The following is a 144,179-nucleotide window of genomic DNA, read 5'->3' as shown; positions in this document are numbered from 1 at the left end:
TAATGCCTTACTTGTGGCCATAAATTGCTGTTTGGGCACACTGTAGGGCTAAGAAGGGAAAGACCGCCATTTTGAGCATGGATTTTGCTTGGTAGTAGTTCTGTTTGGGGTTTTGCTGGTATTTCAGTTTATAATGTGGGGGCATATGTAATCTGTGCGGAGTACATCAGGGCATAATAAGAGGGTATAATAATGGGGTAAATAATACAATTATCCATAGATGTGTGTTACGCTCTGAAGCGATCCGTTATGCGCAGGCCGGTGTCACACTGATAAACGGTTTTCTTTCTTATCCCCGTTCTGTAACGCTCTGCACCTTTTGGGGACTTTTTCTCCTTCGTAGTTTGGGAAATATTGCTGGGAAAGTTTTGCGCTGGTATAATACGGGCGCCCTCGCTTCCAGCGGATGTGCTATGTCCCTTCCCTTCCTAGTTCCTAAATACTAGGGCCCTGAAACTGAAGGAATGTTCGCCTCCGGCCTGCGCATTTAGATGTTTTTTCATCACCGCGTTACTAGTGCCGTAACTTTTTTATTTTTCAGTTGATTGAGCGGTGTGCGGGCTTGTTTTTTGCGAGACGGGCTGTAGATTTCATTGGTACCATTTTAGAACACATACGACTTTTTGATCACTTTTTATTTCATTTTTTGGTAAAGGAAATTACCAAAAACAAGCAATTCTGGAATAGTTTTTTATTGGTTTTTTTATCGGCATACACAGTGTGCCCTAAATTACATGTTAGCTTTATTCTGCGGGTCGATACGATTATGGCGATACCAGATTTATATCGGTTTTTTTATGTATTGCAGCTTTTGCACAATAAAATCACTTTTTTTAATAAAATCATTTGTTTTCTGTGTCGACATTCTAAGACACATAACGTTATTATTTTTGCGTGCACAAAGCGGTGTCAGGGATTATTTTTTGCGGCACGGATTGTCATTTTTTATTAGTACTATTTTGGAGTAAATGTGACTTTTTGATCACTTTTTATAGCATTTTTTGGAAGGAGATGTGACCTAAAAACAAAGATTCTGGCGTTGTTTTTCATGTTTTTTTTTACGGCGTTCACCGTGCGGGATAAATTACATAATTGTTTTGTAGTTTGGGTCGTTACGTACGCGGCGATACCAATTATGTATAGTTTTTTTATGTATTGCGGCTTTTGCACAATAAAATCACTTTTTTTATAAAATCATTTGTTTTCTGTGTCGCCATATTCTAAGACCCATAACTTTTTTATTTTTGCGTGCATGAAACGGTGTCAGGGATTATTTTTTGCGGGACGGATTGTCGTTTTTATTAGTACTATTTTGGAGTAAATGTGACTTTTTGATCACTTTTTATAGCATTTTTTGGAATGAGATGTGACCTAAAAACAAAGATTCTGGCGCTGTTTTTCATGTTTTTTTTTTACCGCGTTCACCGTGCGGGATAAATTACATAATAGTTTTGTAGTTTGGGTCGTTACGGACGCTGCGATACCAATTATGTATAGTTTTTTTTATTTTTACGTTTTTTCCCATAATAAAAGACTTACTGTGGGAAAAAAGTCAGTTTAGCTTTATTTTTATTTGAAACTTGTGTGTTTTTATTGTTTTACCACATTTTTATTAACTTTTTTTTTTTTACTTTTTTGACTTGTCCCACTAGGGGACATGAGGGCCTGATGCCCCGATCGCTACTCTAATACACTGCACTACATACGTAGTGCAGTGTATTAGCGCTGTCAGTTATTCACTGACAGCAAGCCTATGAGGACACGCCGCAGGCGGGTCCTCATCGGCTCCCGTACAAGGCAGACTCGGACGCCATTTTCTGGCGTCCGATTGCCACAGCAACCCAGTGATTGCATCACTGGGTTGCCGATCGGGTGAAAACCTATCAGATGCTGCGCTCTATTGAGCGCAGCATCTGAGGGGTTAATCTGCCGGATCGGAGAATAGCTCCGGTCCTGGCAGTTACAGGAGGGTGCCAGCTGTATAATACAGCTGTCACCCCGCGGTGATGGTGCCGGCTCTGCTTCAGAGCCCGCACCATCACTGCGCCGTACATATACGGCGCTTTGCGGGAAGCACCTCCCGACAGCGCCGTATATATACGGCGGATGTCGGGAAGGGGTTAAATCTCCCTGCTCTCAGCTACCAGAGGTAGCTGTGAGCTGGGGGCAGGGGCGTAGCTAAAGGCTCATGGGCCCCGATGCAAAAGTTCTTATTGGGCCCCCCCCCCCCCCCCCCCGCAAACTTCTCATGGCCGACGGTCTGCAGCTTTCAGCTGCATCGCTTGGTCACCTAAGTGACCCAACAATGCAGCACTAGCAGCCGGGGGCGTCACTAAGGGCTTAAAATGTCAGGGGAAATAGCCCCAATACATAAGTGTCCGCCCAAAAAAAAGTGTGTATAGGAGACAGCATAGCATATCTATAGCACTACGACCCTATAAACTATGGATAGGATTAGATACATTGGCTCAGCAGACAGTATCACACATGATAGGATTAGATACATTGGCTCAGCAGACAGTATCACACATGATAGGATTAGGCTGGGTTCACACGTGGCGGAATTTCACTTAAATTCCGCTGCGGACACTCCGCAGCGTTAATCCGCAGCGGAGCCGTTTCTGCATTGACTTCCACTTCTATTTAGAAGTGTTCATTTAGACGATGCGTAACATTCCGCTGCGGAGCATAGGCTGCGGAGCGGAATTTGGTGTCCGCAGCATGCTCTGTCTGTTGCGGAGCAGTGGCGGACTCATGGCAGAATTTCTCCATTGACTTCAATGGAGATTCTAAGTTCCGCAATGAAGTCCGCAGCTGTCATGCACATGTTATGTGTGCTGCGGATGCGTCTTGCTTTTTTGCCATGACATTTCTTCATTCTGGCTGGACCTATGTATTTCTAGGTCTACAGCCAGACTGAGGAAGTCAATGGGGCTCCCGTAATTACGGGAGCGTTGCTAGGCGACGTCAGTAAATAGTCACTGTCCAGGGTGCTGAAAGAGTTAAGCGATCGGCAGTAACTGTTTCTGCACCCTGGACAGTGACTACCGATCACAATATACAGCAACCTGTAAAAAAATATAAGTTCATACTTACCGAGAACTCCCTGCTTCTGTCTCCAGTCCGGCCTCCCAGGATGACGTTTCAGTCTAAGTGACGGCTGCAGCCAATCACAGGCCAAGCACAGGCTGCAGCGGTCACATGGACTGGCGCGTCATCCAGGGAGGTCGAGCTGGATGCCGAAAGAGGGACGCGTCACCAAGACAACGGCCGGTAAGTATGAAATTAGTTTACTTTCACTAGGGAAAGTGCTGTCCCTTCTCTCTATCCTGCACTGATAGGGAGAAGGGAAGCACTTTTCCCGCAGTCCGCAGCAGCTAGTCCGCATCAATTTACTGCACATTTTGTGCAGATCCGCAGCAGAATCTGCAACGCAGATTCTGTGCGGCATTGATGCGGACAGTTGCGGAGGAAATCCGCCACGTGTGGTCATGCCCTTAGATACAGTGGCCCAGCAGACAGTATCACACATGATAGGATTAGATATAAGGCCCAGCAGACAGTATCACACATGATGGGATTAGATACAGTGGCTCAGGAGACAGTATCACACATGATAGGATTAGATACAGTAGCTCAGCAGACAGTATCACACATGATAGGATTAGATACAGTAGCTCAGCAAACAGTATCACACATGATTGGATTAGATATAAGGCCCAGCAGACAGTATCACACATGATAGGATTAGAGTTATAGTTCCCCATGCAGGGGAAGGGCATAACAGACAGTAGTTTCTTTGCTAAGTACTGGGGACACACTTTTTTCTTATAAGCTGCTGCAGTGCTGCCTGGCTCTTACCTTTGAGTCTGACTATGTCTCTGCTCAGCTCTGTGAGCCATGATGTAGCCGGCACTCTGTCCCCCGAGGATGAATGTGGGCGGGTGGCTGGACATACCTACTTATGCAGAGCAGGTACAAGATGTAATATGATGGGGCCGGGGGAGGGGGAGGGGAAGTGAAAAAGGTCAGTCGACGACTCATGAGGCACCTCCTGCTGCTAGGACCACGACAATTCCCCCCTATGCAGTGCACAGTCTACATGCTGGCTGCTGTAGTACACAGCCTAGTGCAGCCCAGCCAATCAGTATGACCCACACTAATTGGTTGGACTGCAGCAGGCTGCGTAGTATAGCGTCCAGCAAGTGGGCTGTGCGCTGCTCAGGGAGGGGAAATGTGTCAGACTACAGGGCAGGGCCCGCCGCTGGGGATAAAGAGGTGGGCGGGCAGCAGCAGCCCACTAAATACACCGGCATCTGGCATTTGCCAGATAGGCTGCCCGGCCCTGCAGTCAGCGTTAGTGTGGCGAGGGGGGCCTACGGGCCCCCCTGGCTTACGGGCCCGGTCGCAACTGCGACCGCTGCGACCCCTATAGCTACGCCACTGGCTGGGGGCATCCCTGCTTGAATGGGTGAGATTGAAATAAATATCGATCTCACCCGTTTAACTCCTCATTAGCTCAATAGCAAGCGCCGCATCTGAATTGTTTTGGAGAGAGGGAGCTCCCTCTCATCCCACTGACACCCGACGATAAGATCGCCGAGTGTCTGTGTCTCCGATGGCAGCCGGGGGCCTAATAAAAGCCCCCAGGTCTGCTTGTAGTGAATGCCTGCTAGGTCATGCCAGAGGCATGTCCTTGCAGACACTGAAGCGCCTAGGGAGAGTGTCAGGTACTGCAAGGGGTTAAGAAAGGATGGAACGGTTTAAAATAATGCCCAGGACCAGGATTGGTTAACAAGGAGTAAGAGGGGCGTGGTTAAGAAGATATAAGGCAGGGGTTTGGAGCAGAAACCCCTCTTACCTTCAAGCTGCAGTGGAAGAAACACCTTTGCTGCTGCTGTGGAGATTCAGAGCGTGTTCTTTCAAGAAGATGGCAGAAGAACTGTTGCGGAAGGTGGCACAGCGGGTAGCGTCGGAGGGACCTGCCTGGCTGGAATCCCTGTTGGAGGAAGGAGAGAAGCGAGGTTCAGAGCGCGGCACGGAGCATTCGGGAGCGGCTACTCGAGGTAGGCCGCAGCGCGTTACACGCCCTCCGGTTCGACTGAGCCCTAGCCCCGTTGCTATGAGGGGTGCTGTGACTGCTGCACAGTCATGCGGTGGTCCCAGCAGGTCCCCTAGGCCTATGTCGACGGGTGCTTCGTCGGTCGACATAGTGCCCCCCTCCCCCCCGCCCACTCGTCGCGCTGGCGTCCTTCTCCATGGCGGTAAGAGGGCGGCTGTTAAACCGGCACGGGCTCGGTACAACCCGCCTCGAGCTGCTGATGCGGGCGCGGTGGCAGCGGTCGATTTTCGTGACAGTGGGGTGAATATGGCGGACACAGGTGATTGGTCCGACATGGTTGCTTACCATGCGGCATGTTCACAGGAGCTGGGACTTGCTTCTGGTGCCTGTGTGCAGCCGGGGTCGGCGCCATCTTTCCCCGTGCTGTTCTCTGCGCAGCCAGAATTGGCGGCGGGGAGAACAGGGGCGGGACGTCCTGGCAGGCGCAGTGCGGCCAGGAAACAAGATGGCGGCTCACATAAAAAGAAGATGGCGGCGGGTTCGGGGAAGCGGGCGGTGAGCAAACAGCCCAGCCAGGGGGCGGGGGCTTCTGTGGTGCCTGTCGCTTCTCCACCCCGGTCCCCCCCGGGCCACTGTCAGCATGGGTTAAGGCCAGGGGGGAGTGTGCTAGGAAAGATGGGGTCGAGGGTGTTTTGGACTCGATTTACCCTTCTCCTGCCTTGTCATCTTTTTCTCCTGCAGGTCCAAGAAGGGAGCGTTCCAGGCGAGTGAGGAAACGCCGGGCTGGAGGACATCGCCGGCACGGCCATCATAGACGTCGCAGATCGGGTGACGTGAAGAGGCGTGGTCGGCGGTATTCCTCGTCTTCCAGCGATGGATTCTCCTCCTCGTCGGCGACGACGTCTGCATCGTCAGGATCGTGGAGGAGGTCGTCGCGGAGATCATCACGGCCGCAGAGACGCAGTCGACGCCGGGAGGTGCAGCGCTTGTCGGTGGATCAGGAGCAGCTGTCCCAGGTTGTCCCTCCCGCCGGGCCGGTGGAGGAGGTGCAGGCCGTGGTTCCAGTGCCGCGGCAAGTGGCTGAAGGACCCTCTGGAGTCGGTGGGACCTCTAGGAGCGGTGAGTTGGCCTGCGGTGACGCATGGCTTAATAAATCTATTGCATCGGGTGCGGATTTGATTTCTGTTTTAAAAGCCGTGGTGGCTGGGTTAAAAGTGAATGAGGGAACGTTGTGTCCCTTGGTGCCACCAGAGGGAGCTATGTCCCCGTCTGAGAAAGAGAATGCTTTAGCTAGTTTGACGTTTAGAGATTCGTTGTTTTGTGGAGTCGCTCCTCTCGGGACTCATTTGTCAGCTGAGATCAAGGACAAGATTTGAAGGAATGAATTTGTGGATATTTGGTCCTTGGTCTCGGTGGAGCAGGTGACTGTCGACAAGGAGCGGGTTTTTGAGAGAGGTTCAGATAGGAAAGCGAAAGTCGCGAAAACATTTGGCAACTGGGTACAGTGTTACGCTACACTGGCTCATGTTATTTGCCAACGCTATCCTGGGAAAGGGGCCGAGTTGTTTGTCTATTTTGACACAATTTTCAGCGCCCACAGGCTGCACGGTGGTGCGGCCTGGTGGCGATATGATGAAGAATTTCGGCGTCGTTTGGCTTTGTCGCCTGATATTAGTTGGGCGACGAAGGCAACGGACGTGTGGTTGCAGCTTATCTTAGCGCAAGGGAGCAGGCAACAACGCCCCTTTCCCAGTGCGGCCGCAGCTCCGGGCCCCGCCCCTGGAGTTGCAGCCGCTAGGCCCACGGGTGCCTGTTGGCTCTACAACGAGGGCCACTGTCGTTTCTTTGCCACGTGCAAATTCCGACATGAATGCTCCATCTGTGGGGGCGCTCATGCGGCACTCCGGTGTTTCCGGAGAGGTAAGCAGCCGGTTAAGGCACCTCCTTCCGGCGCAGCGGAGAACGCCGGTGAACGTTCTCGAGATGGGCCCATGGTTAGAGCGGTACCACAGGAGGCGGGAAGCAGAGGTGCTCACTAGCGGGTTTTCGTTTGGTTTTGAGATTCCTTTTGAATATTCTGCGACATTGTCATTGGCTGACAATTTGAAGTCGATCAATGAGAATGTGGGCATTGCGCGGCTAAAATTGGCGAAAGAAGTGGAATTAGGGAGAATGGCAGGTCCATTCAGCGAGCCGCCGTATACGAATCTGCGAGTTTCCCCCCTTGGTTTAGTTCCAAAGAAGGAACGAGGAAAGTTTAGGCTGATTCATCACCTTTCCTTTCCTCGCGGTGGTTCTGTTAACGACAGTATTTCTAGGGCGGAGGCGGCGGTTTCGTATACGTCTTTCGATGTTGCAGTAAGGCTGGTACAGGCGGCTGGACAGGGGGCGTTGTTAGCTAAATCTGATATTGAAGCGGCCTTTCGTTTGCTGCCGGTTCATCCGGAGTGTTTTCACCTGCTGGGTTGTTGTTTAGATAAAGGGTTTTACGTGGATATGTGCCTTCCAATGGGTTGTTCAATATCATGCAGTTACTTTGAAATGTTTGCGTCATTTTTAGAATGGGTAGTTCGTTTGGAGTCAGGTTGTGACGCAGTCATTCATTATCTGGATGATTTTCTTTTTGTAGGCCCGGGGGGCTCTGGGTTGTGCAGCACGTTGCTGAGAGTGTTTCTACAGGTGATGTCGCGTTTCGGTGTACCTATTTCCGAAGATAAGACGGAAGGTCCTTTAACTGTTTTGTCATTTTTGGGTATCGAAATAGATAGCGAGCGGATGATTTTTCGCTTGCCCGATGATAAATTGGCAAGGCTAGTGACGCAAGTTGACCAGGTCATGGGGTCGAAAAAAGTGACGTTAAAACAGTTACAGTCGTTAATGGGATTGCTGGTGTTTGCGTGTCGTATAATTCCAATGGGTCGTGTTTTCTCTAGGCGTTTGTCTTTAGCCACTAGAGGTATCTCGAAGCCAAATCATTTTATCCGGGTAACCTCTTGGATGAAGAAGGATTTGTTTGTCTGGCATTCGTTTTTGAGTTCGTTTAATGGGAGGTCGGTGTGTCAGGACGCGGAGTTGTCTAATGTAGACTTGGAATTGTTTACGGATGCAGCCGGAAGTGATGGTTTTGGAGCAATTTTGGGCCGAAGTTGTGTAGGTCCCCTTGGCCCTTGCATTGGAGTGATTTGGGAGTTTTACGTAATTTGACGCTATTGGAATTGTTTCCTATTATAGTTGCAATAGAGTTGTGGGGTAGCGTGATGGTGAATAAGAGGATTGTATTTTGGACAGACAAAATGGCGGTGGTGCATGCGGTGAACGGGTTGTCGTCTAGTTCATTGCCGGTATTAGCTTTATTAAGACGGTTGGTTTTGAAGTGTTTGCGTTTGAATGTGTGGTTTAGTGCGAAACACGTTCCGGGAGTCCGTAATGTGATGGCTGATGCTTTGTCTCGTTCACAGATGTCCCGGTTTCGGGAATTGCACCAGGCAGCTTTGGCAGAAGGGGTGTCCCCCCCCCTTCACTTATGGGCCCTGGTCGAGGACAACTTATGAGGCTGTTGAGGGGTTCGGTGGTACCGGCGACTTGGAAGAGTCATTGCAGAGCGTGGGATCGGTGGTTGGAGATTGCGGGGAGTAACTTCCCATCACAGGATGGGTGTCACCTGGACGTCACGTTAGCAAGTTTGGTACAAATACGTCAGGAAGGGGGTAGTGCGGCCACGGCGAGCAAGTTTTTAGCAGGGGTGGCCTTTATGTTAAAATTGTGGGGATGCAGAGATGTTACAAAAGAATTTGTAGTTCGGCAGTCTTTAAAAGGGTGGAAAAAAGAGGCGTGTTCCAGGGACACGAGGCGGCCAGTATCTTTTTCGCTTTTGGGTCGGCTTCTAGCCGTTTTATGTTTTGTGTGTCGGGATGAATATGAAGTGTCCATGTTCGGCGCGGCGTTTTCTTTGGCTTTCTTTGCCGCATTACGGGTTAGTGAGCTGGTTCCACACAGCGTGGGGGCAAGCGGTGGTCTTCTCGGATCGGATGTAGTGACGTTGGGAGATTCTCTCAGTGTCAGTGTGCGGAGGTCAAAGACTGACATGGTAGGGAGGGGGGCTTGGCTGTCGATTGGGAGGATTGGGGGGCAGTATTGCCCGGTAAAATGGGTCCAGGAATTCGTGTTGGTCCGAGTGCCCGGGGCTCAATTCTTGATCCATCAGGATGGATCCGCAATGTCGCGTTTTCAATTTGAGGCAATTTTTAAGGCCGGTCTGAGGTACCTGGGTTTGCCACCGGGCGAGTTTGGTACACATTCGTTTAGGATAGGGGCGGCAACTGAGGCGGATGCCTTGGGCTTGGATTCGGCGGCTATCATGAGTCTGGGTAGATGGCGGTCTAATAGCTATAAGTCATATGTGCGACCGGATTTGGTTTTAAAGAGTGTGTAAGCTGGAAATTTTTATAGTAAAAATGTCGCCCCCTTCACCCCCCCTCCCCCTCCCCCCCCCCCACCCCTGTTTTCCTTCCTTGTTTTATATGGAGTGTTATGTTAATCCTGCCTGTATCTTCATTTGACCGGAATGTAGCTTAATTTCTTTGTTAGGGTCGCGGCGCCCCCAAGTGTGGATCTTGGGGCATTCGTACGTGCATTTTGCAGCGGTTCGAGCGGGACGGAGGCCGTTAGGTCCGAATTTGGGCCTCTCACAGGCCGACGTCCATTGGAGAGGTGTCCGGGGATTACGGTGGGTGCAGTTACTGCCAGAAGTAGTGGCAGTTACAAGGCACACGTACGGACCTGTTGTCCTGATAATACATGCTGGTGGAAATGATATCGGCCAAGTAAAAATGGCCGAGTTATTGTCATTTATACGGACGGATTTGGCGCGTTTTCAGGACCTGTTCGCCCGTTGCGTGGTAGTTTGGTCTGAGATAGTGGCGCGCACGGTGTGGCGAGGAGCGAGGAACATGGCAGCGTTGGAGAGAGTGCGCAAGCTAATTAATGTGCGGGTGTCGCGGTTCATTCGCTCTATAGGGGGGATCGGGTTGCGACACCAGTCCCTGGAGGGGGATAATGCAGATTTGCTGGCGCCGGATGGAGTGCATCTGAATGATATCGGGCTCGATATCTTTTTATTGGACCTCTTGGATGGTGCCGAGAGAGGGTTGGCGTTGCTTGGTGGGGGTGGTCGGGGGACTGAGTAGGTTTCTCAGTTCCCCTTCTTGGCGGAAAGTACGGCAGATGAAGACGGAGGTAGCACCCTACATGCCTGATGGAGACAGGGAGCATCAGCATTTCAGGAGGAGAGAGAAATAAATATATATATATATGTCTTCATGCCGATGTTTGTAAATAAGAATAAAGCTGTGGCCACTTCCACATTTCCATAAAGAAGGTGTTGGTGTGTTGATTCAAAGAAGGATGGTTAAGGTCCTGGGCAGGTAAAGTGGATAATGGGTCCTTGCAGTCTTGCAGACACTGAAGCGCCTAGGGAGAGTGTCAGGGACTGCAAGGGGTTAAGAAAGGATGGAACGGTTTAAAATAATGCCCAGGACCAGGATTGGTTAACAAGGAGTAAGAGGGGCGTGGTTAAGAAGATATAAGGCAGGGGTTTGGAGCAGAAACCCCTCTTACCTTCAAGCTGCAGTGGAAGAAACACCCGCCCTCCCTCCCCTGGTGGTTTTGGTTTTGTTTTTGGTTTTGTTTTTGAAAGATTTTTCTACGGTGATATTCTTGTTCTGGCGTTTTTTCTGGTTTTTTCGTAGATGTCACAGCTGGCGGAAAGTACGGCAGATGAAGACGGAGGTAGCACCCTACATGCCTGATTGAGACAGGGAGCATCGGCATTTCAGGAGGAGAGAGAAATAAATATATATATATGTCTTCATGCCGATGTTTGTAAATAAGAATAAAGCTGTGGCCACTTCCACATTTCCATAAAGAAGGTGTTGGTGTGTTGATTCAAAGAAGGATGGTTAAGGTCCTGGGCAGGTAAAGTGGATAATGGGTCCTTGCAGTCTAGCAAATGCCTGTCCATTTTAAACACTGCAAAAGTATTGCAGTGTTTTATAAAAGTGATTGGAGGATCACATATTAGAGTCCCCTAGTAGGACTAGTAAAAAAGGGAAAAAAAAAAGTTTAATAAAGTTAATAAAAAAAAATGTGAAAAAAAATGAAAAACCCACTTTTTTCCCTTACAAAATGCTTTACATTTTAAAAAATAAAATGTTAAAAAGTTACACATATTTGATATCGCTGTGTCTATAACGACCCCGCCTATAAATCTATTACATTATTTAACCCGCACGGTGAACGCCGTAAAAAATAATATAACGGAACAATGGAAAAATGTATGTTTTCTGTGAATCCTGCCTTAAAAAAAATGTGATAGAAAGTGATCAAAAAGTCGCATCTACTCCAAAATGGTACGAAAAAAAACTACAAGTTGTCCCGCAAAACAAAAGCCCTCATACAACTGCATCGGCGGAACAATAAAAAAGTTATTGCTCTTCAAATATGGAGACACAAAAACAAATAATTTGAAAAAAAAAAGCGTTTTTAATGTGTAAAACTAGTAAAACATACAAAATCTATACAAATTTAGTATTGTTGCAATCGTAACAACCCGCTGAATAAAGTTATTGTGTTATTTATACCACACGGTAAACGGCGTAGATTTAGGACGCAAAAAAAGAGTGGTGAAATGTCATTTTTTTTTCTATTCCCCCCCAAAAAAAAGTTAATGAAAGTTAATCAATAAATTATATGTACCTCAAAATGGTGCTATTAAAAAATACAACTTGTCCCGCAAAAAAACAAGACCTTATACAGCTATGTAGACGCAAAAATAAAAAAAGTTATAGCTCTTGGAATGCAACGATGGAACAGCGTAAAAAAATAGCTTGGTCATTAAGGTTTTTCAAAATAGGCTGGTCATTAAGGGGTTAAAGTCGCTAGGGGAAATCATCTGTCCAGGAACCCCATACACAAAACCGCAGCCTGGCTCCAGGATTTTCCGCAAAGAATAATCCCCAAAAAGAACAGGCAGATATTTTTTAACAATAGCAGTTATCTGATTGAAGTCAGTGCTAAAATCTGTGGAAATATTATTTTGTTCGATTCGTGTTTGTTTACTGTTTTTGGTGGATATAAATATTGTCCCCTAGACTTGTTGTCTGCAATATTAAGCTCTATTTAATGTGCCAATAGAGTATCCTCTCGCCCGTAATCTTAAATTAATGTAAGTGCATTCTCGTAGATAATCGTTATGGTCTGTACAGATTCTTTTAGCGCTGATGTATTCTCCGATAGGTAGGTGTTTAGGGTGAGAACTGGTAGCATGTAAAATTGAGTTGCCCGAAACAGATTTTCTATATGAACCACATGTAACAGCATTCTTATGTATGTCACCAGTTAGTGTTCGGTCTAGAAACGGAATAGTTATAGGATCTTTGGAAAAAGTGAAATTAAAAGATAAGAATATCGTCAACGTAACACCCATACCAGAGGATATCGGACATATAAGGATTAGAAGTTGTATATATGTATTGTCCCTCCCACCAAGATACATATATGTTGGCCAACGATGGAGAGAATTTGGCCCCCATGAAGCAGCCCTAGACCTGCAAAAAAATAAAAATTCTGTGATGGTGTGAATAGATATACAATGTAACGTTACAATATTGTTCTGTCCCAGTCCTGAGAGAGACAGAGCTAGTATATACACATATATACGGTACATGCACGACATAGCAAAGTTTACCTATCCGTTATTGGGAAACAATGTCATGTGACCTTCTCCATCCAGGAAGTGGAGTGCAGTGTGTGAAAGCTGTGTAGGTGCAATTTGATATTACCGTAATTCTTACATTATACGCGTCTGTTCCGAAGCTTCTACCAAAATAGCTGACTGCAGCCGTGAAGTGAAAGGTATTGGTAAATTGTCTCGTCCCATGATCTGCAGAAAGTGCTGGCAGTCCTCTTTTGTCTTACTAAATTCTGTACAAATCCTGAATTATCATGATAAAGTGTGCATGTAGATAGATAGCTAATCCTGTAGGATGTAGGTGTGGAGCCATGCAGAAGGGTAACTATAGTATATGACAAGTATATGTAAGTTTCCAGACTGCTCCAGCAGCAATCACATAGTACAGCAGTTGTCTGCAATCTTTAGATCACCATATGTTATAAAACTACAACTCCCAGCAGCATACGGGCAGTGGCGTAACTACCGCCGTCGCAGCCATAGCCCATGTCGCCAGCCGGCACGGCCCCCCCCCCCATGCCCGGAGGCTCCGCTATGGCTGCGACATTCAATAGTGTCTGCGTCCTTTTGACGCGTATGCTATTGAACATTATGACAGAGCACTGAGGTATCTCCCTGCTCTGTCATAGGCTACTTTACACAGTGGCGTAGCTCTAGGGGTCGCAACGGTCGCAATTGAAAAATCCGGGCCGCCAAGCCACACAGCGCTGACCGCTGGAAGGATCCTCCACCCGTCGTGGGAACAGGGATAGGTAAGTAATTATGTTATTATTTTTCTATTAGGCACTATGGGACATTATACTGGGTAGGGAAGGGGGGCTGATATGGTGACAGCTATAGGAGAATTTTACTATATAGGGGGCATTATACTGTATGGGTGGCGTTATATTGTGGGGGCAGCTATGGATGGCATTATACTGTGGGGGAAGCTATGGGGGGCATTATACTGTAGTGGCACTATACTGTGTGGGGACAGCTATGGGGGGCATTATACTGTAGTGGCATTATACTGTGGGGACAGCTATGGGGGCATTATACTGCAGGGACAGCTATGGGGGCATTATACTGTGGGGACAGCTATGGGGGCATTATACTGGGGGACAGCCATGGAGGCATTATACTGTGGGGGCAGCTATGGGTGGCATTATACTGTGGGGGCAGCTATGGGCGGCATTATGGCTATGGGGGCATTATACTGTGGGACAGCTATGGATGGAATTATACTGGGGGGGCAGCTATGGGGGCATTATACTGTGGGGGAAGCTATGGGGGGCATTGTATTGTGGGGGCAGCTATGGGGGCATTATACTGTGGGGGCAGCTATGGGGGGGCATTATACTGTGGGACAGCTATGGGTGGCATTATACTGTGTGTGGACAGCTATGGGTGGCATTATAATGTGGGGGCAGCTATGGGGCATTATACTGTGTGGGGCATTATACTGTGGGGCAGCTATGGGGGCATTATACTGTGTTTGGTGCAGCTAGGGGGCATTATACTGTATGGGGGCATCTGCGTGGGCATTATACTGTATGGGGCATCTATATGGGCATTATACTGTATGAGGCATCTATGGGTCAGTATACTGTATGGGGGCATTATACTGTATGGTGGCAGCTATGGGGGCATTATAATGTGTGGGGGGCACTTTGGGAGCATGATACTGTATAGGCTGAACCGGGTGTGTATGGGCGGGGATTGGGTGGGATTACAGGCGTGACTTAAAAGAAAAAAATTGCATTGATTGTCCCTCTTTGTGATACTAGAAAGTATAGCACTGTCTACAGGGGGCGCTATATAGCACTCTACAGGGGAGTCTGTATAGTACTGTCTACAGGGTGAGCTGTATAGCACTGTCTACAGGGGGGCTTTATAGCACTGTCTACGGGGGGGCTGTATATCACTGTCTACAGGAGGAGGCTGTACGGCACTATTTACAGGGGGGCACTATCTACAAGTGCGGACTGTGTGTGGCACCCAGGGGAGGGGGTCTCAGTCAAAAGTTTGCTATGGAGCCCAGTGTTTCCTAGTTACACCCCTGCATATGGGAAGTGTAGTGTCACAACAACTTGAGAGCAGTGGCGGATTATCATATGGGCGGTTCAGGCGGCCGCCCGGGGCTCGAGGCTCCCACGGGGCCCATGGCAGCCCGAACCGCACATCGTCTTACAAAACTATTCGGCGCGCTAGCGCTGCTAACAGCCGCTACGGAGATGGGGAGAAGGAGCAGGGAATTGGCCGGGGTAGGTAGCAGGCCTTAAGCACGCCTGCTAGTGCTTAGGACACGCCTCCCTGACAGTGCGGGCGCCGCCATTGAGTAACAGAACAGCGACGGACGGCTGTTCTGTTACTCCAAAGCTGGAAGAGAAGAGCCGGGCGGGCTGTCACCGTCGCTGAGGTTAGTAATGGCTGCCAGTTTATCCTCCTGCCCAACTGGTTCCCGACCGCTGGCTGTATTTTTACAGGGTCCTTAAAACCCGAGCCATAGACTTTTTACGGCTCGGGTTTTAACTTGCTGCTCGCGCGATCGGGCAGCTGAATGTCAGGTCTCCGGCTGTCAGTGACTGCCGGGGACCCTGAGGAGAAGATAGAAGCAGCTTTCGCTGCTTATAGGAATAGAGGCAGCAGCAGCGGCGCTGTCTCTATTCCTCCCGGTGATCATGTGACTGGTCACATGATCGCCGGGTGCCGTTACTAACAGACTGCTGCTGGGTCTTACTAGACCCAGCACAGCCTTATTAGTGACAATCGTCACTATGAGGGTATGTTCACACGGCAGCGTCCGTAACGGCCGAAATTACGGGGCTGTAAAGAAAACAGCCCCGTCATTTCAGCCGTACCGGCATGTGCAGGCGCTTGAACGCCGCGTCCATTACGGACGTAACTGGAGCTGATTTTCCATGGAGTCCATGGAAAACGGCTCCATTTACGTCTGAAGAAGTGAGATTACACTTCTTTGGCGCGGGCGTCTATTTACGCGCCGTCTTTTGACAGCGACGCGTAAATATACGCCTCGTTTGAACAGACAAACGTCAGCCATTGCTTTCAATGGGCAGATGTTTGCCAACGCTATCGAGGCGCATTTTCGGACGTAATTTGAGGCGTAAAACGCCACAATTACGTCTGTAAATAAGCCGTGTGAACATACCCTGAGAGGGCTGATTTCCCCTGTAACTGGGACTGCTGTGCAGCTCCAGCTACAGGGGAAAAACATGGTGTAAAAGAAAGAAAAAAAATATATAAAATTCCCCAAAGGTCTTTCTTGACCTTTGAGGGACAGAACATAGTAATAAAAAAATTGTAAAGTAAAGTGCAAAAAAAAATTAAATAATAAATACACATAAAATACCCACCTCAGAAAAAAACGTTCCCCCCCCCGCCAATCATTGTTGTAACGCTAGCGCTGACCCAATTACCCTAATATAGACATGTAATATATTAAAATTTACGGTAAACAATGACGATTACAAATAAAAGGTCTATTTTAGGGTTAAACTATGTTATTACCAAAAAAAAATAACTGAAACGTAAAAAAGCTTATTTTTTTACTATTATTTTCAAACTTTATGAATAAAAATTCTAAAATAGCAAAAAAGGTGTGTATAAAAATGATAAAAAAAGATACCTGCATTGTCTACGGAAAAAAATGTCGGAAAAATCACGTCGTTAGCACAACAAATAAAAAAGTTATAGCCATTTAACTAACGCGTGCTAAAAATTTATATACGGTGTCTGGTCCTGAAGGCTCAAAATAGCCCGGTCCTGAACTGGTTAAAGTCACTGGCCGACGCTAGGTGGGGGATTATGCAGTAAGGGAGGGCTAACCATGTAACTGATGGCAGCTAGCTCTATGGGGGGATAACAGTTTCCCCCCATAGAGCTCTCTTCAGTCAGTTAGACGCTCAACCCCCCAACCCCCCCTTGCAGTATAGTAACTACTGAGGACCCTATGGGGGAAGGCAGGATTATTCCTAGAGCCCTCTGCCTGCAGTCAGATGGTTAGACCCCTTGCAGTATAACTCCCCCCCCCCCCCATAGAGCTCTAAGCAGTTATTATATTTATTTGTTTTTTTTATAAAAATGTGTGTTTGGTGCAACTTTGTAATTACGTTTTATTAAAAAATATTTTCACTTTTTGAGATACAGCTGCTTTGTATCCTGTATCCGTCAGGTCAGCAGGACTGACGGGATCAGTGAAATGGGCCCTGCGCTAAATTATAATCTTAGATGTGATAGATTTGAGGTGGATCCTGCGTGTCACTGATCCTGTCAGTCCTGCTGACCTGACAGATACAGGATACAAAGCAGCTGTATATCAAAAAGTAAAAATATTTTTTAATAAAATCAATCAATCACACTGATACACACACATACATTTTATATATATATATATATATATATATAATAACGTTTTTAAATGTGTAAATGTGGCACTATATACAAGGGGGAGCGCTGTGAGGCACTATATACAAGGGGGAGCGCTTTGAGGCACTATATACAAGGGGGAGCGCTGTATGGCACTATATACAAGGGGGAGCGCTGTGTGGCACTACACACAAGGGGGAGCGCTGTGTGGCACTATATACAAGGGGGAGCGCTGTGTGGGTCTATATACAAAGGGGGAGGGCTGTGTAGCACTATATACAAGGGGGGGCTGTGTAGTGCTATCCACAGTTGTATGTGTGTGGCACTCTTTATAGGGCAGGCTTTTTGGTGCTATTTACAAGAGGGGGAGGGCTGTGTGGCGCTCTCTACAGGGGGGCTGTATGGCACTATCTATAGGGGGCTGTGTGTAACGCTCTCTACCGGGGATGTGTGATATATAGAGGGGGCTGTGTATGGCGATATCTATGGGGGTGTGTAATATCTACAGGGGCTATGTGTGGCACTATGTATGTGTAATATCTACAGGGGCTGTGTGTATGTGGTGTTTTACAGTGTGTGGTATTATTATATTCAGGCGTGCAGTGTTTGGTGTTATTATATTTAGGGGTACAGTATGTGGCACCATGATAACTTTATTTTCGTTTATAGCTGTGTAAATGTTGGAAAAGTGAGGAGACGTCTGAGTGGCAAATTCTGCAGAAATGAGTCATGGCCGGGAGAAGTCGTCATGAGCGCTGGACCGGATGGAGAAGAAAAGAGGAAAAAAACTACTGGAATCTGAGATGTCGTCACCTGTGAGTCACTAGATTTATAGAGAATCTGTCACCTCTCCTGACATGTTTATTATAGGAAATCCTTGTATTTCACAAAAAGTCTTTCTGCAGTCCAGGACTGATAGACAATTCCCCTTGTCTGGCGGATGTGTCCCTGCACAGTGTGATGCTGTCAGTATGTAGGGACACAGCCCTGTGACAAGGGAAATCGTAACACTGTTAATGCTTGCCCAAAAAAGTAGTGTTAAAAATAGTTACGGCGCGGCAGGGCGGCGGTGAGGAAGGGGGGCCCAAGTTTGGGTAACAGCCCAGGGCCCATGGTCTACTTAATCCACCACTGCTTGAGAGCTGCAGTTTGCAAACCACCATTGTACAATGTGTACCTATAAGAATATGAAGTCTAACGCTGCATGTTGTTCTATTTTGCTAGTAACCTCGGGGCACCTGTACTTGTATATAATGGGTATAATCAGCCACCTCGCCAACCTGTATACACGGAGAACAATGTAAGGGCAGATTCACACGAACGTTGCGTTTTTGCGAGCGCAAACAACGCGGCGTTTTGCGAGCGCAAAAACCATTTGACAGCTGCGTGTGTCATGCGTGTCTGATACGCGGCTGCGTGATTTTCGCGCAGCCGGCATCATAGAGATGAGGCTTGTCGACGCCCGTCACTGTCCAAGGTGCTGAAAGAGCTAAATCTTTCATGTATTTTGGGATCGCAAGTCACTGTCCATGGTGCTGAAACAGTTTAACTCTTTCAGCACCATGCACAGTGAATGTCTCCCGACGTCACGGACCGGAAATTTTTTTGCCGGGTTCGGCCAAAACGAGTTTGGCCGAACCCGGTGAAGTTAGCTTCGGTTGTCGGGGTTCGCTCCTCGCAAAGACGCTCCGTTTGGATGCTTGGAAACAGAAAAGCACGTGGTGCTTTTCTGTTTCCATTCATCCTTTTGACAGCTCGTGCGCTGTTTCAGTCGGTTCGCACGGAAGTGCTTCCGTGCGACCTGCCTGGTTTTCACGCACCCATTGACTTCAATGGGTGCGTGATGCGTGAAATACGCAGAGTTATTGAACCTGTCGCGTATTTTGCGCAGCGAACAAACGCTGCGCAAAATACACGGACTGTGTGTACTGCCCCATAGACTTCTATAGGGCATTGCGTGCCGCGCGAAAACCACGCGGCCTACACGCTGCCAAATCACGCTCGTGTGAATCCCCCCTAAGGCTGGGTTCACACGAGCATGTTACGTCCGTAATGGACGGAACGTATTTCGGCCACAAGTCCCGGACCGAACACACTGCAGGGAGCCGGGCTCCTAGCTTCATAGTTATGTATGACCCTAGGAGTCCCTGCCTCGCTGCAGGATAACTGTCCCGTACTGTAATCATGTTTTCAGTACGGGACAGTAGTTCCACGGAGAGGCAGGGACTCCTAGCATCGTACATAACTATGATGCTAGGAGCCCGGCTCCCTGCAGTGTGTTCGGTATCACGTACATGGTTCAGAATCACGTACATGCATGGCATAGAACGCAGCCATTAGCGCATTCCGCCATGCATGTACGTGAAGGAAATTGTGCGGGCACAGAAGCTGTATTGACTAGGATTGGAGAAACCCCCAATGCTGGCCGTATAACACCTTAAATGCTGCAGTCAATAGCGGTCAGAGCTCCCTCTGTCACCGACCACCGGCGGGTTGCCATGGCAGCCGGGGCCTAACAAAGGCCGTCAGGCCTGCCCTGGCTGTATGCCTATTAGGCCGTGCCAGACACTGACAGGCAATAATGCTTTGGTATACTAAGCATAGTAAAGTCCCCTAGTCGGACTAATAAAAAAATACAATACAATACAATAAAAACATTACAGTAAAAATTCAAATAAAACCACTTTTTTCCCATAAAAATGTGGTTTTATTTACTCAAAGTGCAAAAAAAACCCACATACATATATGGTATCACCGCGATTGCAACGACCCGAGTAATAAAGTTAAGTCATTAATTAAACTGCCAGGTGAACGCAGTACAAAAAAACAACAGTGAAAATTTAGTTTTTTCCTTTCCCCACACCAAAAAATTAAACAAAAGTTAATCAATAAGTTCCATGTACCCCAAAATGATACCAATGAAAACTACATATCTTCCCGCCAAAAACAAGTCCTCATATGGCGACATCGACATACAAAATAAAATGTTACGGCACTTGAAATGCGGCAATCTAAAAACAAATAATTTTTGTTTAAAGGTGTTTTAATTGTGCAAAAGTAGTAAAACATAAAAAAACTATACATATTTGGTATCTCCATAATCGTACTGACCCATAGAATGAAGTTAACATGTTATTTACACCACATAGTTAACGGCGTAAATTTAAAACACGAAAAACAATGCTGGAATAGCTGGTTTTTTTTTCATTTCCTTCCATAAAAAAATAAATAATGTAAGCAATATAATATATACACCCAAAAATTGTGCAATTGAAAAATACAACTCGTCCCGCAAAAAACAAGCCCTCATATGGCTATATCAACAAAAAAAAATAAATAAATAGAAAAAAAAGTTATGACACTTGGACGGTGGGGACGAAAAAAAGGAAAAGAATGCTTGGCCCTTAACCCCTTAAAGAAGCTCTGTCACCACATTATAAGTGCCCTATCTCCTACCTCCTACATAAGGAGATCGGCGCTATAATTTAGGTGACAGCAATGCTTTTTATTTAAAAAAAACGATCTATTTTCACCACTTTATTAGCGATTTTAGATTTATGCTAATGAGTTTCTTAATGCCCAAGTGGGCGTGTTTTTACTTTAGACCAAGTGGGCGTTTTACAGAGGAGTGTATGACGCTGACCAATCAGCGTCATGCACTCCTCTCCATTCATTTAGTCAGCGCATAGGGATCCTTTTAGATCACTATGTGCTGTCTTATACTAACACATTAACGATACTGAAGTGTTTAGACAGTGAATAGACATTCCACGGGATGTCTATTCACAATCCCTGCACTTCGTAAGTGCTGTTTAAGTATGGCCCTGTTCACACACAGTATTTTGCAGGCAGAAAAAAATCTGCCTCAAAATTCCTTAAAGAATTTTGAGGCAGATTTTGACCTGCCCACACTATCTTGCCGCGTTTTTTTTGCTGCGTTTTTTGCCCGCGGCGATTGAGGACAGCAGACAAAAAATGCAGCGAAAAATTAATTTTCTGCCTCCCATTGATTTCGATGGGAGGTCAGAGGCGGAACAGCGGCAAGAAAGGATGTGCTGCTTTTTCTTTTTTCCGCGACTGGCTCCCATTGAGTTCAGATTAAATCAATGGGAGGCGGTTTTGGAAGTTGTTTGGTGCTGATTCTGACACAGTGTCCGAGTCAATATCAAGGCCCAAAAACTGAACTGGGCCTTATTGTTAGGGCTTATTCAGACGAACGTGTAATACATCCGTGCAACGTGCGTGATTTTCACGCGCCTCGCACGGACCTATCTTACTCTATGGGGCCGTGCAGACTGGGGCATGTTTTTTTCTACCAAAGGCAAGTCGCGGCAGTTGCCGGGCCCCCCTTTCAATTAGGTTTGGCCGGGCCCCTCACATCAGTACCCCTAATACCCCCCTGATGGCCCTGGGTAGCATGATATAGTGCTGCACGGAGTACCGTTAACAGGCGGTGCCACGGTAGGGGGGCCCAGAAAATTTAGCTGTATGGGGCCCTGAAATTCCTGATGGCGGCCCTGGTTACAGCAGAGCAAGTGTAATCTCGTTGTAATCTATCATCTACAGCGTAATCTCGCGAGATTACGCTTGCTCTGCTGTAAATACCACAGAAACAGTAACAAAGTGCAGGGATTGTGAATAGACATCCCGTGGAACGTCTATTCACTGTCTAAACACTTCAGAATCGTTAATGTGTTAGTATAAGACAGCACATACTGATCTAAAAGGATCCCTATGAGCTGAAGAAATTAATGGAGAGAAGTGTATGACGCTGATTGGTCAGCGTCATACACTGCCCTGTACAACGCCCACTTGGTCTAAAGTAAAAACACGCCCACTTGGGCATTAAGAAACTCATTAGCATAAATCTAAAATCTCTAATAAAGTGGTGAAAATAGATCGTTTTTTTAAATAAAAAGCACTGCTGTCACCTACATTATAGCGCCGATCTCCTTATGTAGGAGATAGGGCACTTATAATGTGGTGACAGAGCCTCTTTAAGGACGCAGCCTTGTTTTGGCCTTAAGGCTCAGAGCCCATTTTTGAAATCTGACATATTTCACTTTATGTGGTAATAACTTCGGAATGCTTAAACCTATCCAAGCGATTTTGAGACTGTTTTCTCATGAGACATTGGGCTTTATGTTAGTGGTAAAAGTTGGTTGATATATTCAGTATTTATTTGTGAAAAATTGCAAAATTTAGAGAAAATTTATTTAAAAAAAATCTGAATTTAAATGCATCTGCTTGTAATGCAGATGGTTATACCACACAAAGTAGTTACTAATAAACATTTCCCATATGTCTACTTTAGATTGGCATCGTTTTTTGAACATTCTTTTATTTTTTCTAGGACGTTACAAGGCTTACAACATAAACAGCAATTTCTCATATTTTTATGAAAATTTCAAAAGCCTTTTTTTAAGGTACCTGTCCAGTTCTGAAATGGCTTTCAGGGGCCTATATATTAGAAACCCCCATAAAACACCCCATTTTAAAAACTAGACCCCTCAAAGTATTTAAAACAGCATTTAGAAAGTTTTTTTTAACCCTTTAGGCATTTCACAGGAATTAAAGCAAAGTGGAGGTGAAATTTGCAAATAAAATTTTTCTTGCTGAATTTCCATTTTTTTCAATTTTTTTTCTGTAACACAGAAGGTTTTACCAGAGAAACACTACTAAATATGTATTGTCCAGCTTCTGGAGTTTTAGGAAATATCCCACATGTGACTCTAGTGTGCTCGTGGACTAAAACACAAACCCCAGAAGCAAAGAAGCACCTAGTGCATTTTGGGGCCTCTTTTTTTTTTTTATTAGAATATATTTTAGGCAGCATGCCAGGTTTGAAGAGCTGTTGGGGTGCCAAAGCAGTAGGAATCCCCCAAAATTGACCCCATTTTGGAAACTACACCCCTCAAGAAATTCATTTATGGTTGTTGTTACCATTTTGACCCCATAGTTTTTTCACAGCACGTTTTTGAATTTGGCTGTGAAATGTAAAAAAATTACATTGTTTCCAATAAGATGTAGTTTTGGCTCAAAATTTCAAATTTTCATAAGGAATAAAATACCCCATTTTATTGCCCAATTTGTCCTGAGTGCGGCAATATCCCATTTGTGGTGATAAACTGCCGTTTGGGCCCAATTTGTACGTATACCCTGATTACACATCTTCACGCCATACCTTGCCCTCTTACTCGGCAGGTACTGGCGGAATTAAAGCCTCCCTTTAAAATGTACCAGGGACTCATCAACAGCAATACACTTCTCAGGGGTGTATGCTTGGGCAAACCGGGCACTGAAATGGTCTAATAGGGGTCTAAGTTTATACAAACGGTCAAAACTGGAGTCATATCGGGGTGGGCACTGCTCATTATCAGTCTAATGTAGGAACCGAAGTATTGCCTCATAACGCATCCTGAACATGGCCATACGGTACATTGGGGTGTGGTATAAGATGTCCGTGCTCCAGTAGGTCCTAATGGATGGCTTTTTCAGAGGCCCCATGTTCAAGTGAAGTCCCCAGAACTTGCCCAACTCTGCTGCGTCTACAGGGTCCACCTGTGGGATTGGGCATAAAATGATGTGGGGTTCTTAGTAATATACTGTTGGGCATATAAATTTGTCTGGGAGACCATGAGCTCTATAAAGTCATCAGTGAAGAAGAACTTGAAAAAGTCAATTTCACTGAGCCCTGCCGTATTAAATTTGATCCCTGGGATGCCCATGTACTCGGAGATTTGGGGCTCATAAATGTCTGGTGTGGGGGTCCAAATGGGGTCACTTCGCTCTGGGGTTTCAATTGCGGAGGGGTTATTTCACTCGGGGGTTTCAACTGTAGTGTTGGTCCTGGGGCGTCTCCTAGGGGGTTCCTCTTCTTCTTCACTGGATGAGGAGGTGGATGAATAAAACAGAGTCTCACCATCCGACGAGCCTGTGTCGGAGGCAAGAAATGAATATGCCTCTTCAGCAGTAAATGTCCGTTGGGACATGTTTGTTTGCTTCCCTAACTAGGAGCAATAGGCTGCTACCTAAACTAGCCCAAAAAATTGCTGTTTTTATAGAACGAGTGGGCTACCCTGAGACTAAACCAAACTAGGGCGAGGGTTCCTAACACTAACCCTAACTAGATTTTATTTGAAATTCCCTGAGACTAAATCTAACTACGGCGACTATTCCCTGACACTAAATCTAACTAGATTATTCCGAGCTTCCCTGACACTAAACCTAACTACGGTGACGGGTGCCTGACACTAAACCTAACTAGATTATTACGTGCTTCCCTGACGCTAAACCTAACTACGGTGATGGACCCCTAACACTAGATCTAACTACGGTGACGGATTCCTGACGCTAAATTTCCTGACGCTATACCTAACTACGCTTTTTGACGGTTCCAAAACACTAACTAACCATAATACTAAACTTAACCGTTAAATTGTCTAAATTGGCTAAACTAACAAATTTTTTTGATTTATTTTTACATTTTTATATATTTTTTGTTTTATATATTTTATAAAGAAAACAAAAATAATCCCCAGGGACCAAGAAATTGCTCCTGAAGACTAAGAAGTGGTCAGTGATAGGAGATCACTGACCAAAAACACGGGGGAACACAAGGAAGAAGGGTACAAGAGTGGGTAGTGGATGGGGGAGGTGGGAAGCAGAAAAAAGTTTTTTTTTACTTTTTTTGCACTTTGCTCTTCTCTCTCTGTTCTCACAACCGCTCTGAATGCCTCGCTATCACCAACAGAGGCGCTCAGGGCGGTTGCAGCAGGATGTGATGTCAGGGAGAGGAAGTGAAGAGACTGATCACCGCTATTGGACAGTTAGTCACTGACTGATCAATAGCGGCGATCGAGGAGGCGGGACTAACGCAACAGGTCCCGGCGTATTGAGCTGTGATAGCCTGCTGTCCAAAACAGCAGCTGTAAAGGATCTGCCAGGCACAACTTCTGTGTATACGCCCATAGGAAATCAGTCTGCACCTGAGTTTATGTCTCTGAGACTGACTCAATCTTCCACCACTCAGGATGGCAGGCTTAGGAGCCGGAGAGCCTATCGCAGCCTGGCCAGACGGAGCTAGCTCCCGCCCTCTGTCTATTTATACCTGCCTTTCCTGTTCCTCCTTTGCTTGTGATTCTTCTCGTGTGGTTTCCTGGCCCAGCTACGGCTTCTGACTATTTGATCCTGCTCCATACTGACTACTCTCCTGCTCTGCGTTTGGTACCTCGTTCACTCCTGGTTTGACTCAGCTCGTTCACCACTCTTGTTGCTCACGGTGTTGCCGTGGGCAACTGCCCCATTTCCCTTAGCTTTGTGTACCCTTGTCTGTTTGTCTCGTGCACTTACTGAGCGTAGGGACCGCCGCCCAGTTGTACCCCGTCGCCTAGGGCGGGTCGTTGCAAGTAGGCAGGGACAGAGTGGCGGGTAGATTAGGGCTCACTTGTCCGTTTCCCTACCCCCATCATTACATAATCACAAGCCCAAATACCTAGTCTACCCTGGTCCCTGACACTACTATGGACCCCCTTGAGACCCTGGCCCAGCAAATGCAGGGTCTCTCCCTACAGGTCCAGGCCCTGGCTCAGAGGGTCAACCAGCCTGACGCTACCATGGTAGTGCCCCTCACCTCACCTCTTGAACCCCACCTCAAGTTGCCTGACCGGTTCTCAGGGGACCGGAGGACTTTTCTCTCCTTTCGGGAGAGTTGTAGGCTCTACTTTCGCTTAAAGCCTCACTCCTCAGGTTCTGAGAGCCAGCGGGTGGGTATAATTATGTCCCGGCTCCAGGAAGGGCCCCAAGAGTGGGCCTTCTCCTTGGCTCCTGACGCCCCTGAACTTTCCTCCTTTGATCGTTTCTTTTCTGCTCTCGGACTCATTTATGACGAGACTGACAGGACTGCCTTTGCCGAGAGTCAGCTGGTGACCTTACGTCAGGGTAAGAGACCTGTTGAGGAGTATTGTGCTGACTTTAGGAAGTGGTGCATAGCTTCCCGGTGGAATGACCCTGCCTTAAGGTGCCAGTTTAGGTTGGGTCTGTCGAACGCCCTGAAAGACCTGCTAGTTAGCTATCCCTCTTCTGACTCCCTTGACCAGGTTATGGCTTTAGCGGTACGACTTGACCGACGTCTCAGGGAACGACAACTTGAAAGTTTTTTTGTTTTCCCCTCTGACTCCCCCATGATGCCGTTGCTTCGCTCTTCCACGGAAGACTCGGAGGTACCTATGCAACTCGGGGCCTCCGTGTCTCCCCGACAACGAAGAGCGTTCTGCAGGAAGAATGGTCTCTGCTTCTATTGTGGGGATGACAAGCATCAAGTGAACACCTGTACTAGGCGCAAGAATAAGCAGCCGGAAAACTTCCGCTCCTAAGTGATCATCGGGGAGGTAACTTGGGCGCACAGGTATTTCCCGTAAATATGAAACGTAATAAAATCTTGCTTCCCTTTCAGGTCTCTTTTGTTGGTAGGTCTGCTACCGGCAGTGCCTTCGTGGATTCAGGGTCTTCTGCTAATATCATGTCTGTGGAATTTGCTATGTCTCTAGCTATGCCTTTGATTAATTTGCCTAAACCTGTCCCTGTAGTGGGTATCGACTCCACTCCTCTTGCTAATGGTTATTTTACACAGCATACCCCTGTTTTTGAAACTCCTTGTTGGCTCCATACATTTGGAGCAGTGCTCTGTACTGTTGATGCAGGGATTATCGTCCGATTTGGTTTTAGGCCTTCCCTGGTTGCAGTTGCATAATCCCACGTTTGACTGGAATACTGGGGAGCTTACCAAATGGGGTAATGAATGCTTGACGTCATGTTTTTCTGTTAATTCTATTTCTCCCCCTGAGGAGGTGAACACGCTACCTGAGTTTGTTCAGGACTTCGCTGATGTTTTCTCTAAATGGCCTCCGAAGTGTTACCTCCTCATAGAGAATACGATTGCGCTATCGAATTGGTACCAGGAGCTAAGCTCCCTAAGGGTAGGATATTTAATCTTTCTTGTCCCGAACGTGAAGCCATGAGAGAGTATATCCAGGAATGCCTGGCCAAGGGTTACATTCGCCCCTCTACTTCTCCGGTAGGTGCTGGCTTCTTCTTCGTAGGGAAGAAGGATGGTGGTCTTAGGCCATGCATTGACTACCGTAACTTGAATAAGGTCACTGTAAGGAACCAGTATCCCCTTCCTTTGATTCCTGATCTCTTTAATCAGGTTCAGGGGGCCCAATGGTTCTCTAAGTTTGATCTACGGGGGGCGTATAACCTTATCCGCATCAAAGAGGGGGATGAGTGGAAGACTGCGTTTAACACGCCCGAAGGTCATTTCGAATACCTCGTCGTGCCCTTTGGGTTGTGTAATGCTCCTGCGGTCTTCCAGAATTTCATAAATGAGATTTTAAGAGGAGGTTACCTGGGGGTATTTCTTGTAGTGTACCTTGATGACATACTGGTGTTTTCCAAGGACTTGTCCTCCCACATTGAGCATGTCAGGAAGGTGCTCCAGGTCCTTCGGGAAAACAAACTGTTTGCGAAAACCGAAAAATGTGTGTTTGGGGTACAGGAGATACCATTTTTGGGTCAAATCCTCACTCCTCATGAATTCCGCATGGACCCCGCCAAGGTCCAGGCTGTGGCGGAATGGGTCCAACCTGCCTCCCTGAAGGCGTTACAGTGTTTCTTGGGGTTCGCTAATTATTACAGGAGATTTATTGCTAACTTCTCGGTCATCGCTAAGCCTCTTACGGACCTCACTCGCAAAGGTGCTGATCTCCTCCACTGGCCTCCTGAGGCTGTCCAGGCTTTTGAGGTCCTTAAGAAGTGCTTTATCTCGGCCCCGGTGCTGGTTCAGCCCAACCAAATGGAGCCATTTATCATGGAAGTTGACGCATCCGAGGTGGGAGTCGGGGCTGTCTTGTCCCAGGGTACCAGGTCCCTCACCCATCTCCATCCCTGTGCCTACTTCTACAGGAAGTTTTCGCCCACTGAGAGTAACTATGATATTGGCAACCGCGAACTCTTAGCCATTAAATGGGCATTTGAAGAGTGGCGCCACTTCCTGGAGGGGGCTAGGCACCAGGTAACGGTCCTTACCGACCACAAGAATCTGGTTTTCCTAGAATCTGCCCGGAGGCTTAACCCGAGACAAGCTCGATGGGCGCTATTTTTTACCAGATTCAACTTTTTGGTTACCTATAGGGCTGGCTCTAAAAATATTAAGGCCGATGCACTGTCGCGTAGCTTCATGGCCAGCCCTCCTTCGGAGGAAGATCCTGCTTGTATTTTGCCTCCTGGTATAATCATTTCTTCAATTGATTCTGATTTAGTCTCTGAAATTTCGGCCGATCAAGGTTCAGCTCCCGGGAACCTTCCTGAGGACAAGCTGTTTGTTCCCCTGCAATTCCGGCTAAGGGTACTTAGGGAAAATCATGACTCCGCACTATCTGGTCATCCAGGCGTCCTGGGTACCAAACACCTCATTGCCAGAAACTATTGGTGGCCTGGGTTGCCCAAAGACGTTAAGGCCTACGTCGCCGCTTGTGAGGTTTGTGCTATGTCCAAGACTCCCAGGTCCCGACCAGCGGGCTTGCTACGTTCTTTGCCCATTCCCCAGAGACCTTGGACCCATATCTCCATGGATTTTATCACCGATTTGCCTCCATCTCAAGGCAAGTCGGTGGTGTGGGTGGTAGTAGACCGCTTCAGTAAAATGTCCCACTTTGTGCCCCTCAAGAAACTACCCAATGCCAAGACGTTAGCCACCTTGTTTGTCAAACACATCCTCCGTCTCCATGGGGTCCCTGTCAATATTGTTTCGGACAGAGGGGTACAATTTGTTTCATTGTTTTGGAGAGCCTTCTGTAAGAAGTTGGAGATTGATCTGTCCTTCTCCTCTGCCTTCCATCCTGAAATTAATGGCCAAACTGAGAGGACTAATCAATCTCTAGAACAATATTTAAGGTGTTTTATCTCTGACTGTCTATATGATTGGGTCTCATTCATTCCCCTCGCCGAATTTTCCCTTAATAACCGGGTCAGTAACTCGTCAGGGGTCTCCCCCTTTTTCTGTAATTTTGGGTTTAATCCACGGTTCTCCTCCGTTTCACCTGGTAGTTCCAACAATCCCGAGGTAGAGGTCGTTCATCGGGAACTGTGCACAGTCTGGGCCCAGGTTCAGAAGAACCTAGAGGCGTCCCAGAGCGTACAAAAAACTCAGGCTGATAGAAGACGTTCTGCTAACCCCTTGTTTATGATCGGGGATCTGGTGTGGTTATCGTCTAGGAACTTGCGCCTTAAGGTCCCGTCCAAGAAGTTTGCTCCCCGGTTTATTGGGCCGTATAAGGTCATTGAAGTCCTCAATCCTGTCTCCTTCCGACTGGAGTTGCCCCCATCTTTTCGAATACACGACGTGTTTCATGCCTCCCTCCTTAAACGCTGCTCCCCGTCCTTGGCTCCCTCGAGGAAACCTCCTGTTCCCGTTCTCACCCCTGAGGGGTGGAATTCGAGGTGGCCAAGATTGTGGACAGCAAGATGGTCCAAGGCTCCCTCCAGTACCTGGTCCATTGGAGAGGATACGGGCCTGAGGAGAGGACTTGGCTACCCGCCCAGGATGTGCACGCTGGGGTATTGGTCAGGAAGTTCCACCTTAGTTTCCCCAATAAACCAGGTCCAGTTAGAAAGGGTCCGGTGGCCCCTCATAAAAGGGGGGGTACTGTAAAGAATCTGCCAGGCACAACTTCTGTGTATACGCCCATAGGTAATCAGTCTGCACCTGAGTCTATGTCTCTGAGACTGACTCCATCTTCCACCACTCAGGATGGCAGGCTTAGGAGCGGGAGAGCCTATCGCAGCCTGCCCAGACGGAGCTAGCTTCCGCCCTCTGTCTATTTATACCTGCCTTTCCTGTTCCTCCTTTGCTTGTGATTCTTCTCGTGTGATTTCCTGGCCCAGCTACAGCTTCTGACTATTTGATCCTGCTCCATACTGACCCTGGCCTACTGACTACTCTCCTGCTCTGCGTTTGGTACCTCGTTCACTCCTGGTTTGACTCGGCTCGTTCACCACTCTTGTTGCTCACGGTGTTGCCGTGGGCAACTGCCCCATTTCCCTTAGCTTTGTGTACCCTTGTCTGTTTGTCTCGTGCACTTACTGAGCGTAGGGACCGCCGCCCAGTTGTACCCCGTCGCCTAGGGCGGGTCGTTGCAAGTAGGCAGGGACAGAGTGGCGGGTAGATTAGGGCTCACTTGTCCGTTTCCCTACCCCCATCATGACAGCAGCTGTCACAGCTCGTGAACGTGCTGGCAGAAAATGGCGATGCATTTTCCCCGGTTGCCATTTTTTTTTCATCTCTGTATGTGTCAATTAACGACACATACAGAGATGGAATACGGCACATACAACCCCATAGAGAATGCGAATGGGAGCCGTTCCATTCTCTGAAGCGTACGCCGTCTGTGTGGGAACGGCGCATGTGCCGCTCCCACACAGACCAAAGCTAAACTCATTCGCAGAGCGAAATCCGGCGCCATTTTCATGTGGACCAGAAGCCGCTGCCGGACAGTAAGATGACGACTTCCGGCCACGGCTTCCGGCCATATGTTCAACGAAGCGAAGGCGCAATGAAGGCGCAAGGAATAGGAGCCGAGGTACTGTATCTAATTGCTGTATCTGTGCAGTTGCTCAGAAAATGGCGGCACACAGTGTAGGAGGTTTGAAGATTCAAACCGCTCCTTCTCCTGGCACTAGCCAGAATAAGGGAGGAGGGGTTGTGTGAGGACACTAGAGAGAGTGTGTCTACCCCAAATTTGCTGCATAAAGCAATGAGGTTGCTTTACCACATTGACCATGCTGCAATTTTGGGAACTGCTCCCTCTAGTGCTCAGCACATGGAAATGTTATAAATTAGAATCTAATTTATAATATTTCCTGACTTGTGAAAAAATAAAAAAAATGTAAAACAATGTGTAATCACTTAAATAATAATAGTTTAACTAAAAAAAAAATAAAAAAATTTTCTAGCGACACATTCCCTTTAAGGGGTTAAAGGGGTTATCCAGGGACCCAACATTTTTGAACTAATATTCTATGTAACTATTTCATTAAATTCCTAATATAGAGTCTGTATTAAACCTAATCATATATATATATTTATATATAAATCCTATTGCCATGCTTGAGGTGGTGAGGGGTGGTAATAGGAAAAGGGTGGCATTGTCAGGTTGTTGCTGTACAAAGTTTAAATGTTTACATGAGGGAAGTGAATCACAGTGATTAAGCAGATTTACTGCCTACCAGTCACTAGCTGATTTACGGTGCCGCGGTGTTCACTATAACTTCTCACTGGCTGCGCTGACCAATCGGCTGCTTTCTGCTTGTCAAAAAGAAAGCTCCCTACTAGCCACCAGCGCCACCCACCATTGAGTGCGAGTAAGGAGCTTGGTAGCACAGGCCCCACATTCATCAAACAAATAAGAAATAACCACAGGCACTTAAATTGGATGAATAAGGCCACCATGTTTATTCAGGGTAACAGTGATGATAATAATAATAATAATAATAATAATAATAATAATAATAATAATAAATAAACAGCAAAAATTTACTGAAATGAAGTCTAGCATTAGTTGGGTGACCAAAGCCCTCTAGTAAACATCATCACTAAAAAAGGAAACATTGTTCAAATTGGAAGGGAGGGTGGGCGGAGGTTCGGGTCTTCTTCAAGCTTCTTGACCTCGCTGATATTAGCTCTATTTACCTTCCATTTTCCCACCTTTGGAACTACAACCACCAATCATCTGTTGCCAGGAGAGATTTCTGCCTGGATATAGAGAATGTAGAACCAGCTCATGCCAACTGCACAGCTGACACAGGGGACGCCATCATGGTAAGTATCACTATACAATTATAAGATATGAGTGCACGAAACAGAGAAACAAACACCAAATATGCCCCTATAAAATTAACCATATGAATTAAATGAATTTGGGGGCCGTGCAACCATGTGTCCCCCAAGCTCAATGCTCTCGGGGGCCTATGCCATTCTCATTCACTCTCCAGCCCCGGCTGCATGCTGTCGCAGCGCTGCGGCGCTGCTCAGTACAGGGTTCAGACTTATGCATAGAAATACGCATGAGACTTTTTTTAAAGCATAAAATTGCCTGTACAGGCGTCAGTGGCTTATGTACAGGCGTTACTGCGGCCTAATTATCTAAAAATCTACAACTAAAAAAACAAGGTCTCAAATAGCTACATAGACCTAAAAATGTAAATGTTTTGGCTAAAGAAATGCGGAGAGGCAAAAAGGAAAATATTCCTAATGGTCCTCGACTAGGACTGTCTCCCGGCTAGTAAATCACCGGAGGCCGGTACAAGTATACAATTTGTGTGCAGTCAGGCTACTGCTTATTTGGATTAGATACTTTGCCAGGTCGCCCAAACCTAGGAAATTTAACAGCTGGGTGATACAGTTTCTGAGGCAACCGTACGACACAGAAAGAGTATCTTGAATATGTCCTATTCTAATTAATATAATTTATGCACGGAACTCCCCGGGCGTCCTAAGGTTGCTACGGTAACTGTACAGTCCACATTCTGTATCACCCGCTCCACACCAGATACCAGATTGGGCAGGAGATCACAACTGGAGGTACACTTAAAAAAAAGTGAAACCTTTATTTGCCCATCTGCAATGTTTCAGCCTGATTTGGACACAGTGTTTGGGCGTCCACTTGGCAAATGAAGTTTAATGTACAGTAGATAAATGTAAAGTTATGCATCTGGGTACCAACAACCTGCATGCATCATACGTCCTAGGGGGAGCTACACTGGCGGATTCACTTGTTGAGAAGGATCTGGGTGTACTTATAAATCATAAACTAAATAACAGCATGCAATGTCAATCAGCTGCTTCAAAGGCCAGCAAGATATTGTCGTGTATTAAAAGAGGCATGGACTCGCGGGACAAGGATATAATATGACCACTTTACAAAGCATTAGTGAGGCCTCATCTAGAATATGCAGTTGAATTCTGGGCTCCAGTTCATAGAAAGGATGCCCTGGAGTTGGAAAAAATACAAAGAAGAACAACGAAGCTAATAAGGGGAATGGAGAATCTAAGTTATGAGGAAAGATTAAAAGAACTAAACCTATTTAGCCTTGAAAAAAGACGACTTAGGGGGGACGGGACATGATTAACTTATATAAATATATGAATGGCACATACAAAAAATATGGTGAAATCCTGTTCCATGTAAAACCCCCTCAAAAAACAAGGGAGCACTCCCTCCGTCTGAAAAAAAAAGGTTCAACCTGCAGAGGCGACAAGCCTTCTTTACTGTGAGAACAGTGAATTTATGGAATAGCCTACCTCAGGAGCTGGTCACAGCAGGGACAGTAGATGGCTTTAAAAAAGGCTTAGATAATTTCCTGGAACGTAAAAATATCAGCTCCTATGTAAGTGTGTAGAAATGTTTACCTTCCCTTTTCGATTCCTTGGTTGAGCTTGATGGACATGTGTCCTTTTTCAACCGTACGAACTACGTAACTCCATAGGACTTTTCTCAAGCAATGTAAGTAAATCCAAAGAGCATATAAATGTGTAAAATATTTAGTGTAGTGAGTTAGGCTGGGTTCACACTTAGTTTTTTGCAGGCAGAAAATCTACCTCAAAATTCCGTTTGGAATTTTGAGGCAAATTTTGCTCTGCCTGCACGCCGATTTTTGCGGCTTTTTTTGCTGCGTTTTTCGCCCGCGCCCATTGAGCGCCGTGGGCAAAAAACTAAGCGAAATACGCTTTCTCTGCCTCCTATTGATGTCAATGGGAGGTCAGAGGCGTAAGTGCCCGAAGATAGGGCATGTCCCTTCTTTCTCCCGCGAGCCAGTTTTTCCGCTCGTGGGAAAAAAACACCTCCGCCTCCCATTGAAATCAAAGGAAGGCATTTTCTGACGTTTTTTGGCGCGTTTTCCGACGCGGTTTCCGCATCAAAAACATGTTAAAAAACTTTGTGTGAACTAACCCTAAGGCCTCATTCCCCCTTCAGTTATTTTCTTCAAGGTGCTATCCGTTTTTTTAACTGACACATTCATTTCTATGGGGCCATGTACACTTCCGTTGTTTTGACGGTTCCATTCGTCCGTTTTGCCAAAAGTAGTACATTTCCTACTTTTGTCCGTCGTTCAGTCTATGGGTCTATTGAAGTCTATGGGTCCATCAAAAAAACGGACGGCACGCGGAAAGGCATCCGTGTGTCATCTGTTTTATGCAACGGCAGAGTGTGCCAAATTTTCCTGCATTCAACACACAAGATGGATTTTAACAGACCGTTTAAAATGGAAAGCAAATGGAAGCACAGCATCCGTTTTAAACGGAACCGACGCGGAGTGACATCGGAAGCCACACGGATGTCACAACGGACACACGGATCCGTGCATGAGGCTTAATACATAGTAGGTAACATACAGATACATAATAAAATGCATAAAGTGGTCATAAATATGTGCATCTTATCAATAAATGACTGTAAGTGATAGACTGCATGTACTAATGTTATCCCCATATTAAGTGTCGCTGATGCATCATTACCCAAATTAATAAACAAATAAAGCAACGAAACCTGTTTCTTGGAAAATGTGGGAATGGCCACAGCTTTATTTAACACAACCAAACATTTTTGTATCACATGGCCCTGAAGTAACCACTTCATGCGCACTGTGAAGCGGCGCGCATGTAGGTTCTTCTCCCGATTTTACTCTTCAGAGCCTATCTCCGCCTGCTGTGACATCTGAAAAACAAAGAAAAACCACAGAAACACGCCTACGCAAAGAAAAAAAGGCAAGAAGCTGACAAGCCATAAGAGACATGGCAAAGAAAAGCAAAAAAATAAAAAGACAGAGAAACACCATAACCACACACCCAAATTTACCTAAAGAGGGAGGGCGGGAGGGACGTTTGCAGCTCCAGCAGGTAAGATGGCGAACTGCCCTTGACCTCCACTATATATCTGCTCCTAACCCCTCCTCTATCCCCTTGTCCCACCAATCCCTGCTCCTGATTTTTCCCGCACTTATCCCCCCCCCTTCTTTCCCCCTATCACATACAGTCCCAGGCACTTTCTCTATTTGATTTAGTGCCTCAAGACTGCATGTGCTAATGTTATCCCCATATTAAGTGTCGCTGATTCATCATTACCCAAATTAATAAACAAATAAAGCAACAAAACCTGTTTCTTGGAGAATGTGGGAATGGCCACAGCTTTATTTAACACAACCAAACATTTTTGTATCACATGGCCACTTAATTTATTCACATCTCCTGTGATGCCGCCCACTGTGAAGCGGCGCGCATGTAGGTTCTTCTCCCGATTTTACTCTTCAGAGCCTATCTCCGCCAAGGAGTATACCGCGAACACCTACGCGGTACTCCGACCACCCCCACCACACAATGCCAAACCAGCCTCCACTCCATCTTGCAGACCCGACAGCATGATGTCAATACCAATGTCATTTAAATGAACGCCGACAGATAACAATAAGTCACCATTGTCGCCTTCCAGCATCAAATGACGAATTGCTACCCCCCCCAATGGAACGAACAAACCTGGAAATACGAACATTCAACAGCCGTCTTGACCGCTCGATGGCTAAAGCACTTCTAGCTCCTCGCCAATGAGTTCGTGCAATCACCTCGGACCAAACAATCACACAATCAGAAAAAAGCTGTTTGAAGTGACCCAAATCAGCCTTGATAAGGGACAACAACTCCGACAATTTCACATTCCCCAAACCATTTCCCCCAACATGTATAACGAGCACAATTGGACTGCGGCATTCCCGACTAACTTCAACTATTAACGGCAACAGCTGAACCCACCTCAGCCCTCTGATACCTTTCCAGTGCACCTCGGCCGATGACACCCCAAGACTGAGGCCTAAAGGCCGATACTCAGCCCGACGAGCTGCCCAGAAAATAAAAGAATGGCCAATTATCCATACTTGCGGCCGATGTTCTGAAATGACAAGGAAAGAATCAAAACAACACAAGATCCGGACGCATATATGACCTATAACAAATTGAACTCCACCTACCCAGACATTTAATATCTCCCCCCCCCATACCTAAAGCATTAGCCTCCGTGGCTGCCCCTATTCTAAACGAATGAGTCCCAAACTCAGAAGGATCAACGCCCAAATTCTCCAAACAAGACTTAAGAACGGCTCCAAATTGAAATCAAGTAAGCGGCAAAGAATTAGAATGTACCAAGAAAACAACCCCAGCAACTCGAAACGACAAAAACTCACGCACCAAACGAATTGGACAGAATTCACCACCCAAAGAATTCACACACAGCCAAACACCAACGCCCATTTGATCAGTCTTGGACTTTCTCACACATACCCGAACCACTTTTTCCTCCAATAAAACATCCGCAAACATAAGACCCCCAAACCGCTTTGCACTCGGTGACACCAATTCGCTCACCCGCAATGCTGCGAAAAAGGCCAAAGAAAAAACAGTACACAGAAAAACAGACTCATAAGGATCAAAGCAAACTGCCGGAACAACCGTCAGAATCCTTCGCAATAAAGCATACGTGATGGGACTCCTAGCATCCTTCACAACATGCTCCTTCTTCCACCCCTTCAATGCCTGTCTAATAACAAACATTTTAGTCACATCAGTACAACCCCACAACTTCAACATAAACGCAATACCAGTCAAACCTTTTGCAACCGCGTACACCGAAGAACCATTAGTACGCATCCGAGACAAATGCTCCAACGTAACCTCATAATGCCGCTCATCATTCGTAGGAAAAACCCCACCAGATAATTCCAACCACTCCGCCCAAGACTTATTATGGCTCCGCCATGTACCTGGTACCACAGAGCCTTGAACTAGCCGGGCAAGTTCCCCTCGACCAGGGCCCATAAGTGATCCGGGCAATGCTCCCCTTCCAGCCGTGCTCCCGGGTGAAGCTCTCGAAAGACCCCCATCTGCGAACGAGATAAGGCATCTGCGATTTTATTCTCAACACCCGGCACATGTGTGGCCCGAAACCAAATGTTCCATTGCATGCAACGCAGAACTAGATGCCTAAGTAACGCCAAAACCGGCAATGATCCAGAAGACAAATTGTTAACAGCCTGCACTACTGCCATATTGTCCGTCCAAAAACGTATGCGACTATTCAACATCTTCAAACCCCACAATTCTACTGCAACCACAATGGGAAAGAGTTCTAAAAGTGTCAAATTCAATGTCAGACCCCTACTGCTCTAGCCCACAGGCCAACGTGTAAAACACCACTCCGCTCCAAAAACGGCGCTGAAACCGACACTGCCCACAGCGTCTGTGAACAGCTGCAACTCAAAACTGGAAACCTCCTCAGACTGACAAATCGCCCTACCATTAAAAGATCGCAAAAAAGTCTGCCACACACGCAAATCATCTTTCATTTGTCTAGTGACACGAATAAAATGATGTGACCGCGAAATACCCCTAGTCACCAATGATAGGCGTCTAGAGAAAACGCGACCCATGGGAACGATCCTGCAAGCAAAAAACAGCAACCCTAACAGTACTAAAGATGCTTCAGGGTAACCTTTTTTGACAAAACAAAGTCGTCAATGGTAGAAAGCAAACGCGCAAGCTTGTCGTCAGGTAATTTGAAAACCATCTCTTGCGTATCAATTTCAATACCCAGAAACGACAAATTCGTGACCGGACCAACCGTCTTGTCCTCTGCTATCAGGACACCAAATTCAGACATTAAAACTCGAAAGGTTTTCAGCAAATAATCACATATTCCCGAATCACTTGGACCTACGAATAAAAAGTCGTCTAAATAATGAATGGCTGAAGAAATACCTGTCTTGAAACGAACTGTCTATTCCAGAAAGGAACCAAAAACGTCAAAATATTAACATGAGATGGCACAACCCATAGGCAAACACATGTCTACAAAAAACTGCTCATCCAAACGACATACCAACAAATGGAAACAGGCAGGATCCACAGGCAACAAACGAAAAGCCGACTCTATGTCCGATTTAGTAAGCAAGGCACCTACGCCTGCCTCCCGTACCAACCGCACAGCCACATCAAAAGACGTGTACGACACTGTAGCCTCATCTCTGGAGATCCCATCATTGACCGAATCCCCACGAGGGAAGGAAAGGTGGTGAATCAACCTAAACTTCCCCAGTTCCTTTTTGGGGACCAAGCCAAGAGGAGAAACCCGTAAATTTGGATAAGGTGGCTCCCCAAAGGGGCCCGCCATCCTGCCTAAAGACACTTCATTCAGAACTTTTTCCCGTGCCAAACCCATGTTTTCTTTCACCGATTTTAAATTATCTGACAACAACAAAACCAAAGAAAAAACATGCGGAATGAAAAAACCTTCACTGAAGCCCCGACAAAACAGGTCTGCTTCCTGTCTCTTGGGATACCTGGCGAGCCACGGCTCCATCGCGAGAGCGCTCACCGGAGTTCTCCGCTGCACCGGCCGGACCCACCTTGGAAGGTTGTTTTGCCCGTCGGAAACAGCGAAGCGCGGACTGGGCACCCCCGCAGATGGAGCACTCATGACGAAACTTGCAGGAAGAATAGAACCTGCAATGTCCCTCATTGTAGAGCAAACATGCTCCTGTTGGGCGGTGCGCCGCAATACCGGGTGCTGAACCCGAAACTGCGGCTCCTGCCTGAAAAGGCCGAGCCTGTTTTTTAGCCAAAATTAGCTGTAACCACACGTCCGTCGCCTTTGACGCCCAACCAATGTCAGGCGCCAAAGCCAACCAACGGCGAAATACCTCGTCATATCTCCACCAAGCTGCACCTCCGTGCAATTTGTGGGCACTGAATATAGTGTCTACATACACAAACAGTTTGGCCCCTTTTTCCGGAAAACGTTGACAAATGACATGAGCCAAGGTAGAAAAACCCTGGAGCCAATTGCCAAAAGTTTTCGCAACTTTTACCTTCTTCTCCGAACCTCTTTCGAAAACACGCTCCTTATCTATCGTCACATGATCGACCGACACCAAGGACCAAACATCCACAAATTCACGGGCCCATATCTTGTCCTTGATCTCGGCCGACAGGTGAGTACCTAAAGGAGCAACACCACAAAACAACGAATCACGGAATGTCAAGCCAGACATACTGGCCGCCTGCTCAGGCGGAGGCTGTGCCCCCCTGGCGAAACCAACGGAACCGAAGTTCCGCCTTTTGTACAAAAACCATCCGACAAGCTTTTTAATGCAGAAACTAAATCAATAGCAGATAAATCACCCTTAGGTAGCCATGCGTTCCCACATGGAGACTCACCGGAGAAGGGCGTCCTCGTCACTTCCGAGGGTGCATCAACTCTCCCGGACACCGGAACCACAGACAGATCCCCACCAGGTGGACAGGCTGAGGTGACTTCTGGAACTGGAACCAGCGAAGACGAATGCCGATCCCTGTGCTCCCGACGACGACTCCTCGTGTATCTCCTTCCCGTGTGGCTGGGTGTACTGGCTCCAGACGACGACTGGGACAGCGAAGAAGATGCTGTACTGGAAGACACACTCCTACTCCGGGAACAGCGATGTCCTCTCCCATGCCGTCTCCTTCGCCGTCTGCGTCTCGCCGACACCGCACCTGGAAGAGAAAACTCAGAAAGAGAAACTGGCAAATCACATTGATCCGCAGACTGCCCGCACGGCAACAGATCACTGCTACCGCACGACAATCCACCCAGCGAATTCCTCTCATTCACAGCGCCTGTGCCTGGTAACCACAGGCCACTCACCAGCTCTCTCCCCAGCTCTGTGTCATTTTCAGAACCACTAGCAGGTGGCAGCAACTGCACACCTAACCTGCTGGTGCCTGAGGCTTGAGTCACTGTTCTCCTGAGACCGCCCCCTCCAGCTCCCCTCTCAACCACGGCCTGCTGTGAGAGGGAGAAAGCTGTCGGGCCGGGAAGAAGCACCAGCGGTGCAATAATAACGGCCCCGGCTTCTGCAGCCGCCTGCGGCCTTGCACTGCCTGCAGCCTGGATGGGGAGAACTGCAGATACTCCCCCAGCCAGGGGAGTGGGCGGCACGACGTCGGGACCGGGTGAAGGGGAGAGCAGGCGACGGCGCCTCCGTCCCGCTCCTGAAGAGCGAACGGTGCTGGCCCGCCTCTGGGTGGCTGAAGGTGGGCTGGGGCTCAAACGGGGGGGAGGCCGAGAAACCCGGCGCGGCCTACCTCTAACTGCAGAAGCCGTCGGGACTCCACCGTTGCTGACACCGACGACCGCCGCAGGTAACACCTCCAGCCAGCTTGTACCCTCCGTGGCAACCCGCTGTGCCACCTGCCTCATCAGCTCATCCGCCATCTGCACTCCGGAAAACGCCCTGGACCGCAGAGGAAGATCTCTCACAGGACCAGACGTCTGACTTTGCAGCTCCAGCAGGTAAGATGGCGAACTGCCATTGACCTCCACTATATATCTGCTCCTAACCCCTCCTCTATCCCCTTGTCCCACCAATCCCTGCTCCTGATTTTTCCTGCACTTATCCCCCCCTTCTTTCCCCCTATCACATACAGTCCCAGGCACTTTCTCTATTTGATTTAGTGCCTCAAAACTCATAATATTCAGATGTGCATCCATTATGTTGTCCCAAACAAGGAGCTTCATCCAACCTCTGTAGTAATGGACAGGCTAATCATATGGCATCTATAAAGTGCTGCTGCGCGGTTCTGATCTCTCTATGTGTATTAAACACTCTTGTAGTCCGCCGTAGTGGAACCGGAAATGCCTCTTACTCTATTTTGGATATGGGCATGCCAGTACCAAGTGCTTATGATTATGTGCATGCGTAGTGAATAATAAAGGCTGTCACAGACATATTATAATCTGGCTAGACGTGCGGGCAATGTAATATAAGAACAAAATTGTATGTATGGAGCTACTAGAGGTCTTGTCTTAGTTGCAGATGTTTAGGCATTATTAGGTATTCATATTTTAGGGTGTGCATTAGTAACAGAATGCAAGAATTTTTTTTAAATATATTTTTGACTATGTTTTCTTTTCACCTTGATTGACACAAGAACCGTATGGTATGAGTGGGCTTTTACTAGTATAGGTACCAAATATGTGCATTTAGAGTTGTTTTTTTATTTAATAAAATTTATTTAACCCCTTAATAACCAGGGTATAGTATAGTGTTTTTACGTCGGCCGTTCAGGGTAGTTCTTCTGAAGTGTTGGCTTTTCACGTCGGCACTTCAGAAGAACTTTCCCCGCATCGTGAGGGGTGCTGCTGAAAACCGGGCTGCTGGTAACAGCTTCGGGCTTCAGGGCAACGATCGGAGACCACTAGCAGTGGTCTCCGATCGTATTTAACCCCTCAGATGCGGCACTCAATAGCAAGTGCCGGCTGCATCTGAATGGTTTGGGAGGGAGGGGACCGCATCGGAGCGGTTTTCGCGGGGATCTCATGAAGACAAGGCACAGCCTTGGCTTCAGAGTGATGATTGGAGACCAATAACAGTGGTCTCCGTTCATGTGATCACTGTGAGAACCATTCACAGTGATCACAAAATGAGAAACAACGTGTTTCTCCTACCTGTCTCTTTTACTGTGACACCAAAGACACAAAATTACAAAAAATCTAATATATACATTTTATATAAACTTCAATTGTATACCTAGGCTAGGGTTATCCTTAGGACACGTTCACACGTGGCAGAGTTTTTCCGCTGCAAATGTTGGTGCAGATTCGGGGCAATTACGCAACGAATCTGCACCAACATTGGCATATTTGACAGGTAGTTCAGACGTTGCAGAAAACACAGCGGACTTGCCACATATGTCCGTTTTTGCATTGCAAATGCTGAAATACGCACTGAAATTCCGCTTCTTCTCCGCAACAGACAGTGCATGCTGTGGACAGAAAGTTCGGCAGCGCAGCCTATGGTCCGCAGCAGAGTTTTCCGCAACGTCTGAACTAAGTTTCCTAAAAATGTATAGAGACAAATGTAAAAAACGGCCGCTGGAGAATTCCACTGCAGACTGTCCGCAGCGGAATTCCACAGCAATTCTGCCACGTGTGAACGTGCCCTTAGGGTTAGCCTAGGGTTATTCTAGGTTCTATTCTAGAGTTAGTCTAGGGTTAGCCTAGGTTTAGTCTAGGTTTAGCCTAGGGTTTTTGTGTAGCGTACGTGTGTGACGTCTGCATATTTTTTTTGTGCAAAAAAAAAGTTCCAAAAAATATATGTAAAAAAAAAGTTTTATAGTCTACGTGTTTGTTCGACATCAGTTTTTTGTGGAGCGTGCTTTTGTGACGTCCATGAATTTTTGTCTGTGAAAAAAAAAGTTAAGAAAAAATAATAACATTTGTCTGCGTGTGCGTCTGGTTACAGTCTTTGTCGTACGTGTGTGTAATTACAATGGCCCATAGAAGGTTCACGGTGGAAGAGGCATACGCCATGTTAATTTCTGACTCTGATGAAAGCTAAACAGAAACCGTGTACGAGGTAGAAATGTTGTCTACCAGTGATAGCGATGACAGTGATACGCTTTCTGCAATTCAAGTGTCGCTGCAGAGTCCACACGCACAGGGCATGTCGCAGAAAAACCACAAAACACGGCCCACTCTATTCCCACAGAATATATTGAGTGGGTACCCACAGAGTCATTTTCCCCTAATATCCCAGAATTTATTGTCACACCAGGGATAAATATTAATGTGGAAAATTTTACAGCCCTCGATTTTTTTTAAATATTCATTACAGATGAACTATTGGAGCCGATTGTCAACCAAACCAATCTGTATGCTCACCAATTCTTTTGCTGAAAAGCCGACGTTCTCCTATGCAAAGCAGTGGCACCCCACAAATACTGGCGAACTTAAAAAAAATTTGAGGCTCATCCTCAACATGAATTAAAAAATTTACTGCCTGGTAGGAACGATTAAAAACAATTTTAATAAGCATTAATTAAAAATGGGCTTTTACAGCCAAATATAACAGGCTCAGTTATGAGGTCGGCAGCAGAGAAATGGCCTATATGGTGATATGTATCATTCATCCCTAGACCCTTCTCTCCTCTTATTTTATACTTGCTGATCAAATTAACTGAATGGTTGTTGCGCTGTACCACGCTACTCCTTGCACTACACCGCGCTACTCCGGCTTTTCAAAGCCAAATACAACAGGCTGAGTTATGTAATCAGCAGCAGAGACAGGGCCTATAAGGTGATAGGTAGCATTCACCCCTTGACTCTCCTTTACTTTTGTTTTAAATTTTCTGATACAAACTAACTCAATAATTGTTTGCGTTATACTACGCTCTTCCTTGCGCTATACCGCACTAATCCTACGCGTTTCTGCACCACCGATGTTTGTGGGGCATCATCAGGAATTATTGGTATGTCAAATTATTGTTCCACATTGTTTATGCCGGATCGCACGGTTGTGTGCTTTATAGAACCTCCCAGCCCGTGCACGACTGAGATATAATGGTCGCACACGAGCCGGAGAGGTGCCGGTCTTTTAAACGGCTTCAGCCCTCCTCCTGCAGTGACGTGCCCACGGCCCACCACCAATCCCGACAAGACACGTCACTCATGACCCGTCAGGACTGCGGCGCGCCTCTCTACATCGGCAGCCAATCAGATACAGTCCGGACGCATTGCGTCCTTAGTAACCTCGGAGATCCATGAAGCGGATAAATCAATCTCATGGGGATATAATACTAGATGCATTTTAAAAGCAATCCATACATGGAGCATCATTGTCATAGCCTCACACTCTATGTGACGATGTTCTCATATCACACAGAGTGCGATCCATATGTAGACACTATCTAGGGTGTTCCCGACGTCTTGGCGTCCATTCGTCATGGCAACCAAGCCAACCACAAACAAAGTGTCAGGAATAGGCCCCATCCATTGAGGTCCCGTTAGCCAGGGGAACATCAACTGGACAGACATGAACCTCCCATGGTAAGTAGGGTAAAATAGGTTTGCACCATCACATTCAATAGACTGATACTCAATAAATAGGTGCATAACACTAATAGTCTGCATCTACAACCTCCAAGATACAAAAAACGTTTATCCCCCTAATCATTATGACAGCCTTCAGATATATTCAACACATTGTGCAAATGTCACCTTAGATGTTTCCATCCCAATTGAACGGGATGCTCTATTGACAGATAGGATACAAAATAGTCAATCATACAATTATCCAAAATTGCTAGTGTATTTCATTGGTACTGCGCCCTCATAGTGTCAAAGAAAGCACGCATATGACATTTGTTCATTGAGGCCCAGGGGGCTGGTGGTACGCAGCCGAAAGATCCACTGAGCCTCTTTTTGAAGGATTATTTTATTGATATCCCCACCTCTAAGTGTGGGTCTAATGTGTTCAATACCCTGGAATCTAAGACATGAGCTGTCCCCATTATGGCATTCCCAGATGTGGCGAGATACCGGGGTATCATCCTTCCTCCTACAGTCCCCCATGTGATCCCGGATGCTCCTTCTGAATTCTCTGATGGTCTTACCAATATACTGTTTATCACAACCACATGTGATCACGTATACAAGGCCCTTTGTTCGACAGTTAATATAGGTTCTGTTCTCGAAAATTCTACCTGTGATAGTGCTCTTGAAACTATTGCTACAATAAACGGAGGTACAAGCCTTACAAGATCCACATCTATAGCTCCCCTTAAAGTTGCTATTCAGCCAGGTAACAAGGGAGTCCTGTCCACCCATATGGCTATGTACCACATGATCCTTGACATTCCTCCCTCTCCTAAAAGCGATAAGGGGAGAATGTCCCACCAACTTTCCTATGTCAGGGTCAGCTTCTAAAATTCCCCAGTACCGTTGGAGGATAGCTCTCACCTCCATACTAGCGGAATCAAAAGTACCAATGACCCTGACACGATCATCATCATCTCGCTTCGGTCTAGGGTTCAGTAAATCATCGCGATTACATCCCAAAGCATTCTGGTAGGCCCTTCTCAGGATATGTCTCGGATAACCTCTATTTATGAACCTGTTTTCCAATTCACGTGCTGATGTTTGGAAGTCAGACAAAGTTGAGCAATTTCGTAATGCCCTCGAATACTGACCCTTTGGAATCCCCCGTTTCAAATTCATCGGATGGCAGCTTTCCCACCTGAGAAGACTGTTTGTAAATAGTCTTCTCAGGTGGGAAAGCTGCCATCTGATGAATTTGAAACGGGGGATTCCAAAGGCTTGTAAGGCTTGTACTTCCGTTTATTGTAGCAATAGTTTCAAGAGCACTATCACAGGTAGAATTTTCGAGAACAGAATCTATATTAACTGTCGAACAAAGGGCCTTGTATACTTGATCACATGTGGTTGTGATAAACAGTATATTGGTAAGACCATCAGAGAATTCAGAAGGAGGATCCGGGATCACATGGGGGACTGTAGGATGAAGGATGATACCCCGGTATCTCGCCACATCTGGGAATGCCATAATGGGGACAGCTCATGTCTTAGATTCCAGGGTATTGAACACATTAGACCCACACTTAGAGGTGGGGATATCAATAAAATAATCCTTCAAAAAGAGGCTCAGTGGATCTTTCGGCTGCGTACCACCAGCCCCCTGGGCCTCAATGAACAAATTTCATATGCATGCTTTCTTTGACACTATGAGGGCGCAGTACCAATGGAATACACTAGCAATTTCGGATAATTGTATGATTGACTATTTTGTATCCTATCTGTCAATGGAGCATCCCGTTCAATTGGGATGGAAACATCTAAGGTGACATTTGCACCATGTGTTGAATATATCTGGAGGCTGTCATAATGATTAGGGGGATAAAAGTTTTTTGTATCTTGGAGGTTGGAGATGCAGACTATTAGTGTTATGCACCTATTTATTGAGTATCAGTCTATTGAATGTGATGGTGCAAACCTATTTTACCCTACTTACCATGGGAGGTTCATGTCTGTCCAGTTGATGTTCCCCTGGCTAACGGGACCTCAATGGATGGGGCCTATTCCTGACACTTTGTTTGTGGTTGGCTTGGTTGCCATGACGAATGGACGCCAACACGTCGGGAACACCCTAGATAGTGTCTACATATGGATCGCACTCTGTGTGATATGAGAACATCGTCACATAGAGTGTGAGGCTATGACAATGATGCTCCATGTATGGATTGCTTTTAAAATGCATCTAGTATTATATCCCCATGAGATTGATTTATCCGTTTCATGGATCTCCGAGGTTACTAAGGACGCAATGCGTCCGGACTGTATCTGATTGGCTGCCGATGTAGAGAGGCGCGCCGCAGTCCTGACGGGTCATGAGTGACGTGTCTTGTCGGGATTGGCGGTGGGCCGTGGGCACGTCACTGCAGGAGGAGGGCTGAAGCCGTTTAAAAGACCGGCACCTCTCCGGCTCGTGTGCGACCATTATATCTCAGTCGTGCACGGGCTGGGAGGTTCTATAAAGCACACAACCGTGCGATCCGGCATAAACAATGTGGAACAATAATTTAACATACCAATAATTCCTGATGATGCCCCACAAACATCGGTGGTGCAGAAACGCGTAGGATTAGTGCGGTATAGCGCAAGGAAGAGCGTAGTATAACGCAAACAATTATTGAGTTAGTTTGTATCAGAAAATTTAAAACAAAAGTAGAGGAGAGTCAAGGGGTGAATGCTACCTATCACCTTATAGGCCCTGTCTCTGCTGCTGATTACATAACTCAGCCTGTTGTATTTGGCTTTGAAAAGCCGGAGTAGCGCGGTGTAGTGCAAGGAGTAGCGTGGTACAGCGCAACAACCATTCAGTTAATTTGGATCAGCAAGTATAAAATAAGAGGAGAGAAGGGTCTAGGGATGAATGATACATATCACCATATAGGCCATTTCTCTGCTGCTGACCTCATAACTGAGCCTGTTATATTTGGCTGTAAAAACCCATTTTTAATTAATACTTATTAAAATTGTTTTTAATCGTTCCTACCAGGCAGTAAATTTATAATTTAACAGAACGAAAACCAACCTATCAAATTGTACTAAAATCATCCTCAACATGGGGTTAGTGAAAAAGCCCTCAACCCGGTCATAACAAGCCCTACACATGCCACACCTGTTTTTCCAGTCGTTATGACCAGAAGCAGATATGAAGTGCTAATGCGCTTCCTTCACTTTAACGACAATCACAAGGCCCCCCCCCCCATTCCGTAGAGATCCGTGACCGCCTGCATAAAATAAGGCCCCTGATAAAAATTTTAGAGGAGTCATTTGTGCCGGTGTACAACCCCGAAGAAAACCTAGCGGTGGATGAATCGCTGATGAGTTACAAAGGCAGGCTCTCATTCCGCCAGTACATCTACTCAAAGAGAGAACAATATGGGGTTAAAATCCACAAGCTCTGTGAGAGCTTCTAACTTTAGAATCTATGAAGGCAAAGACCGTGATATTACCCACATTACTAACTCATTTACTTTCACACTGTTTTTGTAGGGAGAACCAAAAGGGAGGGTTGCTTAATGGATAATGTTTCACTGTAAGGCTGGGTTCACACGACCTATTTTCAGGAGTAAACGAGGCGTTTTACGCCTCGAATTACGCCTGAAAACACGGCTCCAATACGTCGGCAAACATCTGCCCATTGCTTTCAATGGGGTTGCCACTGTACTGTGCCGACGACCTGTCATTTTACGGGTCGCTGTCAAAAGACGACGCGTAAAATTACAGCCTCATCAAAAGAAGTGCAGGACACTTTTTTGGACATTTTTGGAGCCGTTTTCTCATAGACTTGCTCAAAAAACGTCTGAAAATCAGGTGCTGTTTTCCCTTGAAAACATCTCCGTATTTTCAGACGTTTTTGGCTCAGCGTGTGAACATACCTTAAAAAGGCAGCAATACTGTATTTTCTGGAAAAACCTATTTTTTATTTCTTTCCACCTATTAAAAATACTCACTATACCCCTAGATGAATATTAGCAGGACATTTATACTTGTCAAAATGACCTGCAGTACCACGGCAAATACAGCGTGGTTCCCTAAAATCAGCTCTGGCGTAAAAAGTCCTCCAAAAGCCAAAATGGACTCCTTCTATGATATGCCCTATAACGGGTCCATATAATAGATTAGACACACATATTTGGTATCGCTGTACACGAGAGAAATAGCAGAATGTGGAAAGGTGTCACTTTTACCAGTATGTCATATGGTGTTTCGAAATGACTTAAGAAAAGTGACACTTTTTAAAAAAAAATGCAATTTACATTTTTTTGGCCCAAGTTTAGACAAATTCTGTAAAAAGTGTGAAGGGTTAAAACAGAAATTTAACCGCTAGAAATAGAATTTGGGATGTGTATATTTTTGTATCATGGTAATTTTTGGTAAATTCTGACAGTCTGCCACTCCAGTACTATAGGAAATGCAGCATGGTGCACTAAAATTAATTCTGGTGTGACAGGCCTCCAAAAGCCAAAATGGACCTTCTATGATATGCCCTATAACGGGTCCATATAATAGAGTAGACACACATATTTGGTATCGCCGTACACGGGAGAAATAGCAGAATGTGGAAAGGTGTCACTTTTACCAGTATGTCATATGGTGTTTCGAAATGGCTTAAAGGGGCTGTCCGAGATAACATAATATTTTAAATAACACCATTAAATCATTTAAGTTAAAAAAATAAATACATTTGTAATATACTTACGTTTTCCAAAGTGGCCCCGTTTCCAGATCCTGCCGTCGGGAACTTTATTGTTGACGTCACTCTCTGCTCCGGCTCTGCCACGTTGTTGATCTGGAATTCTTGCCGGGTACACGACACGTCACTTGTGACGTGGTGTATATCGGCTTGTTCTGTTGTAACGCGCATGCTGTTGTAACAGCAGGGACCGCGAGAACAGCAGTGACAGCGCATGCGCGTTACTGCATGTGAAGCAGAAGAAGCCGATATACACCACGTGACAAGTGACGTGTCGTATACCATCCGAGGTCTCTCTGGTTCGAGACCATGTGATCGGGATACGACACGACAGTGGAGGCGGCTGAAAAGGTGACGTCAGAGCTCATGTGACCAGAAGGAAGAAGCAGCCAGAGCGGAGAACAGAAGCAAGATTGCACAGGTTTGTATATTATGCAATTTTTAATATGTGTAATGTATTTCTAAATGTACTTAAAAAAAAAATCTCGGACAACCCCTTTAAGAAAAGTGCCACTTTTGTAAAAAAAAATTGCAATTTATATTTTTTTGGCCCAAGTTTGGACAAATTCTGTAAAAAGTGTGAAGGGTTAAAACAGAAATTGAACCACTAGAAATAGAATTTAGAGTGTCTAGTTCGTAGAACACAATGTTTTTTACCATTATTTATTGGACTTCAAGTCCATTACCCAGACATTACTACCATGGTGTAAAAAACGAAATTAAGACATTTTAGTGGGAAATTGAAAAAGGGGCACTTGTGTTTTATACTATATTTCTGGTCAAAAAAAATAAACTACACCTGCAAGTCAGGTGTCCTTATGATCAGGATAAATGAAAGAATATATTTCAATTCATTATTTTTTTCCATCTTTCCACGGCTATAAAAAAAGTAACAAAAATGTTACCTATACATATATACCACAAAAAGGAAGCACTACATGTCCCAAGAAAACAGTGCAAAATTCACATCGATACATAAAACACATACAGAGTTAGGCCGGATTCACACGAGGTGTGCGTTTTGCGCGCGCCAAAAAACGTGGCGTTTTGCGCGCGCAAAAGGCACTTAACAGCTCCGTGTGTCATCACCATATGATGCGTGGCTGCGTGATTTTCGCGCAGCCGCCATCATTATGACACTCTGTTTGTATGTTTGTAAACAGAAAAGCACGTGTTGCTTTTCTGTTTTCAATCATACTTTTTAGGCCTCGTGCACACTTCCGACACAGTTTTCACGGCCGTTTGTGACGGATCCGTGTGCCCGTTTTAGTGGCCGTGTGCACTCCCGTCTGCACTCAGTGTTTCCTTTTCCGAGCGCCGAGCATGGTACTGTCCAGGGTGCTGAAAGAGTTAATGGGCTGCAGTGATCGGCGGTAACTCTTTCAGCACCCTGGACAGTACCATTCTCGGCGCTCGGAAAATACAATTTTAATGTAATAAAAAAATAAATAAAATAAGTTCATACTTACATTCCTCCTGTACGGCCTCCAGCGATGACATTTCATCCATGTCGCCGCTGCAGCCAATCACAGGCTATAGTGGCGGTCACGCAGGTCAGGCTGACGTCAGAATGCCGGCCTCCAGGGATGACGCTTCATCCCACGTGACCGCCTCTGCAGCCAATCACAGGCTGCAGCGGCCTCTACAGCCAATCACAGGCTGCCGCGTCAGAAAGGAAGGTCGGACTGGAGGAAGAAGAGGGACTCGTCACCAAGACAACGACCGGGTACGTATGAACTGCTTTTTATTTTATTTTTAATCAGCAGCCTTTTTTCTCTATCAGTGATTGATAGACAAGTGGCTGCCGATTAGTGTAATATTTCTGTAATGTTTTTCTGCACACCCGGCCATTGCTAGGCAACGGCTCCGTCACACACGGACGGCACACGGATGCCTTCCGTGTGCCTTCAGTTTTTTTGACTTGCATGGACCTCATGGTCACGGAATCTCGGACCAAAGTATGACATGTTCTACTTTGGATCGGAAGGGAGCAACGGGACCGTCAAAAAAACTGAAGTGTGCATGGCCCCATTGAAATGAATGGGTCAGTGTGCTAGCCGTCAGAAAAACGGCTAGCACTCTGAAGGAAAAAACTGAAGTGGGCATGGGGCCTTACTGCTGTTGCGCGAATCACGCGCGTCCCACGGAAGTGCTTCCGTGTGGTGCGCGTGATTTTCACGCACCCATTGACTTAAAAAACGCACAAATATAGGACATGTCGTGAGGTTTACGCAGCGGACTCACGCTGCACAAAAATCACTGACTGTCTGCACAGCCCCATAGACTAACGTACACTACCATTCAAAAGTTTGGGGTCACCCAGACAATTTTGTGTTTTCCATGAAAAATCACACTTAGGCTGGGTTCACACGAGCACATTAACGTCCGTAATGGACGGACGTATTTCGGCCGGAAGTCCCGGACCGAACTCAGTGCAGGAAGTCGGGCTCCTAGCATCGTAGTTATGTACGACGCTAGGAGTCCCTGCCTCTCCGTGGAACTACTGTCCCGTACTGAAAACATGATTACAGTACGGGACAGTTGTCCTGCAGAGAGGCTCCTAGCATCGTACATAACTATGATGCTAGGAGCCCGGCTCCCTGCACTGAGTTCGGTCCGGGACTTCCGGCCGAAATACGTCCGTCCATTACGGACGTTAATGTGCTCGTGTGAACCCAGCCTTATATTTATCAAATGAGTTGCAAAATGACTAGAAAATATAGTCAAGACATTGACAAGGTTAGAAATAATGATTTTTATTTCAAATAATAATTTTCTCCTTCAAACTTTGCTTTCGTCAAAGAATGCTCCATTTGCAGCAATTACAGCATTGCAGACCTTTGGCATTCTAGCTGTTAATTTGCTGAGGTAATCGGGAGAAATTTCACCCCATGCTTCCAGAAGCCCCTCCCACAAGTTGGATTGGCTTGATGGGCACTTCTTGCGTACCATACGGTCAAGTTGCTCCCACAACAGCTCTATGGGGTTGAGATCTGGTGACTGCGCTGGCCACTCCATTACAGATAGAATACCAGCTGCCTGCTTCTTCTCTAAATAGTTCTTGCATAATTTGGAGGTGTGCTTTTGGTCATTGTCCTGTTGTAGGATGAAATTGGCTCCAATCAAGCGCTGTCCACAGGGTATGGCATGGCGTTGCAAAATGGAGTGATAGCCTTCCTTATTCAAAATCCCTTTTACCGTGTACAAATCTCCCACTTTACCAGCACCAAAGCAACCCCAGACCATCACATTACCTCCACCATGCTTGACAGATGGCGTCAGGCACTCTTCCAGCATCTTTTCAGTTGTTCTGCGTCTCACAAATGTTCTTCTGTGTGATCCAAACACCTCAAACTTCGATTCGTCTGTCCATGACACTTTTTTCCAATCTTCCTCTGTCCAATGTCTGTGTGCTTTTGCCCATATTAATCTTTTCCTTTTATTAGCCAGTCTCAGATATGGCTTTTTCTTTGCCACTCTGCCCTGAAGGCCAGCATCCCGGAGTCGCCTCTTCACTGTAGACGTTGACACTGGCGTTTTGCGGGTACTATTTAATGAAGCTGCCAGTTGAGGACCTGTGAGGCGTCTATTTCTCAAACTAGAGACTCTAATGTACTTGTCTTGTTGCTCAGTTGTGCAGCGGGGCCTCCCACTTCTCTTTCTACTCAGGTTAGAGCCTGTTTGTGCTGTCCTCTGAAGGGAGTAGTACACACCGTTGTAGGAAATCTTCAGTTTCTTGGCAATTTCTTGCATGGAATAGCCTTCATTTCTAAGAACAAGAATAGACTGTCGAGTTTCACATGAAAGCTCTCTTTTTCTAGCCATTTTGAGAGTTTAATCGAACCCACAAATGTAAAGCTCCAGATTCTCAACTAGCTCAAAGGAAGGTCAGTTTTATAGCTCCTCTAAACAGCAAAGCTGTTTACAGTGGTGCTAACATAATTGCACAAGGGTTTTCAAGTGTTTTCTAATCATCCATTAGCCTTCTAACACAGTTAGCAAACACAATGTACCATTAGAACACTGGAGTGATGGTTGCTAGAAATGGGCCTCTATACACCTATGCCGATATTGCATTAAAAACCAGACGTTTGCAGCTAGAATAGTCATTTAGCACATTAACAATGTATAGAGTGTATTTCTGATTAATTTAATGTTATCTTCATTAAAAAAAACTGTGCTTTTCTTGCAAAAATAAGGAAATTTCTAAGTGACCCTAAACTTTTGAACGGTAGTATAGGTCCGTGCGAGGCGCGTGAAAATCACGAGCGTTGCACGGACGTATATCACGTTCGTCTGAATAAGCCCTTATACTGCGTTACATCTGTGAATAGCAAAACTTCGAAAATTGCTCTGGTCACTAAGGTTTAAAACACCTTCGGTATTAAGGGGTTAAAAAACAATCAGAGTTGCATTTACCAACCAATGGAGAGGACCTATAGTTAGGTTCACACATCATGGTTGTGGCCCATTTTTTGCTTCCAGAACAGGATGCCACGGATGCCCCCAAAACCTTGTACCTGACACTGATTCCCCCAAAACTGTGTACCGGCCACTGATGCCACCAGTACCGTGTGCCTCTTATAGATCCCCCCCAGTACAATGTGCCTGCCACAGATGCTCTTAAGCCATGATGAGCCACTAATGTCCCAAAGCATTCCTCACCACAGATGCCGGAACGGGCCTACATTGACAGCGTCTTGTGACATGATGAGACATTCCGTGACACCTCAACATCAGTCACCGAAGTGATAATGTCAGTGGGATAGCTTGCCCGAGCATAGTTGGGCACCGTTATCTAATATTATGGAATATCACAACATCATTTGCCGTGATACATCAGTGAAGGACTCATGTAGCTGCCCCACAGACATTAATTCCTGGAGCTATAGTTATTCTGAGGTCTTGGCAATTGCCCAGTAGATTTGGATTGATTATTTGGCTACCCCTGAATTAGAGTTATTAAAGCTAAAAGAGATAAAAATAGCTAATAAAAAAAACTGTTCTCCACTATTTTGGCTTTGGTTTAGTATATAAATTATGGACTTAGGTTACGCAATAAAGGTCTCCTAAAAAACATAGTCTATGCAAGTACATTGCAAATGGTGAAAACCACAGAAAAATTTTGCTGAAAACCGTCACATCTGTACAATTAATCACACCAAAGTTGCCGTTGATATGCAAATGTTTCCATTCATTTCAACAGGAAACCTGTGTAATTTTTCATCACTATGTGCATTAGTTTGTCAAAGACACATTCACTACAGTAACATGACAGGGAATGGCACCCAGGAATAGTATTGGTTAGTGTTAGCCCTGTTCACACAGAGTTTTTTGCTGCTGATTTTGTGGCGGAAACCGCATCGGAATTAGCGCCGTGGGCAAAAAACTTCAAAATCCTGAAGGAATTCTGAGGCAGATTTTTTCTACCTGCAGAAAACTGTGTGAACAGGGCCTTAGAGATTCATGAAGATAATATATGTCCTGTGAGTTTTTTTTTTTTTATTATTTAGGCTATGTTCACACAGAGTTTTTTTGCAGGCAGAAAATTCTGCCTCAAATTTCCATCTGTAATTTTGATGCCGATTTTTATTTGCCTGCACGCCGTTTTCCGCAGCGCTTCTCGCGGTGGTTTTCGCCCGTGGCCATTGAGCGCCGCGGGCAGAAAACACCGCAAAATACGCTTTCTCTGCCTCCCATTGATGTCAATGGGAGGTCAGAGACGTAAACGCCCGAAGATAGGGCATGTCGCTTCTTTTTCCCACGAGACGGTTTTTCCGCTCGCGGGAAAAAATGCCTCAGCCTCCCATTGAAATCAATGGGAGGCATTTTCGGACGTTTTTTGGCGCGTTTTCCGACGCGGTTTCTGCGTCCAAAAACACGTCAAAAACTCTGTGTGAACTGGCCCTTAGAGTTTGCTTATAGAAAGAAATACTGTGAAGTCTGTATGTCAGAATGGATATATCTACAGTATTGTACAGCATTCACTTTTACTTGTAAACTTATATTGTATTGCCTTTTTGTTTGTTTTGCAGAGTATACAAAGTATGAGCTACAGGAGCACAGCAGTTCTTTTACGTTGCTGGAAATGTAGAAAGTTTGTAGCAAACTCTGCGTGTCTCATCAACCATGAAGAATGCACAGAATCTCTGGTCAGTACTGGAGTCTGCATACTGCACTTCTATACTTATGTTCTATGTATAATGTGCCTTTGATTTTTACATTTTCCTCAGGGATTCTTGCAACAAAGACATTTCTGACACCATTATTCTCTGTATCAGTGGGGGTCCCAGAAATCAAACCAGGGCCACACATACCATATATGCACCCGTGCAGCTGAACAGGGGGCGGGCTACGTCTTTAAAAGAATAAGTATCGTGCTCCTTACTGTCTATTAGCAGGCAGGGTCGTAGCTAATGATTTCCACCCATGGTCACACAAGTACTGGTAGATAGGCACTGCTATGAATGTGCTGCTCTATGACTAGCACCCCTCTCGCATTAAATTTGCAGTTGGCAATATAAGGGCCCATTTTCTGTTCTGCACAGGGGCATTGTATTGTCTCTGTCCTCCCTTGAGTCAGACCACCACTGGTCACAAGTCTTAAATGACATTGGTTTCTTATAAGGCCTTATTCACACGAACGTGTGCGTTTTGCGTGCGCAAAAACGCTGCATTTTTTGCGCGTTGCAGTTGCGTGTGTCATCAGTATGTGCTGCGTGGCTGCGTGATTTTCACACATATGCCATGCTTATGACACGCGGTTTTGAAGTTTAGAAAAATAAATGAAGGAAGTGCTTTTATTTTTCTTCATTTCTTTATCTAATGTTGTGCGAATCACAAGTGCTTCCGTGTGCCATGCGCGATTTTCACGCACCCATTGACTTCAAAACGGCCAAGTATAGGACATGTCGTTAGTTTTACGCAGCGTGAAAATCACGGACTGTCTGAACGGCCCCATTCACTAACATAGGCCCGTGCGACACGCGTGATTTTCACGTGCGTATCACGGACATAATACACGTTCGTGTGAATAAGGCCTTAGGGTTGTCTATAAGGGTTTTAATTTCATACAACAAAAATCTACTGCTTGGCTTAATTCAAGGATTACCGGAATTTCAACCATCTAGCCCAATCGGTTCTGGGTTGTCCCAACAACATAAAGATGCTGTGTGCCGTATCCCTATATTTCGTAGGGATTGGGTGGCAATATTTTTGGTCTGTCATAGTTGTCTGCTGTGTAGGCCTAGAATTTCACAAAGGCATAGCAATCCTGGCCAGGTTGTAAGTCATCCCCACATACCCCTCACAAGTGGTCTCTTTTCTGTATTTGGAGGTCCTACATTAATTACTGTATAGATAGAGAACATATATGGCATGATGTTATTATTAAAATCATTCACTTTATGAAACTGATAATACAGCTTCCTGCAGCTTCTGTGTTCACCAATTAGCAGAATACAGGCAATTTTATTGAGGTTTATAGTCTGTTACATTCTGTAGACTTCAGAAGAACAACAGTGCAAACTGACGAAATAATGGCTAGTAAGATAACTCCCTCAAATATTCTTGTAGGTGCACAATCTCATGGACTAGGCACTGTATATGTGAAGATCAGGATTACATACAAAGTGCATTATACTCATTGATAACTTTTCTCGGGACTGTGGACGTACACAGTTTTCCGAGGAGATCTGAGTAGGGTCTGTGAGGGGTTTCAGCACTCAGACTCCCACTCAGTGGCATAACTACCGCTGTAGCAGCCATATCGGCGGCTATGTGGCCCGCCGGCACCACCCCCCATGCCCGGTGACGCCGCTAGCAGCCGCTATGACTGGTAGCGAAGCCACATTCCTTAGGACGCAGATGCTATTGAACACTATGGCAGAGCAGGGAAATATCTCCCTGCTCTGCCATTTACTAGGCTACAGGCCACGTTCGGCCTGCAGCCTATCAGGCGCAGGGTCAGCATCCCTCCTCAGGATCCGTCGGCGTTGATTCTTTGAAACAGCTCCGTTCGTCGCGGGAACGGGGCGTATTAAGTGAATATAATTTTTTTTTTATATTTGTTTGGGGTGGGCGCTATCTACAAGGGGGGCTGCTATATACAACGGGAGGTGGAGGGCGCTATCTACAAGGGTGGGCTGTATGGCACTATCTACAAGGGGCAGGCGGGGGGCACTATCTACAGGGGGGCTGTATGGCACTATCTACAAGGGGGAGGTGGGGACACTATCTACAGGTGGCTGTATGGCACTATCTACAAGGGGGAGGTGGAGGCGATTTCTACAGGAGGGGCGGTATGGCACTATCTACAGGGGGCTGTATGGCACTATGTACAAGAGGGAGGTGGGGGCACTAGCTACAAGGGGGTGCTGTATGGCACTATCTACAAAGGGCAGGTGGGAGACACTATCTACATGGGGGTGCTGTATGGCACTGTCTACAAGGGGCAGGGCTTCACTATTTAAAAGGAGGTGCTGTATGGCACTGTCTACAAGGGGGAGGGGGCACTTTCTACAGGGGGTGGCACTATCTACAGGGCAGATGTATAGCACTTTCTAAGGTGGGGGCTGTATGTCACAATCTACAGGGGGCACTATCTACAAGGGGAGGGGGTCTGTGTGGCACCCAGGGGAGGGGGGGCCCAGTCAAAAGTTTGCTATGGAGCCCAGTCTTTCCTAGTTACGCTCCTGCTCCAACTGATCACAACATCTAACAACCTCTGAGAGGTCAGAATTTTTTTTTAAATGACAGCTACCTTTGACGACTGTCATGACACCTGTAGAGTGGGTTAAGAATGACCACTGTACAGCCCCTTGAACTCAAGTTTGGGTGTCTATACAATTCTGTTTTATCAGCTTGTAAAGTGCTTTTAAAGCTCCTATTTAAGCTTTACATATTCCAGATGTCTTTTTCTATTTTTATTTCAAGTTGATAAATGCCTCCATGCATTTTTATGACGCTGGCAAAGAAAAGAATATGTTCTGGTGCTTGCATAGAACAGAAAATATGCCATGATCCTTGACATTCTGCTAATCTATGTGTCTAGCTGAACTGGAAAGGGCATAGCTTAAGTATTGCCAAGCTACTTCCCCTACTGGGTTCAGTGAGATTCGAGTGTGAGCGCGATAAGCCTCTCATTTATATTGGATTGATAGGAAGAAAGTGAATTACTTTCTTTAAATAAACTTGATCTCACTTCTCCAATGACCTGGATATCATTGCTGATTTTCAGGAAATCCAATGCGTTTGAAAACTCAAATTTGAACTACAGGACTTTGTCAGTGGCAATATGCTAATATATATTTCTTTCCCTTTATGAGCAGGATGGATTTAGGCAATAGAACATGGAACCTATGAGGAAATTAAAGTCCTCACGGTTGCCCCTCCAGGATCATCTGCAATTTACAGTGTAGTCATTTTCTGAATGGACTGAACAGAAGGACAATTTTCAAGATTTTAGCTGGCTCTAAGTTAAAGCTTTATTTTATAGAATAACTCTACATTTAGAAAACATTTGTTATGTCATAGAGACACATCAAAAGTTTGGATCGATGGGGTCCGGGTGCTCCGACTCCCATTTGTAATGTTGGGGTAGGGAGACAGACAGGTGAGCCCTAATCTACACGCCACTCAGTCCCTGCGTACTTGCACGGCCCGTCCTAGGCGATGGCGTACAACTGGGCGACGGACCCTACGCTCAATAAGTACACGACAGACAAACAGACAAGGGTACACAGAAGCTAAGGGAAATGGGGAAGTTGCCCACGGCAACACCGTGAGCAACAAGAGTAGTGAACGAGCCGAGTCAAACAGGAGTGTACGAGGTACCAAAGGCAGAGCAGGAGCGTAGTCAGTAAAGCCAGGGTCAATTTGAAGCAGAGGTCAATAGTACTAGCAGGAACAGCAGAGCCAGGAAACCAGACAGAATCACAGGCAAAGGAAGAGCAGGAAATTAAGGTATAAATAGACCGAGGGCGGGAGCTAGCTCCGTCTAGCCAGGCTGTGATAGGTTCTCCCACTCCTCAGCCTACCAGCCTGAGTGGTAGCAGATTGAGTCACTCTATCAGACCTAGGAGCAGATGCAGACTGATTAACCACGGGCGTTGACACAGAAGCTGTGTCTGGCAGATCCTTTACAGTACCCCCCTTTTATGAGGGGCCACTGAACTTGGCTGGCTTATTTGGGAACCGAAGATGGAACCTCCTGAGAAATACCCCAGCGTGAACATCCCGAGCAGGTACCCAAGTCCTCTCCTCAGGCCCGTATCCTCTCCAATGGACCAGGTACTGGAGGGAGCCTTGGACCATCCTGCTATCCTCAATCTTGGCCACCTCGAATTCTACCCCTTCAGGGGTGAGAACAGGGACCAGAGGTTTCCTCGAGGTAGCCAAGGACGGGGAGCAGCGTTTCAGGAGGGAGGCATGAAACACGTCGTGTATTTGAAAAGACGATGGTAACTCCAGCCGGAAGGAGACAGGGTTAAGGACCTCAATGACCTTGTACGGCCCAATATACCGGGGAGCAAATTCTTTGGACGGAACTTTAAGACGCAAATTTTTTGATGATCCCCGTCCACAAACAAGGGGTTAGCAGAACGTCTTCTATCTGCCTGAGTCTTTTGTATGCTCTGGGACGCCTCTAGGTTCCTCTGAACCTGGGCCCAGACTGTGCACAGTTCCCGATGAACTACATCTACCTCGGGATTGTTGAAATCACCAGGTGAAACGGAGGAGAACCGTGGATTAAACCCAAAATTACAGAAAAAGGGTGAGACCCCTGACGAGTTACTGACCCGGTTATTAAGGGAAAATTCGGCGAGGGGAATGAAGGAGACCCAATCATATTGACAGTCGGAGATAAAACACCTTAAATATTGTTCTAGAGACTGATTAGCCCTCTCAGTTTGGCCATTAGTTTCAGGATGGAAGGCCAAGGAGAAGGATAGATCAATCTCCAACTTTTTACCGAAAGCTCTCCAAAACAATGAAACAAATTGTACCCCTCTGTCAGAAACAATATTGACAGGAACCCCATGGAGACGCAGGATGTGTTTGACGTTTGACAAACGAGGTAGCTAACGTCTTGGCATTGGGTAGTTTCTTGAGGGGCACAAAGTGGCACATCTTACTGAAGCGGTCTACTACAACCCACACCACCGACTTGCCTTGAGATGGAAGCAGATCGGTGATAAAATCCATGGAGATATGGGTCCAAAGTCTCTGGAGAATGGGCAAAAAACATAGTAAGCCCGCTGGTCGGGACCTGGGAGTCTTGGACCTAGCACAAATTTCACAAGCGGCGACGTAGGCCTTAACGTCTTTAGGCAACCCCGGCCACCAATAGTTTCTAGAAATGAGGTGCTTGGTAACCAGGATGCCTGGGTGGCCAGATAGTGCAGAGTCATGATTTTCCCTGAGTACCCTTAGCCGGAATTGCAGGGGAACAAACAGCTTGTTCTCAGGAAGGTTCCCGGGAGCTGAACCTTGATCAGCCGCAAAGTCAGAATCAACAGAGGATATGATTATACCTTGCGGCAAAACACAAGCAGGATCTTCCTCCGAAGGAGGGCTGGCCATGAAGCTACGCGACAGTGCATCAGCTTTAATATTTTTAGACCCAGCCCTATAGGTGACCACAAAGTTGAATCTAGTAAAAAACAACACCCATCGAGCTTGTCTCGGGTTTAGCCTTCGGGCAGATTCTAGGAAAACCAGATTCTTGTGGTCGGTAAGGACCGTTACCTGGTGCCTAGCCCCCTCCAAGAAGTGGCGCCACTCTTCAAATGCCCATTTAATGGCTAAGAGTTCGCGGTTGCCCACGTCAGAGTTACTCTCAGTGGGCGAGAACTTGCTGGAGAAGTAGGCACAGGGACGGAGATGGGTGAGGGACCTGGTATCCTGGGACAAGACAGCACCCACTCCCACCTCGGAGGCGTCAACCTCCACGATGAATGGCTCCATTTGGTTAGGCTGAATCAGCACTGGGGCAGAGATAAAACACTTCTTAAGGATCTCAAAAGCCTGGACCGCCTCCGGAGGCCAGTGGAGGAGATCAGCACATTGCGAGTAAGATCCATAAGAGGCTTAGCGATGACCGAGAAGTTAGCAATAAATCTCCTGTAATAATTAGCAAACCCCAGGAAGCACTGTAACGCCTTCAGGGAGGCAGGTTGGACCCATTCAGCCACAGCCTGAACCTTGGCAGAGTCCATGCGGAATTCATTAGGAGTGAGGATTTGACCCAAAAATTGTATCTCCTGCACCCCAAACGCACATTTTTCGGATTTAGCAAAGAGTTTGTTTTCCCGAAGGACCTGGAGCACCTTCCTGACATGCTAAATGTGGGAGGACCGGTCCTTGGAAAACACAAGTATGTCATCAAGGGACACTACAAGAAATACCCCCAGGTAGTCTCTTAAAATCTCATTTATGAAATTCTGGAAGACCGCGGGAGCATTACACAACCCAAAGGGCATGACGAGGTATTCAAAATGACCTTTGGCCATGTTAAACGCAGTCTTCCACTCATCCCCTTCTCTGATTCGGATAAGGTTATAAGCCCCCCGAAGATCAAACTTAGAGAACCATTGGGCCCCCTGAATCTGATTGAAGAGATCAGGAATCAAAGGAAGGGGATACTGGTTCCTTACAGTGACCTTATTCAAGTTTCGGTAATCGATGCATGGCCTAAAATCACCATCCCTACGAAGAAGAAGCCAGCACCTACCGGAGAAGTAGAGGGGCGGATGTAACCCTTGGCCAGGCTTTCCTGGATATATTCTCTCATGGCCTCACGTTCGGGACAAGAGAGATTAAAAATCCTACCCTTAGGGAGCTTAGCTCCTGGTACCAAATCGATTGCGCAATCGTATTCTATATGAGGAGGTAACACTTCGGAGGCCTTTTTAGAAAAAACATCAGCGAAGTCCTGAATGAACTCAGGTAGAGTGTTCACCTCCTCAGGAAGAGAAATAAAATTAACAGAAAAACAGGACGTCATGCATTCATTACCCCATTTGGTAAGATCCCCAGTATTCCAGTTAAACGTGGGATTATGCAACCAGGGAAGGCCTAAAACCAAATTGGACGATAATCCCTGCATCACCAGTACAGAGCACTGCTCCAAATGAATGGAGCCAACAATGAGTTAAAAAACAGGGGTATGCTGCGTAAAATAACCATTAGCAAGTGGAGTGGAGTCGATACCCACTATCAGGACAGGTTTAGGCAAATCAATCAATGGAATAGCTAGAGACATAGCAAATTCCACAGACATAATATTAGCAGAAGACCCTGAATCCACGAAGGCACTGCCGGTGGCAGACCTACCCTCAAAAGACACCTGAAAGGGAAGCAAGATCTTATTAGGTTTCATATTTACGGGAAATACCTGTGCGCCCAAGCGACCTCCCCGATGGTCACTTAGGCGCGGAAGTTTTCCGGCTGCTTATTCTTACGCCTTGGACAGTTGTTCACTTGATGCTTGTCATCCCCACAGAAGAAGCAGAGACCATTCTTCCTGCGGAGCTCTCTACATTGTTGGGGAGACACGGAGGCCCTGAGTTGCATTGGTTCTTCCGAGATTCCCGTGGAAGAACGAAGCAACGGAACCTCGGGAGCCATCATGGGGGAGCCAGAGGAAAAGGCACAAAAACGTTCAAGTCGTCGTTCCCTGAGACGTCGGTCAAGACGTACCTCTAAAGCCATAACGAAATCTAGAGAGTCAGAAGAGGGATAGCTAACTAATAGGTCTTTCAGGGCGTTCGACAGACCCAATCTAAACTGGCACCTCAAGGCAGGGTCATTCCAGCGAGAAGCTACACACCACTTCCTAAAGTCAGAACAGTACTCCTCAACGGGTCTCTTACCCTGACGTAAGGTCACCAGCTGACTCTCGGCAAATGCAGTCTTGTCAGTCTCGTCATAGATGAGCCCGAGAGCAGAAAAAATAGGTCAACAGAGGAAAGTTCAGGGGCGTCAGGAGCCAAGGAGAAGGCCCATTCTTGGGGGCCGTCCTGGAGCCGGGACATAATTATACCCACTCGCTGGCTCTCAGAACCTGAGGAGTGGGGTCTTAATCGGAAATAGAGCCTACAACTCTCCCGAAAGGAGAAAAAAGTCTTCCGGTCCCCTGAGAACTGGTCAGGCAACTTGATGTGGGGTTCAAGAGGTGAGGTGGAGGGCACTAGGTGGTTAGCATCACGCTGGTTGCACCTCTGAGCCAGGGCTTAGACCTGTAGGGAGAGACCCTGCATTTGCTGAGCCAGGGTCTCAAGGGGGTCCATAGTTTTGTAGGAACCAGGGTAGAAAAGGTACAGTGAAGGAAATAAGTATTTGATCCCTTGCTGATTTTGTAAGTTTGGCCACTGTCAAAGACATGAACAGTCTAGAATTTTTAGGCTAGGTTAATTTTACCAGTGAGAGATAGATTATATATAAAAAAAGAAAGAAAATCACATTTTCAAAATTATATATATTTATTTGCATTGTGCACAGAGAAATAAGTATTTGATCCCCTACCAACCATTAAGAGTTCGGCCTCCTCCAGACCAGTTACACGGTCCAAATCAACTTGGTGCCTGCATTAAAGACAGCTGTCTTAAATGGTCACCTGTATAAAAGACTCCTGTCCACAGACTCAATTAATCAGTCTGACTATAACCTCTACAACATGGGCAAGACCAAAGAGCTTTCTAAGGATGTCAGGGACAAGATCATAGACCTGCCCAAGGCTGGAATGGGCTGCATAACCATAAGTAAGACGCTGGGTGAGAAGGAGACAACTGTTGGTGCAATAGTAAGAAAATGGAAGACATACAAAATGACTGTCAATCGACATCGATCTGGGGCTCCATGCAAAATCTCACCTCGTGGGGTATCCTTGATCCTGAGGAAGGTGAGAGCTCAGCCGAAAACTACACGGGGGGAACTTGTTAATGATCTCAAGGCAGCTGGGGCCACAGTCACAAAGAAAACCATTGGTAACACATTACGCCATAATGGATTAAAATCCTGCAGTGCCCGCAAGGTCCCCCTGCTCAAGAAGGCACATGTACAGGCCCATCTGAAGTTTGCAAATGAACATCTGGATGATTCTGAGAGTGATTGGGAGAAGGTGCTGTGGTCAGATGAGACTAAAATGGAGCTCTTTGGCATTAACTCAACTCGCCGTGTTTGCAGGAAGAGAAATGCTGCCTATGACCCAAAGAACACCGTCCCCACTGTTAAGCATGGAGGTGGAAACATTATGTTTTGGGGGTGTTTCTCTGCTAAGGGCACAGGATTACTTCAATGGGAGAATGGATGGAGCCATGTACCGTCAAATCCTGAGTGACAACCTCCTTCCCTCCATCAGGACATTAAAAATGGCTCGTGGCTGGGTCTTCCAGCACGACAATGACCCGAAACATACAGCCAAGGCAACAAAGGAGTGGCTCAAAAAGAAGCACATTAAGGTCATGGAGTGGCCTAGCCAGTCTCCAGACCTTAATCCCATCGAAAACTTATGGAGGGAGCTGAAGATCCGAGTTGCCAAGCGACAGCCTCGAAATCTTTATGATTTACAGATGATCTGCAAAGAGGAGGGGGCCAAAATTCCATCTAACGTGTGCAAACCTCATCATTAACTACAAAAAACGTCTGACTTCTGTGCTTGCCAACAAGGGTTTTTCCACCAAGTATTAAGTCTTGTTTGCCAAAGGGATCAAATACTTATTTCTCTGTGCACAATGCAAATAAATATATATAATTTTGAAAATGTGATTTTCTTTTTTTTTTTTTTATATAATCTATCTCTCACTGGTAAAATTAACCTAGCCTAAAAATTCTAGACTGTTCATGTCTTTGACAGTGGGCAATCTTGCAAAATCAGCAAGGGATCAAATACTTATTTCCTTCACTGTATATGGGCCTGTGATTGTGTAATGTCGGGGTCGGGAGACAGACAGATGAGCCCTAATCTACCCGCCTCTCAGTCCCTTCCTACTTGCACGGCCCATCCTAGGCGACGGCGTACAACTGGGCGATAGTCCCTACGCTCAATAAGTGCACAACAGACAAGGGTACACAGAAGCTAAGGGAAATGGGGCAGTTCCCGCGGCAAGACCGTGAGCAACAAGAGTAGTGAACGAGCCGAGTCAAACCAGGAGTGTACGAGGTACCAAACGCAGAGCAGGAGTGTAGTCAGTAAAGCCAGGGTCAATTTGAAGCAGTGGTCAATAGTACTAGCAGGAACAGCAGAGCCAAGAAACCAGACAGAATCACAGGCAAAGGAAGAGCAGGAAAAGAAGGTATAAATAGACCGAGGGCGGGAGCTAGCTCCGTCAGGCCAGGCTGTGATAGGTTTTCCCACTCCTCAGCCTACCAGCCTGAGTGGTAGCAGATCGAGTCACTCTATCAGACCTAGGAGCAGATGCAGACTGATTAACCACGAGCGTCGACACAGAAGCTGTGTCTGGCAGATCCTTTACACCATTATTGCTGAAACGATGGTGCGGAAACTCTCATGAGAGCACCCTGCATCTTCGGCCGTGAATGGCACTCCTCATTAGGCTTAAGACGGGCTCATAGACGTTCTATGTGAGCCATCTTCAGTCCGATGAGGAGTGCCGAGCACAGCCGAAAGTGCAGAGTGTTTAACTGAGCACTCCGGCTACTTAGTTTCAGCGATGGTGACCCCACCGATCCAATCTTCTGTAATGTCTGTATGACATATAAAAAGTTTGGTGAAAGTACAGTTACTCTTCAACCCCTTCCGGCTCCAGGACGTTCTATTATGACGTTCGCATAGTTTGCGCTCAGTGACCTAATAGTACGTCCCTGAAATTACCGCCATTCCGCCCTCCCTCCCATCACATTTATGAGCTGTGACAACTGCTGTCACGTACAGCAGTTGTCACAGCTGCTTCCCCAGGGACCGATCGCGGCGGTCCCCGCCGATTAACCCCTTAGAAGCCGCGTTCATCGCGGGCCCCGATGGTCACTATGGCATCCGGAGGCCTAACAATGCCCTCCTGCTATGCCATCTATGGAAGCCTAGTAGGTCCTGACAAAGGCAGAACCCACTATGCTTGCTGACAGTGAGTAGCTGACAGCTCTAATACACTGCACTATGCATGTAGTGCAGTGTATTAGAATAGTGATCATGGACTCCTGCCTTCAAGTCCCCAAGTGGTACAGAAAAAAAAAGTAAAAAAATGTTGTATAGAAATGAAAAAATTAAAGTTTTAAAGTGTAATAAGTAAAAATCCCCCTTTTTCCCCTATCAGTCCTTTATTAATAAAAAAAATTAATAAAAAAAATTAATAAACTATACATAATTGCTATCGCCACGTCCATATTGGCCTGACCAACAAAAGTATTTAGTTATTTATCCTGCGCGGTGAACGCCGTAAAAAAGAATAATAAACCGTACTAGAATCAAATGGAATAAAAAGATCAAAAAGTCTCCAAAAACTGTACTGATAGGAACTACAGCTCGTTATGCAAATAACAAGTCCTCAGACTGCTTTCTTGATGGAAGAACAATCAAGTTATGGCTCTGAGAATATGGCAACACAAAAAGTAAATTATTTTTTTTTTTTAAAACGCCATAAGACATAAAAAAATATATACATATAGTATCGCCGTAATCATATTGACCCGCAAAATAAAGTAAATATGTAATTTATAGCGCACGGTGAACGCTGTAAAAAAGGAATAAAAAACTAGAATTGCTGCTTTTTAGTCACCACGCCTTATAAAAAATACAATAAAAACTGATCAAAAAGTTGCATGCACACCTTGAAAACTACAATGAATTTCTCAAGGGGTCTAGATTCCAAAATGGGGTCACTTTTAAGGGGTTTCCCCTGTGCTAGTACCTAGAAAGCTCTGCAAATGCGACATGGCGCCCAGAAACCAATCCAGCAAAATCTGCATTCCAAATAGCGCTCCTGCCATTCTGAGCCCTGCCGTTTGTCCAATCAGCAGTTTATGACCACATATGGGGTATTGCCGTAATCATGAGAAATTGCTTTACAAATGTTGGGGTGCTTTTGCTCCTTTATTCCTTGTAAAAATAAAAAAATTTCACAATTTGTCAGAAAAATATGTGATTTTCTATTTCACAGCCTAATTCCACAAAATGCAGCAAAAAAAACAAAAACCTGTGGGGTCTAAATGCTCACTATACCCTTCGATATATTCCTTGAGGGGTGTAGTTTGCCAAATGGGGTCACTTTTGGGGGGTTTCCACTGATTTTGCACCACAAGACCTCTTCAAACCTGACATGGTGCCTAAAATATATTCTAATAAAAAGGAGGCCCCAAAATCCACTAGGTGCTCCTATGCTTCTGAGGCCTGTGTTTCAGTCCATTACCACACTACCATCACCTCTACTTTGCTTTAAGTTCCTGTGAAACGCCTAAAGGGTTAAGACATTTTCTATGTACTGTTTTGAATACTTTGAGGGGTCTCGTTTTTAAAATGGGGTGTTTTATGGGGGTTTCTAATATATAGGCCCCGGAAAGCCACTTCAGAACTGAACTGGTACCTAAAAAAAAAAGACTTTTGAAATTTTCTTCAAAATATGAGAAATTGCTGTTTATGTTCTAAGCCTTGTAACGTCCTAGAAAACTAAAAGAATGTTCAAAAAATTATGCCAACATATAGTAGATATATCCGAAATGTGAACTAGTAACTATTTTGTGTGGTATAAGCATCTGCCTTACAAGCAGATACATTTAAATTCAGAAAAATTCAACTTTTTCAAAATCTTCTCTAAATTTGGCTATTTTTCACAAACAAACACTGAATATATCGACCAAATTTTACCACTAACAAAGAAAATACTCTCAGAATCGCAAGGATTAATAAAGGCATTCCAGAGGGCTCTGAGCCTTAAAGGAACAGTGTCATCACAAATTATTTTTTTATATGTTAAAGATGTTAGTGCTTTATTAAAAACGTTTATATTTATTTGTGTGTTTGTGTTTTACTTTTTCTTATTTTTACACTTTTTCTTCCCTATGGGGGCTGCCATTTTTTGTTCCATTTCTGTATGTGTCGATTAACGACACATACAGACATGGAATACGGCAGCCACAGTCCCATAGGGACTGTGAACGGCTCCCGTCCCATTCACTTGTGTGTACGGCGTCTGTGTGGGAACTGCGCATGCGCCGCTCCCACACAGTCCAATTTGAAATTGGCGCCGTCCGGCGCCATTTTCCTCTGGACCGGAAGTCGCGGCCGGACAGTAATATTACTACTTCCGGTCGCGGCTTCCGGACTTGTGCACTTGCACCAGCGGCAGCAGACGGAGCGGACGGGCCGGAGAGAGCCGCGGCGGCAGGAGCAGGTAAGAGATTTAAATGTATGTTCCGTGTTTGTGTGTGTTTACTACTGTATGTAAACCTACTACACTGTGTGTTAGCTCAAAAAATGGCGACACACAGTGTAGGAGGTTACACCGTTCAAACCCCTCGTTTATCCCGGCACTAGCCAGGATAAAGGAGGGGGGGATGCTGAGAGCTCACTAGAGCGAGGGCTTTTCACCCAATGTTGCAATGCTGCAATTTTGGGAATAGCTCCATCTAGTGACCAGAAATGGGTAATATTATAAATTAGAATTAATTTATAATATTTCCTGACTAGTGAAAAAAATAAAAAAAATTTGAACAATGTTTAATCACCCACACACTGCATGTTTAATTTTTTTTTAAAAAACATGTTTTTCTGGCAACACATTGCCTTTAAGGCCCAAACTAGGCTGAGTCTTTAAAGGGACAGTGTCATGATTATTATTTTTTTAATTAATTTATGTGTTTTTATTTAATAAAATATTATATTGACTTTATTTAATTGTTCACACACAAAGTTTTTTTTTTATTAACACTTTCTTACTGTACTGGGGGCTTCCATGTTTTATTTCGTCTGTGTATGTGTCTCTTAACGACACATACACAGATGGAATACGGCAGCTTAGTGCATAGGACACAATGAACGTGAGCCGTTCATTGCATCTGACAGCTGGCTCTATACTGCGCAGGCGCAGTTCAGAGCCACCCAGCAGAGAAGCTGGTTTGTAGGGAGATAGCAAGTGCCATTATGAAGACCGGCTGCACTGCAGGTAAGGTGTGTGTGTCTCTGTCTGTCCCTCTCTCTCTCACACAGACCCCCCGCTATCGTGACCCCCACTCGGGCCCCCCTCACGACGCCCCCCCAAAACCGCTCCCCCTCAGTCTAAATATGTGTGTTTGGTTTATTGGCACATTGCTTTGTGCACATATTTATATTACAGGATATATTGCAATGTGTGTGTTTTTAAGTAGTCATCATACACTATAGCTGGTAACTATTTTGCTTAATTTACTGTTTTATATTTAGCTCTATTTTTATGGCACTCTTTCCTTGATGCTCTGAAAGTATCAGTGTAATTTTACTTTACCACTGTAGTACTGTATGTATATTTAGCAAAAGTCAATTTTTGGGCTACGTGTGAGCTGTCTGTGTGTAACAGAGCTGAGTGTGTGTGTCTGTGTGTAGCAGTGCTGTGTGTGTCTGTGTAGCAGAGCTGAGTGTGTGTGTGTGTCTGTGTGTAGCAGTGCTGTGTGCGTGTGTCTGTGTGTAGCAGAGCTGAGTGTGCCTGTGTAGCAGTGCTGTGTGTGTATGTGTGTAGCAGAGCTGAGTGTGTCTGTGTGTAGCAGTGCTGTGTGTGTCTCTGTACCACAAAAAAGGCCATACTCACTAGGTAGGTAGGTGGGTGGGTAGGTGGGTGGGTGGGTAGGTGGGTGGGTGGGTGGGTGGGTGGGTGGGTGGGTGGAAACCCGTTCCCATCAGGACGCAGACGGGTCAAAGAATGCTGCAGAAGGAGTGTACATTAAATAGTGATAGCCCCTCCCACTAGTCTTGAGGGGAGTGGCGGACTAAGTGCTCAAAGGTGTGTGATAAATGTGTGTCAGTGTAGTGCTAGGGTGTGAATGGATGGTAAAAAATAAATATGTATGTATGAAAGTGTCAGAACTGTGTAATAATGTAATAAAAATAAATAAATAAAATAAATGTGATGAATAGGGGTCAGTGCTGTGAATAGTACATGGGGTGTCAGTACTATGTGTAATACGTGGAGATACGCCATGCCTGACGACCAGCACATTATCCCTCCACGTATTACACATAGTACTGACACCCCATGTACTATTCACAGCACTGACCCCTATTCATCACATTTATTTTATTTATTTATTTTTATTACATTATTACACAGTTCTGACACTTTCATACATACATATTTATTTTTTACCATCCATTCACACCCTAGCACTACACTGACACACATTTATCACACACCTTTGAGCACTTAGTCCGCCACTCCCCTCAAGACTAGTGGGAGGGGCTATCACTATTTAATGTACACTCCTTCTGCAGCATTCTTTGACCCGTCTGCGTCCTGATGGGAACGGGTTTTCACCCACCCACCTACCTAGTGAGTATGGCCTTTTTTGTGGTTTTGATATTTATGTCCCATTTTTTCTGTTTGTGTTTTTAAATTAGGAACGAAAAGTTCTGGTTAGGGACTCGCAAGGCACTGGGGACCCTTGACGTTGGGTTGCGAGCTTTGCGTATTTTGGCCAAAATAACAACTAATACCCCATGTTTCATGGATATTTCTTACTACGTATACTACACTTTTTTTCAGGACGCGGCCGGGTCTTATATGCTGGGAGGGCATGATGTGCTGGCGTTTGGTTTGGAATGCAGAGCAGCCCGCTTTAGCTAACACTAGCGGCGTTACAAATAGGCTGTTATTCGGCAAGATACGCCATGCCTGACGACCAGCACATTATCCCTCCACGTATTACACATAGTACTGACACCCCATGTACTATTCACAGCACTGACCCCTATTCATCACATTTATTTTATTTATTTATTTTTATTACATTATTACACAGTTCTGACACTTTCATACATACATATTTATTTTTTACCATCCATTCACACCCTAGCACTACACTGACACACATTTATCACACACCTTTGAGCACTTAGTCCGCCACTCCCCTCAAGACTAGTGGGAGGGGCTATCACTATTTAATGTACACTCCTTCTGCAGCATTCTTTGACCCGTCTGCGTCCTGATGGGAACGGGTTTTCACCCACCCACCTACCTAGTGAGTATGGCCTTTTTTGTGGTTTTGATATTTATGTCCCATTTTTTCTGTTTGTGTTTTTAAATTAGGAACGAAAAGTTCTGGTTAGGGACTCGCAAGGCACTGGGGACCCTTGACGTTGGGTTGCGAGCTTTGCGTATTTTGGCCAAAATAACAACTAATACCCCATGTTTCATGGATATTTCTTACTACGTATACTACACTTTTTTTCAGGACGCGGCCGGGTCTTATATGCTGGGAGGGCATGATGTGCTGGCGTTTGGTTTGGAATGCAGAGCAGCCCGCTTTAGCTAACACTAGCGGCGTTACAAATAGGCTGTTATTCGGCAAGATACGCCATGCCTGACGACCAGCACATTATCCCTCCACGTATTACACATAGTACTGACACCCCATGTACTATTCACAGCACTGACCCCTATTCATCACATTTATTTTATTTATTTATTTTTATTACATTATTACACAGTTCTGACACTTTCATACATACATATTTATTTTTTACCATCCATTCACACCCTAGCACTACACTGACACACATTTATCACACACCTTTGAGCACTTAGTCCGCCACTCCCCTCAAGACTAGTGGGAGGGGCTATCACTATTTAATGTACACTCCTTCTGCAGCATTCTTTGACCCGTCTGCGTCCTGATGGGAACGGGTTTTCACCCACCCACCTACCTAGTGAGTATGGCCTTTTTTGTGGTTTTGATATTTATGTCCCATTTTTTCTGTTTGTGTTTTTAAATTAGGAACGAAAAGTTCTGGTTAGGGACTCGCAAGGCACTGGGGACCCTTGACGTTGGGTTGCGAGCTTTGCGTATTTTGGCCAAAATAACAACTAATACCCCATGTTTCATGGATATTTCTTACTACGTATACTACACTTTTTTTCAGGACGCGGCCGGGTCTTATATGCTGGGAGGGCATGATGTGCTGGCGTTTGGTTTGGAATGCAGAGCAGCCCGCTTTAGCTAACACTAGCGGCGTTACAAATAGGCTGTTATTCGGCAAGATACGCCATGCCTGACGACCAGCACATTATCCCTCCACGTATTACACATAGTACTGACACCCCATGTACTATTCACAGCACTGACCCCTATTCATCACATTTATTTTATTTATTTATTTTTATTACATTATTACACAGTTCTGACACTTTCATACATACATATTTATTTTTTACCATCCATTCACACCCTAGCACTACACTGACACACATTTATCACACACCTTTGAGCACTTAGTCCGCCACTCCCCTCAAGACTAGTGGGAGGGGCTATCACTATTTAATGTACACTCCTTCTGCAGCATTCTTTGACCCGTCTGCGTCCTGATGGGAACGGGTTTTCACCCACCCACCTACCTAGTGAGTATGGCCTTTTTTGTGGTTTTGATATTTATGTCCCATTTTTTCTGTTTGTGTTTTTAAATTAGGAACGAAAAGTTCTGGTTAGGGACTCGCAAGGCACTGGGGACCCTTGACGTTGGGTTGCGAGCTTTGCGTATTTTGGCCAAAATAACAACTAATACCCCATGTTTCATGGATATTTCTTACTACGTATACTACACTTTTTTTCAGGACGCGGCCGGGTCTTATATGCTGGGAGGGCATGATGTGCTGGCGTTTGGTTTGGAATGCAGAGCAGCCCGCTTTAGCTAACACTAGCGGCGTTACAAATAGGCTGTTATTCGGCAAGATACGCCATGCCTGACGACCAGCACATTATCCCTCCACGTATTACACATAGTACTGACACCCCATGTACTATTCACAGCACTGACCCCTATTCATCACATTTATTTTATTTATTTATTTTTATTACATTATTACACAGTTCTGACACTTTCATACATACATATTTATTTTTTACCATCCATTCACACCCTAGCACTACACTGACACACATTTATCACACACCTTTGAGCACTTAGTCCGCCACTCCCCTCAAGACTAGTGGGAGGGGCTATCACTATTTAATGTACACTCCTTCTGCAGCATTCTTTGACCCGTCTGCGTCCTGATGGGAACGGGTTTTCACCCACCCACCTACCTAGTGAGTATGGCCTTTTTTGTGGTTTTGATATTTATGTCCCATTTTTTCTGTTTGTGTTTTTAAATTAGGAACGAAAAGTTCTGGTTAGGGACTCGCAAGGCACTGGGGACCCTTGACGTTGGGTTGCGAGCTTTGCGTATTTTGGCCAAAATAACAACTAATACCCCATGTTTCATGGATATTTCTTACTACGTATACTACACTTTTTTTCAGGACGCGGCCGGGTCTTATATGCTGGGAGGGCATGATGTGCTGGCGTTTGGTTTGGAATGCAGAGCAGCCCGCTTTAGCTAACACTAGCGGCGTTACAAATAGGCTGTTATTCGGCAAGATACGCCATGCCTGACGACCAGCACATTATCCCTCCACGTATTACACATAGTACTGACACCCCATGTACTATTCACAGCACTGACCCCTATTCATCACATTTATTTTATTTATTTATTTTTATTACATTATTACACAGTTCTGACACTTTCATACATACATATTTATTTTTTACCATCCATTCACACCCTAGCACTACACTGACACACATTTATCACACACCTTTGAGCACTTAGTCCGCCACTCCCCTCAAGACTAGTGGGAGGGGCTATCACTATTTAATGTACACTCCTTCTGCAGCATTCTTTGACCCGTCTGCGTCCTGATGGGAACGGGTTTTCACCCACCCACCTACCTAGTGAGTATGGCCTTTTTTGTGGTTTTGATATTTATGTCCCATTTTTTCTGTTTGTGTTTTTAAATTAGGAACGAAAAGTTCTGGTTAGGGACTCGCAAGGCACTGGGGACCCTTGACGTTGGGTTGCGAGCTTTGCGTATTTTGGCCAAAATAACAACTAATACCCCATGTTTCATGGATATTTCTTACTACGTATACTACACTTTTTTTCAGGACGCGGCCGGGTCTTATATGCTGGGAGGGCATGATGTGCTGGCGTTTGGTTTGGAATGCAGAGCAGCCCGCTTTAGCTAACACTAGCGGCGTTACAAATAGGCTGTTATTCGGCAAGATACGCCATGCCTGACGACCAGCACATTATCCCTCCACGTATTACACATAGTACTGACACCCCATGTACTATTCACAGCACTGACCCCTATTCATCACATTTATTTTATTTATTTATTTTTATTACATTATTACACAGTTCTGACACTTTCATACATACATATTTATTTTTTACCATCCATTCACACCCTAGCACTACACTGACACACATTTATCACACACCTTTGAGCACTTAGTCCGCCACTCCCCTCAAGACTAGTGGGAGGGGCTATCACTATTTAATGTACACTCCTTCTGCAGCATTCTTTGACCCGTCTGCGTCCTGATGGGAACGGGTTTTCACCCACCCACCTACCTAGTGAGTATGGCCTTTTTTGTGGTTTTGATATTTATGTCCCATTTTTTCTGTTTGTGTGTGTCTCTGTGTAGCAGTGCTGTCTGTGTCTGTGTGTAGCAGTGCTGTGTGTGCCTGTGTGTAGACGAGCTGAGTATGTCTGTGTAGCAGAGCTGTGTGTGTGTCTGTGTGTATTAGTGCTGTGTGTGTGTGTCTGTGTGTAGCAGAGCTGAGTGTGTCTGTGTGTAGCAGTGCTGTGTGTGTGTGTGTGTGTGTCTGTGTAGCAGAGCTGAGTGTTTGTGTCTGTGTGTAGCAGAGCTGTGTGTGTCTGTGTGCATCAGTGCTGTGTGTGTCTGTGTGTAGCAGTGCTTTGTGTGTGTAGTGCTGTGTGTTGTTTGTGTGTCTGTGTAGCAGAGCTGAGTGTGTGTGTGTGTGTGTGTGTGTGTGTGTGTGTGTGTGTGTGTGTGTGTGTGTGTGTGTGTGTGTGTGTGTGTGTGTGTGTGTGTGTGTGTGTGTGTGTGTGTGTGTGTGTGTGTGTGTGTGTGTGTGTGTGTGTGTGTGTGTGTGTGTGTGTGTGTGTGTGTGTGTGTGTGTGTGTGTGTGTGTGTGTGTGTGTGTGTGTGTGTGGGGCGCGGAGTGTGTCTGTGTGTAGTAGTGCTGTGTGTGTGTGTGTGTGTGTGTGTGTGTGTGTGTAGCAGAGCTGAGTGTGTGTGGAAAGAAATTGACTAAATATTTCTTTATTTACACAAAGCATTTTTTTAAAATGCGTGTGTAAAAAAAGCAAGTTGTATGTACTAACAGCACACTTTACCAATTATGTAAATATAAAGCGTAATCAAGCGTTTTTGATGCTGTTTTTGGCACGTAAAATGCGCAAAAAAACGTGTCAAATATATGCCATGTGAACCTGTCAACTAAAGTCATTCACTTCACTTTCATCATTCTAAGGGTATGTTCACATGCAGTGTTTTCAGCTGTTTTTCAGGCTGTAAACATCCCGAAAAATGGCTGAAAAATCGGAAGCAGTACGCCTGCAAACATCTGCTCATTGGTTTCAATAGGAAATACAGCATTCTGTTCCGAAGGGGCGTTTTTTTTACGCGGCCGATTTCCAAAAACGGCACGTAAAAAACGCCCGCCAAAAAGAAGTGGATGTCCCTTCTTGGGACGTTTTTGGAGCCATTTTTCATTGACTCTATAGAGAAACGGCCATTAAAAACGTGGCCAAAAACGCGAGTTTGATTAAAAAATGGCTGAAAATTAGGCGCTGTTTTCCATTTGTTTAGTAAGCGTGTGAACATACCCTTAGCCTTTTGGTGCATTCTATAACTTCTGCCAGCTGCCATCTGTACAATCACTCCCAAAATGGCAGCCGGACACTGCTTAGCAATTTGAAGACACCTTTTCCTGGCTTGTAGGAGGGGGGGTGAGATTCCCTCCCACATTTACGGCAGCTGTGAGTCAGGTTGCTTTACCTTATTCACCTTGCTGTAATTCTGAGAAGTGCTCCCTCTGGTGGCCAACATAGGAAAATATGTCAAATTATTATTTAATTTTGAATACTTTCCACCATGTGGAAGAAAAAAAAATACAGCAAAAAACGTAAAAAATATAATAGAAATAAGTAACTTACTTAAAAAAAAAAAAGGTTTAATTCGTGACACATTCCCTTTAAGGGATTAAGGTATAATTCCGACAGAGCATGTACCGCTGCACATAGTACCTGCAGCCCTGTTCTATGGAGATAGAGGCACTGCGCATGCCGCCGTTTGTAATGCGTCTAGGGGAAAATAGCTCTGTAATACAGCATCTGATGGAACATGGCACAATTGTTTTTCTCTTAGTTTTATACAAAGTATATAATCTGACAGAAAAAACTGTGTATGTCTCCATATGAGATTAAAAGTACTGTATACGGAGGTACATTAGGGCCCATCGACTTCTACTGATCTGTCAACTCAATTATATTTGGCTGTGTACAGGACCATTAAGCAATGCTAAAGGTTACAACTTTTCATTGTCTCAACGTCTCCGGGCCTGGACTGTGATACTATATCAAATGTCATCTGCTTATTTCTTACTAAGTGGGTTGCCTGCTTTGCATAATCGCTTTATGTTAGAAGGGTTTCGATAAACTTATCACAGGTTGTCTTTCTGCTGGCACCCAAAGCGATATGTGGTGGAACTCGGCAGCAAGTATTTAATTTCCCTGAAGTGCCACCATAGGTGAAATGAAGTACACGAAGTACAGTACCTGTTGTACAAGTCCAGGTCCTCCAGGATGCTCTTTTTAGCCATACAACATTCTGTTCACCTTCATAAATTCCTTGGGTGAACTAATTTCTATTCAAATAATATAATATCATATCTACCCCCAGATTTGATGGTCAGTTGAGGAAAGGACAAGTTAAAAATTAAATATTAATGAAAATCATCCATGCTTCTTCAGCTACCACTTGCCACTGGTGACGTCCTGGCTTTTCAAGTATCTTCCTGTCATTTATTATGAACTTGAAGTGTATAACCCGCAGGATTTCACGCCAACAGATTCGACTGGGAGCTAGAAAACCCTGCAGTTGTTTAATGCATTAATGCTGTCCTTGTCACATATCATTAAGCACTAACAAAATTACATTTGTATTAGCATCACACATTGAAAACAAGTGAAGGCAAGCTTGAAAAGTGTGATTTCATGGATGGGACAGGCAAGTAATGCACAAATACCGCTACCCGGGAACAATAAAATCAGCGCCTAAGCTTTAATTTTTGTACTTATTATTTATATGCATCGCTGTGATTCCTGGGGCGGCTTATTTTATTGAGAGAAACTTGTGCTTTCAGGAACAGATGTTTAAGCGTGGGAAGACCTACACTTAGCTGCAAGTATATTGCTGGCTCGGTAAATCCGGAAAGGTCGATATAACAGAACATGTGTACTATTCACTATAAGGGTGAACGCGAGTGAGCAAAAACGTCTGAAAATACCGTGCTGTTTTCAGGCGAAAACAGCTCCTGATTTTCAGATGTTTTTTTAACAACTCGCGTTTTTCGCCACGTTTTTTACAGCCGTTTTTGGAGCTGTTTTTCAATGGAGTCAATGAAAAACGCCTCCAAAAACATCCCAAGAAGTGGCATGCACTTCTTTTGACGAGCCGTCACTTTACGCGCCGTATTTTGACAGCGTCGCGTAAAATAAAGGCTCGTGGGAACAGAACATCGTAAATCCCATTGAAAGCAATGGGCAGATGTTTGTAGGCGTATTAGGGGCATTTTTTCAGGCATAATTCGAGGCGTAAAACGCCCGAATTACGTCTGAGACCACTGCGTGTGAACATACCCTAATAAGCAAATACATATGTAATAAAGCAGTGTAATGCCAGACAAATTCTCTACCATGCCCCTTCCTTCTATAAGATTCACTTGGAAATCTCATCACTTTAGTTTAGTAACACGAAAATATGGAGTGAACTGAAGGAGCACAGCATTTTCTACAGTGTCGCTGCCCCATTGTTTTACTACCCAGTGGTGGCTTTGGTTTTAAAGTTACAGTGTGTTATTATGTCTTTTTTTTCGCTGTATTTGCCCCGACTTTTGTAATCACGCCAAAACTGGTCAGGTGACAGGTCAGGTGACAGGACTGGTCCACTCCCGGGCCGGCATCGACACCAGTGAGAACGCAGCGGCAAGACTCCTGCCTTCTTCTAACGGTGAGTGACATCAAAGCAGAGCGGAGAGTGGTAGCAGTAGGGCCGGCTACCTCTACCACACTCCGCTCTGGCGGCATTGTGGCACAAAGTATAAGGGGGTTGTGTGGCACTATGTATAAGGGGGAGGGGGGTTGTGTGGCACTATGTACAAGGGGGGAGGGGGGTTGTGTGGCACTATGTACAAGAGGGAGGGGGGTTGTGTGGCACTATGTACAAGGGATAGGGGGGTTGTGTGGCCCTATGTACAAGGGGTAGGGGGTTGTGTGGCGCTATGTACAAAAGGGGGGCTGTGTGTGGCGCTATCTACAGGGGGGCTGTGTGTGGTGCTATCTACAGGGGGGCTGTGTGTGGAGCTATCTACAGGGGGGCTGTGTCTGCCGCTACCTACAGGGGGCTGTGTCTGCCGCTACCTACAGGGGGCTGTGTCTGGCGCTATCTACAGGGGGCCTGTGTGTGGAGCTATCTACAGGGGGCCGTGTCTGGCGCTATCTACAGGGGGGCTGTGTGTGGAGCAATCTACAGGGGGCTGTGTGTGGAGCAATCTACAGGGGGGCTGTGTGTGGAGCAATCTACAGGGGGGCTGTGTGTGGCGCAATCTACAGGGGGGCTGTGTGTGGCGCTATCTACTAGGGGGCTGTGTGTGGAGCTTTCTACAGGGGGTCTGTGTGTGGAGCTATCTACAGGAAGGCTGTGTGTGGCGCAATCTACAGGGGGCTGTGTGTGGTGCTATCTAATGGGGGGCTGTGTGTGGCGCTATCTACAGGGGGGCTGTGTGTGGCGCTATCTTCAGGGGCTGTGTGTGGCGCTATCTACAAGGGGGCTGTGTGTGGAGCTATCTACAGGGGGGCTGTGTCTGGTGCTATGTACAGGGGGGCTGTGTGTGGAGCTATCTACAGGGGGGCTGTGTGTGGCGCTATCAACAGGGGGGCTGTGTGTGCCGCTATCTACAGGGGACTGTGTGTGGCACTATCTACAGGGGGGGCTGTGTATGGAGCGATATACAGGAGGGCTGTGTGTGGAGCTATCTACAGGGGGCTGTGTGTGGAGCTATCGACAGGGGGGCTGTGTGTTGAGCTATCTACAGGAGGGCTGTGTGTGGAGCAATCTACAGGGGGCTGTGTCTGGAGCGATCTACAAGGGAGCTCATGTGGATGATTTTTCCATTGACCGGTAGCAGAGTTACACAACTGGAAAAAAAATCCCCATCATGTAACTCTGCTACCTGTGAATTGAAAAGTCATATACCACAGGGTCTCCCTCTTGACTTTCATTGTTCTCAGCCTTTTGGTTTGTCCTGCAGCTGCCGTGATGAGCAAATGTTATACCCAAGATAGGAAAAGTAACATAAATACGATATAACCGGATCCATAATATCTGTGATATCCAGACAGACTAGAGATCCGCAGTGAAAATGTGCGCGCGTTATTTGAAGAAGGATCTGGCCGTGATTTGATGTGTTTATGCGGGATATTGGGCGTGGTTAGGGGGTATGGCTTAAAATGTCCCTCTTTTCCAAATTCAAAAGTTGGGAGGTATGCATTTAGTAATTTAGTTATTTTTCCTTATTCCAATTAATGATTGTGGCCAATACATCTCCTGGGAAAACACGCACACAATTGCGCAAGTTTGACTGCGACAGAATTCTGGCTGAAATTGTGACACAAATGTAGAGTACATGACCTGCAAAAATGTATCATCTGTTTTGAACACTTTTTACACCTCCATTGACAGTTATGAAAAGTGTCTAGAAAAAGGGGTCTAATATTCCCTATCTAATTAAAAAAACTCTTCTTGTTGCTCAGAGCAACCAATCAGAGCTCAGCATTACTGCCAGGGGTGAACCTAGCCCCTCTGCTGCCTGAGGCGAACTATAAAAAGGCGCGCCCCCCCCCCCAATCTAGTTTTCTCATTACTGGCTTTACACATCAAACACGCAATATATAAAAAAAATTGAAATAAGAAAACATTTGTTGTTTATTTGTAAAGTGCTGTTTAATGTATAGAAAAGATTTAAAGAACTCTTTTTACTATATTACTTTAGTATCATAGATCAGCAACGCAGCATTAACACTGAAAATGGTTTAACATCTTCTATGCCCCCTTTTTATTACCTAATTGACTTATGATTTTTAACCGAGTTCAGTGGCCCGGCGTGGACGGCATGATGCAGTGATGTCATCGTGCTGAGCAGTTGACGTCATCAGCGTGCTCCCGATCTCTTGAAGGCCTCAGGCCTAAACCAGGCTGTGGCCTACAAGAGCAAACGGCGGAGCAGGAGTTTCTATTGTGGCAAATTAATTATTTTTTTAACATTTTTATACTGCTAACTTTTTTTTGGTGGGTTCCGCTGGACCGTTTGGACTACGTCGTAGATTCAAGGACTACTTCAACGATCTACTTTAAAAAAAAAAAATTGTGAAAGAGGATTGCATGGGGGAGTTTTGATTTCAATAAAAAAAAATTCTTATGTCTGTTTTTTTTTAATACTTTATTATGGCCTTAGTAATGGCAGCTGTCTGATTGACAGCGTTCAATTACTAAGGCTGGGGCTTAGCATTAGCCAGTAAAAAGGCTATCACTAACCCCTATTATTACCCCAGTTCCCACTGCCGCCAGGGATACCGGGAAGAGTCGAGTATGATTCAGTACCTGGCCATCTGAAACGACGGTTAGACCACAGGCTGGTATTATCAGGCTGCGAAGGGCCAAAAAAGTGGCCCTTCCCACCCTGGGGATGCTAGGCTGCAGCTTCTTTATTGTATCTGGCTGGTTATGAAAAATTGGGGAAACCCCTCGTCATTTTTTAAAAATAAATTGAAAAAAAAATTACGTGAGATCCCCTCCATTTTTCATAGCCAGCCAGATACAATAAAGCAGCAGCAGCAGCAGCAGCAGCAGCAGCCTAGCATTACCAGGGTGGGAAGGGCCATGGTTTTTGTCCCTTCCTAGCCTGATAGTACCAGCCTGCGGCCACCCAAGTACCCTTCACTTCAGATGGTCGGGTGCTGGATCGTACCCAGCTCTTCCCGGTACTCCTGGTGGCGGTGGGTACCGGGGTAATAATAGGGGTTAGTGATGGCCTTGTTACTGGCTAACACTAAGCCCCTTCTTAGTAATAGACGCTCTCAATCAGACAGCAGTTATTACTAAGGCGGTAATGAAGTATTAAAAAACAGAGACATAAAGAAATTTATTTTATTGAAATAATAATAATAATAATAATAATAATAATCTTTATTTATATAGCGCCAACATATTACGCAGCACTTTACAATTTAGAGGGGACATGAAACAAACAATATCAGACATTACATAGTGACAAAGTTCATTTACAATTCAAATCTGGGGAGTGAGGACCCTGCTCGCAAGAGCTTACAATCTATGAGGAAGTAAAGGAGACACAAAGTGTAACAGTGTTTGTTCTGTACAATGGTCCGGCCATTTTTATACACATGCGGTGGTAACATAAAGCTGCATGAGCCGGTCACCAGCCAGTATCCGTGTATGACGGACATGAAGAGAAGGAGTGTGAGGGAATCTTATTCTGATGACTAATCTAAAAGGAGGGCCATGGAAAGGAGTCAGATTAGGGAATGTTATAGGCCTGTCTAAATAGATGTGTTTTCAGGGCACGTTTAAAACTGTGGATATTGGGAATTAATCTGATTGTCTGGGGTAGCACATTCCAGAGGACTGGTGCAGCACGAGAGAAATCCTGGAGACGGTAGTGGGAGGTTCGGATTATGGAGGATTTTAATCTAAGGTCGTTGGCAGAACGTAGAGCCCGAGTAGGGTGGTAGACAGAGATGAGGGAGGAGATGTAAGGAGGTGCAGCACTGTGGAGAGCTTTGTGGGTGAGAGTAATAAGTTTGAATTTTATTCGGAAGGGGATGGGCAACCAGTGCAGTGACTGGCAAAGATTAGAGGCGTTGGTGTAGCGGTTGGTCATAAATATGAGCCTGGCTGCTGCATTGAGGATAGATTGGAGAGGGGAGAGTTTAGTGAGGGGAAGACCGACTAGTAATGAGTTACAGTAGTCAAGACGAGAGTGAATCAGAGCAACAATGAGAGTTTTGGCAGTTTCCTCCGTAAGAAAAGAGCGGATTCTGGAGATGTTTTTGAGGTGAAAATGACAGGAGCGTGAAAATGATTGTATGTGAGGAGTAAAGGAAAGATCTGAGTCAAAAATAACCCCGAGACAGCGGGCGTGCTGCTTAGGAGTGATGATAGTGCCACACACAGAGATGGAGACATCAGGTTTAGGGAGGTTAGTAGATGGTGGGAACACAAGGAGCTCAGTTTTAGAAAGATTCAGTTTCAGATAGAGAGAGGACATGATGTTAGAGACAGCGGACAGACAATCACTGGTGTTCTGTATTAGAGCAGGGGTGATGTCACGGGAAGAGGTATATAATTGGGTGTCATCAGCGTAGAGATGGTACTGGAAGCCAAATCTGCTGATGGTTTGTCCAATAGGAGCTGTGTAGAGAGAAAAGAGCAGCGGACCTAGGACTGATCCCTGAGGAACCCCGATATCAAGGGGAAGATGAGAAGAAGTGGAATCAGCAAATGACACACTGAACGAGCAGTCAGAAAGATAGGAGGAAAACCAAGAGAGAGCCGCGTCCTGGAGGCCAATAGAGTGGAGCATGTTAAGTAGGAGTTTGTGGTCTACAGTGTCAAAGGCTGCAGAGAGATCCAAAAGAATCAGGAGAGAGGATTTACCGTCCACTCTTCCACACAAACCACTTTAACCATTTTATTTAAAAAAAAAAGAAAAAAAGCTTAAATCAGCGAAGTAGTCCAACGAATCTACGACGTAGTCCAAATGGTCCAGCGGAACCTGCAAAACAAAAATTAGCAGTATGAAAAATAAAAATAAAGTTGGCTGCCCCCACAGACATATGAATAAATAGCTACCTTCGGGAACATATTAAAATAATTAGAAAAATTAGGCCCATAAAATAAAACATATCAAATAAAAAAATAAAAAATTATAACACCTTTCTTTTAAAGAGAACCTCCCCATACATGTACAGCTGAGTGCAGCATGTAATGGGGAGGGCTGCACAAGCTCTGGGGCACTTTACATTTCTTTCCTAGCCTCCTTAGTTATTTAGATATCGGTGCTGTAATATTTGGCGCCCGATATTTAAATAACCCCCTGAACTGTCAATGGGGAGGTAATTGGCAAGGGGGCGTGTAACATCACTGTGACACTGTCCAATCACTACAGACAGTTTCAGAGCAAGAGCTGGACAGAGAGCGCGTGCGCGCAGCTCCGCCACCACTAAGGAACAGAAGAAGAGTGTGAATTCTTCTATTTCATGGCATCGGAGCTGTGCGCGCACGCACGCTCTCACTCTTTAGCTCTCGGCAGACAAGGACGACAAGACTGATCTCTCACCTGAGATCACAGTCTTGTACTTGCCTGCCGAGAGCTGAAGAGTGAGAGCGTGTGCACGCGCACATGCTCTCCTCTCTCCTGCTCTTGCTGTTGACATTGTCCGTAGCTGATTGGACAGTGTCACAGCGATGTTACACGCCCCCTTGCCAATTACCGCCCCATTGGCAGTTCATGGGGTTATTTAAATATCGGCGCCAAACATTACGGCACCGAAGTAAGGAAAGAGGGTAGGAAAAAAAATGTAAAGTGCCCCAGAGTTTGTGCAGCCCTCCCCATTACACGCTGCACTCAAATGCAAATCTGTGGGCAGGTGAAAGGTTCTCTTTAAAGTGTAACAACTTTTTTAAAAACTTTTGACATGTCAGAAGTTTTGATCAGTGGGGTCCGAAAACTGAGACCCACCACTAGTCGCTAAAACGAAGCAGCAGAAGTGCTCGGTGAGCGGTGTGCCGCTTCAAATCTGTTTGACTTTCCTTGGAGCAGTGTACGGGCTCAATAGAAAGTCTAGGAGTCCGTACACCGCTCACTCGGCTGAAAGTCGATCATAAATGAAGCGGCATAGCGCTCACCTGAGAACTTCTGCTGCTTCGTTTTAGCGATCAGTGGGGGCCTCAGTGCTCGGTCCCCCACAGATGAAAACTTCGGACATGTCACTATGATATATAAAGATATCTATTAATGCGATTGGTGCAAGTTTTAATTACTTTTTATTTAAAATGATTTGCACTTTTTGAGATACAGCTGCTTTGTATCCTGTATACAGAGCAGCTGTATATAGCGCTGAGACTGGAAATCCATTAGGTCGCCTATTACCGATCACATCTAAGTTATGAACTTAGATGTGATCGGTAACAGCTCGATCCTGCAGGAACCGCTGACACTGAATCAGTCAGTCCCGCTGACCTGACGGATACAGGATACAGCTATATACATTATATAATATATTTATTTTAATTAGCGGGGGCAGGTTTATGGGGAAGGATTAGGGCCTATTCACATCAGCGTTGGCTTTCCGTTCCGGGGTTCCGTGGGAGGTTTCCGTCGGGTGAACCCCGCAACGGAAAGTCAAACTGAAACCACAGCTTCCGTTTCAGTCACCATTGAAATCAATGGTGACGGAAACATTGCTAATGGTTTCCGTTCGTCACTATTCCGGCAGGTTTCAGTTTTTGTGACGGAATCAATAGCGCAGTCGACTGTGCTAATGGTGACGGAAACGGAAGCTGTGGTTTCAGTTTGACTTTCCGTTGCGGGGTTACCTCCGACGGAACCCCAGAACGGAAAGCCAACGCTGATGTGAACAGGCCCTAAGGCTTCTTTCACACTAGCATTAATATACATTTACCTCTCTTCCGTCAGAGGAAGAGGATCAATACGTTAAACGGAAAGCAACGGCTCCATTAGAATTACCATTGCTTTCAATGGTAATTCTTTTGTATCAGTTGTTTCCGTTTGTCTCCGTTCGCTAAGTTTCCGTTTTTTTTAAAAGAAACAAAAGTGAAGTCTGCAGAACTTTTATTTCCGTTCAAAAGAACGGAAACCTAGCGAACGGAGACAAACGGAAAGCAACTGATTGAAAGCAATGGTAATTCTAATGGAGCCGTTGCTTTCCGTTTAACGTATTGATCCTCTCTTCCTCTGACGGAAGAGAGGTAAACGTATATTAATGCTAGTGTGAACAAAGCCCAATACAAGTAAGATATTAATTTAAAAAAAAACCCAGCTGGGCTTTGAACCAGCAACCTACATATGTAAGGCAGACAAGCTAACCACTACACTTTAGAAAGCTTCATAGTCAATGCCTCTGAAACTGTAGTAGTTGAGGGTTTATTCAACGATAGGCACTATTAGTATCTCCTGTCTGTCTGCTGCGTGTGGGTGGTGACTGGTCAGAGACGCACAGTCAGACTGAATGCCGCAGCTGCTGCATGCAGTGTGCACTGGGAGTGACTGTGAGACTCACCAGTCACAGCTCTGCTTGTAGCTTTCCCATGCTAATTAAGCACAGAAAAGCTACAAAGCCAGGAGTATACTGCAAAGGGGGGGGGGGGTCTGGGCGTTTTACTGACAGCAGAGGGCTCTATAGGGGGGAATTATCCCCCCACCATAGAGCCCTGACTAGTTACTATACTGAAAGGTTAGGGGGGTCTGAGCATCTGACTGACTTCTCTAAAGGGGGGGCAGAATCCCCCCCTATAGAGCTCTCTGCAGTAAGTCAAACAGTCAGACGCTCAGACCCTCCCCCACCTACACTAATCCTTCCATTATAGTGATGTGAGGGCTCTATGGGGTGGATTATTCCAGCCCCATAGAGCTCTCTGCTGTCGGTAAAATGCCCAGACTCCCCCTTGCAGTATACTCACGTTACGGGTCCCGGTCCCAGAAAGGCAGGAACTTACCTCGTGCTGCTCATCGCTCCTCCTGCAGACTTGCTTCTCTCTGGCTGCATACAGCGTCAGAGAGGAGGAGGAGTGTTTCAGACGTTCAGCACGTCTGCTATCTATGTGCGTCTGCATGGCCCCTCCCCCCCGGTCCAGTTCGTCCCGGGCTGAAAATGCCGCCCCCCCCGTTTGGGTAGGTGGTGCCGCCTGAGGCCGTCGGCTCACCTGGCCTCATGGCAGATGCGGCACTGATTACTGCTTTGGAAAAATTCTGTTAGACGGTTTTGATAAATGAGGCCTATAGAAAACAATTACCGTGCACTAGTTTGCTAAATCCTCCCTTATGAGCAACTGCTCCATTTTTCCTTTTCACTAGTTTTGATAAATATAGTATACTACCATGTGTGTAGAGACCTTATTGTTTTATATGCTACCAGCAAACATCTGGCACCGCTAGTGAAAACACCAAAAATTGCTGAAAACACCACGTAAACCTAAATGCTGTATGTGTTTGAATCCAGCCTCTTGCAGTAATAGTACTGACTGACTATTGAAACCTCGGTCTGTGATATTCTTTTATTCTGTGTGCGTTTCTGTCTCTAATAGCCGTGTTTCAAGTTTTCTTCTTGGAATGATTTTTATAAAATGGCTTGTTGGCAGATAAAAGGACATATTATTTCTTACAGTCCTATTCATTGAGCAGATGGGGTCATGGTTCGCTTAGTTATGCCTGACTGACCTGACAAAACCTTGCTCATTCTTTTCATTGTACATTGTAAAATGTTATTCCTCCCTACGCAGCCGCCTCATATGCCCTAGAGGCTGGATACTGCTCTAAAAGAACGGTTCTTTTTCTTATTTACAATGTAAGGCCCCATGCACACGACTATAATTTTCACCCGTAATTATGGAATCCGTCATTTCGGATCAAAATGCGGATCCTTTCGTTTCTATTGGTCATGGACACTGTGAAGGATGGTTTATTTGCTTATATTTTCTGTATGAAATGACATTGTGAATTATCAAGCAGGATGCCGAATTACTAAGATATGTATTATGTGAAAGTGATTATAATAATGTTTAAATTATTTCGTTTTGTGCAGCAGCCATCTTGTCTGGAGTTCCCATCTTGGTTCTTTTGTAGTGAATAGGAAAGTCATTGTTCCTTTAATACAAGTAATGTTGATTTCGTATGTTTTATCTTTGACCTTGGTTCCCGTGCAAAGTTTGTTAAGAAAGAACAGTGAGTGAGATGGGAGGGTGGCAAGGGTGGAAGAAGCTGACTCAGTTCAGTGAAACGTACGTCGGGACATACCGACCCTGACAGTAGGGAAAGATTACAGATTACACAGGGCAAGATTGGAGCCATGAATAATAATTAACTAATCCTGCCGAATTCAAGTCCGCTCCAGACAGCTGGAGGGAACGGAGGTAGTGGCGACACTTGAGACCAGTGTGTTGCTGAGTGCCCATGACGTCGCGGCACTCACAGCCAATACTCTGAAACAGCCAGCAATCCTTACAACTGCACGAACCAGTAGTTTTCACTGCTAACAGGCAGGCTGTCTGTTTGCCTAAACACAGCGTACGCTGCTGTCTCTGTATTGCCGCCGAATTGTGTATCGCAGCGGCAACGCTGAGAACACTAAATAAAACACAACAGGCAGTTTGTCTCTCTGCATTGCCGCATAATTAAGAACCGCAGCGGCAACGCTGAGAACACAAAACGCACTCGGTGACCAGCTAGCTGCTCACTGAGATAGATTGCTTTCTGTCCGCGTTGCTGGCCGAGCTGCTGCTTGAGCCAGGAATGGAACAGCAACGCTGGTAACAGAACAAATACAACACAATCTGAAGACTAATTAACTGTTCATTGACACAAAAATTTTAATCCTTTTGCGCTGCTACTCACCAAAAGTTTGGAGCGGCAACGCTTAAAAGGTAGTCAATGATCAGGCAGTTGCTCATAGAGTTTGAACACAACCTCCTGTAGTGTGCATATGCAAGGTATCTTACAGATACAAAAATAACCCTTGCAGCACCACCTCGTTTATTTCCACCTGAGTAGTAGGGCCAACAAGCTCCCTACCCAGTGGAATTTGTTTAAAGCTGTAATCACACTGTGCAATAATTTAATCAAAATACCACACAATGTGGCAATAAAGGGGACATTGCATAGTATAATCCTTCTCCTACTACACTAGTCGGTATCAATAAAAAATTGAAGGCGACATTGTCCACCATGCTCTACCTTTCCTCCTCTCTCCCTATACCTACATTTTTCATGATTTAATAGGTGGTGTACACCAGAGCATGGAGGGATAAATTTAACAACTTATAATATAAATTGGAGGTCTACTCTACCAATTTCAAGTATGCGTGAAGGAAGGTCTCCCCCCCATCTCCACGAGAATATTCTGTCCAAGAGAGATAAATCCTTCAGAGGAGCATTTTGAGCATATCAGCAGCGTCTCTGTGTTTTTTTCTCCTCTCTCAATATATATTGGTGAAATATCCTAATTAGGATACTGAATATTGGGGCCTGGCCTTGAGAGTCTGTTTGGACTCGTATAAATTTCAGTCTAATATATTTTGAGCCATTGATTTCCACGACAGTAATGGTGCCGATAAAACCTGGGAGATTGCTCGTCTGATAAGCTGTCACTGGAGAGGTCTGGCTTTGCATCTGTGAATTACAAAAAACCGTGGTAGGTAAGGAGCTTATTCTTACACCAATCACACATGTATTGCGTAAGCCTTGGAATCTAGCTGTTAGATGTCACATCTTTTGGACGTGGCCCCTTATTCAGCAGTGGGTTGAAAGATGGATCCAAAAAGGTATGTTGAAGCTTTTTTGTGTGATGAAGGATTGCAGGTGTGTACGTGATCTTAAACTGTTGATATGAAAGACATGAGACTATTTTTGCCAGCAATTACATTGTTAACCAGAAAAAATTGTGAGAAGTGTAAGACCTCCGCCTTTGGAATGCAGTGACGTAGCGCATGGCGGAGAGAAGTCGTAACTCATATGTGAAGTATTTGAAATGAAAAGATTGTAGTCTGGACTGTGAGGGAAAAAAAATCGTGTGCTTGCTGCTCTCTTGTAGTGTGCGATTTGTTATTTAGTTGTGTAAAATTGTTGAGAATTAATAGTTGTTCTGTTACCCGTTTGTCTGGGATTATAGTTGGGAGGTATTGACTGTTTGTAGGTGAGAGAAAAGTTGGATAGTTGTGAGTAATATCCTGTAGTACCACAGGGGCTTCAATGGTTAAGTCCTGATAATGGAAAAGCAATTGTGTCTATATTGAATTTGCACTCAATACCATTTTTCCAGTGCAATAGGAAAAACTTTGAATACTGTATTAGAAAATAATTTATATGTTAAGGGTCCATAAACCAGTTGTATGCATTGCCAGACTGGCATAAGGTGGGAATCAGTACAGACTGATTTCTAGCACATGTGATAATCCGGCATATACACTTTGATGTAAAATAACATCCAAGTAATTAAGTCTGTAGTAGAATAACATCAGACCGGTGGATTGAATACCATTGTAATATAACATCCTGTATTCAATGAATGACCCTGACACATACCCCAGGTGCCACCTGTGTCGTAGTAGTAATTACAGTGAAGGACATTGGTATTGGCTCAGACCCAGAGCCCCTAAAAAAATCATCACCAACATACATAACAGGCCCCTAAACTACAACCCACAGAGTGAATGGCTGAGCGGGGAGGATAATACATAGATGCTACCAAATATAATTTGCATGTGAAACCATTGCAAAGTGCTAGAGAAAAGAGTTTGGGATATATGCTACATCACGGGCTGTATGAGCCGAAAGACACACCCCGGCAGCAAGTGTTCTGCATAAGTGAATGTGACCAACTCCTGCTTGAATCAATGGAGGTTCATGAATGTCAATTGTGTTGAAGAATTTTCTCTTGTAATTGTTGATTGGCAGCATTTTGTCTGTTCTTGATGTTCAATACAGTGAGGGATCAGAGGAAAGGGGACCCTACTGATAGAATGTCTGGAGGAACGACTTTTGATATCGTATTGGTAAGACAGTCTAGGAGATAGACTGGTCTGAGATATCTGTCGGCAAACGTGGCCTGTTTGCCTGGAGGTGGGGGATTTACCGGAAATCACCCTACTGCTCTCCGACCATGGGGTCAGGAGGAAGTTGGACAAAGATGCTTTGGGGCACTGGTCCCAGCCATCATTAAAATGAGCAAAAGGAGCTGGGGCTTTAATTGTAAAGTATGTGAAGGCAAAATAACACACTAAAAAAACTGTTGAAGAGGCTGGCAAGCTGTAAGAAGGATGTTTGCATGTGATAAAGAGAATGGTTTGGTGAATGTTGAGAAAGGGAGTGGAGTGGCCAGGACAAGGCATAAGTTAAAAGGACAAAGTAGGTGATTACAGGTGGTTACAAGTAAGATGATGTGAGAAAGAACAATTTAAATACAGGTGTAAATTTTCATTGGAAGAGTGAAGAAAACGGAGCAGCCGGGTACATTGCAGTGACTAATGTGGGTCAGAACGGGGGGAGTGTAATGTGAACAGGTGTAATGTGATATTTGTTTGATGTGTAACATGTGTGATGTGATGAGACATCTGTGTGATGTGTGTAATGTAACATGTCTGAAGTTTGAAACTAGTGGCCACAATAAAGCAGAACTATATTGTATGTTCTTATCTTTAACAGCAGTAATGTCTAAAATTTTTAGTGTTTTGTGTATGGGGTTAAAATCAGTTCCACTTTTTTTTTTTTTTAATGGAATGTTTCTTATCTTTGCGCACGCGCTGTCGTCGGTAACTACACCAAGTGAGAAAAATATTACAGACCGCTGGATCTGTCAGTAAAAAGATAAAAGCTACACTGTATATTAATATGTTATGATGTGATAAGATTTAATGTTGGAATGTTTTGATGTTAATTCAAATGAATTCAAATTCAGATATTGTGAGACACGGGGTCTTGAAAATGTATGTGCCCCCACTGTTCCCTATTCTTATATACAGTTTATTGGTTTGCAGTAATTAATATAACCAGATATATTATTTTCTGTGTTATTGAATAACTAATTACAATCGTTTTGTTTTTGTTTTCACACATGCAGGCACGTGCTATAGTGCTGCCTAAATGTTATTTTTGAAAATGTGAGATATTTTACAGGTAAATGGTTGCAAGTCATTTTAAAAGATAAAATGTATTTTTGTCAGGAGAAAGTTATTTTTGTTCCAGGCTGTTGTGTATTACAGGGGGTTAAACTAGTGCCCCCCAGATAGAGTGCCTGTTTTTTATTATGTTGGCATGTAATTTTGAACCCTGCTACATTACTTTCGCAGAGTCCAAATAGGAGGGAATGGTGAAGGGACTGATCAGGTAGTTTTGTTTTGTGTTTTATTTTGTTTTGAATTAATGAATTTGGTTCTAGGAGATCTACAAAATATGTATGAGACCCCAATGAGTAATCCAGATTAAATGTGTATGACAGTAATCTACATTTTGAGGTATTTCTGTATAGATGGTTCCAGATCCTTCCAGAACGGTGAATATGGCACTGGGTAAGCTGTGCTGTAGTCTCCACCCAATATGAGGTATTATATAAAAGACCATCCGACTCCAGCAAATTTACACAGGAGGCAGAGGTAACGTCATCCAAAGATGAATCTTTACAGATTTAGATGGGGGAGAAGGCAAAACAAAAAAAAAATTGTCTGAACATTGTTTATTTTATGCCAGATTTCAGTAATATATTTTTTAGTTTTTGTATTAATCAGGTATTTACAGGACCTGGTGGGTGGGATTTACAAGTGTTCTGGATTATCAGATGAATGTGGAACAATAAAACTCCACCCTTTTGAAATATTCTATCTATATGTGATATGGGTTTGCAATGTAAATTTGTAATAAAGAGATATTTTATCATATACAGTATGTACAAGACAGGATACGAGGCACAGGGTAAATCATCCGGAAACCACTCTCACCTTCTTGTTCATCTCAAGGAGCGGAGCTGGAGGTGCTCGCTGAGGCTTGTAACCTGGCAGATGGTAAGACGGCCGACATTTACACTGACTCTAGGTACGCTTTTGGCATCGCCCACAATTATGGGCCCATTGGTAGTAGGAATTTTATTGGATCATCGGGTAAGCCAATTGAGAGAGCAAGAGAAGACAGAACTGACAACAAGAGTATGTGCAGCCAGGTGTCAGTAAATTGGCTCGTCCCTGGATACAATAATGCCACCACTAGGTTTGTAGCAGCCGGCATGATGTGTGCACAGCATGACATAGGTAAAACAGCAAAGGTACCTGTGAAAAGAGCAGCCCGGCCGGATTACCCGTCCCAGCGACTGCAGAACATGTAACTACCCGAGGTAGAAGTGTATGACAATGTGCTCGTGTGTGTAGACCTGTTCTCAGGGGTGCCTGAAGCCCGGCCGGTAACTTCCCCACTGCAGACGTTGTGTGTAGTGACAGGGGAACAGTGTTATCCCAAGTATTGACCTGGAATTTGTACAATGATAAGATGTCAGCAGTTCTCCAGATGTTGTCCCAAAGTTACTTTTTTTAATAACTGTATTTAAGAAGTATTGTGGGAATATTAAATACTGAGGTTAAGTTTTATGTAAAGCTCTGGATCAACCTTAGCATTGGACTATTGGAGGCGTCAGATAAAGGTAAAGAAGTGGAATATTCCCATTTGAAAACATTTTTAGTTATTTATTTATTTTTTGTTGTCGTTATTGTGAAAGAAATTTTGTGCAGTGTTTGTGTGTGTATATATATATATATATATATATATATATATATATATATATATATATATATAAATATAAAAAGAAGAAAAATGAGTTTGCATGAATCATTTCTAGTTATTGCTCAATGTGAATGTTTGATGTAAAGATGTTATTTGTTAATGTTTTTCTTCAAATTAATTATTTGATTAAGATCAATTAATGATTATACAATGAAATAGCTTGTTCTCCACAGGAAGAGTCCAACTGGGAGCGGAAGGCGTGAGAACCAGATTCTAACAGAATGTGGACGGATAAGGGAAGGTGAACCGGTAACACCCAAGGCACTTGTAATGGCAGGAAGGAGGTGAAGGGAAAGTGAGCCCTAATCTACCCACCGCCCTGTCCCTGCCTACTTGCAACGACCCGCCCTAGGCGACGGGGTACAACTGGGCGGCGGTCCCTACGCTGTCTAAGTGCACGGGAGAACAAACAGGGAACACGCAAGGGAAGGGGCAGTAGCCCACGGAACGCCGCGAGGAAACGGAGCGGTGAATGAATAGTCAGGACCAGGATGAAGTGGAGTATACCAACGTGAGCACGGAGAAGGAAGCAAGCCAGGGGCAAAGCGAAGCAGGTTAAGCAGAACTGCAGCAAGGCAGAAGCACGGCAGAAGCAGGCTGGAGCAAGCAGCAGTGGGGCCAGGAATCCAGAAGAATTACAAGCACTGAGGAAGAGAACATGGCAGGTAATAAAGGACAGGGGGCGGAGCTAACTCCGACTGACCAGGCCGCGATAGGCTCTCCCACTCCTGAGCCTGCCACCCTGGTTGGTGGGAGACGGTGTCAGTCTAACAGGTCTGGCCTCAGGTGTGGATTGATTAATCCCAGGAGTATACCTAGACGTAGTATCTGGCAGATCCCTAACAGTACTCCCCCTTTTATGAGGGGCCACCGGACCCTTACTAAGAGGACCCAGTTTAGTAGGGAAGAGAAGGTGGAACCTCCTGATCAATACCCCAGCGTGAACATCACGGGCAGGTACCCAAGTCCTCTCCTCCGGCCCGTATCCTCTCCAATGGACCAGGTACTGGAGGGAGCCCTGGACCATCCTACTGTCCATAATCTTGGCCACCTCGAATTCCACCCCCTCAGGGGTGAGAAGGAATCCAGAAGAATTACAAGCACTGAGGAAGAGAACACGGCAGGTAATAAAGGACAGGGGGCAGAGCTAACTCCGACTGACCAGGCCGCGATAGGCTCTCCCACTCCTGAGCCTGCCACCCTGGTTGGTGGGAGACGGTGTCAGTCTAACAGGTCTGGCCTCAGGTGTGGATTGATTAATCCCAGGAGTATACCTAGACGTAGTACCTGGCAGATCCCTAACAGCACTCTTGATAGCACTTGTATTGATGGTGTATGACCTCACATATGCCCCAAGACTGCAAGGATCGATTTGGTAAGATCCAATTGGTATGTCCCAGGCTTTACAGCTGTTGCTGCTAAATTCTGTTAGAGCTGTTTGATTTGCCTACAGAACAGTCCTGGCAGACCGGTGCCAACCTTATCATACCCGCCTCACACAAAGAGAACAGACCCTGAGAGGCCTTCCCATGCAATACAAATTAGAGTAAGAAAAATTGGTTTGCGACATTTGTCAGATAAACATGTGGAATCTGTGCATATTTTTGTGAGCTGGAGATGTTCCAGGCAATCAGCTCATATCAAGGTACAAATCCTGCTGAAAAGAGTAACACCAAGTGCAAATGAAATGTACCCAATAATTACACATCTTCTAGGTGCCATGTCCATTGGAACAGAGAAGTTTTTCTTATATAAAGGTGTTTCTTTGATTTAGTTTAAGGGCCTGACATTGTTATTGTATGTACTTAGAACAACTTTTATATTACATGGATGTTATCACCAGATTGGCATTTATTTTAACAATTGACAGGGTTGGGGGTCCCCAGCAAGTGCCAGTAAACATGATCTAAAAGACTTTTAATACGATGAACTCCATCACTGAGGTGCGGCAGGCGCAGCCGGAGCCAGTACAACGCGTTTGTCATGAACTGACGGCAGTGTCACAATTCCAAGCAGCCGCCCAGACAAGTAACTTACCGGAGGAAGAAGACAGATGCGAAGGGTATGTGGTAGTCACAATAAAACTCCACTAATCCGCCTACGTGGGATCTCACACCAGGCTCACAGAATGAGGTGCTATGTACAGCCTGGTGACGTATACTAAAAGAAACGGGGTCTGAAAGATGAGAAGGACCAAACCAAGTCCTGATGACATCAGCAAAGTTCAAAGTAAAGACCAAAGACCTGAGTGAATCCGTCAGCAGTATCAAGTGTTTTAATCAGAAGACAGGAGAAGAAGAGGACGATGATGTACAGGACTTGTCAATACACTGGTGGGACCCCATACCCAAACCGGACATTGGTGATGGCATCATATTAGTTGTGGCCCTATTGACATATTGTTTGAGTTTTATAATCATAATATATAATTTCTGTAATTTAATATGAGAAAAAGGGGGGTTTGTGAAGGATGGTTTATTTGCTTATATTCTCTGTATGAAATTACATTGTGAATTATCAAGCAGGATGCCGAATTACTAAGATATGTATTATGTGAAAGTGATTATAATAATGTTTAAATTGTTTCGTTTTGTGCAGCAGCCATCTTGTCTGGAGTTCCCATCTTGGTTCTTTTGTAGTGAATAAGAAAGTCATTGTTCCTTTAATACAAGTAATGTTGATTTCGTATGTTTTATCTTTGACCTTGGTTCCCATGCGAAGTTTGTTAAGAAAGAACAGTGAGTGAGATGGGAGGGTGGCAAGTATGCGTGAAGGAAGGTCTCCCCCCCATCTCCACGAGAATATTCTGTCCAAGAGAGATAAGGCCACCTGCAAACCTAATGTGTGAAGAATTATAATGATGTATCTGGGATGTATTTTATTGTATGCTTTTTACTGAATAACAAATATTGTCACATTGTCTCTGATTGGTTAACCTCAAGCCTACACCCCTTCTGAATTTCAGTCTAACAGTTTGAACTTCGAAATAAATCCTTCAGTGGAGCATTTTGAGCATATCAGCAGCGTCTGTGTGTTTTCTTCTCCTCTCTCGATATATATCGGTGAAATATCCTAATTAGGATTCTGAATATTGGGGCCTGGCCTTGAGAGTCTGTTTGGACTCGTATAAATTTCAGTCTAATATATTTTGAGCCATTGATTTCCACGACAACACCATTCAGTTTATTTATGGATGTGTGTCCGACACATGGAAATGAGCACGCTAAATATAGAACATGTCCTCTTTTTGTCTGAAAATGCGGCATAGACTTCCCATAGAAGTCATGGGCACTTTCGCAATTGTGGATGGCTACGGAGGTGGATTTGTAACCGTCTGTAATTGCGGAAGCGTTGCTATGCAACGCCAGGGGATTGCCCAAGATTCCTCCCTGTTCTCTTTTGCGGATCCATAAATACGGATACACTACGGATTCACTAGGAACTATAATTACGGATACCGTCCCATATTTGCAGATAACTTGCGGCTGACTACGGATCCGTATTTGCGGACAGTAAAAACCCTGACGGTTGTGTGCATGAGGCCTAAACAGAATGTGCTTTTCTCATGTAGTCCTCCTGATTGACATTGAGCGCCAGCACCATCTAAGGCCCAATGCACACGTCCGTAAAAATTGTCAGTAATTGCGTACCGTAATACGGTCCACAATTACAGACCCATTCAGTTCTATTGGACGCGGACACCTTTCTGTATCACTACGGAAGGTTGTTCGTGCCGTAGAAATATTCAGAAAATTATGGAACGTGTCTGTTCTTTTCCATTTTATGAGCCATGCTCCCATACTTTGTATAGGAGCATGGCCTGAAAATACGGCCGTGACCGCAATCGCGGGCTGTGATTACGGGCACGGCCGTGTGCATAGGGCCTTACTTTAGTGTTTCTATAAATAATATATGAAGGACAAACTTAATTAGAGGTAATTAAAAAAAAATACTGTTTCTTTTGTAAATGCCAATTAGTTATAAAATTAAATGATATTAATTATGTTCTTTTTATATAAATCCCACTAAATCAGACAAGCAAACCCTTTCATCATACTCCAGTTTAATCGAGCTTTAACCACCTCTCTCAGATTCTTATCCCTTCTTGTTTCATATCTCAAGAACCACAAATCCATCTCTAATTAGGTTTAAAGTCAGAACTTCTCTAAGAATACAAAAAGAAAATTAGAAAAATAAAGACTTTTGGGATTAGACAGCCTGGCATTCTTATCTTTAAAGTACTTAATTATATGATGTGGCTTTGATAGGAACTTGTCGTTTTCAGTGTTGCTTTATTTAACCACATCTAAAAGAGTCTTTTTCCTTTTTCTTCTAGGAACTTTTGGATCAATCCACGTATCAGGAGACCTGTAATATATGGCATTTGGAGGCTGAAACAAGTCCAGACTGGATAAAAAAGGTGATAGAAAAGGTAATGCAGTATATATCTACTTGCTTCACTCTTGTTCACGGCATGTTTTTAGGTGTATTTTGGACCGTAAAACGCTGGTATTAAGCTCAGAAATACACTTGAAAAACATCTGCATAAGCTTCCAATTGATTTCAATTGAAAATACGCTGTTTATTCCAGACGAGGCATATTTTTACGCTGCAGAATTAAAAGCGCTTCGTAAAAATATGCTTTGTAAAAATGGAGGGACGTGTCACATCTTGAAGCATTTTACAAGCTAATTTTTCTTATTTCCCATTGACACTTCAAAAAAACGCTTCAAAAACACGCATCAAAAAGACTTCCAAAAATCAATAATGCTTAAAAATCAGCTCCACAGACACCTGTATTTCATAGGCTGTTTTTTCTTGAAATCAGGCTCATATTTTTCATACGTGTGAACATGGCCTTAGGGTTTAGGCACATGACCGTATTATGGCTCTGTACAACCTCCTAGCCGTATGGAATGGTAATATGGCATCTATAGAAGTCCATAGGACAGTACTGTACCTCTGTATGCCTCGATTTCAAATAAATGGCATACAGAAGTTTTTTCTTTTTTTTTTGTGCGACGTTCCGTCAGTTTCTATATTACAGAGGTATACTCCTCTAGAAGCATTGCTTCTAGGTGAGAATATCTCTGTAATACGGTGCAGAGGCACTATACTGTAGCACATGGGGGGGCCTATGACTTTCTGGTACAGAGTTACCGGGAATTCATGGGTCATTGTACAGGCTCCGTGCTTATGACTTTTCAGTGCGCATGATGCCTTAAGCTGACTGTAGACATAAGAAAGCAGATCTTTCAGGCCTGTTATTTCTATTGCAGGGTGAAGATAAGTGGATGTCAAATACATTTGATTCCGCTCATCTTGGTAGAAACATATGAGCAGACAGGTAAAATTCCAGCCTGTTCATTCTTTGGACTGCCACACCAAGCCCAGAACGCCAGATTATCTGATATCTATGGATAGTATTACATGTGAAGATTTGAATATATGTAGCTTTCCCATGTTTGGGGTATTAAAGGGTACATTTACTCTTGGTGAACCCATCTGAAGATGTCAGATAACTACTTAAAGGGCTTATATATTGCTGGCCGACTAGACTTCCGACACCCCAACCGATCAGCTGAGATGCCACGGCCTCCTAATACTTTACCAGGCACCGCGCCGTTCACTTCCAGAGCAACTATGCCTCAGATTGCAGTTCAGGCCCCATTTAAGTTAATGGCCGCGGGCTGCAGGAAGTGTACAGCGCTGTGCCGGGTAAACTTTGAAGAGGCCGGTCTGCTGATCAGTTGGAGTGCCGTGAGTCTGAACTCCACCGATCTGATATTGATGACCTATCCTAAGGATAGGTCATCAATATAAAAGTACCGGAGCAACCCTTCAAATAGAAATTCCTCCATACAGAATCATGTCTGCAGTTTCTCTGTCAGCCGACAGTTAACAGAACATAAATAGTCTGCCTCATTGGCCACTGTAAACACTATTCTGAGTCACAGGATAATGAAAAGTGAATGTCTTATCTGATCCCACTTAAAAACTTTTTAGACACAAGGAATAAAGTATACATGAACCAGGGCTCCAGTTCACAAAATCAGATGTAACCCTTACATTTTTGTTTGCACTGAAAATAAATATACTATATACTCTACACCTGCATTTATGTCAGCAATACAAAATGACAGAGAGTCATGATGGTTGTTTTACTTTTCTGGTCATATGTCTATTCTCCTGAACAGCTACATTACTTCCAGTTTAAAGGGGTTGTCTAATTTAGACTACTATGTTATGGGCAATCACATCATTAACAGGTCGACTGCTCAACATTGATACTGCTTTTGCTATGCATGAACACAGGATTATTTTATGGACAGATATGAGTGAATTTTATTCTGTCTCCTATGTAGATACGTTGAAGAGTACTGTGAGAAATGGAAATGGGAAGAGCACTCTTTTGGTTCCTTTTAGATCTTTATGGTGCTCGCCAAACCAGGGGCATGGTCCCATCTTCCCTACAAACGTATAGTAGAAAAAAAGAAGGTCGGCAGCACTCAAAGGGTGAGGACAAATCATCAGTGGTGTAATCCAGGGTGCGACGTTTCGGCTTGGGTAAGCCTTTATCAAGCATACTTGATAAAGGTTTACGCAAGCCGAAACGTCGCACCCTGGAATAAACCACTGGTGATTTATCCTCACCCTTTGAGTGCTGCCGACCTTCTTTTTTCTACTATATGTTAAAGAATACTGTCCATTCTAGGCATATATTTTGCATATTGGACAGTGGGGCTTTACATACAATGTCTTTATCTTGTTATAGGACCTAGCCTGTACTAACATTGTGATGGTTTTTCTAGAAGCATCTATGTGGCTAAGTATTTCTCTTTTAAAGCTCACTGAAAAGTGTGCTGTTTGCTGACTAGCTAGTATTTCACATAAAGCACATCAGGAAAAAGGATTATTTTGTAGTGAAACAAAGCATCAGTGCGGTACTATTGTATCATAGCATAGGATTATCTACCCAACTCTTCCTTACTTTCAGGAGCACTGGACAACTGGTAAGCTGCACTGTCCATATTGCAGAACACGTCTCGGGGCCTTTAACTTTGTTGACAGCACCAAATGCTCCTGTGGCAGGTTTGCAGTCATACGTCTTTGCAAGAGCAAAATTGATGTGGACGTTACTGTGAAAACACCATGCCAAGCTTCATCTGCTTCTAAATTTCATACACATTTTGACAAGAGATTCAGACATGGGATGGCGGAACATCACAACAGAAACTGGATCATGGAGAGAGATATGGCTGTCCCCTTAGTGGATGCGCTGTGCCTTGAAGTTCCTGAATATGACAAGTACTTTGAGCCAAGTGGTAGAAAACCTTGTATTACCTTCAGTGTTAAGAAATATAACCCAGTGTTACGGGAACAAAAGGCAAACTGTAGTAGAACTGTGCTTCATAGGAAATCAAATAGCTTGGACTTGGATACTACAGAGAAACTACCCTTGAAACCCCAGATAAACATAAAAGGGACCTTTACCATAAAGGAAAGAACCTCGGATGTTTCATTATTGAGATCAGCTGGTCATAGTACATATAACAACTGTCAATCCTTTGATATTCCACCAAGATCTGCAAAACTGAGGTCAAGAGTTACTGAAACACTTTCCCACAGAGCGGTCCCTGGTGTTTCAAGTCTTGAAGTAAACACAGTCCTGTCTTCAGCTGAAGTGCCCATCACTCCTGCAAGATCACCACCCGGAGGAAGGTATGTTATGACCCAAGTAGAGGGTCCTACTCAGAATATGCAGCCACCATTCCCCAACTCAGCTTCTGTAAACCAACGCTTTAATAAGAGGGAAATAAACAAACTGAAGAACCTACGAAGAAAGCAGAAGAAGAAAGAGAAGTGGTTGCTTGGACAAAAGCAGGTACATACTGTCTATTATTATTTACTTATGGTACTTATTTAGCCCCGGACATATTCCGCAGCACTGTGCAGAAGTTGTTATTACTCACTGTCTTTAAAAGGGCTCACAATCGAAATTCCCTAACTGTATGTTTTGGGAGAGAACCCATTCAACATAGCAAGAATATGCAAACTCCATAGAGATGCTGTCCTTGGTTGGATTTGAACACAGGGCCCCAGAGCTGCAAGGTAACCACTAAGCCACTGTGCTGCCCTATGTGTAATCTATAAATACACAGGGGGAATATATCAAAAGGTTTATGCCAGTTTTCTTGCATAAAAAAAGTCGCAAAAGTCGCTTAATATTGTATTGTTTGTGCACATAGAGCCAATTTTATCTTCTAATTTAAGTCTTTGAGGCTATATTGCTTATAATGTTTATATTCTCTAGATAATTTATGGGTCCCCCATTGTAAAGTTGATTGTCAGTCCTTCTGATTGGGTCCCCCATAGTGAGCGGTTATCGCTGGCGTATCTGCAGTGTTAAAGCTTTTTTGCTCTGCAGATCGAATTTTGAATTTGTATGTCTGTATTCTGTGTATATACATTATTATATATGATATAAAGTATCATATATAACATATATATATGCATCATTGCAACCTCACTACCATTGGGTGCTGCCTGTCACGTGACATATATCACATTGACTTATCTTAAACTTCTAAGTCTCAATTTAAATTTTTACAGACATTCAGTATATTGAGAAAACAAATACTTCATCATATAAAATACCTGTCAGCATAAATCACTATGTACGGATGTAGCAATCTTTAACTTGACACTTAACCTGTTAAAAACACTGTGGCAAGAAAATTTAACTTGAGTTTGGTAACCCCTATATGACCGCCAATACACCTTTTCAGGGCGGTCATTAAATTACTTATGCCAGAGCACTGTGAAAAGGCAACGCTTTGACATAAGCCCGGCACTAGTGTCCCATGCCGGCTAGAGCGGGTGTCGGGATGTCTAAAGACAGCCAGGCACATGCTCCTGCGGGCGGGACAGAAATTAGCATTGATCCCGACCGTTTAACCCCTTAGAGGCTGCAGTCAACAGCAACCCTGGAATCTAAGTGGTTTTAAAGGGAAGAGGCTCCCTCTCACCCAATTGCCACACCCGCGACACAATATCAGGGTGCCACTGGTTTTTATGGCAGCTGTGAATGCCTATTAAACCCTGCCAAAGGCTTGGTCTAATAGAATTCCTGTCAGTTTTACTCTGCAAGCATAATACAGAAGTGTTTCAGAGTATTATAAAAGCGATCAAATGATTGCATATTAAAGTACCATAGTGGGAGTAAGGAGAAAAAAAAAGGTAAAAAATAGTTTAAAGTGTAGCTAAACGTTTGACAAACTTCTGACATGTCATAGTGAAATGTCAGAAGTTCGGATTGGTGGGGGTCTGAGCACTGAGACCCCCACCAATCGCTAGAACATAGCAGCTGAAGTTCTCGTGTGAGCGCTCAGCCGCTTCGTGTCTGTTCGGCTGAGCGAATAGACTTTCTATTGAGTCCGTACACCGATACATTTATTTCCGGAAAAAGCTGAACAGACACGAATCGGCTGAGCACTCACATGAACGCTTCAGCTGCTTCGTTCTAGCGATTGGTGGGGGTCTCAATGCTCGGACCCACACCAATCCAAACTTCTGACATGTCACTATGACATGTCAGAAGTTTGTCAAACGTTTAGCTACACTTTAAGAAAGTCTATGATAAAAAACTATAAAATCCCTAGTAAAAAAAAAAATTAAAAACACACTTTTTCTCCATACAAAATGTTTTAATATAAAAAAATGTAGTTTTAAAAAAAAAGCTACACATAATTGTTATTGCCGTGTCCGTAACGTCACATGACTTTTTTTTTTTTTTGCTTCATCTGTTTCCTCTACAGACAGACTGTTCATAATTTGGGCGTATAAAATTGGTTTGTAGGACAAATATGAACATTTTAGTATACTGTGCATACAATATAGCAACAAAGTGCATAAAGGGAGTGTTGGAGGAAAAAATTCTCCTTGTACTCATTGATTGGCAAGTCCACAGACTTAAAGGGGTTATTCCATGAAAAAAAAATAATAATATAGGCATTCACTAAATCGACCTGTCATGTTATTAATAAAGAAAAAAACACTTTTGCATTCCTGGGAGCTGCTAGGTAGTAAGTCGGTACTTATCTGAATATTTTTGCAATGTGGTTTTTGCAGAACAGCTGGAAGTGGAGTAGTAAAAGTATTTTAGGTGCCAGGAAATGAGATGTTGTTTTTTTTCCTTAAATACAGCATAAAAAAAATTTGTGTAGAGAAAAAATAATCATAATTTAGACGTCTTTATTTTACAGGGGTTAGGGGTAGTCTGGGATTAATTTTTTTTTTTTGTAGTTAGTGCTTTTATTGGTAAGGTACCACTTAGGGCATCATCCAATGTAAGGTCCACCAAGTCAGAAATGTCACCAATGACCACCAGTTAAAAGGTTTGTCCGGGAAAAAATGTTTTAAGTTATCCCTCTTTTTTTTTAAGATGTCCGTTAAACTCAGTGAGGGTATGTGCACACAATGGATTTTTCCATGGCAACATACAACAATCAAAACCTGTGTAGTCTGATCCTGCAGTCATAAAGCCCTTTTACACGGGCCAATGATCGGGGAAATCAGCGTTCATATGAACGCTCGTTCCCGATCATTTCCCTGTGTAAACATGAACGAGGAAACTCTCGTTCATCGGCTGATCGCTTCCTTTATGCAGCAGAAATTATCGTAGTCGGCAGCACATCTACCTGTGTAAAGATGTGCTGCCAACATGATGGTAATACATGGAACGAGCGATTGTACTAACGATTGCTCATCTCTATACATAGCTCCTTGTGAAGGGAGCAAACGAGCGTTTGCTCACATTTTACAGCCAGTATTTAAATTTTTACAGCCAATATTGGCCGATGTAAAAGGACCCATACTTTCTTCTGTCTCTCCCCTACTTTATGCTAATGAACATTCAGTAGGTTAGCAAGAATTAGAGGACAGATATAGGAGAGTATGCCTGCAGGATCATACTACACAGGTTTTGTTTGTTTCCTTGGAGTCCCATTGCTTAGTTTCTGTCAAAGAACATCCACATGAATGCCAGTACCCAAAGTTTCCCAGCAGAACATTACTGCCTGAGCATTACACTGCCTCCGCCGGCTTGTCTTCTTCCCATAGTACATCCTGGTACCAGCTCTGGCCCAAGTAAGCGACTCACACATAGCGTCCATCCACATGTTGTAAAATAAATCGTGATTCATTAGACCGGGTCACCACCTTTCAAGCTGCCATGTTTTGTGTGTTCTGACACCTTTCTGTCATAGCCAGGATTAACTTTTTCAGCGATTTGTGCTACAGTAGCTTTTCTGTTGGATCGGACCAGCCTCTGTTACCGACGTTCATCAATGAGCCTTGGGCGCCCATGACCATGTTGCCGGTTGAATGGTTGTCCTTCCTTTGATCACTTTTGGTAGGTAATAACCACAGATTACCGTAAACACCCCACAAGACCTGTCGTTTTGGAGTTGCTCTGACCCAGTGCTCTAGCCATCAGAATTTGTCCCTTGTCACAGTCCCTCAGATCCTTACACTTGTACATTTTTCCTGCTTCCAACACATCGACTTCAAGAACTGACTGTTCACTTGCTGCCTAATTTATCTTACCCCTTGATAGGTGACGTTGTAACAAGATAATCCATGTTATTCACTTAATGTTATGGCTGATCAATGTACATACGTATAATTTAATTATCATTTTTTAGATGGCTCTGGACTGAATGAAGATCTCCTGTAGTGTTATATAGTCCAAACCAGCCCTTCCACAACACTAAAGATTCCCTTACACATTAGATAAATGTTTGCAGCATCCACTAAAATTTAATGGGGGTATATATATTAAATTGAAATAAGGGTGTTGGTTTCAACATGTCTAATTCTTTGTTCTGCCTTCTTCAGTGTGATTCCTGCAACTTTGTAATTACATTTTATTACAAATATTTATTGCATTTTGATTGCTTTGTATCCTGTATACAGAGCAGCTGTATCTTGCGCTGAGACCTAAATCCATCAGGTCAGCGGGACTGATGACTTTCCGCTCCATAGAGCCTTTTATGATCCTGAGAGTCCTCACTACACCAGGCTCAATATTTGCACTAGTAGTTTGTTCCTCACATTTTTATTTTCACATTCAAGTTTTATTTCAAGTAAAGCAATAAAACTATTTGCTCTAATAAAATACTGGGGACAAAGCCAATTAAAGAAATAAACATTCAAGAGACAGGAGTAGTATTCGGAAAGACATATGGTGGAGGGGGGGGGGGAGTGATGGAAGAGGAAGAAAAAGTCTTAGCAGCAATAATCCTTGGGGAAAACTATTTGGTATGAACCACTCACAGAACAAGACAGGAGGAAGTTTGGCATTACTTGGGCCAAGTGGCATTACAGCGGACCAAGTGGCGGCACGGCAATTATCTCAGAATTATCCAAAGCGATAAGACAGTGCCCATAGAAGTGTGGGGCCATACTATACCTCCAGATTTAAAAAAAGGCAAAAAGAGGTATTTGCTGTCAAATTCTTACATAATCCAACAGAAATGTTCAATCAGGAGCCATGTTACAGAGGAATACTGAATCATTTTCTGCCATATGGAGGTATTATACAGTGGCACTCGTACCTATGGATCCATAGCATAGAGATGTAGGAACACTGCATGCCACCTTACAGGCTCTATGCACACGGCAGAGCTGTATGCAGGAGGCTATCCAGCGGCATACAGAGCTGCATGAAATCTGTGTGCCGCCGTATGGTGCTTTGTGCGCCGCCATGTTATGAGGTTGTACTTCATAATAAGCAATGATACTGGGGGTGAATAGCTTTGTTAGGGTACCTAGACATGTAGCGGATATGTTGTGGATTTTCTGCAGCAAAATATGTATTAGGTGCAGATATTTGTATGGATTTAGAGTGGATTTCACCCCTTCTACATAAAAAAGGGGGAAAGCCATGGTGAGCATCAGGAACAGAATGAACATGTTGTGGATTTTTAATCTACAGCATGCTCTGATTTCCGATCGGAAAACGTTCCGCAGCATGTGGATGCACGTGAGATTTTTTTCAAATCTTATTCACATGGTTGGTACTCTAATCCGCTGCAGATTTTCCGTGTGCAAATCCGCACAAAAAATCTAAAGTATTTCCATCCCGTGTGCAGGGGTTTAAATACGGTATCTGATGGAGAACACCACAATTTTTTTGGTTAACATACAGAGGTACGTAGGGCCCCACTGAAGTATATGTGGCCGTATTACGCCTATGTACAACTCGAAAGTTCTAAATCTGTGTTTTTTTTGTTTTATTAAAAATGGAGCTTATAGCAGTCATGTACCATCCACCTTCAATGGCAGCTTAGGAGAATTGCTTCTGCTATTTAAAACTAGGCATTTATGAGTTTACAGATATTACGAGAAACTGCACCAAGTAAGGCCTTATTCACACGATGCGTTTTTTGTGCGTTGCAGTTCCCTGTGTCATAAGTGTTTGCTGCGTGGCTGCTTCATTTTCACGCATATGCCATCCTTATGACACTCGGTTTTGCTGTTTAGAAAAAGGAATTAATGAAGTGTTTTTTACATCATTTCTTTATCTACTGTTTGGCGAATAACGTGCGACACACGGAAGTGCTTCCGTGTGCTGCGCGTGATTTTACACGCACCTATTGACTTCAATGGGTGCGTGATGCGTGGAAAACACCCAAGTATAGGACATGTTGAGAGTTTTACGCGTGAAAATCACGGACGGTCTGAACGGCCCCATTGACTAATATAGGTCACGCGCGTATCACGGACGTGAAATACATTCGAGTGTATAAGGCCTAATAGTGCCCTTCGCACTATCATTATTTGTATCTACGTTGATACATTTGCCACATTATGTCTCCTATTATAGAATTCTAAGTCTAAAATGCACTATTTCTTCCAGACGTAATAATTCTGTTTGTCAAAAAACCACAATGTTTTATTATTTTATAGTTCAGCACAGTCATATGTCATACTTGGTCGTACATTTGATAACATTGTTGTTTGCTGTAAATGAATTGATGTTGGTAGTTTACTAATAAAGAACATCTATATTATACGGCTCCATAGTACTTTAGCTGAAATGTTTATTTATTAACAGCAGAGGGCACCAGAGTTCATGCTTCAAAAGCCATAAATATCACACATCTGAAATCATGTTCTCTCCACTCTGCGTGGGATCCCATTTTTACTTGTCATGTTTACTGATATTTTTTATGTTACAAACATTGCGATCATGGACAGTCTTTACCCTTTGTGGTCTATCCACAGAGATGCCGCTTTCTTTCTGATAGAGGGCAGTATACTTTGGACATATTAGGGCAGATTTAGTGTTTAAAATGATGTCGAATTCTAGCTCTAATAACCGGACTTAGAAGAAAAAAAGGTGTTGGGTTAAAATGTACCGCAATTTTGTCGCAATCAAATATTGGTCTATATTGGTGTGCATAACCTTTCCTGGTCTAAGGGCCACAATGTCAGATTATACCTCTCACAAGGGCCACAAGGGTAAGAGTATTCCCGTATGAGGCATTTATGGCATGTTGTGTAAAGGATCTGCCAGACACAGCTTCTGTGTCGACGCCCGTGGTTAGTCAGTCTGCACCTGCTCCTAATTCTGATCGAGTGACCCCCTCCTTCTGCCAATCAGGCTGGGAGGCTGAGAAGTGGGAGAGCTTATCACAGCCTGGCCAGACGGAGCTAGCTCCCGCCCTCTGTCTATTTATACCTTCACTTCCTGCTCCTCCTTTGCCTGTGATTCTCCTGTTTCCTGGCTCTGCTGCTGCTGCTTGAACTATTTGTCCCTGCTTCATATTGATCCTGGCTTACTGACTACACTCCTGTTCTGCGTTTGGTAGCTCGTACACTCCTGGTTTGACTCGGCTCGTTCACTACTCTCCTGCTCTGCGTTTGGTACCTCGTACACTCCTGGTTTGACTCGGCTCGTTCACTTCTCTTGTTTCTCACGGTGGGGAACTGCCCCATTTCCCTTAGCTTCGGTGTACCCTTGTCTGTTTGTCTGTCATGCACTTATTGAGCATAGGAACCGTCGCCCAGTTGTACGCTGTCGCCTAGGACGGGCCGTTGCATGTAGGCAGGGACTGAGTGGCGGGTAGATTAGGGCTCACCTGTCTGTCTCCCTTCCCCGGCATTACATGTTGACAGTCTATGTGGGGGTTGGATGTCGGGAGAATGGGGGGGTCCCCTACCCTCTAAGAAGAGGAGACGAGGTGGCCGCACATGCTTGCGGCTATCTCCATTGTAGTTTATGGGATTACGGAAACAGCTCTGCATGACATATCTCCCATAAACTACAAAGGAGGGAGGCGCACGCATGTACACCCACCTCTCTACCTTATCTTCTCCTCTCTGGAGCGCCGAGACTTCCAGACATTTAAGGTTTATCTTGCGGATATGCAGAGACATAGTTAGGTTCTTCTGCACCTGGGGCAAAGATTCAGAGTTGTGCCCCCCCCAACTTATTTCCCGACATCTCCTTCCCCCTCGCCATGTTTGCTTTTTATACCAATCAATGAGGTGTAATTTTTTTTCACCATTTTTTTAATGTAACTCGAGCATAAAAGCATGACTAAATTTTACAAGCGATATAGTTCTATAAGGTAGTTAACATAACAATGGATTAAAATAAAATAAAAATAAAGAGGCCACACACAGCCCCCTTGTAGATAGCGCCACACACACCCCTAGTAGATAGCGCCAAACACAGCCCCCTTGTAGATAGCATAACACACAGCCCCTCTCTTGTATATAACACCACAAAGCCCCCTGTAGATAGTTCCACACACAGCCTCCTTGTAGATAGCTCCAAACACAGCTCCCTTGTAGATAGCATCACACACAGCCCCTTTCTTGTATATAACGCAACAAAGCCCCCTGTAGATAGCTCTACACACAGCCCCCTTGTAGATAGCGCCAAACACATCCGCCTTGTAGATAGCGCCACACAGCCTTCCTTGTAAATAGCGCCACATAGCCCCCCTTGTAAATATCGCCACACTGCCCCCCTTGTAAATAGCGCCACACAGCCCCCCCTTGTAAAAAGCTATTCAAGAAATCAGTAGCACAGCCATATAGGTTTCACCAGCGGGAAAGGACAACTCCCCAATCATGGGTGGTGCACGCAGCAAAGAATCCCAGGTCCAGGGGAAACAATATGCAAATAGAAGAAAGGAACTGCAGCACCTGAGATAATCCAAAGAAGTGTATTTGATTTATTCACCAAGTATAAAAACACTTGCAATGTTTGAAACCATAAAAGGGTCTTTATCAAGCATGGTTACATAGATTTAGTGCACGCTTTATATAGTACAAAGTACGTGACATCATTTCCTGTACATAATTTCATGTAAACAAAGTGCTTAATACAATAAATTAATACATAATAGCATTTATAATCATCTCCACGTGTTCTTTGTAAAACAAACTAGCTTAAAATGTGTGAATCGTCACTTGATATACCCGCACAAAGTATTTTAAGCCCGTCTGATGCCCAGCGTCCTGAGATTCCCATTGCGCATGGTCCTGCATACCACTCTTTGCATATCAAGCGTCTCCTGTTTCCAGAGTATTATACCTGTGTCCGTAGAATACTATATCGGACAGAGACCTCTCTATGTCCTAGCTTATCTCCAAAAGACCACCAATACCCTCAATATGATGGAACGTACATATTTGTACTTATCATTATATTATCTCCAGGCATTTAGCTAACAGCACTAGACTTTTTTTAAATATATTTTTTGTTTTATTTCACCTAACAGACCTTTCATTAGTGGCCTATATTTCATGTTTTCACAATACCCCATTATTAAAGAACCAATCACAGTCCTATATAATATGTAGGTCATACTTACGTACATTTTCATGTATCCATACTATAGCCTAGACCAGGGGTCTCAAGCACGCGGCCCGCGGGACATAGAGCCGCTAATACAGGCTCTACTCCGGGACTCTGTGGAATTCCCTGACATCGCTGTCCATATATTGACAGTGTTGTCAGGGTCGTCCCCAGAGCGGAGTCCCGGGCAGAGCGCTAGTATAGGCTCTGCGCCAGGACTCTGTGGAATCCCCTGACATCGCTATCCATATATGGACACGCGATGTCTGGGGCTTCCCCAGAGCCGGAGTCCCAGGCAGAGCGCTCCGGGACTCTGTGGAATCCCCGGACATTGCTGTCCACATATGGACAGCGATGTCTAGGGCTTCCCCAGAGATGGACAGTGATGTCAGAAGCACAGCTGGATTCCCAGGCAGAGTGCTAGAAGCAGCTCTGCTCCAGGACTCCAGCTTCGGGCAAGCCCCTGACATCACTGTCCATATATGGCACTGTGGCAGCATCTACAGAGGGCACGGTGGCAGTATCTACAGAGGGCACAGTGGCAGCATCTACAGAGGGCACTGTGGCATTATCTATGGGTGGGTGTGTGGCAGTATCTACAGAGGGCACTGTGGCAGCATCTACAGAGGGCACTGTGGCAGTATCTACCGAGGGCACTGTGTCAGTATCTACAGAGTGCACTGTGGCAGCATCTACAGAGTGCACTGTGGCAGCATCTACAGAGGGCACCGTGGCATTATCTATGTGTGGGTGTGTGGCAGTATCTACAGGGGGAACTGTGACAGCATCTACAGTGGGGACAAGAACAAAAAGCACGGCGCCACATAGTGCAAATAAACAGATGGATAAAAGTATATCAAACATATACAATGGTGCTCTCACCTGGGAGTGATCAAAACCAGGGTTAGGGGAGTAATTTCCAATGTGTGCTGCTGCCAATACCTAAGGTCGGTGAGCCATCCGGTCACCGCAAGGATAGTGGAGTAAGAGGAAGAAAAAACAGATCTTGTTTCGGCGCTGCTAGACTTCTACAGGCCTGAGGAAGATGTTAGTTCTGCATTGAAACGCGTAACCACTTTCATTAATAAATCAGTCTTTTGTTACGTGACTATTCATTCTACGGTCTTATTTGCTTTGAAGTGTAGCAGCGCCGAAACAAGATCTGTTTTTTCTTCCTCTTACACCAGCATCTACAGTGGGCACTGTAGCAGCATTTACTGGGGGCACTGTGGCAATATCTACAGAGGGCTCTGTGGCACTATCTTAAAAGGGGCTGGCCAATCTTGACATTTGTGTGTCTGCCAAATGCTGCCAACTGTGCAGCCGGACTGCATTTAGCGACACTTAAACTGGAAAACTGGATTGTTGAAATGCGCCCGTCAACTTCTAATTTTTTTCTATATGTGGCCCACTTACCCGGCCGAGTTTGAGACCCCTGGCTTAGACATTCCTAAACAGAAAAGGTGCAAATATACATAAAAGTAAACTGCACTCTCCAAATGTGTTATTAACATCAAATGAGCGTTAAACAATAGGTTCTTGGAGGTACTGTTCTATCCATACTGTCACAGGGGGGGTGGATCCACTGGGCCACACCATGTAAAGGGGTAGCAGCTGGCCAACAATGTACAAAACAATGTCTATAGTTTAGAACGGGTACCTGAGGCAATGTAGACAGTAGCGGGAGCACGACTTGACTTTCACAGCAGGTGGCACCGTGGATGCGGCAGAAGACACGACTTGACTTTCACAGCAGATACAATAGCACAGGATACAGGGTACAGGCAGCAGGAATGGGTAACACTGGGAACTAGGAAAAACTGGGAGACCATTTGCAAGACAAACTTAGGTATACAACAATGCTCCGGCAAGGAACAAGTGGGCAGAGCCCCTTTTTATAGTCCAGCAGCCATTTGGGCTTATTATTGGTTGGTGACAGCTGGACGTTTTCTGACCCTTTAAGGCTGTGCGCGCGCCCTGCGGGAACCAGTCCGAGTACCCGGAAGTGAATGCCGGCATCTCCCTGGACGGAGCTGATGCCGAGAAGACAGATGTTCATGGCCGGGGCCGTCAGAGAGTAAGTCTGAACGACGGCCCCCGGCCATAGACGTTACACATACACTGTATAAGCAACAAGAGTGGCTATACTAAAGGTTTTTAAAAAAAATTCCTTTAAGTATTAGACATTCTATTGTTACATTCCACCTCTCAGAGATTCCCATCTGGGACACAAGGCTAATCAAGCCATAGATGTAAGGGTATGTTCACACGTAGTCAACAAAAACGTCTGAAAATCCAGAGCTGTTTTCAAGGGAAAACAGACCCTGCTTTTCAGACGTTTTTTTACCAACTCGCAGTTTTCACGCCGTTTTCGCGGCGTTTTTTACGTCCGTTTTTGGAGCTGTTTTCATTGGAGTCTATGAGAAAACAGCTCCAAAAACGTCCAAAGAAGTGTCCTGCACTTCTTTTGCCGAGGCTGTATTTTTACGCGTCGTCGTTTGACAGCTGTCAAACTACGATGCGTAAATAACAGGTCGTCTGCACAGTACGTCGGCAAACCCATTCAAATGAATGGGCAGATGTTTGCCGACGTATTGTAGCCCTATTTTCAGACGTAAAACGAGGCATAATACGCCTCGTTTACGTCTGAAATTTGGCCGTGTGAACATACCCTAAAGCTACATAAGCATATAAATAAGTGGGAGGGTGTCATTATCTGGCTAAAAAGCCTTCAAATAGATTTTTTATATACATACATGCCCAATAGGCATACATATATGTACCACAAAATCATGATCTACTTGGACCACCAGACCAAAAAGCCCCATAGATATTGGGAATAGTTGTCCAGCATATGGTTCCAGTTTAACACCATAGGAACATTTTATTGGACTCAGACATAACGTCTCACTGCTGAGATTTAAAATAATAGATGGAGTCTGCCCGATTAGGAGAGGGGGAGATAGAGAGAGGGCTTTGAAAAGACTTGACATGAAATGGATATATGAGTTGGTGTCACGAAGGGTCTGTGGACCCACTGAGCCATACCGCCTTGGCGGTAAGGCAGCCGGCCAACAGGGCGCAACTGAATGTCTATAGTTCGTATAGGTACCTGTGGCAGCTCAGACAGCAGCAGGTCAGGCTAGGCTAGGACTAGGTAGCAGGTAGCCGTCAGTCAAGTTGAAGCAGGTCAGACGTGGAATACAGCATGACACAACTTTGGCACAGCACAGTGCTCGACCAGGATGGTATGGAATGCAAGGAACAGGAACTGGAACAGGTACAGGAAACACACTAGGAGGCCATCACATAGACAAACTAGGAAACATCAACAACACTCAGGCATAGAAGAAAGGGGCTGGACCCCTCTTATAGTCCAGGGTACTCACGGGTCAAAGTTCATCAAAAGTCCGGTAGGCGCGCTGCCCCTTTAAGAGCGGGCATGAGCGTGCGCACCCTACGGGATCTGGCTGAGGTGAGTGGAAGCGAGCGCTGGCATCTCCATAGATAATGGGAATAGTTGTCCAGCATATGGTTCCAGTTTAACACCATCGGCTATGATTTTTTATTGCCATAAAATTATGCCCAGACACATACCCACAATGAGAAAAAATAGATATTCCAAATATTATAGTATCCAAGGTGGAGCAGGCAGACAACTCCAAGGGGAGGATCACAGTGTCATACTCATTTTAGTTCTCAGAATCCTTTGTGCATAGTATTCTTTGTTCCATTCACACATATGTGATCAAATTGTGAACAAATATAAATCTATAAAATAAGAATAAGTTATCATTCAAAAAAACATTTCTCTTTATGAGAACACAACCAGAAGGTTGGGCACCAAATCTTAAATCCAACCTCTGCGATGATGTGACCGGAATTATGCAAGGGAAACATGTCTAAACAATGCCTGTAGTCCTAAACTCTCTATTTAGCCCTTTAGGCTCCAGGGTATCCAACTGTAATGTCTGTGGCTGCGGGCTGTCAGCTCCAATCCCCTCCTGACATCCGCAGGCACGAGTCGGCAAGCACTGGCCCCAGCCTTCTCCTCAGGAGACGCCAGCGCTCGCTTCCACTCACCTCAGCCGGATCCCGTAGGGGGCGCGTGCACACTCATGCCCGCTCTTAAAGTGGCAGCGCGAGTACCGGACTTTTGATGAACTTTGACCCGAGTACTCTGGACTATAAGAGGGCTCCAGCCCCCTGTTTCTATGCCTGAGCGTTGTTGATGTTTCCTAGTTTGTCTATGTGATGGCCTCCTAGTGTGTTTCCTGTTCCTGTACCTGTTACTGTTCCTTGCATTCCATACCATCCTGGTCAAGCACTGTGCTGTGACAAAGTTGTGTCGTGCTGTATTCCACGTCAGACCTGCTTCACCTCGCCTGATGTCTACCTGCTGCCTAGTCCTAGCCGGGCCTGCCCTGCTGCTGTCTGAGCTGCCACAGGTACCCTATGCGAACTATAGACATTCACCTGTGCCCTGTTGGGCAGCTGCCTTACCGCCAAGACGATACGGCTCAGTGGATCCACAGACCCTTCGTGACATTACGCTCAGGCCATGGACCCCGCTGGTCGATTCAAGACTATGACGACATCTCAAGAGAATCGAGCGGATATGCTAGACCTCCGGTCTCGACAGGACAAACTCCTCAAGGCGTTGAACATTCTTGCACAGCGGCAGGAGGCACAAGCTGCTGTTCCTCCTACTACACCTCCTGGCAATGTTGATCCTCAGACTACACCTCTTGGCAGTGTTGACCCGCTTGTTTCTTTGCCACTTCCTGACCGCAATGATGGAGAAGCAAGTACCTGTCGTGGATTTCTGAATTAGTGCCAGATCCACTTCAGCCTGTATGCTAGGACATTTTCAACTGATGGCGCCAGGGTCGCCTTTATCATCTCTCTCCTCACTGGCAAGGCTTTTGCATGGGCGAACCCTATCTGGGAGAGACAAGGACCAGAGACCCGTGACTTCCCAGCCTTCCTCCGGACTTTTCGCATGGTGTTTGAGGAGCCTGGATGGGTCTCAATTGCAGCGGCCTCTTTAATTAACCTACGCCAAGGAGACACCTCTGTGAGTGAGTACGCCATCCACTTCCGCACCCTGGCGGGAGAGCTGTTATGGAACAATGAGGCTCTGGTGGCTGCATTCTGGAATGGACTGGCTTCTAGAATTAAGGACGAACTTGCCGCTCGGGATCTGCCATCTACCCTGGATGACCTCATCCTTATGTCTGCCCGGATTGATATACGGGTCCGAGAACGCCTCCAAGAGGTTCGACGGGAGGGAGTCCTTCCCAGTCTGGCTCCTACTTTGCAGCAACCCCTGTTGTCCTCAGATGTCCATCCTCCTAAGGAGTCGGTAATAATGAACCAGTGTAAGTTATCCACCCAGGAGAGCCAACGCAGACGCACGTCTGGACTCTGTCTTTAGGGTTGCTAGGAGTGACAACCGTGGGTAAGAATGGACTTCCGTCGAGATTGTCCATACCTGTGACCGTAGTGTCCGGTGAGAGAACGCATCAGGTCTCTGCGTATCTGGACTCTGGAGCCGCTGCTAATTTCATCCGTAGAGATCTGGTGGACCTTCTGAAATTACCCACCACGCCTCTGGAGAACCCGTTGACTGTTGCTTTCAGTAGATGGACTACCTCCTCCAGACCCAGTTATAGCTGTGACCAAGCCGCTGAGGCTCCAAGTGGGAGCCCTTCACTCCGAACTTCTGCCTTTCTATGTGCTATCCAAAGCTGTTAACCCTGTGTTGCTGGGCCTGCCTTGGCTCCGACTTCATGCCCCAGTCCTGGACTGGAATTCTGGAGAGGTTCTCCAATGGGGCCCTGAGCGTCAAGGTCATTGCCTGGTGCAGATTTGTTCGGCTCAGCCTTTGCTGCCTCGGTCATTGGCAGGATTGGCGAGTCATTATGCTGCATTTTCGGATGTCTTTAGCAAGAGGGAGGCGGAGACATTGCCTCCACATCGGGCGTATGACTGCCCTATCAAACTGATTCCTGGTGCATCCCTTCCCCGTGGTAGGGTATATCCTATCTCCTTGCCAGAGACTCTGTCCATGTCCGCCTATGTGAAAGAGAACTTGGAGAGGGGCTTCATACGGAAGTCTTCCTCCCCGGCAGGAGCCCGGTTCTTCTTTGTCAAAAAGAAACATGGCTCTCTTCGTCCTTGTATCGACTACCGAGGTCTCAACCAGATCACGGTGAAGAATAAATATCTGTTGCCACTGATCTCTGAACTGTTTGATCGTATACGTGGTGCCAAGATTTTTTCTAAACTAGACCTTCGTGGGGCTTACAACCTAGTCCGGATTCGCCAGGGTGATGAATGGAAGACTGCATTTAACACCCGTGATGGACACTATGAGTAACTAGTAATGCCCTTCGGCCTGTGTAATGCTCCCGCGGTCTTCCAGGAATTTGTGAATGACATTTTCCGTGACCTCCTCTATGTTTGTGTAGTAGTCTACCTTGACATCTTGATTTTTTCTCCAGATCCTTTGACGCACCAGAGACATGTCTGTCAATTTCTGCTACGGTTAAGGGAGAATCGTCTGTACGCCAAGTTGGAGAAGTGCATGTTTGACAAAGATGCTCTACCATTCCTGGGCTACATCGTCTCGAATCGAGGTCTCAAGATGGATCCTGAGAAGGTAAAGTCTGTTCTGGAATGGCCACGTCCTCAAGGCTTGAGGGCCATACAGCGCTTTTTGGGATTCGCTAATTTTTACAGGCAGTTTATACCAAACTTCTCCTTACTGACTTCTCACATCTCTAACCTCACTAAGAAGGGTATGAACGCCAAGGTTGGACTCCCGAGGCAGAGTCCGCATTCAATATCCTGAAGAGTGCCTTCACGTCAGCATCTGTCCACCATCCTAATGGCAGTCGACCACATGAAACGGAAGGCTGACACAAAGAGAAGGGAACCTCCTCAATTTTTTCCTGGCACGAGGGTCTGGCTGTTTTCCAAGAATATCCAACTAAGGGTGCCATCATGCAAATTTTCTCCCAGGTTCCTGGGACCCTTTGAGATCCTACAGCAGATCAATCCTGTCGACTATAAGCTTCAGCTGCCTCCTACCCTCAAGATCCCCAACTCCTTCCATGTCTCTCTCCTGAAGCCGGTGGTTCTGAACCGCTACACCAAGACTCCTAGCCCTGTGGTTGCCTCCAGCGGCCCTTCAGACACCTTTGAGGTTCAGGAGATCCTGGACACCAAAAAAGTAAGAGGAAAGACCTTTTATTTGGTGGATTGGAGGGGGTTTGGTCCTGAAGAAAGGTCTTGGGAGCCATAGGAGAACCACAATGCTCCTACTCTTCTGAAGTTTCTCTCTTGCTCTGGTCCCAAGAAGAGGGGGCGTAAGAGAGGGGATACTGTAATGTCCGTAGCTGCGGGCTGTCAGCTCCAATGTCCTCCTGACAGCCACAGCCACGAGTCGGCAAGCGCTGGCCCCAGCCTCCTCCTAAGGAGATGCCAGCGCTTGCTTCCACTCACCTCAGCCAGATCCCGTAGGGTGCGCGCGCATGCTCATGCCCGCTCTTAAAGGGGCAGCGCGCCTACCGGACTTTTGATGAACTTTGACCCGTGAGTACCCTGGACTATAAGAGGGGTCCAGCCCCTTTCTTCTATGCCTGAGCTTTGTTGATGTTTCCTAGTTTGTCTATGTGATGGCCTCCTAGTGTGTTTCCTGTACCTGTTCCAGTTCCTGTTCCTTGCATTCCATACCATCCTGGTCGAGCACTGTGCTGTGCTAAAGTTGTGTCGTGCTGTATTCCACGTCTGACCTGCTTCAACTTGACTGATGGCTACCTGCTACCTAGTCCTAGCCGAGCCTGACCTGCTGTCTGAGCTGCCACAGGTACCTATACGAACTATAGACATTCAGTTGCACCCTGTTGGCCGGCTGCCTTACCGCCAAGGCGGTATGGCTCAGTGGGTCCACAGACCCTTCGTGACACCAACTCATATATCCATTTCATGTCAAGTCTTTTCAAAGCCCTCTCTCTATCTCCCCCTCTCCTAATCGGGCAGACTCCATCTATTATTTTAAATCTCAGCAGTGAGACGTTATATCTGAGTCCAATAAAATGTTCCTATGGTGTTAAACTGGAATCATATGCTGGACAACTATTCCCAATATCTATGGGGCTTTTTGGTCTGGTGGTCCAGGTAGATCATGATTTTGGGGTACATAAATGTATGCCTATTGGGCATGTACGTATATAAAAAATCCATTTGAAGGCTTTTTAGCCAGATAATGACACAATCCCACTTATGTATATGCTTATGTAGCTTTATATCTATGGCTTGATTAGCCTTAGTGTCCCAGATGGGGCAGACTGAATCTCTGACAGGTGGGAATGTAACAATAGAATGTCTAATACTTATAGGATTTATTTTTTTTAAACTTCAGTATAGCCACTCTTGTTGCTTATATAGTGTATGGATAGAACAGTACAAATGTAAAGTGCCCGAGAGTTTGTGCAGCCCTCCCCATTACATGCTGCACTCAGCTGCACATGTATGGGCAGGTGAAAGATTCTCTTTAAAGTGTAAGAACATTTTTAAAAAACTTTTGACTTGTCAGAAGTTTTGATCAGTGGGGTTCGAGCACTGAGACCCCCACTAGTCGCTAAAATGAAGCAGCAGAAGTGCTCGGATGAGCGGTGTGCTGCTTCGATTCTGCTTGGCTTTCCTTGGAACAGTGTACGGGCTCAATAGAAAGTCTATGAGTCCGTACACCGCTTACATGGCCGCAAGTCGATCATAAATGAAGCGGCACAGCGCTCACTCGAGCACTTCTGCTGCTTCGTTTTAGCGATCGTGGGGTCTCAGTGCTCGGTCCCCCACCGATGAAAACTTCTGACATGTCAGTATGACATGATAAAAGTTTAGTTACAGTTTAAAGTCTATGTGTGTCAGGGCAAACTTCCTTTTCCCTGTTATTTCACACCGAATAACGACCTCCGTAAGTTGGAATCTGAGTGCATGCGTGGAAGAAATATACCAGGAGACAAGTTGGTACACATCCTCCCTCAGTGAAGTAGCAAGTGAAGACTACATTTTTATTGAACAAAGAAAGACAAAAGTTTCCTCCCTAGAGATGTGTGACGTGCTTAAGCCCCATTGGCTCTATTCAGCTGTAAGTTCATCTGTACACTCCTCTTGAATTCCTCTTGTGTTCCATAGATCCAATCTCTTTGTGAAATATACTGATATATATATATATATATACTACCATTCAAAAGTTTTGGATCACTTCGAAATTTCCTTATTTTTTAAAGAAAAACACAGTTTTTTTCAATGAAGATAACATTAAATTAATCAGAAATACACTCTATACATTGTTAATGTGCTAAATGACTATTCTAGCTGCAAACGTCTGGTTTTTAATGCAATATCTACATAGGTGTATAGAGGCCCATTTCCAGCAACCATCACTCCAGTGTTCTAATGGTACATTGTGTTTGCTAACTGTGTTAGAAGGCTAATGGATGATTAGAAAACACTTGAAAACCCCTTGTGCAATTATGTTAGCACCGCTGTAAACAGTTTTGCTGTTTAGAGGAGCTATAAAACTGACCTTCCTTTGAGCTAGTTGAGAATCTGGAGCATTACATTTGTGGGTTCGATTAAACTCTCAAAATGGCTAGAAAAAGAGAGCTTTCATGTGAAACTCGACAGTCTATTGTTGTTCTTAGAAATTAAGGCTATTCCATGCCAGAAATTGCCAAGAAACTGAAGATTTCCTACAACGGTGTGTACTACTCCCTTCAGAGGACAGCACACACAGGCTCTAACCAGAGTAGAAAGAGAAGTGGGAGGCCCCGCTGCACAACTCAGCAACAAGAAAAGTACATTAGAGTCTCTAGTTTGAGAAATAGACACCTCACAGGTCCTCAACTGGCAGCTTCATTAAATAGTACCCGCAAAATGCCAGTGTCAACGTCTACAGTGAAGAGGCAACTCCGGGATGCTGGCCTTCAGGGCAGAGTGGCAAAGAAAAAGCCATATCTGAGACTGGCTAATAAAAGGAAAAGATTAATATGGGCAAAAGCACACAGACATTGGACAGAGAAAGATTGGAAAAAAGTGTTATGGACAGACGAATCGAAGTTTGAGGTGTTTGGATCACACAAAAGAACATTTGTGAGACGCAGAACAGAGATGCTGGAAGAGTGCCTGACACCATCTGTCAAGCATGGTGGAGGTAATGTCATGGTCTGGGGTTGCTTTGGTGCTGGTAAAGTGGGAGATTTGTAAAAAGGTAAAAGGGATTTTGAATAAGGAAGGCTATCACTCCATTTTGCAACGCCATGCCATACCCTGTGGACAGCGCTTGATTGGAGCCAATTTCATCCTACAACAGGACAATGACCCAAAGCACACCTCCAAATTATGCAAGAACTATTTAGGGAAGAAGCAGGCAGCTGGTATTCTATTTGTAATGGAGTGGCCAGCACAGTCACCAGATCTCAACCCCATAGAGCTATTGTGGGAGCAGCTTGACCGTATGGTACGCAAGAAGTGCCCATCAAGCCAATCCAACTTGTGGGAGTGCCTTCTGGAAGCATGGGGTGAAATTTCTCCCGATTACCTCAGCAAATTAACAGCTAGAATGCCAAAGGTCTGCAATGCTGTAATTGCTGCAAATGGAGCATTCTTTGACGAAAGCAAAGTTTGAAGGAGAAAATTATTATTTGAAATAAAAATCATTATTTCTAACCTTGTCAATGTCTTGACTATATTTTCTAGTCATTTTGCAACTCATTTGATAAATATAAGTGTGAGGATAATATTTTTGCAAACAATATACATGGTAATGATCCCTGACATGTGCACCATTAAAAACGTATTCTTTATATATATATATATATATATATATATATATATATATATATATATATATATATATACAGTGAAGGAAATAAGTATTTGATCCCTTGCTGATTTTGTAAGTTTGCCCACTGTCAAAGACATGAACAGTCTAGAATTTTTAGGCTAGGTTAATTTTACCAGTGAGAGATAGATTATGTAAAAAAAAAGAAAAAAAATCACATTGTCAAGATTATATATATTTATTTGCATTGTGCACAGAGAAATAAGTATTTGATCCCTTTGGCAAACAAGACTTAATACTTGGTGGCAAAACCCTTGTTGGCAAGCACAGCAGTCAGACATTTTTAGTAGTTGATGATGAGATTTGCACACATGTTAGATGGAATTTTGGCCCACTCCTCTTTGCAGATCATCTGTAAATCATTAAGATTTCGAGGCTGTCGCTTGGCAACTCGGATCTTCAGTTCCCTCCATAAGTTTTCGATGGGATTAAGGTCTGGAGACTGGCTAGGCCACTCCATGACCTTAATGTGCTTCTTTTTGAGCCACTCCTTTGTTGCCTTGGCTGTATGTTTCGGGTAATTGTCGTGCTGGAAGACCCAGCCACGAGCCATTTTTAATGTCCTGGTGTAGGGAAGGAGGTTGTCACTCAGGATTTGACGGTACATGGCTCCATCCATTCTCCCATTGATGCGGTGAAGTAGTCCTGTGCCCTTAGCAGGGAAACACCCCCAAAACATAATTTTTCCACCTCCATGCTTGACAGTGGGGACGGTGTTCTTTGGGTCATAGGCTGCATTTCTCTTCCTCCAAACACGGCGAGTTGAGTTAATGCCAAAGAGCTCAATTTTAGTCTCATCTGACCACAGCACCTTCTCCCAATCACTCTCAGAATCATCCAGATGTTCATTTGCAAACTTCAGACGGGCCTGTACATGTGCCTTCTTGAGCAGGGGGACCTTGCGGGCACTGCAGGATTTTAATCCATTACGGCGTAATGTGTTACCAATGGTTTCCTTGGTGACTGTGGTCCCAGCTGCCTTGAGATCATTAACAAGTGCCCCCCGTGTAGTTTTTGGCTGAGCTCTCACCTTCCTCAGGATCAATGATACCCCACGAGGTGAGATTTTGCATGGAGCCCCAGATCGATGTCGATTGACAGTCATTTTGTATGTCTTCCATTTTCTTACTATTGCACCAACAGTTGTCTCCTTCTCACCCAGCGTCTTACTTATGGTTTTGTAGCCCATTCCAGCCTTGTGCAGGTCTATGATGTTGTCCCTGACATCCTTAGAAAGCTCTTTGGTCTTGCCCATGTTGTAGAGGTTAGAGTCAGACTGATTAATTGAGTCTGTGGACAGGAGTCTTTTATACAGGTGACCATGTAAGACAGCTGTCTTTAATGCAGGCACCAAGTTGATTTGGAGCGTGTAACTGGTCTGGAGGAGGCTGAACTCTTAATGGTTGGTAGGGGATCAAATACTTATTTCTCTGTGCACAATGCAAATAAATATATATAATTTTGACTATGTGATTTTCTTTTTTTTTTTTTATATAATCTATCTCTCACTGGTAAAATTAACCTAGCCTAAAAATTCTAGACTGTTCATGACTTTGACAGTGGGCAAACTTACAAAATCAGCAAGGGATCAAATACTTATTTTCTCCACTGTATATATATATATATATGAAGATGTACATCTTGGTGCAAATTTTAATTACTTTTTATTGAAAATTATTTTTACTTTTTGAGATACAGCTGCTTTGTATCCTGTATACAGAGCATCTGTATCTAGTGCCGAGACCTGAATCCATTAGGTCACCTATTATCGATCACATCTAAGTTATGAACTTGGATCTGATCGGTAACAGCTCGATCCTGCCCCTACTAATTTAAAAGAGGTCGGCCGATGCTGGGGGGCCGGAAGTATACTGCAAGTGGGGGTCTGGGCGTTTTACTGACAGGAGAGGGCTCTATAGGGGGGAATAATCCCCCATAGAGCCCTCACTAGTTACTATACTGAAAGGTTAGAGGGGTCTGAGCCCCCCCCTATAGAGCCCTCTGCAGTAAGTCAGACGCTCAGACCGACTCCGACCCCTTATCCCCCCCCATAGAGCCCTTGGCTGCTAGTAAAATGCCCAGACCTCCCTTGCAGTATACTCCCGGGTCCCGGTCCCCCAGCTACGGCCGACCGACACCTTTTGAATTATTGAAGGCAGGAGCGTGAGCGCTGTAAGTGGCGCTCAGTTTTTAATGCAGGCCACCGCTCACCTCGTGCATCTCGTAACTTCTCTTCTCGACCGCTCCTTCTGCAGACTTGCTCCTCTCTAGCGGCGCGTGCTGTGTACAGCGTAAGAGAGGAGGAGGAGTGTTCTTACAGACGTGCCCATCATGCGGCATGTCAGGTAAGTAAAATAAGGCATACCCCTTAACCCCGGTCCAGTCCGTCCCTGGTTCAAAATGTCGCCCCCCATTTTCGGCTAGGTGGCGACGCCTAAGTCTGTCGGCTCACCTCACCTCATGGCAGGTGTGGCACTGCAGACAAGTATGTCTGTGTCTTGATGGCTGGAGGATGCACCGAATGGCATTGTGGGCTGCAAGTTGTGCACCCGTGGTCTAAAGTTATCCAAGAGGTGGTAAAAAGTTGGACAAAAGCATCTAAAGGTGCACCAAATTTATCATCCAGCATGAGACACTGATAAATTTGGCGCATCTAGTCTAATTCTAGCTGTCTAAATTTAAGACACTATTAATAAATGTGCCCCACTGCTCTCTCCTGGGAGAACAGGTTTTAAAATAGTATTTATTGTAGGTTTTATACTTGGTATGGGAGCACTGTGGAGGCCACTATTTTTACTTTACAACCTTGACTGGAAAATGAGATCTGTTTCCATGAGCAAATGCTTTACTTTTCATCAACGCTAGTATTTAGGTGTGAAAGCCATATGAATGATGATAGAGACATATCTTTACAGAGGACCATATGCATATTGTGGCAGGCACTTTCTGGGTACCTCGTGGCTAATACTCTATTGGACGCTGTGGCAGGCACTATATTGTGGACACTGGCAGGCTCCTTGTGTGCTCTATTATGGAGGCACTGTGACAGCTCCAATACGTCGGCAAAACATCTGCCCATTACTTTCAAAAGACGGCGCGTAAAATTAAGCCTCGTCAAAAGAAGTGAAGGACACTTCTTGGGACGTAATTGGAGCCGTTTTTCATTGACTCCAATGAAGAACAGCTCCAAATTACGTCCGTAAAAGACGCCCCGCAAAACGTGAGTACATGCAATTACGTCTGAAATTCAGGAGCTATTTTCTCCTGAAAACAGCTCTGTAATTTCAGACGTAATTGCAGTTATCGTGTGCACATACCCTTAGGGTTTGTTCACATGGCCTATTTTCGGACGTTTTTCGGGCCGTAAACGCCCGAAAAAACGGCCGAAAAATTGGAAGCAGAATGCCTCCAAACATCTGCCCATTGATTTCAATGGGAAAATGGCGTTCTGTTCCGACGGAGCGTTTTTCACTGTGTTTTTTTAGGTGTAAAAAAACGTCAGCGAAAAAGAAGTGCAGGACACTTCTTGGGACGTTTTTGGAGCCGTTTTCCATAGACTCTAGTGAAAAAAGCTCCAAAAAACGTCTGTAAAAAACGGCGCGAAAATTCTCTTGAAACAGCTCCGTATTTTGAGACGTTTTTTGTCACTGCGTGTTAACATACCCTTATAGAAGACTGTAACTGGCTGTGTGGACACTAAGGGTATGTTCACAAGGCAACGGCAATTACGTCTGAAATTACGGAGCTGTTTTCAGGCGAAAACAGCTCCTGAATTTCAGATGTTTTGACAAGTTCACACATTTTTCGCGGCGTCTTTTACAGACGTAATTGGAGCTGGTTTTCATTGGAGTCAATGAAAAACGGCTCCAATTACATCCCAAGAAGTGACATGCACTTCTTTGAGGCGGGCGTCTTTTGACAGCGGCGCGTAAAAAAAAAAGTTTTGGAGATGTATTTTCGGCCTTAATTCGAAGCGTAAAACGCCTGAATTACATCCGTAAATAGGGAGTGTGAACAAACCCTTACGCAGCAGACTCTTTTATATGGACACTGATATTGGTACTTTATGCAGGAAAAGTTTTGCTAGATGTACAGGGCTCCCGGTTCAATCCTAATGTGACAGCTGTGCCTGCTTTTTTTTTTTTTTAGCTCCCTGTTTATTTTCATTGCAGCTAATGGGAGTTTGTCTCCAGATAGACCCTTAGGCTGGAATCACACGAGAACATTACGTCCGAAATGGACAGAACGTATTTTGGCCACTAATCCCGGACCGAACACACTGCAGGGAGCCGGGCTCCTAGCATCATACTTATGTACGACACCAGGAGTCCCGTAGTGTAATCATGTTTTCAGTACGGGACAGTAGTTCCACGGAGAGGCAGGGACTCCTAGCGTCGTACATAACTATGATGCTAGGAGCCCGGCTCCCTGCACTGTGTCCGGTCCAGTATTAGTGGCCGAAATCAGTTCCGTCCATTACGGACGTAATGTGCTCGTGTGATTCCAGCCTTAGAAAGGACATTTATTAGATTCTCTTTCCAAATCCCTTCAGTGGGTTCGGTTCTCAGGGACTATAATATCAATGGCCTATCCTTAGGATAGGCCATTAACCCCTTCCCGCAAAACGACGTGTCTGGTACGTTGTAGTGTGGGAGGAAATGTATCCAGCGTGCATACACGCTGAGCACGCTCCATACGCTGCGGGTGTCGGCAGCGTTTTACAGCTGACACCTGGGACTAACGGCCAGGAACATCGATCGTGATGTTCCTGGCGGTTTAACCCCTGAAATGCTGCAGTCAATCGTGACCATAGCATCTGAGGCGTTGAAAAGAGGGGGGCAGCTCCCTCCGACATGTCATCGCCCCCCCCCGGAATGAATCGGGGAGTGACAACGGTTGTTGTGGCAGCCCAGGGGCCTAAGGAAAGCCCCAGGACTGCCTTCACTCTGTCTTTGCTAAGCCCTGTTTTTAGTAGTGAAAAAAAACATTATCATTTAAAAAAAAAAAACTTTGACAATTTTTGATCTAAATTAATCTAAAAAAAAATAAAAAAGTTAACAAAATTGGTATCCGTAAACGTCTGAACTATTAAAACATTTATAACACCAAAATCGTTGTTCTTTGGTCAACTTAGCTCCCAAAAAATACTTATATAGTGATCAAAAAATAATATGTACCAAAAAATAATACCAATAAAATCTACAGCTCGTCCCGCAAAAAATAAGCCCTCACACAGATCATTCGATAAGAAACAAAAAAAGTTATGACTCAGAATATTGTGACACAAATCAAATTTTTTTTTAACAAAAAAGTTTTTTCCTGTAAAAATAGTAAAATATGAAAGAACCTATATAAATTTGGTATCACTGTAATTGTATTGAGCCAGAGAATAAAGTTAAGTTGTCATTTTTACCACAAGGAAAAAGCCGTAAAAATTAGACCCAAAAAACAATTAAGGAATCTCAGTTTTTTCCAATTCATCTCGCAAATAATTTTGTTTTCAGTTTCCCAGTACATTATATGGTATTTTAAATTCTACCAATAGAAGCTACAACTCCTCCCGCAAAAAAAATAAGCCCTCACACCACTCTATTGACGGACACATAAAAAAGTTATGGCTCTTGGAAGGCGGGGGAAGAAAAAATGAAAATCTTAAAAATGGCTGCGGCGGGAAGGAGTTAATATCAAATTAGTGGGGGCACAGCCACATACAATTAGTTGTCAAAGGTAGAAAGTATGGGCAGCACAGCAGAACAAGATAAGCCTCCAAGGCCCAAATGGGTGCCAGACTCCAGGGAACCGACTTGTATTTCCCACAATGTCCAAGCGCAAAGAAAAAAAGAGAGACGGCACTCCAAGTGGAGTGCCATCTCTCTTTTTTACTTTTCGTTTGTACAGTTAGTTGCAGCGGTGCCTGGTACTGCAGCTCAGTCCTATTCACTTGAAACTGCTGTGAGCTGCAGTACCAGACACAGCCACAACCAAATGTGTGGCACTGTGCCTGGGTAAACAAAGTAGGCTCCTTGGCCCCTTTATGCAGCTAATTGGCAGGGGGAGTCGGAAGCAGTCCAATGAATCAATGAGATGCGGATTCCTACCTCCTACCACCGCCCTCCCTGATAAATAGTGAGAGACTGTCAATCATAAGTTGTGGGACCAGCGGGTGGGAATACATTAAACTACTGCACTCAGAAGAACAGTGGGTGCACCAAGTGTAACAGTAGTTCAGGGTACTTAGGTAGGCATTTGATTTCAAGGTTAGTTTGCTCAGCGTCGCTGGCACCAGTACCAAGTCCTCCTAAGAATAAAGCCGCCCTGTCAATCAGCTGATACCGGCTATTTTAACTCCCCATGATCAGCCATTGCCATCCAGACCATGTAATACTGGCTCATAAAGGGGTCCTGTCCAAAAAGCCCTATGGCATTGGATGACACTATATAAATAATTAATAATAATATATCCTATTGTTCCAGATGGGACAACCTCTTCAGGTCTTTCTTAGTATGAAGTATAGATCTGGAAAAGTGTTTACCTAGCTGCATGTTCTGCATGAATCAGGGGACCGACTGCAAGTGTCAGTACTGTGAAAATGGACTCCTAGTCGCAGGAGCAGGGACCATCTTTTGGGAGCAGGGAGGAAAGTTTGTTATAAATTATTATTTTGCTTAACTATGTAAATACTACCTGGTTGTAGGTTATTCTGATGATTTTGGGGTGGCTTTTTACCAAGATAAACATCTCCAACTACTTTAAGGGGTTATCTGGTTTGGAGCCCTTCACAGATTGTAGGGGGTTCTCACTGCAATAAGAAGTCAGTAATCACTGCAGTAAAAATGAAGCAATGCAGGGCACCCATGAGTCATGCAGTCCTTCAGTGCCAAGAGCATTTCTGGAATTGGCAGTCAGCTATAGCCAATAGACTTGTTTTATGGCATTGCAGGAAACCCTTTTAATGTATCAGAATGTAATGCAGTGCTTAGGTTTAAACAAGATGTCCAACCAAAACATTAAAAAAAATATATATATTAGTAAGTCGGAAGTTGAATAACTTTGTTAATTTGACTTAGAGAAATGTTGCCTTTTTTATGTTTTTTTTAATGGCGGACATTTTTGTAAAAGAGACATCAGAAAATGCATTTTTGTTGTCACTCTCAGAATGTTTCGCCAGTAACAAAGGGATCATTTTACAAAGTCATGTTTAGGCCGCCAATGCAAAACTGTATAAAATGCATCTTTGTAAGTAAGGGCCTGTTCACACTAGCGTTCGCTTTTCATTGATGGGTTCCGTCAGAGCTTTCTGTCACAGAAACCCATCAACGCAAATGGAAACCACAGCTTCCATTTGCATTACCATTGAATTCAATGGTAATGCTTCCGTTGCTACGATCGAACCCATCAACGGAAAGCGAACGCTGATGTGACTACACCCAAAAATAAACATTAACACACTTTGGCTATTGCTTCAAAGAGTAACTGGTAAAATTTGGCTATTGCTTTAAAGAGTAATTTCAGAAAAATTTCCATAAGTCATAAAGGCCGGTGGGTGTTTGGGTGCTCCGACCCTGCATCTTCGTCTATGGTCAGCTCTCCTCGTTAGGCTGAAAACGGCACTTAGACGTTGTATGTAATTCCGTCTTCAGACTGACGTGGAGCGCTGATCACAGCTGACGGTGCAGAGCACTCAACTAAGCGCTTCTGCACCTTCATTATAGTGATGGTGGGGATCTCAGCACCCAGACCCCACCGATCCAAACTTCTGATATGTTTCTATGACATCTCAAAACTTTTCTTAAAGTTCAGCTACTCTTTATATTTTAATTCAGTATTACATGGCCATTTTGACATTTTGGCTGGAAATTCTCTTTAAGGGGTGTTTCTCTTTCTTGAGGACCTAGCACATCCATGTATTACAAAGACAGACTATTGATTGCAATTCCAACTGTATGATGCTTTATTTCTCCTGTGGTGGCACTGCAGGGGATATGAACACTTGCTGCCGTTCCCCATTATTTCCCATAGCTTGTTACGGCCGCGCCAACCACACTCCTCCATGTACTTACCTCTTCCCGACATCGTCTGCCTCCTGGCCTGCACCGCTCTTCTCCTTGGGTCTCGGCTGCTGGCGGTCACCCATGCCACTGAAGCTCACTTCCTGCCCAGTCCACTGCTGCTGCTAGGGCGTGTATTGAACCTTCTCTTCTTAGATAGCTTGCTAGTTGTACCTTGCATCTTATTATATTTGGATTTTCGGTTACTGATCTCTTCCCTGAACTTTTGACAATTCCCGACTGCCACGTGCCTGTTAACCATGACGACCATCTGCTGTCTGCCCTCACGTTTGGCTCTGCTAACAGTGACCGTTCATCTACCGCCTGCGCCGACCTACGCTATACCTGACCCTGCATACTGCCTGCTGGTTCTGTACCTAGACTGTGCACGTCGGTCTTTGCTAAGTTAGACTACTCTAGGGTTAGCAACCTGGGTATATTAGCAGACAAGTCCACATCTCCTTATGGAGATTAAAGGGTCAAAACCTAGTTATCCTTAGTTATTCCCCCCTAGTTTTGCACTTAGCCAAACCTAGGGCCGCCATCAGGAATTTCAGGGCCCCCTACAGCTAAATTTTCTGGGCCCCCCTACCGTGGCACCGCCTGTTAACGGTACTCCGTCCAGCACCATATCATGGTACCCAGGGCCGCCATCAGGGGGGGTATTATGGGTACTGATGTGAGAGGCCCGGCCAAACCTAATTGAAAGGGGGGCCTGGCAACTGCCGCGACTTGCCTTTGGTAGAAAAAAAAAACAGGCCCCTGCAATGGGGCTTGTTTTTTTCACCAAAAGAATGTCGTGAGCTGCGGGCCCCCCTTTCAATTAGGTTTGGCCGGGCCTCTCACATCAGTACCCATAATACCCCCCCTGATGGCGGCCCTGGGTAGCATGGGGGTCGTCATGGGGGCCGTCAAACACTGCCGCCCGTGCGACCGATCGCGCGCACCCGCAAACTCCCGCGCATGTGCACCCGCGAACTGCGCACCGAATTTTGAGGCAGATTTTGACCTGCCCAAACTATCTTGCCGCGTTTTTTGCCCGCGGCGATTGAGGACAGCAGACAAAAAAACGCAGGGAAAAATGCATTTTCTGCCTCCCATTGATTTCGATGGCAGGTCAGAGGCGGAACCGCGGCAAGAAAGGACGTGCTGCTTTTTCTTTTTTCCGCGACTGGCTCCCATTGATTTCAGATTAAATCAATGGGAGGCGGTTTTGGAAGTTCTTTGGTGCTGATTCTGACGCAGTGTCCGAGTCAATATCAAGGCCCAAAAACTCTGTGAACTGGGCCTTATTGTTAGGGCTTATTCAGACGAACGTGTAATACATCCGTGCAACGTGCGTGATTTTCACGCGCCTCGCAAGGACATATGTTACTCTATGGGGCCGTGCCGACTGTCAGTGAGTTTCATGCAGCGTGTGTCCGTGTGTCCGCTGCGTAAAACTCACGACATGTCCTATATTTGTGCATTGTTCACGCATCACGCACCCATTGAAGTCAATGGGTGCGTGAAAATCACGCCCAGCACTTCCGCAGCAGTATAAACTATGAATGAAAACAGAAAAGCACCACGTGCCACAAACATACAAACAGAGTGTCATAATGATGGCGGCTGCGCGAAAATCACGCAGCCACGCATCATACGCTGCTGACACACGGAGCTGTTATGGACCTTTTGCATGCGCAAAACGCCACGTTTTTGCGCACGCAAAAATCACACGCTGGTGTAAATCCGGCCTTAGGGTAGGAACACACTAGGCATGAACACTGCGGATTTTATGCAACACATTTTATTGTGGAAAATCCGCAGCGTATTACAGTCGCAGCAGAGTGAAAATCACTGACAGTCTGCACGGCCCCATAGAGTAACATAGGTCCGTGCGAGGCGCGTGAAAATCACGCGCGTTGCACGGATGTATTACACGTTCGTCTGAATAAGCCCTAACAATAAGGCCCAGTTCACAGAGTTTTTGGGCCTTGATATTGACTCGGACACTGCGTCAGAATCAGCACCAAAAAACTTCCAAAACCGCCTCCCATTGATTTAATCTGAAATCAATGGGAGCCAGTCGCGGAAAAAAGGAAAAGCAGCACGTCCTTTCTTGCCGCGGTTCCGCCTCTGACCTCCCATCGAAATCAATGGGAGGCAGAAAATGCATTTTTCGCTGCGTTTTTTGTCTGCTGTCCTCAATCGCAGCGGGCAAAAAACGCAGCAAAAAACGCGGCAAGATAGTGTGGGCAGGTCAAAATCTGCCTCAAAATTCTTTAAGGAATTTTGAGGCAGATTTTTTTCGGCCTGCAAAATACTCTGTGTGAACAGGGCCATACATAAACAGCACTTTGAGACACTTTACTCACCGTGTCAGAAGAGCTGCTCCCACTCCAGTCCTCTTCAGGCGATGTCTTCGGTCCAGATGTCGTCCTTGACCTCCAGGCTCCAGAAAATGGCGGGGATCGTAGAACTTCTGCCGCCGCGCAACAACTAGACTCCTCCCCCTCTCCTTACGCAGCTACGCTCTGGAGAAGGAGGACGAGGCGGAGTCGGACGAGGAGGACGACGAGGAGGCGGAGTCGGATGAGGAGGCGGAGTTGGGCCAGCAGGTAAGTAAACTGAGCGCCGCTGTCCCTGTGTGGCTGTCCTTCCCCGTAGATCGGACTTGTGTTGCGGGCACACCGCCTCCCTCTCGGCGGCGCGCCTGGTTGTTCGCGCGTGGGCGTGGTCATGCGCACGCGGGTGCGAGCTTGCGGTCGTTCGCGCGCGCGCGCAAGCGGTGTTTCGCGGCGGTGATGAGAGGGGGGCCCGCAGCTCACGGCGGTGTTTGACGAGAGGGGGGCCCGCAGCTCACGACATTGTTTTGGTGAAAAGAACAGGCCCCATTGCAGGGGCCTGTTTTTTTCTACCAAAGGCAAGTCGCGGCAGTTGCCGGGCCCCCCTTTCAATTAAGTTTGGCCGTGCCCCCTACACTAGTACCCCTAATACCCCCCTGATGACGGCCCTGTGTAGCGGGAATCACGCGCGTCACCCGGAAGTGCTTCCGTGTGCCGTGCACGATTTGCACGCACCCAATGACTTCAATGGGTGTGTGCTGCGCGAAACACGGGCAAGTATATGACATGTCGTGAGTTTTACACAGCGCACACACGCTGCGTGAAATTCACTGACAGTCTGAACGGCCCCATTCACTAACATAAGTCCGTGCGACGTAATAAGTATCACGGACGTATAACCCGTTCGTGTGAATAAGGCCTTATATTGTCATTTGTAGTGAATTTTCAGTGCACAATCCGCACCAAAAATAGGAGGCAAGTAAGTGGCTTATTCAGATGTCCATGTTCGGTCTGTGATATAAGGAGCGTGTATCGGCCATATTTCCCGGACCGACCACAGTTCAGGGAGCCGGGTTTCTAGCATCACAGTTATCTATGATCATAGTCCCTCCCTTCCCGTGGGAATACTATCCCCGGTCCCGTACTGAAAGCATCATTACAGTATGGGACAGTATTCCCGCAGAGAGGCAGGGACTCCCAGCAACATTGATAACTATGATGCTAGGAGTCCGGCACCATGAATTGTGGTCAGCCTGTGAGATACAGCCGATACACGCTCCGTATGTCACGGACCGAATGCGGCCGTCTGAATAAGGCCTTAGTCTAGTTACACAGTGCGGTGAAATCCCATTTTTTTGCCACAATTTTTGCAAAAAAACGTGACTTGACCACACTGTGAGAATATAGCCTAACAACACTTTTCATGTTTTGTATCTTTTTTTTATGCAATTTTCGTAATTGCGGCACAAATCACGCGCTAGGAAAACGAAAAAATACCAAAAAACTTTTTAACCAACTTTATACAATCTACAAATGGGGTCAGGGGGATGGGAATCAGAATGGATAGGGGAACATACTCACCAGCCTGCATGTCCTGTCGGCAATGTAGAGGAGCTGGGGGGCGGGATCTCCACACGCAGCTTCAGCACATGCTGCATCTTCCCCTCCAGTGAAGCTACAACAGGTATGCAGGGGCTGCCGCGAGTGTTGCTAGGGGAGTGTCGCTAGGGGGGTGTCGCTAGGGGGTTCCGCGGGCGTTGTGAGGGGGGCCCGTGAGCGTTGCGAGGGGGGGGCAACAGTCCGAGGGGGGGGGCGACGACAGCCCGGCGGGCCCCTTTTACTTCATCCATGTGGCCGGGCCCCTGACGGGAGTACCAGTAATACCCCCCTGATGGCGGCCCTGGCCAAACCCCTTAGTGACACAGTGGGTTTACACAATCTTCTGTTTGCTCCTTGACATTGAGGGGTATAATAATCCTTTTATAATAATAAGCACAACAGTAAGTTTTTGTATATTACTAAACCTAGTATATAGTGATATTTTTGTGGAACAGCAGTTCTATAGTTACATTCCCTGCCACCTTATATTACATTGTCTGCATTCTCCGACTGCAGCAGTTGAAGGTTATAGATCTAATACTATTAAATAAATTGGCTCTAAATGAGTCCAATGTTAATCATATTGTGTATAGTAAATAATAAATTAGGACTCGAAAAAGCAAATGAGCAGACATAATGTAAATTGAGCTGCTTTAGCAGCTGCCATATATTTTGGTCTGTTTTTTTTTTTCCAGATCTAGCTCAACAAAACCGGGTCGTTGTTATATATCAAATTTTCTCTACTGTTACCTAATTTTTTTAATAAAATGAAATAGTCATATGTTCGGTAGAGGATAATCTTATGGAGACATAAGGTATGTTCACATTAATACATTACAGTAAGTTATTTCTGCTCTTAGTGATAATGTCTACTGAAGGAAAAGCAACTAATGCAACAAACTGTGCCAGATGCTATTAAATATGTGATGCTGTCAGTGGCAGGTACGTGGAAACAGGAGAGGCTGGGGGAGGGGCGTTTTGCCATGGTTAAATGCCCCCTATCTCTCTGCAGCGGTTTGCAGAGATGTGGCGGATTCCTGAACAAGTTTACAATTATCTACACTGGAACCATTCATGAAAAAGACAATTTCTTGAAGCATTCTTTTCTACAGTTGCAGTGGTATTGATTGTGGCACTTAAAAGCACTTTTAATTATTATTATTTTTTTCCCTGGCAGAGAGAAATGTTTCTGACTGAACGGTTTAATGTAATATGAGATGTTCATCAGACTGCTCTCTTTATCTGCCTTTTGGAATTTGTCTGATATCATACTTTGCGAGCAAGGGGCACACTGATGCAGCTCTAATGTACTTTGTATTGTAGATGAAGAGTGACTGCGTCTACTTAAAGGGGAAATAATCTTCTGCTATGCCGTAAATACATCTGAGAATATCACATTGGTGAAGTCTGTTATCTAAGATCACCACTAATCACCAGCATGAATGGGCTCCAGGGGTGTACACAGAAATCATAGGGGCCCCTTAGCAAAACTTAGTATTGACTCCACCCCTCACTGAGAGTTCCGACAATAATTTTTGTTAAGTGAATGTTCACCCTAATGTGTTCGGTCCGGGAAATGCGGCCGACCTGCGGACCGTATATCACGGACTAAACACGCTCGTGTGAATCTGGCCTTAGGCTAAAACACAAGATCGGGCCTTTTCCAATATCTATAATATTCCAATTTAAGTAGAAAAGAGTAGAGGGATTGTTCTAATATTTAAATGTTGTGCTATTTGCTAAGTCATTCATTTGTAAACTTGCCTAAAGAAGGAGCCTGTGTGCTCTGAAAACTTGCAAACAATTTTTCTGGTTAGCGAATAAAGGTATTAAACCTATAATACCTTTATCTTTTTTGACACAAAAGTATTTAACATTGCATAATAGTGTGATATACATAGTGCCTCCAAAAGTGTCCCACAGTAAATAGCACCATATATCTATAGCCATCCATAGTTATTAGCGCACCCTTTGTAGTTTCTTTCAGTAAATTGCGCCTTACAAATAGTGTCCCATAGCAAATAGTGCCATAATATATATAATGCACCATATAAAATTGTACCATATAAATGTGTCCCCCTAAGTGCCCCATATAACATTGCCCCATGTATAGTGCCCCATGTATAGTGCCCCATATAAAGTTGTGTCATAAAATAAATGGCGCCCTGCACCATTCAAACCCCAGACGCTCTAAATTAAAGGGGTTGTCCAGTTTCAGAAAATAAATGCTATTGTTTGTCTAATTAAGAGTTATACAATGTTTCAATATACTTTCTATATTAATTCCTCACGGTTGTCAGGATCCCTGCTTGTTGTTATTCAGTTGGAACATTTAGTGGGTAAAATTCTGTCTATGGTCATTCGGTGGACACACAAGTGCATGGCTCGTTACAGTTACAGTATGTGTATCAGAGCAGTGTCTTCCACCGATCCCAGTGCCTGTTTATCTATCACATGACCATGGAGGTGAACAATGAATGTTCCTACCGGCAGCTAATCTAGGCTGGGGACCATCACTCAAGGGTCTGCCTCTATGGTACATACACCCTTGCCTACATGTGATCGACAGCTGCATAGAATTCTGCTTGGGTCATTTATTTTAACCACACTATTCATCCAAACAGAAAGTTACTGCCGACCATCAGACCTACGGAGAACTAAAGACTCCAAAAATTTGCTAGCCTAGGATTAGGAGAGTATGAGCAGGGCCGCATCTACCATGAGGCGAGTTGAGTCTCAGGCGGCACCCTGCAGTGTCTCAGAGGGGGCGGCATTACAGAGCCGATGGCTGAGGTTCCCTCCACTTAGCAGCTGCAGGATGTGCACATCTCTCCTGTGCCACCTTAATAACCCCTCCCTGACCCCCCTTCCCATGCTCTCCACTCTCCCGTCGCCATTGTAATACGATCCTGCTCAGTGTCGGGACGGAGAGGGAGGCGCGCAGGGTGTCTGCTCTGCAACTGAAGGGAAATCCTGTGATGGAGTTACCAACACTCGCTAGTGGTTTCCTGTGGAGTCTCCGTACACAGCAAGAGAAGATCCATATAGGCAGCTACCTGCACAAAAGGCAAATGTGTGTTATGTATGTACTGTATGTGTATAGTGAATGTCTAGTGCGTAATGTATGTATTGTAGTGTATAGTGTAGTATGTATTGTATTGTAGTATAGTGTGTAATGTATGTATTGTAGTGTATAGTGTAGTGTGTAATGTATGTATTGTAGTGTATAGTGTAGTGTGTAATTTATGTATTGTAGTGTATAGTGTAGTGTGTAAAGTATGTATTATAGTGTAGTGTGTAATGTATAGTGCATGTGTAATGTATGTAGTGTAGCATGTAATGTATGTACTGTATGTCTAGTGTGTATTGTAGTGTATAGTGCATGTGTAATATATGTAGTGTAGTGTGTAGCGTGTAATGTATGTACTGTACATTCGTTTCTTGCCCTGCCATTCAGCTCTCAATAACGCAATCAGCGTGGTGATGTCATCACGCCGCTTGCATCAGTCAGCTCCAGCAGACCTGCTCATTAGAGAGCAGGCCTGCGTTGCTAGGGGATGGTGCGGGAACAGGATCAGGTGAGCAAGTAAAGTTTTTAGTTTTTTTTTAGTTAAAGGGATTGTCCACTACCAGACAACTGATGACCTATCCACCAGATAGGTCATCAGTATATCGGTGCGGGTCCGACCCCCGAACCCTGCACTGATCAGCCGCTCCGGTGGCCTGTGAGCATCGGATGTTATTGCCCATTATGCGATGTACGGAGCTGGAAGCAGTTGGCTCTGTACATAGCAGAGCGGCCGTGCTGCAGAACTGCAGCTCTGCTCCTATTCACTTGAATTGTACTGCAACTCGGCCGCTATTCCATGGCCAGAGCCAACTGCTTCCATCATGTACGCCCGGTGCACGGAGGCCGTCAGAGTGGCTTAACGGTGCGGGGTCCAGATGTCGGACCCCCACAGATCATATACTGATAACCTATCCGGTGGATAAGTCGCCAGTTGTACGGTAGTGGATAATCCCTTTAACAGTGTGAGTGGCATTATCTACATGGGGCTCTATTGGGCAATACCTACAGTGTACAACCAATCTCTATAACTATAGTTCCAAATATCAAATGATAACAAAATGAGAATATCAATATCTTTATTAATAATCCATTAAAAACAAGAACAGCTGTAAAGAGACTATTAAAATCAACAGAGTAGTAGGACAATGGGGGACACAGCAGGTTTTATATGTATATATGAATACAATGCCTGGGAGCAGTATGTACTGACACAAATACGGAAAAAGATATATACACCAAATATTATAGTACAATATAGAAAAGTCTGATTTAGGCTATACACGTGTATATAATAATAATACAAAATTAATCATCACTCACAAACGTGTGCGTTTTTAGGAAAGGTCACTAAATGATAAGGTATGCAGCATTAGGCTGGGTTTACACGAGCATGTTACGTCCGTAAAGGACGGAACGTATTTCGGCCGCAAATCCTGGACCGAACACACTGCAGGGAGCCGACATCACTGTCCCGTACTGAAAACACGATTACAGTACGGGACAGTTGTCCTGCAGCGAGGCAGGGACTCCTAGCATCGTACATAACTATAACTCCCTGCAGTGTGTTCGGTCCGGGACTTGCAGCTGAAATACGTTCCGTCCTTTACGGACGTAACATGCTCGTGTGAACCCAGCCTTAGTGTCAACTTTCCCACACAATGGTGATAGGTCCAAATAATGTATATACTAACTATGATTTGAAACCCCTATCTATATAAGGCGTCTTTCACACTAGCGTTAGTATCAGTTTACCTCTCTTCCGTCAGTGGAAGAGGGGATCAAAACATTAAACGGAAGGCAACGGTTCCGTTAGAATTACCATTTATTTCAATGGTAATTCTTTTGTTTCAGTTGCTTTCCGTTTGTCTCAGTTTGCTAGGTTTTCGTTGTTTTTTTTTGGCGGAAGCAAAAGTGCAGTCTGTAGAACTTTTGTTTCCAGGAAAAAATTAATTAAGTGACCTACCTAAAAACGTACACATTTGTGAGTGATGATTAATTTTGGAGTATTATTATATACATGTGTATAGCCTAAACCCTACTCTTCTTCTTTGTACTATAATATTTGGGAAATATAACTATTTTTGTCAGTATATACTGCTCCCAGGCATTGTATTCACACATATCAAATATGCTGTGTCGCCCATTGTCCTACTACCCTGTTGATTTTAATTGTCGGTGTACAACTGTTCTTGTTTTTAATGGATTACTAAAAAAAGGTATTGATATTTTCATTTTGTTATCCTTTGATTTTAGAGATTGGTTGTATATTAAAGTAGTACCGAGTATAAATATCACATGTTACTACCGGGTATGTACCTTCTGTTATTTATAGGTTGTCAATATCCAAAGGGGGCCCTATTTACAGGGGCAGTGTGTGTGTGTGTGTGTGTGTGTGTGTGTGTGTGTGTGTGTGCGTGCGTGCGTGCGTGCGTGCGTGTGTGTTTGTTTGTGTGTGTGTGAGACACAGTTTTTTGGTGCTATTATATTCTTGGTGTAGTGTTTGGCAACATGAGAATTTTATCTTTGATTATAGGTGCGGAAATGTTTGAAAAGTGAAAATGTGAAGGATCTGCCAGACACAGCTTCTGTGTCGACGCCCGTGGGTAATCAGTCTGCACCTGCTCCTATGTCTGTGAGACTGACTCCATCTTCCACCACTCAGGATGGCAGGCTTAGGAGTGGGAGAGCCTATCACAGCCTGGCCAGACGGAGCTAGCTCCCGCCCACTGTCTATTTATACCTGCCTTTCCTGTTCCTCCTTTGCCTGTGATTCTGCTCTGCTTGTTTCCTGGCTCTGCTGTTGCTGCTTGTACTACTGATCCTCTGCTTGTTATTGACCTTGGCTTACTGACCACTCTCCTGCTCAGCGTTTTGTACCTCGTGCATTCCTGGTTTGACTCGGCTCGTTCACTACTCTCGTTGCTCACGGTGTCTCCGTGGGCAGCTTCCCCGTTTCCCTAGCTTCTGTGTACCCTTGTCTGGTTGTCTGTTGTGCACTTACTGAGCGTAGGGACCGTCGCCCAGTTGTACTCCGTCGCCTAGGATGGGTCGTTGCAAGTAGGCAGGGACTGAGTGGCGGGTAGATTAGGGCTCACCTGTCTGTCTCCCTACCCCATCATTACAGAAAAGCTGAAGAAATCTGAGCGGCAAACTGCAGAAATTGGCCGTGGCCGGGAGAAGTCATCATAGAGGTCTGGACCAGATGGAGAAGATAAGAGAAAAAGAACGGCTAGAATCTGAGAAATTGTCACCTGTGAGTCACTCAATGTAAATGTATACTCTTCCTCTAATCAGTACTGTAGTCACTGTTAAATCTGCAGTGAGATAATGGGTGGTATGATTTATTTATTTTTTGTGAAACCACATCTCCCAGCATATCCTTACCATTGTTCGGGCCATGCTGGGAGCTGTAATTTTACGCCATACAAACCTATACGGCAGGGATTAAACTGAATTTGCAAATGATCTCTATACTGAGCTGTATTTAGGCTGATACTATATGTATATATATATATATATATATATATATATATATACACACTACCGTTCAAAAGTTTAGGGTCACTTAGAAATTTCCTTATTTTTGAAAGAAAAGCACAGTTTTTTTCAATGAAGATAACATTAAATTAATCAAAAATACACTCTATACATTGTTAATGTGCTAAATGACTATTCTAGCTGCAAACGTCTGTTTTTTAATGCAATATCTACATAGGTGTATAGAGGCCCATTTCCAGCAACAATCACTCCAGTGTTCTAATGGTACATTGTGTTTGCTAACTGTGTTAGAAGGCTAATGGATGATTAGAAAACACTTGAAAACCCTTGTGCAATTATGTTAGCACCACTGTAAACAGTTTTGCTGTTTAGAGGAGCTATAAAACTGACCTTCCTTTGAGCTAGTTGAGAATCTGGAGCATTACATTTGTGGGTTCGATTAAACTCTCAAAATGGCTAGAAAAAGAGAGCTTTCATGTGAAACTCGACAGTCTATTCTTGTTCTTAGAAATGAAGGCTATTCCATGCGAGAAATTGCCAAGAAACTGAAGATTTCCTACAATGGTGTGTACTACTCCCTTCAGAGGACAGCACAAACAGGCTCTAACCAGAGTAGAAAGAGAAGTGGGAGGCCCCGCTGCACAACTCAGCAACAAGACAAGTACATTAGAGTCTACGCTTCTCAGGTCCTCAACTGGCAGCTTCATGAAATAGTACCCGCAAAACGCCAGTGTCAACATCTACAGTGAAGAGGCGACTCCGGGATGCTGGCCTTCAGGGCAGAGTGGCAAAGAAAAAGCCATATCTGAGACTGGCTAATAAAAGGAAAAGATTAATATGGGCAAAAGCACACAGACATTGGACAGAGGAAGATTGGAAAAAAGTGTTATGGACAGACGAATCGAAGTTTGAGGTGTTTGGATCACACAGAAGAACATTTGTGAGACGCAGAACAACTGAAAAGATGCTGGAAGAGTGCCTGATGCCATCTGTCAAGCATGGTGGAGGTAATGTGATGGTCTAGGGTTGTTTTGGTGCTGGTAAAGTGGGGGATTTGTACAAGGTAAAAGGGATTTTGAATAAGGAAGGCTATCACTCCATTTTGCAACGCCATGTCATACCCTGTGGACAGCGCTTGATTGGAGCCAATTTCATCCTACAACAGGACAATGACCCAAAGCACACCTCCAAATTATGCAAGAACTATTTAGGGAAGAAGCAGACAGCTGGTATTCTATCTGTAATGGAGTGGCCAGCGCAGTCACCAGATCTCAACCCCATAGAGCTGTTGTGGGAGCAGCCTGACCGTATGGTACGCAAGAAGTGCCCATCAAGCCAATCCAACTTGTGGGAGGGGCTTCTGGAAGCATGGGGTGAAATTTCTCCCGATTACCTCAGCAAATTAACAGCTAGAATGCCAAAGGTCTGCAATGCTGTAATTGCTGCAAATGGAGCATTCTTTGACGAAAGCAAAGTTTGAAGGAGAAAATTATTATTTCAAATAAAAATCATTATTTCTAACCTTGTCAATGTCTTGACTATATTTTCTAGACATTTTGCTACTCATTTGATAAATATAAGTGTGAGTTTTCATGGAAAACACAAAATTGTCTGGGTGACCCCAAACTTTTGAACGGTAGTGTATATACACTGAGCTCTGCTCTGGAGCTGTATTTATGTACTGAGCTTGGTTCTGGTGCTGTATATATGTACTGAGCTTGGTTCTAGTACTGTATATATGTATGAGCTTGGTTCTGGTGCTGTATATATGTATAAGCTTGGTTCTGGAGCTGTAATTATATAGGATATATTTATAATAACAAAATTGCAGAGCAGATGGAATTGTTTTCAATTCATTGTATATTTAATGGGAACCTGTCAAGTAGTTTCAACCCCTTGAACCTCCACCATGCGGTAATACATGACCTGACAATATTTCCAAACACTCCCCTGTATGTGTTTTTTTCAGATGCAGCAAAATATATAAAATCAACTTATTAAAACGCTGCATGCCATTTGCTAATTACTCTATAAAGGGTCATGGGTCGGTGCCGCTATCCTGAAGAGTCACACAGTCCTGACTCCAAACCCACCTTTCTATGCTTGATCCCCCTTGGCTGCTCTAGATCACTACCAGTATCCTCCAACTTTCCCGTATGCGCCATTGCATGGGCACGCACTGTGCAGTGAGGCATTTTTTGCCCGACTTCATGCTAGGGGAGTATAAGGCAATGGCGCATCCGAATGAGTTTGAGGAGGATGCTAGTGTTGTAGAACAGCCTAGGGGAGGGGGGTTGCCATTTAAATTTTCACCTCAGGCAGCAGAAAAGCTAGAATCGGCCCTGAGTATGAGTAATAAGGTGCTTCAGCCATAGTCACACAGCGTATCATGATTTCTTAATATAGCACCATGAACTTCCATAGCACTTTTCTCAGCACAGTATTTGGGTAACATATTGTAACAATGACAAAATAAATTTTGGTGCAGACAAATTAAACAATTGTTTATAAGAAACTTTTGGTTGGAACCTTGCCCATACGTGCTTGCAATCTATAAGGAACAGGGAATAGATACAAGACGTCAGTAAAAATAGTATACCACTCCAGACATGTCTGGTGGAGGCAGTGTTGGTGTACCGGTTGAGGGTCTCTTTAGGCCAGGTTATATGTACTGTATGTCAGAATAGATAAGTTTACAGTGAGAGTTTGAAGGTATGTAGTGTTGAAGAATGTCGGATGAAATGAGGGAGAGAGATACAGGAAACAAGGGAGGCACAAGAGAAGTCTTGTATCCAAGTGTGTAAAGAGATGATTAGAGTGCTAGAGAGGAGGTGGTCATTGGAGATTAAATATGGGGTGGTATTGGAATTAGAGAAGAAATGTAGGAAGGATCAGATTTTGATAAGGCTTTGTAGATTAGGGTGAGGATTTTAAAGAGGTTGTGCCAGTATCGACAACTTTGGGACTCTCACCGATCGTAATAACGTGGGTGCCGAACCCCCCCCCATTTCTCCTCACTGGAGCTTGAATGGAGCGGCTGTTGAGCATGTGCCCGCTGCTCTATTCAATGTCCATAGGACTGATGGAAAAACAATGTACGTGGCTGTTTCCGCCATTCCCATAGACTTTGAATGGTGTGGCAGCGCGCATGCTAGACCAGAGCTCCATTCAATGTCCTCTGCACTGCGGTAACCATTTTCGTGATCGGTGGGGTCCCAGCAGCAAGGCCTCCAGTGATCAGACAATTATCACCAATCCTGTGGATAGGTGATAATTGGCGATTCTGGGACTCCCCATTTAAATTGGATTCTTTGTGTAATGGGCACCCAGTGGAGGGACTGGCAGAGGGGGTGGCACTTTGGGAATGGGAGGACAGAAGGATGAGTCATGCAGCATGAGTTATGAATAGATTGAAGAAGTTTGTTTGTCAGTAGTCCACAAAGGAGGGTGTCACTAGTCTAGCCGGAATATTATAAGTGTGTATACTTACATTTTGGTAATCTCCTGTGTGAGAACGGGACGGATACAGGTAATGTTTTTGAATTGGAGATGGCAACCTATTACAAATATTAATAGAAAAAAGAACGTGTACTGACTTCAATTTGCACATTGGTGAAGCAGACTGATGAGTAGCTGAAATTCTAAACTCAATGAACTGATAATTCCTCTTTGCGGTATGTCTGATAAATGACCTGTTGTTCAGTAATAATGCTTCTTCTCTTCCAATTAATTGTTACTTCCTTTAATACCTAAAACTGCACATCCAAGAGTTCTGCTGTAGAAAAGTTAGTAAAACATTGATCCCTTTGTAAATGAAGGTTGTGTGATTTATGGTCTCATAGGCAGTAGATCTAGTCTGTGTAGTCATTATAATCTATTCTTTAACAAAAGTGAAGTAAGAAAAAACAGAATGAAGTATAGCATCCAAAATACTCGGCAGAGGTTCTTTAATTTAAGAGTCAATTGGGCGGTCATACTTGATGATTGATAGCCAGGGCCGGCCCTAGGATAGATGGCGCCCTGTGTGAAATGATCTTTCGGCGCCCCATCCCATCATAAAAAAAAATGCCCCATAAAAAAATTATGATGCCCCTTTAGTGCCCCCATACAGTATAATAATAATAATAATATATTACAACCCCTTCAAGGACACAGTATTTTGTCCTCTAATTGTGCCCACAGTATTATGCCATCTGTAGTACCCCTAACTCAGTATAATGTCCGCTTAATGGCCCCCACACAGTATAGTGCCCCCTGTAGATTTTGCCATATAGCCTCCATGTAGACAGTGCCATAATCCCCCACCTCCTTTTTGTAGATCGTGCCATACAGCCCCCACCTCCCCCTTGTAGACAGTGCCATACAGTCCCCCACCTCCACCTTGTAGACAGTGCCATACAGTCCCCCACGTCCCCCTTGTAGACAGTGCCATACAGTCTCCCACCTCCCCCTCGTAGACAGTGCCTCCAAACAAAAACAAAAATTGTACTCACCTAGGCCCTGTTCCCATGACGAACTGAGTTGCTCCACGACGGGATCCTGTAGCCTAGTACAGAGTTTCCCAACCTTTTCAGACTCGAGGCAGCACTGGAAAAATAACATTTGCTCAGGCCCCCCTACCAAAAATAGTTTCGAGAAAGACAGAAAACGGCTGAGAACAAGCACTACACTGGTAGGGCATGTTCACACACGTTTTTTGTAAGGCAAAAAACATCTGCCTCAAAATTCCTTCAGCAACTGACAGCGTTGTGTGACCTTTTTTTTGTGTTTTTTCTTAAGCTGTTGAAGCGAATGCAAAAGACGCAGGCAAAAAAGCTTCAAACGAGCGCCGCAGGTATTTTCTGCCTCCTATTAATTTCAATTGGTGGTCAGAGGCGAAAACCACTTGAAGACTATCAGCCCCCCACTCACAGTAAAATGACAATCAGCCCGCCACTCACAGTAAAATGACCATCAGCCCACCACTCACAGTAAAATGACCATCAGCCCCCCACTCACAGTAAAATGACCATCAGCCTGCAACTCACAGTATAATGACCATCAGCCCACCACTCACAGATTCCCCC

The 144,179-nt window shown here is 44.9% G+C and overlaps 1 protein-coding gene across 1 annotated transcript; it reads left to right on the top strand.

The window, feature by feature from the left end:
* Positions 1-39,188: 39,188 nt before the first annotated feature.
* On the top strand, positions 39,189-100,947 carry RNF180 (ring finger protein 180). Its single transcript, XM_075847528.1, has 5 exons — positions 39,189-39,263; positions 39,688-39,936; positions 54,905-55,021; positions 97,116-97,211; positions 99,777-100,947. The coding sequence occupies exons 1-5, from the start codon at positions 39,189-39,191 to the stop codon at positions 100,704-100,706; spliced, it is 1,467 nt and encodes a 488-aa protein (XP_075703643.1). The 3' UTR covers positions 100,707-100,947.
* The last annotated feature ends 43,232 nt before the right edge of the window (positions 100,948-144,179 follow it).

The sequence above is a fragment of the Rhinoderma darwinii genome, chromosome 1, assembly GCF_050947455.1.
Source record: "Rhinoderma darwinii isolate aRhiDar2 chromosome 1, aRhiDar2.hap1, whole genome shotgun sequence".
In the NCBI taxonomy this organism is placed as follows: domain Eukaryota; kingdom Metazoa; phylum Chordata; class Amphibia; order Anura; family Rhinodermatidae; genus Rhinoderma; species Rhinoderma darwinii.
Note: the sequence above shows the minus strand (reverse complement) of the source record. Positions and strands in the feature narration are given on the sequence as shown.

Coding starts and splice junctions, on each gene's coding strand:
- RNF180 (XM_075847528.1), top strand. CDS start 39,189: ATGATCGACCGACACCAAGGACCAAACATCCACAAATTCACGGGCCCA. Junction 39,937..54,904: donor ATTCACAGCGCCTGTGCCTG/GTAACCACAGGC, acceptor TTTGTTTTGCAG/AGTATACAAAGTATGAGCTA. Junction 97,212..99,776: donor TAAAAAAGGTGATAGAAAAG/GTAATGCAGTAT, acceptor CCTTACTTTCAG/GAGCACTGGACAACTGGTAA.